At 39.5% G+C, this 121,896-nt stretch overlaps 2 protein-coding genes across 4 annotated transcripts; both read left to right on the top strand.

Annotated features, from left to right (window-relative positions):
• The first annotated feature begins 252 nt into the window (after nucleotides 1–252).
• On the top strand, nucleotides 253–4,142 carry CER1 (cerberus 1, DAN family BMP antagonist). The gene is made up of 2 exons (XM_074994098.1): nucleotides 253–1,256; nucleotides 2,321–4,142. Exons 1-2 carry the CDS (start codon nucleotides 726–728, stop codon nucleotides 2,612–2,614), a joined length of 825 nt encoding a protein of 274 aa, XP_074850199.1. The 5' UTR covers nucleotides 253–725; the 3' UTR covers nucleotides 2,615–4,142.
• A 7,969-nt stretch (nucleotides 4,143–12,111) lies between these two features.
• On the top strand, nucleotides 12,112–66,018 carry ZDHHC21 (zDHHC palmitoyltransferase 21). 3 transcript variants are annotated; one of them, XM_074994912.1, is made up of 8 exons: nucleotides 12,112–12,168; nucleotides 19,992–20,194; nucleotides 20,686–20,784; nucleotides 28,335–28,446; nucleotides 31,947–32,085; nucleotides 44,611–44,727; nucleotides 60,093–60,136; nucleotides 60,629–66,018. In XM_074994912.1, exons 2-8 carry the CDS (start codon nucleotides 20,041–20,043, stop codon nucleotides 60,759–60,761), a joined length of 798 nt encoding a protein of 265 aa, XP_074851013.1. In that variant the 5' UTR covers nucleotides 12,112–12,168; nucleotides 19,992–20,040; the 3' UTR covers nucleotides 60,762–66,018. The 3 variants fall into 3 exon arrangements, with proteins under 3 accessions (XP_074851013.1, XP_074851012.1, XP_074851011.1); XM_074994911.1 differs by lacking the exon at nucleotides 12,112–12,168 and adding an exon at nucleotides 19,383–19,397 and having other exon boundaries at nucleotides 20,716–20,784; XM_074994910.1 differs by lacking the exon at nucleotides 12,112–12,168 and adding an exon at nucleotides 19,383–19,397.
• The last annotated feature ends 55,878 nt before the right edge of the window (nucleotides 66,019–121,896 follow it).

Below are 121,896 nucleotides of genomic sequence, written 5' to 3'. Positions count from 1 at the left end.
TGGCAGTGATTCACTATTTGAGCTTTGACTCTGACGACCAAATTTTCAGAAGTGCACACTAAATTCAGGTGCCTCCATTTTTGGATGTTCAGTTTAAGAAAACTGGGGCCTTACCTTCAGAAGGTTCAGAGAACCTGAATCTAATTTAAGTCAGACAATTAAATCCTTCATAAGACATCTTAATATCTAAGGAACCCAAAATTAATAGATCTGAATGTGTGAAGAATCTAATTTAGGGGTCTCATTTTAAAATGCATGTCAGTATCCGCGTGTAAGTCTACAGATGTAACTTCATGCTTTGAATCGCTGCGGGTGGGTGGGTGGGTGTGTGTGTGTGTGTAAAACATGTTGACTGAACTAATAAACATTCAGGAACTTTTCTTCATTTCCAGCCTGTAGCTAAACAACTTATCCAAACATCTTTTTCCAACTAATCACCCCACCCACCCCGGGGAACCAGGTTTTAGATAGGAACTTCTAATACACACACAGGAGTAAAAGGTGGTCTGAATCAACACAAATCCCCTTATCATAATTATAATCTACAAAAAATGAGTTTAACTGGTTACTCTGGAATCTTCCCTTTGCACCCACTGCTTCCCCCCGCAGACAGAGCATCCACAGAAGGAATTCAGTCTCCTTTATAAAGCTAGCAGATTACATTCCGCTTCCTATACTCACTTGAAATGTCAGGAAGTTTATAAGTCTACACAAGTAACATTAATATGTTTCTGCTACTTCTTCAGCTGCTTGTGATTTCAGGTCTTGGGGCAACAGTACAATGCAAAGAGCTGCAAGGGAACAAGAGGAGAATTCAGCATCTTACCTACCAAGATAAAGATTTACTTGAAAGAGAGGACTCTAGCAAGATGCTAGTGGAAGACCCAGTGGACTATGAAGAAATCCAAGGAGAACCAAGTTTATTTGTAGCAGCCCCAAAGCTGACAGCAGGCAGCAGGCAGCAAGGAGAAAGAAAATTGTCCAGATTTTTACTTCCCTATTTAGAGCTTGATGCGCACCAAGATCTAAGAAGATGGACTGCATCAAAAGAGACTTCCCATTCTGAAAGCATGAGAAACTTCCCGCCTCCCCACTCATCCAACAAGAAGGAAGCTGAGCCCCCTCCCAGGAAAGATGCTAAAAAATTCTGGGACTATTTCATGTTTAAAAAAAATTCAGCTTCTGAGGAGGTTGTCCTGCCAATCAAGACCAATGAGATGTATCAGGAGACCTGCAGGACTCTGCCTTTTTCTCAGGTAAGAAAAAGTCCCAGGCAAAAGATCCAACAGCAGTAGCTGTCATCATTCTGCCTTCACAGACTTGACTCTTATGTCACCTATAATCCCTGACTAAGGAAATACAGATCAGTCCCACTTACTAGTAGCAAGACCACCACAGAGACAGGATACTGAAGAAAACCAAACAACCCCTTTTGCTTTAATTCGAGTCACAGGTCTGGGAACCACTGCAATTAGTATGGAATGAGGAGAAGAGGCTTTTTAAAAATCTGTAATCAAACTCAAACATGTTCTATTAAAAATTAGGAGTAAAACTTTGTACTAGATGATTGTACCACTTTAGCTCATTTTAACTATGCTGATATTGTTAAAACCTTTTCTTCTTCTTCTTATTATTATTATTATGGACAAAGCTACACCAGCATGAAGTGTTTATACTGGGTTAGTCGATTCTAATCTGGAATTTGGGCTGGCAGTTTTTTTAGACCAGATAACAGCTTAGGCAGTGGTATCTGGTCTTGGAGAGTTAGCAACACTATTTAGCATGTGGAATAAGCTAGCCAGCTATAAGGCATCTTTACAGAGGTATGATTGCATTCATATTAGGGCTTTTAACCATGTTGGTTAAAAAACTTTTTAGCTAAGGAAATTATAACTTCTGGTATGAACCAATGCTTAATAATACAGGCATGACTCATACTTAGTGATTTTTCAAACCTAAAAGCTCCTTTGAACCAAATATGATACACACAAAGGTAAAGTTACGTGTTATAGTAACACTGCCCAGGTAGGTGGGAAATAACAGTAGGTATCTGTCTGTGTCAGACTGTTTTAAACCTGTTGTTACATCATAATATATAAATGGTGCGAATGCTGAGTAAAAACAGCACCAGTAAAAGAAGAAACTCATTTATTAGTTGTATTTTGTGGCAGGTTTTTGTTTTGTTTTTGTTTTTTGCTTTGTTTTGTCTTTCAGCAAAGTCCCCTGAGGGTTTTGAACGTGCATGGAATGCAGGATCAGGGCCAGCAAGTGTTTAAAATGCCAATGCTATGTCATAACTGCACACTATTTGCTTTTTCAGAGTATTGTACATGAGACCTGTGAAAAGGTGGTGGTGCAAAACAACTTGTGCTTTGGGAAGTGCAGTTCCTTTCATGTTCCTGGTCCGGAAGATCGTCTTTACACCTTTTGTTCCCACTGCTTGCCTACCAAGTTCACCATGAAAACCTTGGAGCTGAATTGCACAAGGTCTGCTGCAGTTGCTAAAGTGATCATGATTGTGGAGGAATGCAAGTGTGAGATTCAGAAGGCTAAAGATTCTGAAGTAGGACCCCTACATTCAGATTTGCATTCAAATGTATATGAACACAATTAATCTGCTCAAAAATAGCTTTAAACTCCGTAATATTATCATCGGTAAAGAAAAAAAAATATTATTTTAGTCAAACACCTCCACCTCCACCAAAAGTGTGACAATGTGGATTTTCTCTTTGCATCAGGTATTATATTACCTGAAATATATAAATACATTTCTATGTGTGAAAGACTGGGAGAGGGGGAGCATAGGATGGAAGTCTAACCTTTCTAAAATGTTCTATTCTTGCTAACCAGGGTCAATTTCACTGTTGTCATCAATGTTGAGATCCTGACTATATTGGAGCCCAAAATTCCCACCACCATTTCAAACACCATGTTGATTAGGCCTGCTTAGAGTTGACTTTTCTATGGTTTTCTTACACTGAGATAGTTAACACAATGTAATAGGGGAGTAACAGCACAAGTAGTCATTACTGTGATGTAGCTACACAAACAAGCAGTCCCATGACACCTTAGAGACTAACAAATTTATTATGTCTTGAGCTTCCCTGGGCAAAACCCACCCCCTCAGATGAAAAATGGAGAATGTGGGGTTGACCTTGACTAGCTGCACTGAGGTAAAACTACATTGCTGTGTCTCCACTAGGATTTTACATTGAGATGGGGTTCCTGAGTTAGTTATCTCAATGAAAAAAAACCACACCTTTTTTGCACAGAAGGCAAAGCCCAAGTCTAAGCAAAAATGAAACTTAAATTAGAGCTAGTCTAAATGTTTTTACTAATGAGCTTCTGTTTGTGTTTTTTCATTGAAAAGGGATTTTTCAACCTTTTTTTCCTGAAGATTTTGTTTTTCGTCAAAATTGTCTGTTTTTTTCATGAACAAAAATGTCCTTAAAAACGCTGGTATTTTTTGAGCATCTCTATTTAAAATAAAGACCTATGTAAAACAGAGATAATATATAACAGGTATTTCCAGTATTGCAACACTGGTGGAGATCAGCCAACTTGAGTAATGGTGGAAAATCTTTGAGAAATATCCATAGCACAACAGGGTTGAAGGTGAGATATTAGTAAGATATAACACCGCGATATTGTTCATTAAGTTGATTGTGACTGTACTTCCTGAACCATGAATGCTATGATTAAATAATACTTACAAAATGCTTTGAAGATGGGCACTAAGGGCCAAATTTTAATATAGTCATGAAATTGCATTGACTTTTCAGAGTCAGTCCTGATTTACACCATAAGAATCAGGTCCTATATATTATTGCTTTTACATAAGAAGAAAGAATCTTCGTCTAGTGAACACCAGTAACAAAAAGATATTTTTAAAATATTAGAAAGTGTGAAGCAGTTGCCTAGCTGTTGATGTGTTTGCCCTGGAGGACTTTCTGGTGATGTAGAAGACAGCTCAGTAATGGGGTGGGAGCGAGATAGACTAAATACTCATTTTGGAACTGCATTGCATGTTCTGTAGTATTTTGCAATAGGACAATCAACAGAGTAAGGTATATCATAATCAACTTTAAATGATCAAAGTTTTTTTATATTGAGTTACTCTATTGTGAAAATAAAGGTGAATATGATAAAGAGAAATGGACTGTTGTGAGCACTTCATTGTCATCTCTATAGAGGCAGTGTACAGGATCTGTCCCTGGAATATGATTATTTAAATATGCTAGCGTACTAGATGAATAAGTGCACGAGAGATCCCATTCAATGAAAGGTGACTTACAAAATGTTATGAATTAGAACAAGCACTGTATTTGTGACCATTTGGGTTCACTGCCCTGCTATTTTTGTGCAGCATATGAACCTGAAGTTAATAACAACATTTGAAAAAAACTTGCTTTCAGTGTGACTCGTTTTGTAAAGCATTTAGAGCCTGGTTCTAATTGCACACTGGTATAAATCAGAATATCAAAGTCAATGGAATGACACCAATGTAAAACTGCAGTGAGCCAAGGCCCTTAATAAAAACCTTGAAAATAGAAAGCATATACCTGAATCAGTTTGGTTCCCTACATTTCTCTTTGTCCTCCATCCTTGCTGGGAACATTCCTTACATTTCTAGAACTAACTGACCAACAGGAGAGGCGGCTAGTTGTCAATTGGCTAGTTAGGCAGTCAATTGTCCTGTGGTGAGGGAAAGCTGTAAATCCAACAGGACTGAAGAAGTGGTACCTTCAGCTATAGGACTTGATAGCTCTGGGGAAAATCACCTGCAACATACAGAATGAACTCAGTAATTTCAAAATATTTTGACTATATCTGCTGAATATTACATTTAAAAAAAGGACAATGCCACCAGTCCAAACAATCTTCACATGTGAGATGAAAATTAATTAATTAAATTTGGTACCTTTCCCCAACTATTTCTGAAAGTTTTAAGACTCCAGTTGTGTCTTATTGAAAATCAGTGAAATAGTTAACCATTAAACGAACAAAGAAATAATGAGGCGGTAGCTGCCTCAGGATAGGCCCAAGTTCTGTTCTGTATAAACCACGAGACTGGAGCTTTGTCAGTAAGGGACAGGGTTTTTCTGGTAGAACCTAAGGTGTCATTTAAAGCTACACAGGTATAACCTAGTATGGACGCAGTTTGTCTGTTACAAATGACTTGTTTCATTTTCATTTATGTTACTTGTGAAGGAGTTCAAGCAAAACCAAAAAGCCTCCCTTATACTACAACAGGAGTGTCTGCCCAGAGGCTATAGCAATATATTCTGCCTATATAACTAATACTCTCATGCAGGCCAGACCAGTTTGCAGTCTTGGCTCACTAAGCACCCATGACTCTTAGCCCAACTTCTGGTTTCTCTTCTTCCTGCTGCTTCCTACAGCCTTGGCTTGCAGGCAGCCATTCCTCTTGCTGCTATCCTGAATCCCGAGACTTCATCCAATTTCCAACCCTTCTTCACTCCCTTGGGAGTACCCGGCAGTCTGTTGCTGTATTATTCCTAGACCTTCTGATCTGACCTTTTGCTGCTGCCTTGCAAATGGCTGACTGTTGGATGATGAGAGCTGTACTAGTTGAGCTCATTTGCACGCATATTGCAATGCTATTGTAAATCTTATCTTAAAAAATAAATATATATCCTAGGACTACAGCTCCTATGAATGCATGACTACTAAAAGTTATATCTGACTTCTCAGTTGCTGATCCTGAACTTGAATTGTAGCAAAAGTTTGCACATAACCTATTTAGACATATAATGAGTGTGTAATTACCCACCTGTGTATATGAGACAGTTTTTAAAGAGACTGCTTACCTAGACTATAATAAAAAAAAAAATCTACCAGATGGAAACCTTTCCGCTGTCTCCTTTTGCTCCAGAGTCTTTAATGTATTAGTGGTATCAGGCCATTTAAAAATGAATGGACTGACTTTATAGTATAGCTCCTATTAGAAATATATCAAGTTCATGATCTTTTTTTAGAAAGTATTGCTCCTAAAAAAAATTATGTTATACCTTACATCTGAGTTTTATAATGGTGACCAACTTTGTCAAGGTGTGCACACAGAAAGTGAGCCAGCAATCTACCATTAGGTCTCTTCACTAAAAGGATTTTCTCTAGGGATTCATTTGTGAGCTTCAGAAGGCACTGAATACAACAAAAGGAAGAAATGCTGTTCCCTAACATGAAATAGTACAGGGTATATAGACTTTCTCCTCAGAGGACTCACCTCCGTTTCCCATGGAGCTGAATTTTATGTTGCTGCTAAGCGTCTGACTATGCCTTCTATCCCTAGCCCTGTTTTTTTCCATTACTCCACATACTGTATACATGTGGGAAACCTTAGCAAAAAATGATTTCCCAGTTTTTTGGTGAGCCAGGAATACTTCTTACCTCTTTAGCTTACCTTGCAATGTTGTAGCTGTGCAGCTCTCACTAGAGTTAATTTTCAACCACGTTCAGAGAAGAAAAGGTATTGCATCAAAATAAACAAAACGTCATGATTCCACACCTTACTTCCCCCACCCACCAAGGCAAAATTCTGAGAGAGAGAGAATGCGCATCATTAAGCCCTTTTCACAGTGTCACCAACTCTCTACTATTATTATGAGTAATTAGTGTTTTCTCTTAAAGCCCAAGCTCCTGGAGTCATGTGGACCTATGAAAATCTCAGCTTTCATTTTTTAAAAAGGTGTCCAGCCCTCCTAACTGAAGAATGTGATTCCAGTGCACCTAGGGCCTCTAAAACAAGAAGGCAAACAAAAAATACCCACAGTTTTTTAATCCAGTTCATGGTTTCGTGAGGCCCGACTCACAATATTTTAACATAACCTTTGGATTCACAATACTGAGGATATGCACTGTATTTTTTGGGGCATGGATTCAAAATCCTAAATCTCAATTTTGTAAATCCTCAATGTGCAAAAGTACCATTGAACTCAAATGTAGCTCAACATGTAGAGAGTTTCCAGGATTGGGTTCTTGGTGTGAATTAACACCACATAAAAGTAGGTGCAAACAGATAATGACAGCTGTAGTAACTGCTAATTAGATTAGCCTCATAGTTTTTGGGGACGAATGTTTAATTAACCTAGTAGAGGTCAGTTGCATGTAATTAGCACTATATTCTGCAATATCAAGAATGTGTTAATTAGATCAGATTTCAGAGTCTTTAAAAATTCTATATTCGGATAAAGTTATGCCCAGATGCTAACAGGACTTGGCTCTGTGAAAAAGGGTAAGCGCACAGTAGTCAGAAAGAGCCCTTAGCAGCTTCAGTCTTATCTGAATTTTGTAAATTTCAGTTCAGAAGTTCTCTTTTCTCTTTTAATTTGTGAAAGTTTGAAATGTGGACAGTTTATGCAACATATCTAAAATAAACAAGTGGAGATTCTTGTTATTTTAACTGCTTTTTGGAAACTATGTCATGTAGCAACTATTCTATTGATTGAAAATTTAGTAATCAGATGCATTCACAACAGTGTGTCAAACACGGCACAGAATCTTCTTTTCTTACAAAATTATATTGCTATCTAAATGTTACTTGTCTTACAACAACACTAGTGAAATCTGATGGTGCATGCAGTATTTTGTGCTGATTGTGAATTTGTTCTTATTTAGATTCTTTTAACAATGCATTGGCATGATAAGAAATTGCTCAGAGGAAGAGACTGTAGCAGCTGCAGGATGAAGGGCAGCATGTGAGAGAGAGAGAGAGAGGATAGCAGACCATCACATTTGAACACAAGATCATTTTCTTCAGGGAGGGGGTTAATGTAGTTGTGCTGGTTTGACCAAATTTGACAAGTGTAACAAAAGTCACTACCAGAGACTGAAGCCCCATTGTGCTAGGAGCTGAATGTTCATAGAAAGAGAGGAACCCTGCTGCAAAGATCTTACAATCCAGGCAAATGGCAAAACGTAACAAGACAGAATATGAACTAGCCCACTGTTCTGGCTTCTAATCAACCCAAACTCACCCCCTTTTCCTAGATTAAAATGTTAGGTCATGGTACACCCATCTGTACTTAATTACAGCCAAACTAGCAAAACCTCCCTGGGCTGCTTTTGAACCCTGCTGGAAATTATCTCCCACTCCAAACTGCAGGCTGTCCACTGGCCTGGCATAGCCTTCCCCCTGCAGATCCCACAGGTCTAGATTTCATACTGGTATATATCCTCATGAAGCAGAGGACTTTCATATTTTCTGCAGTCAGCAGCCAAAGTTCTGCACAAATATTTGTGAAGCTACAGACTAACTCGGGTACCCCTCTAAAGTTCTGCACAGTCCATCACAAGGGCATTTCCTCTCACCTTCCCCTAAGCCCTAGCTCATGGGTCAGGGAGAAGGAAATTTACAGGCTCTTTTCTTTCTTTACCTTCAACGTCTCCACTGCTAACATAAAATAATCATCCTCATCCCAATATGTGACATCATGACCTCACATGCCAGGGTGATCAACAGGTTTTCATGCTCATGAAAAGGTGAAGCCCCATTTCTAGCATCTGATGTCACAAAGGATGAAAGCCTCTGTGGTGCATCAAGACTGTGAATCAAGAAAGTAGCACTCAGAGTCAGGAATTTGACTAGCAGTTTAATATTAGTGTCAATTATATATGTTAACGTGTTTACAATGAAACCAGGTAAGGAGTTAGTGCTACGTTACGGTGAAAAGAAGTGGTAATGCAGAACTTGCATCAGAATTTAACAGGATCTAGGAAGAGGGGGATGGTGGTTTATATGCAGCAGATTTCCCTGTTCATGAGAGAGGAGCCATTTTTGTACACTGAGTCCATTCTCCCCAAGTAGCAGTGAGGTATGGCTGGACATAGATTTAATATTGGAATATATCCTCATGAAGCAGAAGACTTATAGGCAGTAAGAATTATGGAAATCATAATATAATCCTTTCTCTTGCATCTGACCTCCATAAGAGAGCATCAGCTGCCACTACACATGGCATGATTTTAGCCTGCTGATTTAGTATTTACAGAGTGCCAATAAAATTTTTATGATGACAGCTGGTGGCTCCTGTGGTAGTTTATAAATAACAGCAAAACTACAACACAGACATCAGGGAACTCCAAGAAGTGTTCTGCACCACTGTGCAATATTCTGAAACCACAGAAATGGATTGTTTCTGTTGAGCAGGTTTTTCCATAATCATGGCAAAATACATTACCAATGAACTGACTAAGCACTGGTCTGTTGCACAGTTCCAAACAGGTAGGGAAAGATGTCTGCAAAAAGCCAATGTTACTTTGAGGAAGAGCTTGACTATAGATACTATGTAAAAAAGGTGTTCCATATCAATTTATTGTTTTGTAATGACTCATACAACAACTATACTTAGTTTTCATGTAAAAACATCAGAAGTAGGGTAGAGGGTGTGGTTCCTGGTTCACACATCAACAGCTAAAGATTCTGCAACTGGAACAAAGTTACAGTTCTTCTGATTAGCAAGCCAGAATACACTGCAGCTCAGTCTCCTAGACTGCATCTACACTAGAGGGTTTGTTGACAAAACCCCAGTTTTGTTGTCAAAATGCTTGGAGCATCCACACTAAAAATGCAGCCTAGAGAGCTGTGTTTGCTTTGCATGGCTAAATTGAGTAAATCATATCAAAGAAACTAATTTTAATCAATAAAGTCAGCAGATCTGATGGAAGAGAAAATAGAACTATCGCATAAGAAGGGGGCAATTTACAGAGCCATTTTCAGGCTAAAAGAATATTCCAGCATTTGCTGAGGAAAAAGGAAAATATTTTTTGCCAGGGTCTCTTCTCTATTTTCACCAACTTCAAACAGCCTTTTTCCCCCAGTAGAATATTTCCATTTGTTTGACTGTCCCTTGCTGTTATCTTGCACTTTTATTCCCAAAATGCTCTTGCTCCTTTTTTCTCCTTGAATTGTTGTGTGGCTCAATTCTTTCTCACTAGTCTCTTTGCATATCAATATGCAGCTGTTAGGAGCCCTTCACCCTGTCTGTTGTACACGAAAGTGACTTACATATTGGCCCTTTGCCTTGGTGGTATTTTTATAGCCATCTCTTTCAGAGATGTAACCTCCTCTATTCCAGTGGTTCCCAATCTTTTTGAGTAACATGTCACACTTCAATGAGACAACGCCACAGCATGCCTACTTTTTTCACCTGAACCCATAGCTCATAAACATCATATTTACATACATTCACTGTGGTTAGACTTACTTGAGAGGTTTGCAACATAGTAGTGCACACAGGAAGGGTCAAATGCATTAATGTTTCAAATTCACCACCCAGAACACCATTTTAGACAGTGAACATAGACACACTTTCAAAATCTGCTCAACACCATGCTAGGGATGTTGTGTAAACCGGAAACCACTGAAAGAAGACTCCACTTTCTTCTGCTCATCAGAGCCAGGATGCAGAATTTAAACCATATCCCAGCTCCAACCAGCTCCTGCTCTCCTCCTCCCACCACTTTTCACAGCAGGGAGTGGGGGCAGACTCCCTACCAGCTTGTTTGGGCCAGGAAGCAGCATTTCAGCTGCCTCCTGACATGAACAGGGTCCTGTGGGGTCATCAGTTCTCCCTCCCAACACACACAGTGGCTCTGCAAAGAGCCACAGTGAGGGAAAATTGACAAAATTTCTTGGCACACTCGGGCAGTTCTCATAGCACACCGGTTGAAAAACCACTGCTCCATTCACCCTTTATTGCACCTAAAAGTCAGACCCTTTTTCCCCACTAATGCCTTGTTTTAGGGAAATATACAGGCTACTTCTGATTTTTAGAATGCAGCTTTCTCTTCCATTATTACTGAAATAGGCTACATTCATTCACCATACAACCCCTAATCCCAACTAAAAACACACATGCTTCCATAACAGCTGCAGTGAATTGGCAGATTAGAAAACATCCTGAACAATGCTATCAACAATTTTGAGCAAATGAGGACAAATGGCTACCTTGTCCTGCAATAAAGTCTGCATCACAGCTTGAAATCCTTCTAAAGTCTGTCATTTTTACTTCTCAGCTATTCTCTTTTTGGCATATACATGTCAACAATGATGATTGAGTTTAAATGTTTGCTGTGGTTAAAGAAGGGCTTCCTGTAAAATGAATGATTGTTGTATATTATTGTTCAGGCTGGCCATTAATTTATTATTGTGCAAGATCTCTGCTTTAGGGTAAATATAAGACCAATTTTGGGAATCGTGCCACTCAAACAGATGGGGATAACACTAGGTAGCCAAAAGATCATGCATGTGCATCAGCTATGGGCATTCAAGGCTTAATTCCCAGCTGGGAACACTGGTGCTGATGTCCATTGTGAGCTGCCTATGGCAATTAGCCATCATTAATCCCTCTCTGGGCAGAATTAGCTTTCAACAATAAAAAAAAAAAAACTCCTTACATTCTGAATCCATAGCTTTTGTGATGCTGTGTCCTGCAAGACTGAAACAGGACTGTTCCTGCTCTTCTGGATTGGAAGATTTCACATTATTTAGTGTTTTTCTTAAAGCTCCAGCTCTGGGAGTCAAGTGATTACATGAAACATCTCACCTTTCCCTTCAAACTGGTTGGTTCAGTCCACACCCTTGCGGAAAAAAGACTGAAACGACAACCTGGCTGTACCCTAAAGCCTCCACAGTCAGGAAGCAAATTGACACCCCTGCAATTTAGTATCTATCTCAAGCTCGTGAAAGCCACTCTGGTTATGTCTGGGATGCTCAGGGTGGCGATACCGGGCGTCCAAAAACGTCTGACTCTGACACTGATCACAGGGGTTTGCCCCAAACATGACGTCACGTCCGCCCTGCCCCAGCTGCCGCGCCCGGCTGGGTCAGTAGCTGAGCCCAGGGAAGGACGGGCTGGGAGTGGAGCCGACGCCCTGCTGGGGCAGTCGCCGGCGCGAATGGAACGCCCCCGCCAGCGAGCGAGCTGCCGCCCCGGGCGCGTTTGGCCGATGAGGAAAGTCTGTCCCTACTCAGCACCCATCCCAGGCCTTTCTCCCCTGTTGCCTCGGCCATCGACGACGCCTTTCGTGCGCGCATGCGTGGCAGTATTGCGGAAGCGGAAGGGGAAGGGGAAGGTGGTGGGAGGTTGCGGCCGGTTAAGTGCGCTCGGGAGCGTCTTCTGCGGCGGGGCAGTTCTCCTCGTACCGGTCAGTTGTGTCTGTGGGGATTCCCGGGGACTCTGCGGTGGGTGGGAGAGCCAGGAAGAGGGTTGGGGCTGAGGAAAAGGGGAGCAGGGTCGCTAGGAGCGGGCGAGGGGAGTAGTAGTGGAGGGACCGTGAGTGTAGGGGAGGGGTGTGAGTGGGGGCGAAGTGTGCGTGTGGCGGGGACTCTGTTGAGCCTGGCAGTCCAGGTCAGTGATTCCAGTTCCATCTACAGCAAGTAGTGCCCAAAAGATGCTCTCAGCGAAGCCAGCTGTCCCGATCTTAGTGCAGCTGTTGCCTGCTCTTTTTGCCTGTGTTAACTGTTTGGAGATGCGCTTCAGAGAGGCAGCCGTGCTAGGCTGTTTCAGCGAAAATAAGGAGTCTGGTGGCACTCCAGAGACTAACAAAGCTTCTGCCCAATAAATTGGTTTGTCTTTAAATGGCTATGGGACTCCTTGTTGTTTGGACAGAGTTGTTTTATATGGAGGCCCTAAATGTGACCCTTTCAGAGTAGACTTACTTATGGTGCCAGGATGCTGTGGGGGAGGTTGAACTGTTGTTGTCCCCGATGCCTTTCCTGATGGGTTGGCTCTGGGGGAGAGGGAGGGCATGGTGAATATGGAAGGACTACAACCACAAGTGTGGCAATCCATGAATTGCTGTTGGACACTACTGCCTTAGTACATCTGGCATGTACATATTTTTCCGACGCTGGCTGCAACAGTGCTATGAGAACAAGAGGGCAACCAAAATAACTAGGGGGCTGGAGCATATGACCTATGAAGAAAGGTTGAGGGAACTGGGTCTATTTAGTCTGCAGATGAGAAGACTGAGGAGGGACTTGATAACAGCCTTCAATTTACTGAAGGGAGGTTGCAAAGTGGCTGGAGAGAGGCTGTTCACAGTGGTCACAGATGGCAGAACACAGAACAATGGTCTCAAGTTGTGGTTTGGAAGGTCCAGGTTGAACATTAGGAAAAACTTTTTCACTAGGAGGGTGATGAAACATTGGAATGGTCTACCCAGGGAGGTGGTGGAGTCTCCATCCCTGGAAGTGTTTGTCTTGGGTCGACAAAGCCCTGGCTGGGCTGATACGATGGGTTTGGTACTGCCTTGGGCAGGGCTGGATTTGATGGCTTTTTAGGTCTCTTCCAGATCTATTGTTCTACGTTTCTGTGAACACCTGTTTGCTCTTTCAGGTAACGTTGTTAACAAGAAATGGGCAACGTTGTCTCTTCCAAACCAACTTGTTTGTCTGAGCTGAGCAAGAAATGGAGCTAAGTGGACTTGTAGGCTCTAAAGTTTGACATTGTTTTAGTTTTAAATGCAGGTTTTTTTCCTACATAATTTTACATTCGTAAGTTTAGCTTTCTTGATACTGAGATTGTACTGGAGTATTTGTATTAGGTAAAATGAGAAATTCTATTTTGTTTTATACAGTGAAAACATTTGTAATCAAACATGAATATAAAGTCAATACTGTATGCTTTGTATTGGCTGTGTCTACACTAGCCCAAATCTTCAAAATGGCCATGCAAATGGCCATTTCGAAGATTAGTAATGAAGCTCTGAAGTGCATATTCAGCGCCTCATTAGCATGCCACCGACTGCCGCTCTTCGAAATTGCTGCTTTTCGCTGCCGTGCGGCTCGTCCAGACAGGGGTCCTTTTTGAAAGGAGCCCACCAACTTCGAAATCCCTTTATTCCTATTCAGCAGATAATTACAGTAATTTTTTTAATTGTACAGTTAATCACAATTGTTTCAAATAATTTGACAACCCTAAAATTAAATGATAGTAAGTCATCAGAGCCAGAACGTGTTCATCCAAGTGTTCTGGAAGAAGTTAAGTATGAAGTGGTGGAACTACTAACTGTGGTATATAACCTGTTTCTTAAGTCTCTGTACCATGTGGTTCAGAAGATAGCTAATAGATTGCTGGCTTTAAAAAAGGGTTCCAGAGGTTATGCTGGCAATTACAGATCGGTAAGGCTTAAAGTACAAGGTAAACTGATAGAAACTGTAGTAAAGAACTGCATTCTCAAACACACAAATGACACAATACATTTGGGAAGAGTCAATATGGGTTCTGTAAAGGGAAATCATTTTGTTAGAATTTTTAGTGTTGTGTTTCCCAAAGTGTGGTCCTTGGTCCAGTACCAGTCCTTGGTGGGGGGAAATACTGATCCTTAGAAAATATACAAATTATGGTTATGTACTATTATTATTGTGAATAAAAAGTGAAAATTTATTCATTTTTTATGTGTTTGTTTTTTGGCTGCAAGAAAAGGTACTGAAAAAAAACGGGTCCCAACTATACAAAGTTTGAGAAACTCTACTTTAGTGGAATCCATGTGCACGTGGACCAGAATGATCCAATGAATATTGTGTACTTGGACTTTCAGAAATCCTTTGACAAGGTCCCACAGCAAATGCTCTTAAGCGAAGCAAACAGGCCTGGGATAAGAGAGAAGGTGCTATTGTGTAGTAGTGACTAAAGGTTAGGAAGCAAAAGGTAGAAATAGATGGTCAGTTTTCACAGTGGAGAGAGCTAAATAATGGGATCTGTACTTGGACCAGAGCCGTTTAGTATATTTATAAATGATCTGGAAAGGCGGTGATACAGAATTACTCAAGATAGTTAAGTCCAAAGCTGATTGAGAAGAATTAAAAAGGAATTTCAAAAACTGGATGATGGAGTATCAAAATCAAAGAGGAAATTCAATGTTAATGAATGCAAAGTAGTACAAATTGGAAACTGTAATCACAACTATATATGCAAAAATGTTGGGGATCTGAATTAGTTGTTGCCAGTCATGAAAATGAACTTGGAATTATTTCGGATGGTTCTCTGAACACATCTGTTCAGAATGCAGCAGCAGTCAAAAAAGCTAACACTGTCAAGAGCCGTTAAGAAAGGGATAGATAATAGGACAGAAAATATCATAATGCCATTACATAAATCCATGGTATGCCCACTTCTTGCTTACTGCATGAGATTCTGGTGCCTTATCTAAAGAAAGTGTATTATTACTGGGAAGAATTCAGAGAAAGGCAATACAAAATTATTGGAACAGCTTTCATACAAGGGGAGACTAAAAAGGTAGGGACTGTGTTCAGCTTAGAAGACAGATGACTAAGGGGGTATGGTAGAAGTCTCTGAAATCATAAATACTATAGAGAAAGTCATTGAGGAAGTTTTATTTATCACCTCACATAACACATGAACCATGAACTACAGTAGGCACTGAATTTAAAACAAACATAAGGAAATGCTTCCTTGCACAATGCACTATCAACGTGCAACGTTGCTGGAAACAAAGAGCATAACTGGTCAAAAAAATGAAAATATTATGGAGGATAGATCCATTGTTTTCCATTCTGGAAACATACTCTTTAGTGATGTTCTCCAAAAAGAAGGAAAACTGAAATTGATTTCCTGAGAATCAGTGGGGGTTTTTTATTTCCTCTGATTGTTTGATTATCAGAGTGGCCATGTCTACACTAGCAAGTCCTTTTGGAAAATCAGGCCATCTTCTGAAGGAACAAGTGGAGCACTCACACAGAAAATATGCTCTTACAAATTCCTTTTGAAAGACTACAGCGCCTCTTCCGGAGAGCTCCTTTTTCCAAAAGATTCTTTCAGGAAAAAAAGCATGTGTAGATGCTCTGGGGGCCCTTTGTTCGAAACAGCGCTCCTCTTGGTGCCGGCTTTTTCGATCCCTGGTCTGTTCTTTCAAAAGAGCAAGGGCTGTGTGGCCACTCTCTTTTGAAAGAGCAGATTTCTCTTTTGATCCATTCTTTTGTGTAGACGTGGTCTTTCGAAAGAAGATCTTCTGGAAGAGATCGCTGTAGTGTTGACGTGGCCTGTGTGTTTATGCCAATATCATTTATTGGCTTAAATTTAGATTTCTAAATATCTGTCTGTGAGCTCAGACTACCGTGTCTCTGGTGAAAAAGGTGAAGCACGTAGTGTCCAGCGTGACTTAAGTGGAGCTTAAAGATCCAATATTAAACACAAACTTGTACAGGAAATTAAAAAAAAAATTAAAGAAACTTATAGTGATCATTAATTTTTATAATGGCACAGAGTATGCACTGATTTTATTTTGACAACATGAAAGGTGGTTTCATCAGAGATTTGCAGTTGCTTTATTAAATAGGGCTTACAAAAGAAGAGCTTGTGTTGCATTAAAAAATTTAAAGTTGATAAACTTGAAGAGTGAGTCACAAGGTGATTTGAAAGAAAAGAATGCTGCTCAGCAGCAAAGGTCTGGAATGTTGTTCATATTGATCAGTACAGATGAGGAAGAAAGCTCAAAGATACAAAAGAGGTGGGAGGCTTGGGTGGAATGAAATGAGGAGTGGGCATAGCAAAAATACGGTTGGAGATGTAAGTGGGAGCAAGCCTGGACATGAGGACTCAAAGCTTGAACATGAGTAATCAGTGAATAGGTTTAAAAAAGGAAGTCATAGGTAAAGAAAACTCTGTTGGCATCTGTCTTCTGAAGGGGTGGCTGAGGGTAGGTGAGACTTAGGCCAGGTCTACACTAAACGTAAATGTTGAGCAAAGATGCTCAACTCCACTGATGTTAATTACATACCTGGAGTCAGCATACCTTAGGTTGAGCTTCCACACCACCATCACTGCAGAGGCTGATGCAAGCAAACATTCCCATCAACTTCCCTTACTCCTCATATGGGGCAAGATTACCAGTACCAATGAGGGTACCCTGTGAGTTTGATTTAGTGTGTCCCTACCAGGTGCACTAGATCAAATACTGGAAGATTGACTGTGGCAGTCAGTCTTCCTCAGAATGAAGACATGCCCTCAAAGAGGTGAGAAAGGCAGTTTGTTGGAGTTGGAGATGAGATGACTGAAGCTGGGTTAAGACTGAGTCTAAAGACTTCTCCACAGAAAATAATTTAGATAGTTATTTCTTCACTGGTGAGGTGGTAGCAACGGTAGAAGTGCATAGATAGAACACGTGCTTTTACCAGCATATAGGCTATGTCTACACTACTTGATAAAGTCAAATTTAAGACAGTTAGCTCGATTTTACAGTGTCACTGTCTTCACTGTGAATCCATTAGCTCAATTTTAGGGAGTGCTGAGGTTGATATCATAACGTTGTCAAAAGTGGATGGGTCTAGCATCAAGTTCAAAGATGCTAATGGGGCACTGCTATGAATATGTGCTGCTTTTGAATCGCACCCACCGCCTGTGGAGACAGGGACCTTTCAAAAGGACCCTCTGGACTTCAAAAGTCCCTTCTCTGTATTTTGTTTTTGGAAGAAGGGGCTTTCGAAGTCCGGGGGTCCTTTCAGAAGACCCCTGTCTACATGGGTGGTGTGCAATTCGAAAGAGGCACTTTTGAATTGTGTGCCACTGCTATTATGTTAATGAGGTGCTGCATATTCATGGTAGCACCCCATTAGCATCTTCCCACTTCACTCATTACCATGCCCCTTCCAAAAGGAAGGGGCTACTGTAGACGTGGCCTTATTGAGGTATATTTCAGCCAAAACTTTCAAGAAAAAACACAGCTAAAGTGCTCAGTCGAGATGTGTCGACAAAACTCAGCTGCTCAGTTGGCAGTGTTATCCCTGTTGCCGATCAGGTATAGCGCCTCTGTCAACAGTGTTTTGTCAACAGAGTGCCTGTGTAGACACTTCTGTCAACAGAGAAGACTTCCAGTTCCCTGGGCAACCCTGTTTGCTGAGCTTCCAGTCAGCCTTCTGTCAAGAGTGGGCAGAGCAGTCCGGATGCTCTCCGGCAACAGAGCAGCTTGCTCTTTCAGTCTGCTTTTGTGTGTAGATGCTAACTGTCGACAGAGGTACTGCCGAGGTTCCTCTGTTGACAGTGACCTCTGTCGACCAGAGGCTGTTCATGTAGACATGGCCGAAGAATCCCACTGAACAGGAAATAAATCAGTTTGCCAGAGGTGAGAAGACCTTCTGTTGTGGAAATGCAGGAATCTGTTACTTGCCTTCTGGGGTAGAAGTGTTTGAGGCTGAATCCTTCTCACCACCTTCCATTCTCTATTTTATTTGGTACAGGATCCTTTTTCCCCTCTGTGTAATTTGTTTCTTCTTTGCTTTCTTCAAGCAGCAGTCTGGTAATACAAACCTGATTCTTGTCAGTTTCACTCTTGCTCACAAAGTTGTAAATAAACAGCAATTTAATTGAGTGGAATGAAGTTAAATTTCACTCCTGTTCTGAGTCTTTTGAGAGCTCAGTTGTAACAGAGGGGTGGAACCCTCCTGGGCTGCTTGCCTGGATCTGGACCCCAAGGCTTGGGCTTCCTTGCCCAGCATTTGGCCTGTGATGGGGAGACAAGCGCTGAGTCCCGAGCCTCGCAAGTTGCATCCAGAAAGCCAGCACCAGATCCAGCCCATAGGCTTTGCAAGGAGGCAAGGGAACAGGAAGCAGCTTGGCAAGGCGCCTCTGCTGCTCACTGCCCTTCCCCTGCCAAGTGAAGGGGAGAGGAAGTGGCTGCAGCACTTCCCTGAAGCTTCAGTCTACTGCTCGGATTGACTGGAATGCCAGCCAATCAGAGCAGTGGAGGGCCGTGTCTGGGAGAAGCGGGGAGATGACATATAGCTATGTGCGTCCAGGGATACTGCAAAGGTACGCTGCATGGCCATCACCCAGACCCTGTGCCCCTTGACTGCTCCTGTGACCCCTAACATCCAGACCCCCATTCCTATTACTTTCCTCCACCCACCCCTCCTGCCCAGACCCCACACCCAAAGTTCACATCCTAGCAGCCTCCTGCTACTTGGAACACTTCATTCTTGGCCCCACTGCAGAGCATGGGGGGGGCCCAAAATACACTAGCCCTGACCCCCCCCTAGACTGTCTTTTTTTTTTTTCTTGTTTTTTAGTGGGGGACCGCATCAGTGAGTTGTTTGGTTTTTTCTGTTTTTCACCTGTTCGGCCCCCAACTGATTTATCTGTGCATCAGTGGCCCCTGAAAATGTTCCCCACTCCTGTGTAACAGAAGCACAAGAGCTATTTGTAGAGTTTAGAACACAGCATTGTATCATTTTTCAAAGATAATCAGATTATCTTCGCAAGCATAAGGACTGCTAGCATATTTTTAAAAAGGAGTACCTGCTTTTTGATGGTTTACATAGCAGTACTTCTTGAGAACAAAATTCTTGTAACTGACACTTTTTTTTATCTCTTTTCACAACCGTATTGAAGGGCGAACAAAGATTCATTAGCAAACATGTAAGTGAATTATAATGATGCACAACATTGAAATGCTGAACTCCTTTATAAAATGTGCATTCAGTAAGAAAGGTATTGTGAGTTTGAACCATGCATAAAGACAGAACATTACATTTAAAACAAAGAAAAAGCCTCCACAACCTGGCAAAGAGCAGAAAAGAGAATACTTGGAAAAACTAAACGTTCAAAAACTAACTAGTCTAGGTGATATGTATCCTATATAATTTTGTGAGTTAGCTATTGAATGTACAGATTATTGTTAAAGGTCTTAGATCAATTGAGAGGAGCCAAAAAGACTGGGAGGAAGTAATATAAAATATATATTTTTTTCAAAAACAAGCATATTGTCACATTAATAAACATTTAGAACCTGTTGGAATCAGGGACAATAAGTAACTCTGGGCATGAAGCTTTGAAACATTTAGAAGCTTGCACCTGATTCCCAAAGGTGCACATGTACTAAATGACTATTATGATACTGGAAGTATAGGGAATATGTTACCAGTACTTATTAACTTTTTAATAACCAGCAATGAAACTTTCATGTTACTACTGTGACTTACTGGGAGGATTTGATTTTTTCTTTTCTTTTAGGATCATCATTTTCTCCCTGAAGTGGCAAGCTGTCTTCAGATCATGTACAATGGGGCTACAAATTCATTTTGTGGTTGATCCACAAGGGTGGTGCTGCATGGCCATGATTATCTTCGTCTGGCTTTACAACACTCTCTTCATTCCCCAAATTATCCTCTTTCCTCACTATGAAGAGGGACATACTTCAGCTGCTGCAATATTGTGTAAGTTTCATTGAACTCAGTCTCTCTCTTTCCTATCTAGTACAAAAATGGTATCTGTGGGTAATAACGTACTCTGACATACGCAGTATCACGTTCCAGAATTTCAAGGATGAAGGAGAACATTTGATGGTGACTCCTAAAAATCTAAGTTCCTCCTTTTTTTGAATTTTCCTGTTTTTTGCGTAATAGACTTTGCAATCTTAATAATGTTCTTTGGGGGGAGGGGGTGTATGTGTGTGCGTGCATGCGCACACACATTCAGTGTTTATATGCATACATAAAATGCTAGTTTACATGTCTTAATTAAGCTGATTTACTTTTCAAAATTGCCAATCATTGAAACTTTTTTTCTTGCATTTTCTGTTGTCCTGCCTCATTCCCATACAGTAATCTTTTGGGGTCCTGGAATTGATTAAAAGGTGACACATTAAGGCATGCAGTCTTTGGCCAAAGACATATTTGATATAATATTCTGAATATTTATTTTTCAGGCTACTACTTAGTCTCATTGTTTTGTATAGTTTCGTTATTGAGAGCCTCCATAGCTGATCCAGGAAAACTTCCTGAAAGGCCAAAGATACCACTTACAGGTACTATATTACAGAATGTTTCTAATAATAATACAATATTGGTTGTTTTGCATAATCTCCAATATTAATTTTAATAGCTGTTTAATACCCCTGTTTGCAACCTCTTCCTAATCATAGAATGCTAGGACTAGAAGGGACCTTGAGAGGTCATCGAGTCCAGCTCCCTGCCCTCATGGCAGGACCAAGTACTGTCTAGACCATCCCTGATAGACATTTATCAAACATGTTCTTAAATATCTCCAGAGATGGAGATTCCCCAACCTCCACCAGCAATTTCTTCCAGTGCTTGACCACCCTGACAGTTAGGAACTTTTTCCTAATGTCCAACCTAAACCTCCCTTGCTTCAGTTTAAGCTTATTGCTCCTTGTTCTATCCTCAGAGGCCAAGAAGAACAAGTTTTCTCCCTCCTCCTTATAACACCCTTTTAGATACCTGAAAACCGCTATCATGTCTCCCCTCAGTCTTCTTTTTTTCCAAACTAAACAAGCCCAGTTCTTTCAGCCTTTCTTCATAGGTCATGTTCTCTAGACCTTTGGTCATTCTTGTTGCTTTTTTCTGGACCTTTTCCAATTTCTCCAAATCTTTCTTGAAATGCGGTGCCGAGAACTGGACACAATACTCCAGCTGTGGCTTAACCAGCGCAGAGTAGAGCAGAAGAATGCCTTCTCGTGTCTTGTTCACAACACACCTGTTAATGCATCCCAGAATCATGTTTGCTTTTTTTGCAACAGCATCAAACTGCTGACTCATATTTAGCTTGTGGTCCACTATAACCTTTTCTGCCATACTCTTTCCTAGACAAATAAATAGGCCTCCTCAAGGATTGAACTCTCAACCCTGGGTTTAGCAGGCCCATGCTCAAACCACTGCACTAGACATAGCAGTTCATGGCTGATATGTGATTTAGCTATGCCGGTTGTGTAGCTAAAATTAACTTCTCAGCTGTCGACTTCCGTGGCTGTCTTCATGATGCTCCTCCTGTCAAACTTCCTTAATCCTGGTGGCTCGCAAAGAGTTACAGGGTTGACATTGACCCCGGAAAGCACCATTTGTGATGTAGGCTCAATGAATCACCATGGGAGATTTTTGAACATGAGCATCAACTGTTTTGTAAAAGCGTGTGTGAAGATTCTTTCAAACTTAACTCTTTGCCCCAGAGACCAAAGTGGAACTCTTCTGTCTAGTCATGCTACAGTTTGTTATGGTATGGTAACAGAGAGTAAGCCATGCTAGTCTATACACTGTCAAAACAAAAAGCAGTCAAGTAGCACTTTAAAGACTAGCAAAATAGTTTATTAGGTGAGCTTTCGTGGGACAGACCCACTTCTTCAGACCATATCCAGACCAGAACAGACTCACTATTTAAGACACAGAGAAGCAAAAACAGTAAGCAAGGAGGAGGACAGATCAGAAAAAGATAATCAAGGTGAGCAAATCAGAGAGTGGAGGGGTGGGGGGGGAGATCAAGAATTAGATTGAGTCAAGCGTGCAGACGAGCCCCTATAGTGACTCAGAAAGTTCCCATCACGATTTAAACCATGTGTTAATGTTCCGAATTTGAATATAAATGTCAGTTCGTCCACTTCTCTTTCTAAAACGATGCGATAATTTCTCTTCAGTAACACACATACCTTGAGGTCATTGACAGAATGGCCCATTCCATTAAAATGTTGACTAACTGGTTTGTGGATCTGGAGTGTTTTGATCTCTGTTTTGTGCCCATTGACCCTTTGTCTAAGGGAGTTAGAAGTCTGTCCAATATACAAAGCATCTGGGCATTGTTGACACATGATGGCATATATGATGTTAGTAGAGGAGCATGAGAAAGTGCCCGTGATTCTGTGAGTAACCTGGTTAGGTCCAGTGATGGTATTTCCAGAGAAGATATGTGGACAAAGCTGGCAGCGGGCTTTGTTGCAGGGAAAGGTTCCAGGACTGGTGTTCCTGGAGTATAGACTGTGGCTGTTAGTGAGGATCCTCATGAGGTTGGGAGGTTGTCTGTAGGAGAGAACAGGCATGTCACCCAGGGCCTTCTGGAGTGTAGCATCCTGATTAAGAATAGGTTGTAGGTCTTTAATAATTCGTTGCATTGGTCTGAGTTGGGGGCTGTAGGTGATGACCAGTGGTGTTCTGTTCTTGGCTTTTTTGGGCTGATCTTGGAGTAGCTGGTTTCTGGGTATGCGTCTGGCCCTGTCGATTTGTTTTTTTACTTCTCCTGGTGGGTAATTCAGGTTTATGAATATTTGGTAAAGTTCTTGTAGTTTTTGGTCTCTGTCAGTTGGATCAGACAAATGCGATTATACCTAAGAGCTTGACTGTAAACAATGGATCTAGTCACATGTGCAGGATGGAAACTAGAAGGGTGTAGATAAGTATAGCGATTAGTAGGTTTTCGATACAGTGTGGTACTGATCAGGCCATCCTTGATTAGTACTGTAGTGTCCAGGAAATGTATCTCTTGCATGTTGTAATCGAGGCATAAGTTGATGGTGGGGTGTAGATTGTTAAAGTCTCTGTGGAATTCTTTGTCCACATATCTTCTCTGGAAATACCATCACTGGACCTAACCAGGTTACTCACAGAATCACGGGCACTTTCTCATGCTCCTCTACTAACATCATATATGCCATCATGTGCCAACAATGCCCAGTTGCTTTGTATATTGGACAGACTTCTAACTCCCTTAGACAAAGGGTCAACGGGCACAAAACAGAGATCAAAACACTCCAGATCCACAAACCAGTTAGTCAACATTTTAATGGAATGGGCCATTCTGTCAATGATCTCAAGGTATGTGTGTTACTGAAGAGAAATTATCGCTCCGTTTTAGAAAGAGAAGTGGACGAACTGACATTTATATTCAAATTCGGCACATTAACACATGGTTTAAATCGTGATGGGAACTTTCTGAGTCACTATAGGGGCTCGTCTGCATACTTGACTCAATCTAATTCTTGATCTTCCCCCCCACCCCTCCACTCTCTGATTTGCTCACCTTGATTATCTTTTTCTGATTTGTCCTCCTTGCTTCCTGTTTTTGGTCCTCTGTGTCTTAAATAGTGAGTCTGTTCTGGTCTGGCTATGGTCTGAAGAAGTGGGTCTCCCCCACGAAAGCTCACCTATAAACTATTTTGCTAGTCTTTAAAGTGCTACTTGACTGCTTTTTGTTTTATTATGGTATTATTGTTGGTGGCATATGTAGTCCAAAAGAGCTACGGTGTTAACTTGACCCTGAAACTGTACAACATTAAACGGTTTAAACACACTTTGGGGTTTCATGTACAGAGACCTCTGTCTGCTTAGTCCCATGGCAAACTCAAAAATCCTTTTTAAACTTTGTTAGATAAGCAGAAGAAGGACAGATAGTTAACGTATTAAATAAGGTTATCATTTCAGCATAGTAAAGATGTCCTGAAATAAGTCCAAAATCATTGGTCTATGACTTCTGTTTCTAAGAAGTGTCTTTATCTTTTTTTATTTTAAAATCTGAGGAGAATCAAAGCATATAAAAGGAAAGCTATATCAGTTTTCACTGAAATTCATTCTGAAAGTTTACATGTGGAAATGCTTCATATTATATAGAAATTATATGTGGAACAAATTTTAAAATTCAGTTTCACACTTTTTGAGCCTCTTGCTGGCAGCTTCCATCTCTCCCATTTTGCTGAAAAATGACATTTGCTCACTAGCAGTACAGAAGCCCAACACCCAGATCACTAAACTAGCGATAATGCCAGATGGAAACTGATTTACAATCTGTTCTCATAAAACCAGTGTCACAAAGGTGTCACTCTTTAATAAGACAGCTATGGTTAACAGGAGGCTTAGAAATACCCTAAGCTAGTTTTCAAACACAAGTTATACTACACAGAACATGTCCAATCATATTTACCTGCACAATACCACATAGCTGAAGGAAAACTTAAATATGATTTTTTTGGTTTCACTCTTGACACTACTGGGACTAGATACAAGTAAGTTATTTTTCCCTAAATACCCAGTTGTCAGCAGTATCTGCAGATCTCACTAAATGAAAGAGGCATGGAGAATGAACCACCCTGTCAGTTGATGGAAATTTTTTGCAATGTCTCAGCATGCCGCCTGGACTAGGAACCATTATACCTTCCTTTCACTGAGCAAAGGGCTGGTGGTACATGGTCACCTGGGAAGCTAGCCTGGTCTGGCATTTAGAGGTCTGAAGACCAATGCCAGCAGAAAATCTAATGCTTAAAGCAAACTTACTATAACATGGAAGATATAACCTTCAAATCCAGTGCCAGGTAGGCTACTTATCCATTCCATTGTTTGTTGATCCCATCAACAAACAAAACATGGAATTAGACAGCAGCAGAGCTCTTGAAGACAAGATAGTGACAAAATCTGTGACAACAAAGAAAATCCAAACCTGGAAAAGTGGCAGCTCCTAACAGTCAGGAACAGCAAACCCAGGTGCATCAACACTAGCACCCTGTGGAGGAGGAAGGGAAAGAGCAAACTTTACCAGAATTGCCGGCCACCCTCCTCATTTTCAGAACACAGAAATTTCTGCCTAATCCTGAGGTATATCCTGGACTGACTGGGCCAGAGAGAGGAAGCAGTAGACGTCACCTCAAATTAAATATGGAATACCAAATGGGATGTGAGACTTTGCCATCCTGGCTCCACCACTATGTCCTTTTCCAATTTTGTTTCTTTTTCCTATCTATTGTCATGTCAGGTGAGGGGTGGTTTCAAGACTTGTTTTCCTGGGCTGCTCTGCTCCCTGTGCAAGTCCTTTCAGTTTGGGTTTTGGCCCCGCTAATCCAGTTTTCTGGTGGTTGGGCTTATCTGCAGGCTCCCCTTAGCAAAGGAATACTTACTTGTCTTACTTGTGGCTGCATGGCTGGCAGGTTGCCAGTCTGTGTGTTCAGGCAGGCAGAGAGAGAGCTCCTTCCTCCTTGCAAATTGGACTTCGGTTGAGCCAGGCTTCCTTCTTTTCTCCTTTCCTCTCCTCAGGCCTGCACAGACTAGCTGAACCCATAGGTATTCTTTAACCTCTGCTGTGCCAGGTAGTTTCTCTGCTCTCTTCACATGTTTCTCCCCTCTTCTCCTTGACTTCACTTGGCATCTGCCTCCCATCCAACTGGTTTTCACCATCCTTGTGAAAAGATGTCTGCTTTCAAATAGGCTCTCCCAGCCTACTGTTGGATGTGGAAGTGGGAGGGTTTGATTCTGGGGTTTGTCTTTCTGGACATGCAGTCTGTGCAGCGGCGTGTGGTCAATGACGAGGGTAAAAGTTTTGCCCAGAAGATAACGGAGAGAGTCTATAGTCCATTTTATCACTGGTGCTTTTTTTTCTTGATTATGGAATAGGTGTTCTTCCTCAGGAACTACTGTATAGGATGGGGCATTCGTTACCACTCATTACCAGAGAGAGAATTGTTCCTAGGCTGACATTCAAGGTGTCAATCTGTAACAACTCCTTTGTGAAGTCAGGGCTGTACAAGATGAGTTCCTGAGCTTCTAGAGTTTGAAAAGCCTTCTCACACCCTCTTCTCCACTGGATCTCTTTTTGATTCTTTTTCTTGATTGGCTTGAAAATTGGGAGGATGCACTGGCCATCACATGTCCATGCACACACTGTAACATGATGGTACCCTCAAGTAAGGTCTGGATTAGGAACAAAGACACTTTGTACAAAAGTCTGGGCAAACCCTGAGTCTAAATGTCCCATCACTTTTCTTCCATTTACTCACAGGAGGTTGGTCAGTTTGACTGATCTTGGTGTGCTCATGCCTGCAGGGTTCAGATCTTCTCAAAGCTACGTTCCATACTAGGACAATTTCTGGACCAGTGCCCAGAACGGCCAGACATAAAACACTAATCCTGATCTTGGTTGTGTGTGAGGTTTCCTGTTAGGGTAGTTAAGTGGTCTGCACACCACAGTCCTCACTAAGTTCTGGGCCAAGTTAATTAACTGGTGCTGTGTAGTCATCTGCTGCAGGAACTGCTGTTGTTGATGGTGGGTGTTTTGATCAGCCATCCATTTCAGCAACTGTTCCATCTCCATTCAAGGGTGTGTGTGTGTTTTTGTTTTTTTGTTAATGTTTTGTTTTTATCTTTTAATTCCCTTCATCAAGGACTAGGGCAATGCCTGCATTCTCCATGCAATTTTTGATAGTGCCTTCAGTAGCCAAGCAATCTAGTGACAACCTTGTTGGTTATGGGGGATTGTAGGAGAACCTGACCTCTCCTTCTTGCTCAGGTCCTAGCCCAGGGTCCAGTGTCACTCAAACCACTAAACAGTAGAGATGGTTCTTTTCTCCCAGCCAGGGCCATCCCTTGGGGAGTTTGGGGTCTGGGACAAAACCCCACACACATTGTCCCAACCCCCATCCACCCCGATTCTTCCTACTCTTATTCTTCCCACACTCAGCCTCTTCCCCACAAACCATGTTACTTAGGGGAGGAGAGGGCTTTGGGAAAGGAGCGTGGCTTCCCCTACACTCACTGGTGGCAGGAAGTGGAGCAACCCTGATGGGAGGTGGGAGAACAATGCGGGCTGGTACAGGGTTGCCCTGCTTTGTGCTGATGGTTGCCCCAACCCGTGCTGTGGATGGGATGGCTCTGCTCCCAGCCATGAGGGGAGATTTAAACCTGTTTTCCTGGGATGCTTCCTGTGCAAGTCCTATTATTTGGAGTGTAGCCCCACCAGTCCAGTTTCCCTACAGTAGATGCTTATCTGCAGCCTTCCCTTAGCGGAGGCAGTCTTGCTTGTGTCCAGTGACAGCTTTGCCAGTCTGAGTTTAGGCAGGCAAAGAGAGAGCTCCTGCTGCTTCACCGGTCAAATCCTGCTTTTGCCAGAATCCCTTTTCATCTTCCTCACTCCAGGCCTGGCATTGGCTGCAGATATAATGGGGTGGGCTAGCTGAATCCACAGATTTTGCTGTGCCAGTGATCCTCCTTCAAAGAAACCTGAATTTTCAAAAGTGTCTGCTGATGTTGTAGAAGTCTATTTTATATTATGTTACTGGTCAATCTGGATTGTTCTGAGGATGGCAGTGCTATTTGATAATATGGCTGCGCTTTAGAATTGATACTGTTGGTTATGTATGCTAGGAAAAAAAAGCAGTCCTGGTGGAACTGAGAATAGTTTTTAAGTCTGACTTGACAAAGTCCTGGCTGGGATGATTTAGGTAGGGTTGCTCCTTGCTTTAGACTTAATAACCTCCTGAGGTCCCTTCCCGTCCTAGGACTCTGTGATTCTATGACAATTTTAGAAACAGTAGAATTCGTTTTCCAGTTTCTGCCGTGAATCTAACGAGTTTCATGTTGCTTTAGTGACTCTTAAAAATAGTAAATAAAGATGAGCTTAGCAATAAAAATCAGCCCAGAAAGGTAGTAATATATCAGCCTTCCCGGAGCAGTTGAGACAAGTGAGGAGAAGTTCTTGCAAGCTGATTTCCATAAGAAGAATATATGTTTTCCAGAAGCTCAACACGTGTATCTGCTGATATCTATGAACTTCAGCATTCCTTTTTATTTAATCTTGTTTCGATTTACTTTCTAGAACGAGAATTTTGGGAACTATGTAATAAATGTAATATGATGAGACCAAAGCGATCCCATCACTGTAGTCGCTGCGGGCACTGTGTTAGAAAAATGGATCACCACTGTCCGTGGTAAGACCAGTTTCATTGATTCAATAAGTTCTTGCTGTACAAAAACATTTGTTTGTTGTTTGTTTAAATTGCAATTTTTGATTGTTCCAGGGCACTTTTATTATAGTATAATTCTTATTGCAGCATTCTCCTTCTGACAGTTATCCTTCATCATAAAAGGTGTCCATTACAGGAAAGTAGATATGCCTTGTGCCTATGCAATCAAACATTGATAGCAAGGGCTGTTTGCTATATAATATGTAATGATTTATAGCGTTTTGTCATGCAGCTGTATGCCAGTGTGGGGTGCTTTTGGAACTTTCACAATTTTTGTTAGAGATGTTGACAAATGCAAGTTCAAAAAATAAAACTGTTAGAGCTGAGCAACCTCTTGATATAAAAATCAAACAATCATAATTTAGTTTTGTGAGATGGTGAGAAAATTTGCTTTCAAATGAAACAAAAGTTTGCTCATTCAACAAATTAAAAACGTAAAGCACCCAGGGTATGGTGTTAAAAGAAAAATAAACAAAACAGTTTGAATATTTGGTGTTCATTTTTTGCTAACTCTGGGTTTGCTTCAAATCTCATTACAGTCAATGTATGGATTAGGCTATGTCTTCACTAAAAGAAATGGTGCAGCTGTTCAGTGTGGACACTCCGTATCCATATATTGACTATAATGAATTTCCTATCACTGTACTTAAACCACCTGCCTGAGAGTCAATATTCTTCTGTCAACCTTTTGCTGCCTATGCTGGGAGTTAGGTGAGTTTGACTACATTTTTTTAAACGTGTGGCTTTTTCACACTACTTTGCAACGTACCTGGCACTCCTAACTTTTTGGTGTAGGCCTTTCCTTAGAAGCTGGTCTGCACTAGAAAATTTCTCTCCAGAAACATCTCATCCCTCCCTCTACTGTTGACACAGTTACACCAATAAAAAAGTGCTTCTACCATGATAACTTCTGGTCTGGGAAGTAAGCTATATGGCACCTTCTACAAAAGTATAACTGTATCTGTAGCAGGCCCTATACCATTATAATTTAAAAGTAACAGATGTGGTTACACCAGGGGCTAGCAATCCTGGGGATGGATGCCAAGAGAGGCATGCAAGCTGATTTTCATCAGCAAGCAAAGTGGGGGCTTAGTCCCACCCTTCCTCCCTCATGCAGCCAGGAGCTTGCACAAAGCCACGCTGCCTGTGGATTAGCAAAAGACCAGCTAATACTACCAACCACCACCTAAATGGCAAAGCTCTGCATCTTCATTTATTAATACAGCTGTTGTAAGTGGAACTAATAATGCCTTTAAAAAGTATCACTGGCGCTCGGACTGTATGTAGAGGTCAAAAGGTCAAATTTTAGCACACCGCCTTAGAAAGGTTACTGACTCCTGGGTTATACCATTAAAAGTGTAGACTAGGCCTAGATCAATGGTTCCAAAGCTAGGGTTTGCAAGGGTATTGCAGGCAGTCCATGAGGAAAAGAAAAATGATACTAGAAAATAAAATTGGCTTTGATGTCAGTCTGCAAATGGCTGGGTGGGGGGCTGATTGGGGGTCCTCACTAATGAAAAGGTTGGGAACCACTGGTCTAGATTTCTGAAAGTGTTAATTTGGAAAGTTGAAGTAACGGAACTGTCAGTATTTTTGGCACTGTTTTGATACGGCTGTTGTGGGTGTATATCTTGAGTTGTTGGATGCCACACTTCCTCCTGCTTACAACTTTTGAATATTTGAGATTTACTTTTTTCTCTGACTATAAGGCACTGAAACCATAGTCTCTAGCCTTTATCAGTATGTATAGTATTTGCCTTTCCATTTTCCACTTTCTAAATTAAATTTGTGTAAATTTGTATGAACAGAAGTCAATTTCAGATCGTTTTAGATTGTAATCTGTGTTAGTAAGTGGTAGAAAAATATGAATTGCTATGGCACTTTAATTTAATTTTAAAATGTTTTAAAAATTGCATTATTACCTTTGGTGTTTAAGGCACAAAGTTTTTTCTTTTTTTTTCTTCATTTTAACTGTGTCTGCCCTGTTCCCTTCCTTTCAGAAGGGTCATGGTAATGAGCGAAGTCAGAAGATGCTGATGGGGCACTGCCATGATTGTGCAGTGCCCCATTATCATAATGGCGGATGCAGGAATTCCAAAGTGCTGCTTGCGAATCGCACACCACCCCATGGAGACAGGGGCCTCTCTGAAGGACCCCACAGTCTTTGAAAGCCCCTTCTTCCTAACACCAGATAGGAAGAAGGGGCTTTTAAAGACTGCGGGGTCCTTTCGAAAGGCCCCTGTCTTTATGGGCGGCGTGTGATTCGAAAGAGGCATTTTCGAATCTCCACGGCTGCCATTACGCTAATGAGGCACTGCATATTCATGGAAGTGTCTCATTAGCATATTCTGACTTCACTCATTACAATTCCCCTTCCAAAAGGAGGGAGCTAGTGTAGACACAGCTTTTGAGTCTCTACTGAAGAAGCGTATACCATTCTGCATTATCGGTATATGTAATACCTGAAATACAGACATAATCAACTAATACTGTTCTGTACTTTCAAGAAACAACCAAAACTGGGTTTTGTTTTGTTTGGTTTTTTTTTTAATACTGTTTTAATGCTCTTAGATTCTGGTGAGTATCAGGGCCCCATTATGCTAACAGAAAGGTAAACATGTTTCCTGGCCTATAGAGGTTGCTATTAAATTTCTGAATAGTGACAGAGAGGGAGCCGTGCTAGTCTATATACTATCAAAACAAAAAAGCAGTCAAGTAGCACTTTAGTCTTTAAAGTGCTAGTTGACTGCTTTTTTATTAAATTTCTGTTTTAAAAAAGAAAATTTCCTGTCCTGCACCCAATGGCTGTGTCTACACGTGCCCCAAACTTCGAAATGGCCATGCAAATGGCCATTTCGAAGTTTACTAATGAAGCGCTGAAATGCATATTCAGCGCTTCATTAGCATGCGGGCGGCAGCCGCGCTTCGAAATTGATGCTCCTTGCCGCCGCGCGGCGCGTCCAGACGGGGCTCCTTCTCGAAAGGATGCTGCCTACTTCGAAGTCCCCTTATTCCCATGAGCTCATGGGAATAAGGGGACTTCGAAGTAGGCGGCGTCCTTTCGAAAAGGAGCCCCGTCTGGACGCGCCGCGCGGCGGCAAGGAGCGTCAATTTCGAAGCGCGGCTGCCGCCCGCATGCTAATGAAGCGCTGAATATGCATTTCAGCGCTTCATTAGTAAACTTCGAAATGGCCATTTGCATGGCCATTTCGAAGTTTGGGGCACGTGTAGACACAGCCTATGTATCAAAAGAAAATGCAGAAAATTTTTAACTACAGTGGCATTGCCATTGCGTTATTAAAAAAGCCACATCTTTCTGCAGAATGTATGCTGTGGGTACTCAGCAGTAACTGTCTATTACCCTGTTACATTTATAAATAAATGAAGATGTTTTGTCTTTGGTACTCATCATGCCTAACTATACCATTCATTAAGTCTTGTATGTTTGGTTTATTTTGCTGCAGGATTAACAATTGTGTTGGTGAAGACAATCATTGGCTTTTTCTGCAACTATGCTTCTACACTCAGCTTCTTAGTTCCTATACACTGATACTTGATTTCTGCCACTACTATTATTTTCTGCCTCTGAAGAAGGTTAATTTGGTAAGAATCTTATTTTTCCATAAAATAGGGTAAATAGTTGATAATGCAGTTGTAATGCAATTTATTTTGATATCCACAGACAAAATAATTCTACTGTTTTAGAGCCAATGGTGATAAATGCTAGAATAGGGATAATCAACGCTTAGATTTACAAATGGACAATTACTTTCTGGATAAATAAAGGAATAACCGCAGTACAAAGGAGCCGATTTTCTCCAAGACTTTAGTTGTGATGGAAGCCTTGTAAAACAGGCCAGAAACAATTAGGCTTCTTTAAAATTGATTTGCAAATGTTAATGTATTTTCCCTATATATCTCCTGAGTTTCTTGAAATGTCTCTCCTATATTTGGTATATTTGATATGTGAGGGAGTCCATGCATAAGAAATTTACTTCATATGTACCTTTTTCATCCAAAGTATGTGTTAAGAAACCTTACACTTATCATCCTATTTTGTATCTTAAATGGTAAAACTTAAGGGCTAAGTCTACTCTAGAAGACTGTCTACAAAAGTTACTGCTGGAAGAGATGTTCCAACAAAATTTCTGTTGACAAATCGTGTCTACACATAAAAGCGGATTGATCTTTTGATCCGCTCTGTCAACAGAAGGACCCCTGGAGTGTCTACGCATCTTTTTTGTTGACAACTTCTGTCAACAAAATGCGTTTTGTGTGTAGATGCTTTTGATATTTTGTTGACAAAACCCTCTAATGTAGATGCAGCCAAGAATATTACACTTTCTGAAAGAGGTATGGTACTGGAAAGGATTGGGACTTTTTTTTAGCATCTTGTATACTTACATGTCGGTGTGTGGTGTGGCAGGGTGGGGCCAGGAGAGGGGAGGCAGGAGTAAAAACAGAGCGGAGACAGAGCTGGCAATCAAAGTGGGAGCAGAGGAGGAGTTGGCTGTCCTAAATTAATTAGGGCCAGCTGATCCTACTAAGGGCTACCTTTTATAAGCTCTTCTCCATGCAGGGCAAAGGGAGGGTGGTGAAGGAGAGTTTGGGAGACGAGTGAGGAGAAGGAAGGAGACTGAGAGGAACACCTGGGGCCACGAAAGAAGAGAGGAGCCTCAGCAACCTAGGGGGCTGTACTGCCCCAACCCAGGGGGACCTGAAGCCCCACCGGAGACTTTGAGAAACTGGTCAGCTGAAGGAGCCAAATTAAGGAGGGGACTTGCTGCCACGGCTACCACTAGAGGAAGGAGGTACCAGGGAGAAGTGTCTGAGGAAAGTGGCCCAGGGAGAGGAGCTGCAGGGGCCAGGGCGAAGGGATCAGCCCTGACGGGTAGCGGCTGTCCAGGGTCCCTGGGCCAGAGCCCAGAGCGAGTGGGGGGGGGACCAAGTTCCGCCCCAGACATCCCCCTGCTCAACAAGGGTAATGGGGTTCATACGGTGGGGCCAGCGGACTAAACAGAGGACCTGGGTCCCAGGAATGAGACTGACTACACCACAGTGGTGATGTGATGTCCTTAGTGAAGTACATGCAGAGATGGAGCATCAGGTAGGACTTTGAGAGCCTGTACTCTTTTAGACATGCAAGTAAGAGTAATAGGTGCTTAAGCCAAAATAGTTCTACTGTTTTAGAGGCAATGGTGATAATCATGTTATGGTTATTATGATGGTTGTTATCATTGGTTATTATTATATTGAAATGCCTCTCTTACTGCTGGGGACATTTAGTACTTCCTACTGAAGTCTGTTGTTTGTTTTTTTGCAGATCACTTTGAAAATATTTTGCCTTGTAATATAGGTGTTCTTTCAGAATAGATTTTCAGTCTTAATCTAAGTCTTTTATATCACCTTGTTTCTAGGTAGTAGATGCTTTTCTAAATCAACAAATCCCTAAAACGAAGAATGCCTGAAGAATACCATTAGTTTTACTGGGTCACTTCTTTAACTGTAAAAAAGATTTAATGCTTAGCTATCTGAAAGAGATGTTGCATTGGCCTCATTTGGAGTAAATTACTAAAAATCCTTTGAAATTGAAAAAGGACTGACAATTTACACCAACTGTTGATCTACCACCTGTATTTGTAAAGTATTTTAGATAGCTAGGATGCAAATTTTAAGTAAAAATATTATTAGGAGTAGTACACTATTAGTACTTAGTTTCACCAGCAGCAGGATCAGGAGCTGGCAGCATCAGTGGGGCATGGAGCTGGCTGCCTGGCAGGTGTGAGCAGGGCTACTGGCCCCATGCCAATAATCCAGCACATTTGGTTATTCAGCACCCCCAGTTCCCTGGGGGCCCTGGATAATAGAGTTTTTACTGTATAACCTGTACACTTCAAAATTGGCACTTCACAATGTAGTAGAGTGAATTTATTTTCTAAAGCAAAATCTTTGAATGGTGCCAATAATTTACTATTGAAATGTGTCTGACAATCTGTTTTAATGGTTTTGAGTATTTCTTTAAATATTCAATATTATAATTCTTTATTTCCCTTTAAGTAATTTCATTTTACTTAGTTGATTTACTTAAATCCTGGATTTTCAGCTTTGCTTTTTAAAGAGAAACTATTTGGTTTTTAGGATGAAGCAGCCTAGTGGCAAGTTATGTTATTTTTGCCCTGTTCAGGCCTCCCAACATTGACAGAATAACTTTTAAGAATTATCTGTACTTGAATGGGGAGTATCTCTTTATTTTCATTTTCTAAGAAGTGTATTATCAAATGCATATGTATTTCAGTACATTAAATATTAATAATTTCCAGTTTGATTTTCTGCACATGAATGGAAAGTGTTTATCCTTAATATTTATGCATATACATAAAGTCAGTGTGGTAGATTAATAGGCATGGATATACAGACAGACTCTACAATAATCATAGTGTGGTTTACTTAAATAGCATATCCACATCCCAAGTTTGGAGTCTTTAAGTCATCACAGAGCCTCAAAACAGCATGTTTTTACCTACTTGTGCACCAAATAAACTTCCCAGATGTGGAATCAGGTTATATATCAGATACCTCCTTTATAAAATTGAATCCCTGGTACCCTGTGTTGTGTCAACAGAATAAAGAAGTAAACACGTTGATGTTTTGTGTATGTTTGTTTAGTGGAGACCACAGGTGTAACCTGTTACTGATTGTTTCAGATTTGCTTTAACAAAACTTGCATTGAGTCATAGTCTTTGGCTTGTTTTCGGTTTTCATCTGCAGGATTGGTGGTTGCAGTTAAAGAAGTCAAAAATAATATAATTTGTTTGAAAGTCCAGCCAATATTTCAGCTTGGAAGAGTCCTATTTGGTGGTTTTCGCATAATTAGAGACCTATCAAATTCATAGTCCGCTTTGGCTAATTTCACGATTAAAGGATTTTTAAAATAGTAAATTTCATGATTTCAGATTTTTAAATCTGAAATTTCAGAGTGGTATGGCCATACAGTCTTACCCCAACTCTGGGGAAAAAAGCAGCTCAGAAGATAGGGTAGCGTGGTATGGTGTTGCCACCCTTACTTACGTGCTGGTGCTGGCAGGGTTCCGCCTTCAGAGCCGGGCATCTGGCACTCTCTGGCCACCCAGTTCTGAAGGCAGTTGAGAAGTAGAGGTGGCAACACTATGACCCCCGCCCCCCCAATACAATAACCTTGTTCCCTCCGTCCCTAAACCCTGGAGTACTATTTGAGAAATGCGCTTTCTGCATGTAATCTGTATAGTACAGGTTAAAAGTATACAAAAGACCAGATTTGACAGCATAATATATTTTTTTCATGGCCATAAATGTGGTAACGTCCCACTAATAGTGTTGCTGAGGATTTTAGGTTACATACCTAGTGTTGCATGATTGTACATTCATCCTGTTAGGCAGCAGAAAAACAGCAAGAAGACTTGGTCAGAATCAATTAGGAATTTAAGCAGACCACTTGAAAAATTCTTTTTATCTTTCCACGCATATTAATGGAGCAGTAATTCAGAGACTTGCTTGCCTTCTACCTTTCTCATGACTGACGTTCTTTGTGGAATTTCAGGCTTTAATCAAGAAGTTTGTTTCCTTAATCTATAAGGACTCATAAGAAATTGGCCATCTGGAGTTAGAGTTTTCTCCTGGCTCATGAAGAATACTTGTGAAATATTTAGCTGCATGCCTTCACTTTGTTTTATTTTGATTCTTTGCTATACCTGGGAAAAACATAATGTTGAGATGAAAATAAATCTGTTTTAATAGTATAGAAGAATACAATACTATGTAGTATTTTGTTAGTATAATAGGAAAATGTGCTCAGTATGTACCTCAGCACTTTGTACATATCATACCAACTGTCCTATAGTTTTAAACTTTGTGTTTAATGCATGACTTTCATTTTTATTTTTCTGATATAAGAAATCAAACCAAACTGGATTTCACTTCAGTTTATTAAGTTGGGCAGTAGTTGGGAAGTAGTTTAATGAGCCGCCTACTTGAATAGAAATAAGAAATTTCAGTTTATGATATCACCAATCAGTTTATGTAGCATATTTTGCTCTTCATAACCTGAATGGTGTTTAAATGATAAAATGAAATTATTGCTTCTGTTTGTCCAGTAGGAGGAGTACTATTACTGTTAAAATGGAAGATAACTGAATGTAGGAAAGAAATGAATGTTGACTTTATGCATGACCTTTTCAGGAAGCATCACGTAATTCAAATAAGACAGCAATCAAATTCCTCAGCTAGCTCTGATGATTTGCAAAAGATACAAAGCTCTGATCTTCCTAGATTTGTATCATTTTTAATTTATCCAATTTAATATGTCCATGATCTCTAGGAAAGAGTTCAACCTCAAACATAACAAGACGAGAGGAATGGAAATCAGTCTTCTCAGTAAATACTTTCCAGGTTAACTTGTAGTAGAGAAAGATATTTCGTCCTAAAAATCTCTCCTGCTGTTACTTCTCATTTTCTTTCCTCCATTCTACCTCTTGCAGTGTTTAGTGGTGCTCGAATACAGTGTGGTAGCAGTGTAGTAGAGGAAAAATGGAAGACATTGTTTAAATACAATACAAATATTTTTAGAAGTAAAAGACAAGATTCAGGAACCACATGTATGAGAAGGAGCATAGTTTTGTGGTAAGAAGGCAGTAGTGGGGATTTAGAAACCTGCATTCTATTCCCAGGTGTTTACTACTGACTTTCAGTATGATTTTAAGCAACTCTTGGTTGTCCAGATGAAGACTTACATGTAGCAAGCGGCATTGTAAATCTCCAGCGTGCTAGGATGCCACACAACTAGAGGCCATGTAGATCTTGATACCATGAACTAAATGTTTCCTAGTGCTCTTTGATTTACTCCCTTGGAAACAAGAGTAGTGCCAGTGAGCACTACGGATTTTTTTGCCCATGGTAAGATGGCTCTATGTGGCCAGTTAGTGTGTGACCTATTAGTGAGCTGTAGATGTCCACCTCAGTTTTCTGTGCATTAACACTCCATCAGAAAAGCCCTCAGTGTGACCTAGTGAATAGAATAGTGGTTCTATTCCTGACTGCCACTGGCCAGCTTGAGTGACTTGGGTAAGTCACTTCACCTCTTTGCATCTCGGTTTTGTCATCTGTAAAATGTGAATGATACTGGCATCTTTTGCAAAGTGCCTTGAGATCCTATCTGACATAACTAGGCTTCAGTTTTCCCCATCTATAAAAAGGACATGAAATTACCCCACACAAAATGGATACCAAGGAAATACTTAAATAAAAATCCCTTGAACAGGACAAATAACATATTTACTTCTGTTAATTGTTTATGCTAAGATGATGCCATACTAATTTGGAAAATGAGGTGTTAAATTCTGCCCTGAGTATTCTAGGAAAGTGATTGTTTAGGGTCATAAATAGAATTTTCCAGATGTCAGGGTTCTGAACCCTCTCCCTAATTTTTAACAGTGAGCGCTACATAGGAGTCCTGAATAACCTACGAAAGAAAATAAAATATGCTGTAATAGAAAATAGTGTTGGGAAATTATATGTTGAAAGAATGATGTCTGATTAAAAATAAAACAGGTATATTTAGGCTAAGAATGACAAATAACATTAATCTTTTGGAAGCTTTTCTTTTTTTTTCTGTTAGTGATATCTAGTTTATTTATCTGACTGTCTATGGTTTTGTTCTCTATTCTATCCTATCTTCTGCTATCCAGGTTATTATATTGAGCTGATCACCCTGGTTTCTGAGAGACTTCCAGAATTGAAAATAAACAAGCAGACTAAGTGTCATGTGAGGTTTCCTCTCCATCCCTCCCCCAGAGGGAAAAGTCATGTGTATGTGTTTTACTTTTTTGTTGGCAAGTTAATTTTTATATATATTATGTATTAGCAGGAAAGTGAGATCGATTTTTATTGTACATTTGACAGGCTTGTTCTCATTCTAAATACCCATGTGAGTGACTCTCTGAGCTTTGGCCAATCCTCCCAAAATTTCTATCTCCCACACATAATATTGAAAGTACAATTGGAGTTGTTAAGGGTATCCATGACCCCCAAAGGACAAGGCTTAACATTTTTAGGAGTCCTTAACCTAGGGCATGTGAAGCCTTGAAAACAAGGACCTAAATTTGTCAATGGCAGTGGCCAAATAAGGGTGCAGACAAGAATTAAAAATCTTTTGGCTATGTGGATGCAATTTGATTGAACATTTTGCTCTGAAAAGCTATCTCCTAGAGGCAGCTTGCCTTGGCAACAGCTGCATTGAACTGTTAACAGCTTTTCCACCTTTGTCTAGGTTTACCAGGCCTGCCTTTTTCTAAGACCTGATCAGTGCTATACAGTCACCAACTGCATTTAGCAACCATCAGACTAAGTGACAGAGCATAGGCCTCATTACAAATCCAAAGCTGATGCTGACTTTGCACAAAAGAGGCATTAGCCCAACACTTGACCTGTGCCAGTTGGAAGCACTATTTACCTGATCCAACACCATTTCATTTTTTTCACTGGAGAGGGGAGTCTGATCTGCGGTGCTGGGCCAGCTTCAAGTTGTAATTGTAAAAATCATAAACAAACCATCCTGCTTGTAATCTTAAAGCTTGTCTCCACTACTAATACATTGATTCCCCACAGGTTGATTTTGTGGGTCTAGAACCAACTGCAGACTGTTTTCCTGTTGACTCTGATACTCCACCAGAATGAAAAACTTAAGATAAGTTGAAAGGAGAGTTTCTCCCATTGACCCAGTGTGGTGTAGACACCTCAGTAAGTTGGCCTAAGCTATGTTATTCACTTTGCTGGAGTTGGGTAACTTGGGTCAATTTAAGCCCATAGTGTAGACCTGGTCTGAGTGTGGTGATCTGTAGGAAGACCATGAAGAAAACAGCCATGCTAACCAGATTTTTCAAGGAGGCATGCCTGGCATTATGGACCTCTTACTTTTTTCAGAGCCATCATCTACGAGGATGGGATGCTGTTTTCTAGCCAATCAGAAAATATGATAGAATTTAGTTGCTGCAGATGCAGTTAGGTCAGACTCCAATTTTAAGCCATGGAGTCAAAAAGCACAACTAACCTTCAGAATGTCTTCATAGTTTGTAGACAACACTGGGGTAGTCAGCCTTTGTGTGTATATGTCAACCTTCATAATCCATCTTTCTACTGTTTAACTTCATCTTGCCCAGATGCTGGATTATTTGGAAGATAATGAAGATATAGTAGGTTGTGAATGACAGTATTGTGTTCAGTGGATATTTTGCCAGTTGAAATCTTACAATCTCCTAATACCTTCATGTAAATATTAAGTAGGTCAAAGGTGGTATTGGAGTTCTGAGATTCACAGGAAAGGAGTTTGATAGCAGTACAGTTGCCAGTCATTAACTCTGGACACAACACTTGAGGAAGGAGTGTGTGCGTTTTCCTGAACTGGTCCTGACACTCTAAGGTGGGATACAAGTGTTCTCTAGTTGATTGCACTTAATGCTGCATAGAAGTCCTAGAATATGAATAATAAGCTTGGGTGTAACAGAGGCATAGTCTTTGTTTTTGTTTCTGTTTTGAATCACAGTTTCAAATCTGGATGAGAAGGATCTAGTTATTGTCTTTGCACAGATGTTTGGAATCAGGTTTTTGCTAGCTTTGCAACAAGCTTTTACTTTTGCAAGTCTTCTTCCGTATATCTGGGACTTCCTTGTACGGAGCATGGGCTGAACTGTGGAAAAGAACTGGCCATAGCTTTGGAATTGTGTGTCATGTCTGACTAGCCTTGTTCCTCAGGCTCAAGGAGACTTTCCGGATGTGAATAACAAGAAGTCTTGTGTCACCTTATAGACTTCTTGTAGTTTCCAGATGCGGATGATCATGGGGGGGTGCGGGGGAGAGCAAACTATTTTCCAGTGAATGGTGCTTGGTTCTGCTGTGGATTTCAACCACCATTGTTTGAAGCAGTTCATCAGTTAACTGGTTATTTTCAGAATGTCTTTGGCAACTGCTATTAAGGTAGAGAATGAAGATGTCTTGGCCTATAATTTGCTTTTAGCATACTGTCAAACTATTCCAGACCAAGTTTCTTGCCATTCCTTCCTATTTTTGCACAAGGAATCCAAGAACCATAGGAATCTGTGTGTGTGTGAATGCCACTTTGTAAATGCATGCTGCCTGTGTAGACGGGGGCCTTTGGAAAGGAGCTCCTGATTTCAGAAGCCCCTTCTTTCCAAAGCCAAATGGGAAAAGGGGCTTTTGAAATCAAGGGGTCCTTTCAAAAGGCCCCCATCTACATGGGTAGCATGCATTTAGAAAGCGGCACTTTTGACTCATGTGGTTGCCGTTATGCTAATGAGGCACTGTGTATTCATGGTGGCGCCTCATTAACATCTTCCAAAATCCCTTATTAACACGCCCCCCTGAAAGGAGAGGGCTAGTGTAGACACAGCCAGTGTTAGCTAAAATGTGATAAGAGCATACTTTTTTCTCTACTGAAAGCAAAGACCTATGTTACGCCATGGAAAAAGCTAGATTCTTCCCAACCTTCCTCCCCTCCTACTTCTTCTACCAAAGAGAAAAAGGAAGGTGTCTGCTACAGAGAAGAGGGAATTATCACTATTAGGTTCTTTTTACCAGTAACCACTGTTCAAGAGATGTAATCAAGGTCTATCTGGATGCTGTTTAACTGATAGAAACTGGTTTGGCGCCTTGAATGTGCAAAGAGCGCCATATCTCTTCACAGACCCCACCTAGATCTGCTAACATGGAACCCTTTGCAAATCTTGTTAACAGTAAAGACCCGAAAGGCCCCAGTCTACACGGGTGGCATATGTTTTAAAAGCGGCACTTTCAAATTGTGCAGCCACTATTATGCTAATGAGGCACTGCATATTCATGTTGGTGCCTCATTAGCATCTTCCGAAATCCCTCATTAACATGCCCCATCCAAAAGGAGAGTGCCAGTGTAAATATGGTCACAGAGTAATTAGTATCAGTATTAAAAGGGTATTTTAACACTTTAACAATTTGAGGTGCTAACACATGAAATTGCAAACTGCCTTGTCTTAATTAGGATTGTAATCACATTAGATAAGCACATCTTAAGAACGTGCATTTTTCCTATTGGTCATGAGGCGTCATGGGGCATCTTCACAGGGGCTCTGAAGAGGTAGAAGAGTCCCTTTGCTAGGGATCCAACCCAGGCCTAGTAGTCTACACAGCACTGAAGCAGCCCTGCAGCCCAAGCTGCCTGGCATGGGCCAGCTTCTGGCTTTTCTTCACTGTGTAGACATGCTCTGCAGAGAGAGTGAGGAACAGGTCAGCCTGTGATTTGGAGGCAGCTGTAAGGAGCCTATGAGTGAGAAAGGAAGGAGTAAGAAGCCTATGATCTAGCGAGGGAGGTGGAATAGGGTGCTGGTGGGCAGGGAAGTTTAAAACACAGAATGGTAGTCATATGGGGCTTATTCAACAAACAGCATATGAAATGAGGAGTTCCTCTAGACAGAAAGTAGGAGTGTAAGGAACAAAGTGGAGGCAGTTGACAGCTTATTTTCATTAGTAGTGGGGCAATGGTAGAAGTTACCTCAAGAGAGGAGCTGTTGGCAGAGAGGGACTATACAACAGAGAGGTAATTTTGTGTATGTGGAATTTAGAAATATTTTTCATGCGTGTGTAACTTCCAGCCTCAGACTACCATTTAGTTTGTGATCTTGTCACCACTGTTTGATACTAATGCAACACAAATAATAGCAATGACAAAAAATTCTAGTTCTTACTCTCACAAACAGTACTGAAATTATAGTACTGAGTTATAAACCCTGGAAGAACATGTCTCTGATCTGTCAGCATTGGGAAATAAACTGGAAATTATGTTTTAGCTTGTTTTTAAAACACCTATTTTAATATATGATTTACATTAGCAATTGGGAAACTTTGATTTAAATAATTCAGTTTTTGTGTTTTATACTTTTTAATTATTTCCTAAAGAAAGATTGATGTTTAGTGGTTGTATAACTATTGAAATATGTAGCTTGCAACTAAAGATAACCTTTACACTAAATTTGATGGTTCTTTTTTCTAAACAGGATACGCTTTACCTATATGCATTTATTTAAGCAGTTATATTCTTACCATATGTTTATTCAGATTGCTACTATTTACATTTTTATTATGTTAGAAAATAATGGGAATGACGTTTCAAATTTACTAGATTAATGGTTTACTTTTGATTTATGTCAAGGCATATTTGGATGGAAATCAGTGGAAAATGTACCAAAACAGCATTTTAAAACTGTTAAACAAAACTTCCTTAAACATTATAGCTACATAAGACAAAGGTGAGTTTTACAGTTGTTTCAACCAGTGCTTTTTCTGTGATGGTACATCCCAGTACAGCGTACCGTTACATTTTTTCAAAGTAGGCCGGGAACTGGTGCTCCCACAGGCCCCGCAGCAGCAAGGGGACAGGAGCCGGAGCCCTCGCCAGCCCCACAGCAGCATGGGGAGCTTGGAGCCAGCTCCCACTGCCCCACTAGCACACCCTGCTGCAGGAACCCGGGGCAGGTGGGGATGAACGAGAGAAGAGAGAGAGGCAAGGAGCATACGTCTCTTTTTTTTTTTTTTAAACAAAGAAGCACTGGTTTCTAGTCGCCATGTCCTTCAATAGTATAGAACTAATGGAACTCGTACCGTGGTTTTATTCACAGATTGGAAAAGGAAAACAGTCCTTGCTGCTTTTTGAGCTCCCAGGCAGTTTCAGTTTCCCAGCTTTGAATTAGAGCTTGCCTATGGTTGGAATGTTATAGAGGCACTGCTGTAGCCCCTCTGTGTAGACACTGCCTGTGCTGATATGGCAATCTCTCATCTGCATGGATAATCCATTACTCTGGGGTTGAAGAAAGAATTTTTCCATCAATGTAAAAATATTTGTTCTGGGGTTGGTGGGGGTGCTTTTATACCACTGAGCAATGCAACTGCCTCAGCCTAACTTTTTAACATACACCAGGACTTAGTCATTGAACTGAACAAGTTGAATAAACTGAACGAAAATGTTCTCTCTATACCTGCAGCTACTGTTTTCAAAAGCTGGTTTAACACCTCAACAAACTTTGGTTCCAATCACATAGCCAGTTTAGAGGTTGGACTTTAAACTTTCACAGCAAATATGTATTTCTTAAATATTAGTTTTATTTAATTTATATTATTTTTAAAGATTACAGATTTTTAAAATTTATATCAAAAGCCAATTTAATTTTAATTACTTTTTGATTTATTTTAAATTTATTCACTCCATTTAACTTCATTACGGTCCTTACAAAAAGTTAAATTTCTGGCAAGCCACAACATAAAAGTTTTGAGGTAAAAGGTTGACATTCAACAACAGTAGGTACTGTGACATCAGGATTCATTATTGTTTCATTGTGACAGTTTAAAATGTTATAATTACTTTATATGTTGGTGATAGTTTCGTATAATGATTCATCTTTCCTGAATAGAAGGCCTTAACCACATGTATGCATTGAAGGCATACCTTCGAGGCATATATTCTGTTTAATACATTCATATATGTGCAACAAAAACTACTGGATTAATATACAAGTTCATATTAGGATGTTGGTAGCCTAAGATGAGGATGGTAAGCAGTATTTCAACAAAAACAAGTATTATATATTTTCATTTTACTGCAGAGCCATCTTTAAGTCCACTTCTAAGAGTTACTTTTTAAAAAAGATTATCAAAATAATGACTAGGGAGAAGATACAGAAGTCTTATCGCAGAGAAAGTTAAATGGGATATTTTTCTTGGGAAGACTGTGTATAGAATAGCATGTTGCATACTTTGCTAATGAAAAGTCATGAATAAAATGTCAGGGCTTACTGTACTCTCAAACCTAATTCTTTGATAATCTAGCACACTTTTTTGTATGTCTGAATGTATAATTAGAAAAAATATATTTTATAGGTTTTGGATTTTTAGGATTTTGGCATTGGAAGAAATACCACCAAGATCATATAAATGCATTGCTTTAGTCATAAATGTCACAAATCAGTTCTTATTTAATATTATTGCTTTGTTCAGGAATAATTTTCTTCATGTAATTTTTGAAAACTAAAAAGCCTTTTTCTTTTCCTTTGTTCGTAGGATCTCTTTGTATTTAGACATGAACTTGCCTTGCTAAGAATATCGACCTTCATGGGAATAATAATGTTAAGTGGAATAAGTGGACTCTTTTACACTCAGTTAATGGGTATTTTCACTGTGAGTATTTCAGTGTTTGGGTTTTTTCAGATGGTTTATTGCAAATCAATTATATATTTGTATGCTGTCAGGCAGTAGAGAATAGCTGTAAAATCAGTGGAAAATATATGGACAGGTAGTCAGTGTTCTGTGGGAGAGGAAAGTGCAAAAAATCCCTCAGCTGTCTCTACACTACCTCTTCTTTTTGGAAGGGGTATGTAAGTGCAGAAGTTTGAAAGTGCTAATGAGGTGCTGATATGAATATTCAGCGCCTCATTTGCATAATGACAGCCAGTCGCCATGTTGAAAGTGCTGCTTTTGAAATGTGAAATAGCTGCATAGACTTGTTTTGGGAAGAAGGGTGCTTTTGAAAATGGAGCTTCCTTTTGAAGGAACCCCATCTACTTGGCTATTTTACATTTTAAAAGCAGCACTTTCGATGCAATGAGGGGCTGAATATTCATATCAGGGCCTCATTAACATTTTAGATCGGCTGCATTTACATACCTCTTCCAAAAATGAGAGGTAGTATGGACACAGCCGTTACGTGACCCAAAGCAGAACAGTTTTAGAATAACCTAGTAATAGCAGAAATAGATTCTTAATTTATGTCAGTTCATGAACGGTCTTTTACTTTGGTAAGGGTTTATATAATTAATTGTCTTAAATAGTGTAAGTGTGGCTCTACAATGCAATAAAAATATGTAAATGTATTACCCTTTTTGGAATTGGACTATATTTTTGGCATCAATTTCATTTTAAGGCAGTGAGGCCATGAGTTAATTATACATGCTGGATAGAAGAAGATTTTATTAAATATTTAATAAAAACATATTTTTTAAGTTTTTTGTTAAGTTTGCCAAATTGCAAGTTTCAAGATAAATTAGTTTGATATTTAAGGATCTAGAAAACTAGTTTTAAAAAAAAACAACCTCTGGAAGGAAGCTTTCCAATTGGAATGAGCATGATCACATAAGATCTATTTAAAATAAGAAACCAAGTTTAGTTGCTATAACATGATTATCCTTCTATCAGAACTTAATAGTGGCAGAGGAAATCTTTTAATTCTGGGTCTTTATACATTTCTGAAGTGTTCCCATGCTCAGATAAAGTATCAATAAGTTTGTGTTTGTGTACTTGAGCACATCATTTGAGCCTGTAGAATTTATGTACTGCGAGTGATGTCCTTTTTGACACTCCGCTCTGGGTGTTGGTTCATCCTTGTGCCAACAACCAGAGGCTTTTCATTAGCTGTGCCCTGCTCTGCAGTCAGAAGCTCATGGTGGTGTTGGCCTCTGTTGACTATGTGTGTGGTGCAGCTCCCTCAGTTCCTTCTCTACCATCCTCAGCAGCAGATGGGGCTGCAGCAGTCCCCCTTCTTCCTGTGAAAACAAACCAAACTTTTAGTACTTTCAACCCTTTATTCCCTTTACTTAATGTTATGAGACCCTCTTCATCCCTTTAAAATTTTTGAAAAAAAGGCTATGCGTCCTTGTAGCCTAACTGTCCCCCCACTTCCCTGTCCAAGTCCTCTCTCAACATGCTGGGTTCATCTGGTTTTAAGAAATGTGACACCTGCAAAGAGACTAAGCCAGGGGAGACCTGTTTCCGATGCCTAGGAGAGAGCCATATACCTCAGTAATGCTCTCATTGTAATAACTTGAACACCAGAGCCAGACATGAGAGTGTTGTGGCTGAAGATGATTTCATTGGAAAAACATTGCAGCTGTCAAAGGAGGACTCTTTGAGCCACTGCAAAATGGGGCCAGAGGAAAAAAGCTCTATATTCCTCTTCCAAGAGGAAATGAGCCTCGTCCACGCCAAACTGAGACTCACAATAGAGCCTCCCCAACAGAATCGCTGCCCATGGTGCCAACTTCCAGCGTTAGCGCCAGTGACAAAATGGGCACCCCCAGCACTGCTACAACATGGGCGCTGATAGCACACAAACAAGCAGACTCTAAACTGAGGCATCAGTACTCCGGTATGGCAGTGACAACAATGATGCAGGAACAGGCACTGAGACCAGACTGCATCAATATGCTGCCTCCATCAGCATTGTTGCCTTCAACAGCCATGACACCAACATGAAAGTTGCATTCGGCACCAAACACCAACAACAAAGGAGTACCCAAGTACAGTACGCTGAAACCAACCTCAACACCAACTCAGTTCCTACAACGTAAGGATAATGAGGTTTATTTGGTGCCACAGTTCCCTATTCTTGGTAGTGAGCGCTCACCACCTGCCAGACACAATCAGCCGCCCTTGTCTCCCACACCATCATTTGCCCCCAGCAACAGAGACATATGAGGACAAGACAGCAGGTTATCTTCCCACCACTCACAGCCCACACCAGGGCAGCCACTGTGGGAAATGTCACATGACAAATTTCAGCATGATGCCTCTATGCAACAATGTTACAGGCAGGCATGGCCATACCCTCCACCCCTCCACCCCATGCAAAGGCCACCATGGGACCGATCAACTTTGTACAGACATCACACATCCACGTTGTCTACCCCATAAGGAGAGCCCTCAGATCCACCCCCATCTCTAACCCCAGGCAACACAGAATTGGGGAGGAAAAGGAACCAAACAAGGATGAGGGCGCAGAGCAACCTGAGATGAATGATAGGTGCCCATGACATAATTCATCATCATTGCTGGATGAAGTGGTCATCCCAGACACACCAACTTCTATTGATGATTTGAAACAATTCTAGGATTTCTTTCAGAGGGTCACCATCCACCCAGAGATTGCTCTCCAAGAGGTAGAGGAGAAGCACCATAAGCTCTTGAAAATCCTGGCACTGTCTGTCAGCAGAAAAATAGCCTTTCCTATGGATGAGGCCATCCTGGAACCAGTGGACATGGTACGGCAAACACCGGCAACATCTCCACCTACAAGCAAATGTGCAGATATGAAGTGTTTTGTCCTGGTGAAGGATATGGACTTCTTCTTCTCCCATCCATAACCAAATTCCATTGTGGTTGGAGCAGTGATAGATTACGTCAGTCTCCTGCAAGCCAGATCTACTCAGGATAACGATCACAAACACCTGGTTTATTTGAGCAAAAAGTTTACTCATCTTCCCCCTTGCAGTTGAGTAGTCAGTTACTCTTCTCTGCTGGCAAATTATGATATACCGCATATACCAAGCTCCAAGAGCTCATGGAACATGTGCTGGAGCAAAAGTAACCACAGCTCCAGGCCATTATTCAGGAGAGCCAAACATCTCTTCAAATGGATCTCGACATGTATACATACATGCTACACAATACACAATAACTCACCGCTTCAGATGATAACAGCATATCCATTAGAGTGGTAGCCATATCAACCACATTTCTCAAAGGTGTTCCCCTGCAAGACACATGCAGGGCAACAACATGGTCATCCACGCACAACTTTGTACCACATTATGCAGTTACAAATGGGCTGATGCTATGGCTGCAGAGGGTCACTCCTTTCTCTCCTCTGTGACTCATCTACAACTCCAAAACCCACCGCCTTGAGGGGGTGTGATAGACACTGCTTTTTAGTTATCCGGACTGGATTACCAACAGGGACATCACTCAGTGAAGAAGATGATGAAGTTACCTCATTGAGTATCAAGGGTTCTTTGAGATATCTTCACCTGTAGGTGCTCCACTATCTTCCCTCCTCCCCTCTGCTTTGGAGTTCTGCTTATGGGATTCTGTGGTAGAAAAGGAATGAAGGGAGCTGTGTCATGCACACAATCAGTGGGCACCAGTGACACCATGAGGTGCTTACTGAGCAGCAGGGCACTGCTAATTAAAAGTCTCCGATCACTGGTGTGAAGATGTGCCAACACCCAGGCTGTGCCTACACTAGAAAGTTTTGTAGACAAAACTTGTGAAGCATCTACATAGAAAATGTGTTTTGTTGACAGAAACTGTTGACAAAAAAGCTGCGTAGATACTCCAGGAGGCCCTTTTGTGAACAGAGTGGATCAACAGATCAATCCGCTGTTATGTGTAGACGCAGTCTGTAGCCAGAAGTTTTGTCGGAACATCTCTTCCGACTGTAAATTCTGCAGACAGATGCTTCTAGTGTAGACATAGCCCCAGCCTAGAGCCCCCACAGGGATGCACATCTCAAAGCACCTTGTTACTGCACAAGGGGTCCTCTTTCTGGTAAAGATATACAAGCTGGAAAAAACTTAGACCCAAAAATAAGTTTGCAGAGGGTGTACTTAGAAAAATGTCTTTTTCTTCTGATTCGAATCTCTTTTGATTTCTGTTGGAAAATCAATATGCCAGCAAATATTCATAAATATAAAAAAATCTTCACCATGCTGCATGTGACAGCGCTGAGTACCCATGTAGTCTTTTTACTGTATCTTGTTCTTTCTCACCCAAGTCCACCTTTTCTTCCACCACTGACAGAAATCGGGTTGCAAGCTCTATTGAACAAAGAGTTGGGTGTTCCAATCTGTACTGTGGAGCATCTATCGTGCTATTGGAAAATGCTAAGGAAAAATCAGTATTTGTAAACTGAGGAAATTTGATATGGAATTAGTAAAACACAAACTTACCTTTTAAATGCTATTTTAATAAACTAAGGGTAAAAAAGTCTTCCTAAGAGTTCTGTGGTTAGCAAGAGGGAATCAGTTAGCCAGGGAATTCAGAGGTAAGGCTAAATTTAAAAGAAAGCCAAACATCTGAAAGTATTGAAAAATCACAATTTAAAGCATTTATGCTAAATTAGCATCTGCCCCAGGCCTTTGGAGAATGGTGCAGCAGAACAGGCACCATTCCTGCTCTTTTTCCAATGTCCTGTGCCAGAAATGTAAAGGGTGAGCAGCCTCTTCTCTCTGGTTGCCATCTGGCTCCCAGTCTCTGTTTGATGCTTTCATCAAACCATAATTGGCTCAACTGCAGCTGTATTATTTAAAAGGCCAACTTTTAACCTTAAATTCATATAAACTAAGCTTAGATTCTATCTGCAAATTATGACTATGGATAAGTTCACCAAATTAACATTTTACTCTTCTTTCCTTTTCATTGGAAGGGTTTCTGAAATCAAGTTTACAAAGAAAACTAAATTACAAACTTAAGTAGTTATGACCTGATTCTTAAACCCATCACATCTGCATAACACAGTCTACTAAAAAAAAGTTCAGCCTGCATTATGTAACTTTATAGAAACCAAAGCCAAAAGCCCATGTTGGTTGTGGAGAAGGAACAACGTAAATAAGCTGAAGTGATTGTTAACTTCATTTAAATAAGATTCCACATATCAAAAATAAAATTAAAATAAAATAAAGGCCTCAGTGGATTCCCTTTTGCTTCCTTTGACTTCCATATTGAATAGGCTCATTATTACAAATTATTTTTTCTGACAGCCCTTCAAATTGAACATGAGATCTATAATATAGTGTGATTCTTATGATTACTAGAAATAAATAATCAGGCTCTCAGACTAAATCCCTTCAACTTCATTGTCTTTATTGATTATGCCCACAGTGATTCAGTGCAACTGGATTTTTGTTAATGGGTTTGCACAGGTGTAAGTGATTAGAACTTAATAAACAGACCTGTTAATGTGGTACAAATGGAATATAATTCATAGCTCTTTATAGCTGGCTTTTCAGCTCCAAGTGCAAGTTAAATTAGCATTAGTCCAAGATTGCCAGAACACAGTTCTGACATTGCTCCCTCTTCAGTCATGATAGAAGTACTGGAGATATTTATAGTGAAAGGAATTGTATCTGAATGTTCCTGCACCTCTTGGAGATTTCCATGATCCTGATGGCTTTTGGTTGGCTTGGGCATGAACTATTTCATTCTGTTTTTCTTCTGCTCCAATTTAAAATCGTAAAATTGCTTTCACCTGTTTCATGGGATTTTCTTTCTTGGCTTTTTTTGAACGTTCAGAATTCATGAAATTTGTCTAGATGGCAATGTGCTATAATGTCATCTGTTAAAAAGCATGCAAGCCATTTTAGACTATGCTGTGCATTCTTTTAGTTTCGTGAGACCTTGATGGAGGCAAGAGTTTGAGCTGGACACTAAACGTTGCATAGTATTCTAGAGGGAACACTCGGTACATGTACATGGGATAAAAGCCCAAGGCTTGGCCATGGTCAACTGACTTGGGATTGCAGGTCAGCTGGGCAGCTGGCCTTAATTATTCTGTGTAGATGTTTGGGCTTGAGCTGCAAAAGTATAGTCTCAGAACTTAGGTTCCAGCCCAAGCTCAAGCATCTATGTAGCAATTTTTCAGCTCTGTGCACTCAAGTCAGCTGGTCTAGGCCAGCCACTGTTGTTTTATCCCTGTGTAGACATATGCAGTGAGGACAATGGAGACCCCAAAGGGAGCATTTTCCATAGCATCTATTCCCTTGGATAATTGTTCTGTAGTAAAGTGAAGATCTGATAAACCCCAGGAGTTTCAACAGCTTTCCTACTGCTAGTCATACAAACAGAATGGTAAAGGAACATGTTAGTAATCCATAGCTCAGAGCAGATTCTGTAGGACAAAGGTAAAAGTAAAAGCAATTAGACTTTTCTGTGTGAGTGAATACAGTACCAGAAAAGACCTAGTTTTAGAGAGGTACAAGGAGAGTAACAAGAAGTAAATAGTTAAACAAGTAAATATAGTAATCCCTCAAGTTACGTGGGGGGGGGGTTGCATTGTTGGGCTGGTCAGTTTCCTGGCTCCCAGAGTGGTAGGGAACCAGGAACTAGGGGCAGCCTGGTTTCTGTCTCCTTGCCACTTGCAGGACTGGGGAAACTGATCATCTGACTGAGTAGGGCAGCAACCTTGGTCAGTTTCCTGGCTCCAGATGTTGAAGTGTGGCCAGGAACCAGGGCCAGCCAGGAAACTAACTCTGGCTGCTGCCCTGCTCAGTTTCCTGGCTCTGCAAGCAGAGGAGAGCTGGGAGCTGGACTGCTGCCTGGTTTTCCAGCTCTCAGCTGTCGCCCCTGACAGGAATGGCTGCCACTCTGACAGGAGCAGGAAACGGCTCCTGTCAGGGGTGGCAAGAGTCTGGCTGCTGCCCCTGACAGTGGTTTCCCACACCTATTGGGGCAGCAGTCGTGTTAACCTGAGACATGCGCAACTTGATTGCACATATCTTGAGGGTTTACTGTATAGTATGACTCTGAGTGTTTTGTTTATTTCCTGTACATTGCTATATCACTCACTGTTATTGAACCTGAAGAGAGGAAACAGATCCAGTGCTTTGTGAAGCAGCTTTTTGTACATTTTTAGACTGCACTTGTTACGAATATCAGTTTTTGCACTACCAGTGCTTCTAATTGCACATTCACCTTTACCTGTGACTTTGAACCTTTCATTCAAGACTTCTAAGAGTTACTTTAAATCATGATTTGGCTGATTATTTGAATGTATCATGTACCTCTTTATCATAACTTTTAAACTGAACATGTTATAGTTCTGAGCACTCCGCTAACTTTAGTTAAGGCTGTTACTTTTTGGATGTGTGGGATTTAGCAATGTGCTTTCTTTCTGTCTTTCTTAAAGATAGATATAAAAACCACACACGCAAAAGGAAAATCCCATCTTCCTATGGTTGGTGGAAGGTAACAGGATAATCACTTCTGTAGTGATCCTCTGATGTCATAGTGGGAGGCCAGTAAAAGCGGATTATCTCTGACCCACATAAAATAATTAGAAATTACTTGGACACTTACACATAATGGATCTACTAATCTCATTTCCAAAGTTTAAAAAAAAAAAAAAAAAAAAAAAAAGTCTGTCTCACAACATAACGCTACCAGATGTTTCAATTGAACTGCATCCTTTGTGGAGACTAATCTGAACCCTAATTTTAAAGGATTATCTTTGATTGTTTTTATTTAAAATACTAAATGGGATGTGTTTTCATTTTTCCATATGTTCTTACAAATGATTAATATAGAATTAAAGGATTTTTGTTCAGTTTTTTCAGTGTAGTCTGGCAGTCTCAGGCCTTTCTGTATTGCATAATATATCTGTATTACACAGATGATATGTTGTGTTTTCTATGCTAGCTATTTATTATTTCATTTATATTTCTGTAACATTGAGCTACATATTGGATAGATTACCATAGTTCTGATCAATATTGTGCCATCTTTGCTAAATATTGATGCTTATATTATCATAAATTGAGTGGATTTAGTAATTTGATTAATGCTGCCAGGGTTTCCTGTTAATTAATTCTTTTATATAGTGTACAGTGATATGCCACTATCATTGAACATCAATACTATGTGGATGTGGTAGAGATGTTTTCTCTTTATTTACTCTGGGAAAGGCTGGAAGAGAAAATGTTTTAGCACTTGGTGTTGAGCAGCTTGGTTTGTTGTACATAATGATGCCTTGACCATCCATCTAAACTCTTGTTTCGATTATAAGCATTTCAATGTGATCATTTAGGTGAACTACTGTATTGTGTTACAATGCATTTCCTTTTCATGGCCACGTGGCAAATGTCTTTCAGCACCTGCTTTCTGTTGTTAGTTCTAAACAGGGAATTGTTGGAAATAACTTATAAATGCTTATATATCAGGATTTGACCAGTCTTGACTAACATGTTGGCAAATAATGAAAGATTTGTTTTGTTTTTTATCTTACATTTATGTTCCCTTTTTATTGTGTGTTTTTTGTTTGTTTTAATTCCCCTTACTTAGAGAAATAAAGAAAAAGTTTAATATATCCAAATGAATTATGTGCAATAATCTTGTCCCCTTTGGGGATTTTAGCTTTTATATAAAAGGCTAATATTTTGTTTAACAATGCATGGTAATTAGAAAATTTAAACTGAAAAATATACAACAAATAAAAAAATAAGAAATTTAGATCAGCAACAAAAATCCCAGCCTATTTGTTTTATATATGGTGACCTAAATAATATTCCCTATGATGAAATATGTACACTATACTGCACTTATATAATTAAAACTGTTGCATAAATCTTTCCCCTCTTTGCAATTTTGATCCATTATTTTTTTAATGAACACTACACATTTTCTTCTGCAGTCGGCAATAGACAGATGATATAACTCTGACCTAAAAATGCTATCTTTTGTTTCAACAATTAAGTATCTTACAGTTGCAAATATTTCCAATCATATGTTTAATCGGATAATCTATTAAATGCTGTTTCGATTAGTCAAATAATGAGGGCTTTACCTGTTTTTCAAACACATCAGAAGTGCAATCAAAGGATTGTAAATCCTTGTAATTGAGTTTAGCTAAGCAACAATCAGGACCAGAGTTGGAAATCAGTATTTAAGACAATAGCTTGTACCTGGATTAAAATAGAAATTGACCATAGTATTTTGTGTGTGTGTGTGTGTGTGTGTGTGTGTGTGTGTGTACGTACATGCACACTGGAAAAATAGAAAGTTATTAGAAAATGTATTAAGGTAACACTGTCCATCTGTTTCTCCCTTAGTCTTATTGCTCTGTCTCCCCCTCCTCCCATTTTATGCCTTCTCTATCCTCATCCAACTATAGGTAAAGATACATAAAGCAGTGGAAATTAAACTGTAGAAAGCAATCATTCACAGTCCTTGAATAGGAGTTAGTAGACTAGATCAGCTGATGCCTTTTGCTTTTCTAAGTTATTGTTCTCTTACCTGCTAAACCCTTTGTTGTATTTCTTCCACAAATTTGATCTATATTTGTTTCAGATGCTTAGCATCCTACTATGCCTTTGAACTGTTTTTGTCTTCCAAGTAGTATCAAAAAGTACTTCATTTAAAAATTAGGATTTAAATCATCCAGTCCCTTTTCTGATCTAGCATAATACATAGGGAGTAAATTTGTTTTACACATGCATCTTCACAAATGAAAAATAGCCAGGGCCCACCTATCTCACCAGGTATCGTTTTTGTTTAGCTCAACCTAATCTTTAAAATGAGTAGTAAATATTTTAATTTAAATAAGTAACATATAGGTATTAGTGAATGGAATTTATGGCATTATTTTTGTAAGTATAAATTGCAGTTGTAACAAATTCTGCCAATTAGAATGTTGTAGAAAACATTCTCATGGAAACAAACATAGAAGTTAAAATAATCCTTCGCTAAGCTATTTGGATTTTTGTATCTCAGATACTTAGATGCTTTTCTGAAAAGAGGAGTAAATAAAACTGAAACATTAAAATAAGCAACCTTAATAAAGCACAGCATGGCCTCTTAGAAAGCTCAGGATTTTTATTAGGATATTTATTTTTCTATCAAATCTATATATCAGATCATTTAGCTATCAGCTTTTTTGTGAGAAAGAGTAGTCAGGGTTGCTTTGTTCTAAACCATGGTCTCTAAACGTTCCTTGGAGTAATGAGGAATAAAGGAAATGATAAATTTCATAGTGTCATGTAATTATGCACATATCTGCTTCTAAAATACCACAAACTTGGAAATAGATTGGATAATTGCTCTTGATCTTTTCATATTATCCTCTCTCCAATTATCAGGAGTTCTCAAAATTGTTTTCAGATGATTTCTTTTCATCACGCCATTTTTAGGTATCTGACAAATTGGGCAGGAAATACAAAATCTGCCAAAAAATCTGCTTAGCCATATTCATTAAGGCATTGAGGAGAATAGAATTATTTCCCCAGAGGTAGCATAATGTAACTTTCTTTTTCATCTCTCTCACACAGAAATCTTTAATCAAAGACCGATAGGGGAAAATAGAACAACTAAACTGAACCTAGATTATCCACATAATAGCTAGGCTAGGTTTACAAAATAAACAAAAACAAAAATACTACACCCTAATCACGTACAATCACATCAAAAATCTAGATTAAAAAGAACTTTTTAAAAGTTTGTCTGAAGTAAAATGAGACTCAAACTAATAACCTATATACAGTATGGCCAGTCATGTTGTCTCAGTAAACAGTAAAGAGAAACATTAATTTTTTAAAAATAGCATTTCTTATGAAATGGTGGTATTTGATACTTCACAAGGCTCACCTGTCATTTCCATTTGCACAGTGAAAGGATGGTAGACAGATGAAAAAAGAAAAAAAAGACTGATGTTTTGTTCAAGTATTTATGTGCAGCAATGTGCTCTCTTGTATTCTGAGATAACAGCTATGGTTACAAGTTCAGAAAGGCCACTAAGGTTTTTTCCTCTTTCTTCTTAATTGTTGTCTCCTTCTACATTGCAATGCATTGAAGAGTTGGAAACAATGCATTGTGCAGATATGACAATAGGCTTGTGTTCATTATAATTCAAGTATTAAACAGAGCTCTAGTGATTAGATATCCCTTCTACTAACCGCATGAGAGTAATTGAATGAGAGATTTCTGCTCCATGCTTCGGAGTTAGTCCTGTGACTCACATATTGGTGTTTGTCCATTGGAAGTCTCAAATCTACAGTCTAAACAAAGGGAAAATATTCCTTCGGTATGTTTGTTCCATCATAAGTTAATTCATTATCATTCCATTGCACTGCATTATTTGTTGTCTGGTGCAGTTTATATTTTCCTTTAATGCTTTTCTTCAAGTAATCATTTATGTTAATAAAATGCATCTTTTATGAAAGATGTATTCCTCTTAGTAGGTGTTCAACCAAGTGGATTCATTATCAAGTGCTTCTTTAAATTGGTCTGCAGCGTTCACTCAGGTCTCATTGATTATTTCTTCGTCTTTCTTGTAACAGCCCTAGTCATTACAGTGCCTTATTTTCCTTAGAGAGAGGAAGCAAGCTGCCCCTGCAGACTTGTTGCCAAAGTATGACACTCATCACACTGAAGGCAACACCTGTGCAGCTCACTTCAGCTCTTAGAAAAGCAACATGTAGTTCAGTTTTGCTTATTACTTATTTCTTTGCATTTGACACTAATCTAATCTTGAATCTTAGGCTTGGTTTAGTGATCCTTATAACTCTTTTGTTTCAGAATAACCACATGCACACTAATGGCAGAATAAGCTCTTATTTTAATGAGGGTAGGTGGTTTTGCAGTGTGGAAGACCTCATTGTTGAATTGGTCAGATTGTTGATCAGTCATTTTTTTCTGTGAGCAGTTCTAACCTTTGAAGTTTTCTTGAATCAGATGTTGAGGACCGTATTAATTTTGTCACACTACTATCACTTCTTAAGTTATGTGTAAATTAAAAACTCTCAAAAGTTTTAAACATCAGAATTAGCTGATAAATTTGGTACTTATTTCCAAAAGTACCTTTGAAGAATATTATTAGCATGTCCAGTACCTGAAACTAGTCATTTGTACAGATGACCAAAGTCTTTATGGTCAAATAGAATATTAACATTGGCAAACCAGTGCGTTGCATTAGAAGCATAATAAACAGAATGACAGTATGCATAGCTTGAGCCCTGTCAGCCCAAGTCAGGTGTATGGGGACACCCTTTGGTGTTTAACTGCAGTATAGGCAAACTTTTAGGAGCCTAAGTTTGAAAATACAATAATAATTTTCATTGTTGTGTTTGAGATTATTTGTTACTTGAAGGGTGGAGGTTGGGAAAGGCAATAGAGAAAGAGCAGCAGAGATAGTGTTTCTGCACTGAATCAGAGAAGAAATGGTATGTGTCTGATAAATGGATCCAAAGAATCTTCTTACAAAGCATGTTGTCAGACTATGGTTCCTTTCCTTATTTGATATAATCTAGCCTGATAACTTATACCAATGGTTAATAAAGAAAAAAAAAGGCTAGTTCAGTAAGATTTTGGAATGCTTTTACTAACATCAAAATTTATCCTGGTGAAAATTTTAAACAGATGCCTTCTGTCCTGCTTCCAACCCACCCCTACAAAAATACCCCAGACAGTCAGGTTTAAAGCAGTCAGACACCCATTATCTTTCACTGGTTCATTACTTTTCCAGTTTATTGAAAAGATATGGTATATAGCTGTATCACCTCAAGCTATGATCTCAGGTATAAAGAACTATGCATGGTCAGCAATTGGATAGGAGACTACTAAGAAAAGCTTAGATACAGAAGGAAGTAGCGTTGGTGATTGATTTAGTGGATGACAAACTTTCTTCTGAGTGACACAAAATGTATGAATGTGACCTTTATGCTGCTGAAGGTGGATTATTTAAAAGGAGACACAGACATAGTCCTGTCCACATGTAGTAATTACAGTTACCCTAGTCTCTCTCTGGTGCAGAAAGGCTATTTCTGTCATCATATTATAACTTGTGGGAAATTACATTCTGCCTTCTGTTTTCATCCTGCATTTTCTTTGAAATATTCTTCTTTTCTTTCTTCCCTAAGCTAATATGCACTGCTGCTGTTTATTGTTAAAGTGTTGTCACATTAACCCAAGAGATAGATAAAATGAATTTTCTGAACCATTTGTACAATCTTTTAAGCCTTGTGTAGTGCTTTGGATTCTTTAGAGGAAAGATGCTTGTGTAAATGTGATGTCATTCATATTGGTGTCTCAATAAGGTTTTTCTTTCTTTCTGAAGGCATAGTAGTGATATTTGTACTAACCCATTCATTTTTACAGCAAAAGATTTAACTTGCTGGAAAGATGAAACAGAATAGGAAACAGAGATGTGAAGAAGAACTAGCTTACTTCATCACGTTAGAATTCATTTCAAAGGGATTACAGAAAATAATGGGCAAAAAGATATTGTTTTTGGTTAATTTCTGTACACAGGTCTGGTGTTAAAGGATTTTTACTATGGTAGCTTTGCCTTTCCTCCCAGCAGGACTGACTTTGTACTTTGGAAAACAGTATTCCATCCTGAAATATGGTATTTTTTCCTCATGTTCCAGGATACTATTAACAGGATTTGCATCCTTTCATCCTTGAATAATTAGTTCAAATCTTGAACTGTCAGCTTTGTTTCAATTGCCTCAGAAGTAAATGGAAAAAGAATCCCATTGTGTTCCAGCTACCCCCAAAGCCTGGCTGCTGAGTTTCTTAGGCTGCTGCTAAGTTTTACTTTCATGTGAAAAGGTAGATTGGTTCACTATCAAGTGAAAGTAATTTTCAAATTGGCCCAGCTGCTTGGCAGCCATGCTGGGATAGGGAATCAGCAGAGGGGACTTGGTTTCTTAAGTTCAGCTGCCAGTCTTTCTCAAGCATCTGAACTTCAAAGGGGAACACTCCTTTACTCTCAGTCCCTTCAGCCTAGCTCACAACTCTTCAGCCATGGTTGAGCTACTTTAAACTCTGAAAAGGTATCCCACAAACAAGGCATTCTGTACTCCCAAGTCAGTTGATATAAATTGAAAACATTAGCAGGTGGACTTCAGAATTTTTCATTCTGGAGAGAGAGAGAGAGAGAGATGGCTAGCTGCTTTAACTGCCTTTCCAGCTAAAATCTTTAGTATTTTTAAATGAGTGGAAGGCATTCTACAGTCTTTTTCCCTCTCCCCATTTTAACTCTTTCACTTATGTAAAGAATGTAATGAGTTATGGGAGAGACACTGATAATATAGAGATACTGATAGTATAATGAAGTAATGAGCAACCTAGCCTAATGTATGGGCCACATGAGTGGCCCTCATTCTTCTCAGTGGGCTGCAAGATTGTCGTAACCAAGGCTGTCTCCCTGTTTAGGGTAATTTTTCTAAATGCACATGCGTACCTAGAATTTATGGGCAAATAGCTCTTACAGTCAATGTTGTGTAAAATCAAAACATGCCTCACTTCATGTACTCTTGCTTTATGTGTGTGTCACTTTAGAAATAACACTAGGGAAAAAACTATGGGGACAGAAACCAGTGGAATCTGGCAACCCTGTATGTGCACAACAGCAAATAAAATTTCTTGTGGCCCATACATAAGATTGCAATGGGTCACATGCAGACCATAGCCACAGGTTGCCCACTGCTGCTGTCAGTGAAGCCCAGGCAGAATGTGGGCTCAGTGAAAAAGCACAACCGCTCAATCAGAATTTTGCTTTTGGCAATCAGTGCCCCAAGTCACAAATACTATGATTTTCAGATGAGTGCAAAAATGCTAATGGGTGCTTCTGCTGATGGTAATGTTTTAGTAAATTGTGGTGGAAATTCATTGTGACCCGGCAATAATCTTTTTGTGTGACAATGCCACATTTATTGGAAACATACCAGTTAAAATGTATGATAGAAATATGCTATGTCAGAAAAGTACTGCTCTTTGTGCATATTATTTTGAGATGTCTTATGGATAAATAATATTTTAATTAATATTAGGTTCTGCTCTTTGTTAGTATTCTATACCATGTCTCATCTCAAAAATTGACACAGTGCAGTTTCTCAGCATGATAGTTTACCAGGCTGAGTAAACCTACTTTGCATGAGATTTTACCATGGTTTTATATTAGTATGGGATATAGCTCTATGTCGGGTCCTTCTTTATTTACATACTGAGAGTGTGACTGTTTTGTGAGGAAGTGCTTTCTAATATTATTTTCTTTCTGGCAACAGGATACAACAAGTATAGAAAAAATGTCAAACTGTTGTGAAGACATGTAAGTACAGTATAAAGAACTAGAAAAGCTTTAAACTATATGTGGAAGGAAACTGAAGGCATTGGTACTAGAGTTTACATGCTTTTGTTTCCTTTCTGTACAACTATTTCACCATTTTTATACTTGTTTTTAATATAAAATAGATTCAGATTATTATTCTTCCTTACCTAAAGCAAGCAAAACTATATTTTGTCTCTTACGTGCAGATCAAAAGATGCTTGCTACTGTGTTGTTGATATGTATTTAATTGCTCCTGAGAATTTCCGCTTCTTCAGAAGTTGCCTTTAGTTGATTGACGACACAGACTCAGTTTCTGCTGTCCAAAGTTAGATCTCAGCTGCATGTCATAATGAAAGAAAAGCTGTATTTGTGATGCTGGGGACACAATTCATCAGAGTCTAGTAATGGATCCCCAGCCAATCTGTATTGTTCTAGCTGACTGAAGTGCACCATGGGAGTGCTGTCTTTCACTAATAAGGCTGTCTTCTGTAGATCGAGGCCCCAAAAGCCATGGCAGCAGACCTTCTCAGAAGTTTTTGGCACTCGCTGGAAGATCCTGTGGTTTATTCCTTTCAGGCAGAGGCAACCACTGCGAATTCCCTACCACTTTGCCAATCATGTCTAAACAGATGGATGTTGGGCACAGATGGGTCCTCCACGCTGGAAGTGTGTTACAGGTTTTATGATAATAGAACTATGACAGTCGTCAAGTCAATTAAATTCTACCCACCGATCTTAGACATCATACTGTGCCCCGGGCTTTATTTTCATGGTGATCTTGATTCTATTGTGGGATTAGTACCCTTTCTAGGTTTAAGTTTAAGACATATTTATTTTCAAATTAGTTTTCCAAAGGGATTTCTTAACTGTTTGAGATTAGTAACAAAAACACAAATAATTGGGATACAATGTTAACCCAGTTTTGTTTTGATACTGGATATGTTTGTTTTTTTAAAGGAGACACTGAAGTTTACATAGATTAACAGATTTCAAACAAAATGTCTCATTCTGCATTTAACTATTGTAAATTATGTACATATCTTTTTCTGCTAATTGTGTTTCAAAATTCTCGAAAGCCTTCTTTTATTTATGATGCATGATATTACTCATGCATTACAGCACTAGAAAAAGGTGATATTTTAACAGAAACAGTTTTTCCTAAACTTTTTCCAAAAGTGTTTTTTTAATATAAAGGAAGATCTTGCATCTTATGTTTTCAGTTTTTTAAAAATGTTGTCTTAATAAAAGAAGTTATTGTTTTTTATGAATAAAAGCTATGAGAGCAAACACCCTAAGGCAAACTATGCATCTATAAAACATGTTTTTCCCTTTTCTCCACAAGGATTTCCTTGTAGCGTTCAATAATTCCACATATAATCAATATGGCACAAATTGTATTGTGCACATATTTAAAAATTCAAGTTTAATCAGTCAACTTAAAGTATCACATATGCATTTACAAGGTAGGGTGTGATAGCTAAAGTTATACTTTACATTTTGTTTTGGTGAGTCACCACTAAAACTAGAATTAGATTTACTTGTCAGGTGTTTATGTGAAATTGGCAATGTGTGTGAAAAATATTAAGTATTTTATTTATATGTAAATACTAATGGAATAGGCAAGCACTAATTTTTATGTACAACAGGGTCATTGAACTGCACTAACTTCCTGTTCTAACTGTATATTGAATGGGCAGGAAACAGTTTTGCTCTTGTGGAATATAAGGGTTGCTTCTTATTAGAAGTGGTTAACAAGAAATGGTAACTTTACGATTAGAGCTGGTGAAATAGTAAACTTATTCATAAATAGACGTATTGTCTTTTTTGCTGTGATGTGGGGCATTGTGGTGTTTGTTATTTATGTATGTCTCAGCAGTTGTCAAGTATTTCTGAATATTGAGCATTTTAAATGAATTTTCACAAGGACAAAATCCATAGTTTTGTTTTACTCACTGTTCTGGCTAAAAGTGTATCATCCAGTCTGAGAACAGAAACAATAGCATGTGTCTTAGGTGACTGTCATACCACACGAATAACAAATAGTGAATGGTCAAAGCAAATGAGATGTAAGCTATACATTTTTATTCAGGCTATTTGGTATCTCTAGCATTCTGAGAGAAAGGTCCTTGCACTGTCTCTTCACTGTTAGTGTCTATGTAGGATAGTCTAAGCCAAAGTTCAAAATGGTCAAGAGATTATGAAAATGCTCATGTGGCCTTAGGCATTTACAAATGACCACAACTGCTCCAGCTCCTTTCAGAAAAAGGAAATTGTGGAGTGTATCCTCTGTGCTGCTTTGGTAGTTGAAAATTTCTTTCCATTTGATGAAATGGTGCCAGTCCCTGAAGTCTGTCTGATGCATGTTAGGAAGGCAGCAAGTTGGTCCTTGGTATCAAAAAGCTTGAGAAACGCTGATTTAAAGCCTTCAATCAAAGAAAGATTAATGAGTTTGAATGTGCTTGATTCACTCATTGTCAGACATATGTTTCTTTTGTGTTTCTTACATCTTCCTGTCAGCCACTTAACTTGGGGAAAAGCACATTTGCGGGGCATAAATTGTTGCAGTATTGGACCATGAATTGTAGACAGTGAATTTAAATGTGGTAAACTATATCAGAAACAATGGGAGCATCAAATGTTTACAGAGAAAAAATAGCAATTAGTCTAAATCTAATATGCTGTAGATATATTCCAGTATCTTAAAATAAAAGGAAAAAACTAGTTAACCTTATTCCAGAATGACACAGATCTTAATTTAAACATAAGCAAAGTCTGAATGTGTATATATTGTAAACTATGTGTGTGTGCCTGTGTGTGCAGTATACAAGATGTCCAGATTGATTAATTAGTAGGTGTGTTTACCTAGTAAGCATTGATTTAGGACTCTGGGCTATTGGGCCACTGACAAGTATTTGTAAAGTCAGCTTCGAGTCTTAGGGAGAGCCTTCCTCTCTTGTTCCCAAAGTGCCCTCTTTTGGCCAAGTTGTGCAATGACATTAGCTCTTGTACTAAAGAGATGATGTCTTGCTTTTATGATTTATATTTTGCTGAGGCCTCATGTTCAGGCAGTTGGTGAGATTTGGAGCAGTAAGTGTTGTGGAAAATGGAAAAAATATATCCAAAGGATGTTATTTGCAATTATCTATATTATTGTGACTCTGTGATCGATTCCAAACATAAAACGTTGTTTTTGTTGTGTCTTGGTTAAAAATGAAACATCAGATCTTTTTCAAATCCCCAGAAGAATAGGTCTGGGATTTATATTACTGTATACACTTATTGTCAAGTGAGACAAAATCCTGATTTTGTTTCTGGGCAATATATTGTACATTAAAGTTTAAATATAAAACATCAACATTACTGTACCTGAAATACCACATGCTCGTTCTCATGTTACATGATAACTTTTGTCTGTATGAATATTGTGCAAGATGGTAATGCCAAAGTGAATGCATTCTCATACGGTCTTGTAGAACTCTCCCTTTTCAGCCTCTGAATACCCCTTCCACCAGTTATACAGAATGATCGTAATAGGACAATAATGAGTGATGCGCTTCATCTTCTGCCCCATTTTGCATTTCTGCTTTTTATTTCTTTCAAATTTTGGAGGCCCAATTTGAGGCCTCTTTAAGGAACTTGATTTTCAGAAAGTGTTGAGTATCCCTCTTTGGAAAACAAGACCTCTTTAATGCATCTGAAGTTAGGCACCAAAAAATCATTTGTCATTTTTGAAAAATCAGGGCAAGTGCATTATCATATTCACTTATTAAAGCAGTACTGAAATTGTGATCCCCAGAGCTGCTTCTGTCACAGATGGAAAAGATCTTTTGGTGGTGATATTAGTAACACTTCTTCCTACACCAGTAGCCCTGTGTTCTCATCACTTTTCGGAGGATACATTTGACCACTTTTGTCTTTTTAAATTTCTCTTTATACTCTATGTAGCAAGATTTATTTACTTCTATCAGCTGCCTGTTGCTTTGGTGTCAATTTAGACCTGATTAAATTTGTTGGATGATATTAAAATTGGAAGGGAGATAGAACCACATTTCAGAGTAGCATAGTATTAGGTACTAACTGCTATATATTTTCCTGTGTTTGTTCCCTTTTTGTTGTATTGAAACTTTGGTCAGATTTTATTATTATTTAATTCCATTATCCTTTTGTAAGGCTTGTCTACACAGGGAAGTGAATTCAGAGTAAAGTAGGGGTTTATTAATTTTAGGCAGTGTAATTATTTGATTCACTCCATGTCAGGTATTATTCTATAAAATGTCCACACAGAGGGTTAATCAGGAATACCTACTCCAGAATAACTTCTCATATAAGCAGTTTTAAAATTAATAAACTTTGTGAATATAAAGAGTACTAATGGGTTGCATACTAATAAGTACACATTTAATTGGCTGTTGTAGATACAGCTATTATTCTCTCATAGCTGATATATTTACTGCAGCACGCAAATGGAAATCCAAGCTCTGAGAGTGCTCTGGAAACATTGTTTCCTTTTCAGCAATGGGATATGGTGATGTACTAGAAATATGACAGCACAAGAACTGGCCTGAACAGTTAAGCATTTGGGACATAAATATCTTTTGCCATGAACTCATGATTACGTATTACACTTAAAACATCTTAGCTACAAGTGTGGGATTTCTGAAACTAAGTGGAAGACTCCTAGTTAAAGTTTGGCCAACAGCATATCTTCGACACTGGGCATTTAAATGAATAAGCTCAACATCACAATAATTTCTCTTTAAATGTTACTGAAAATTATGGCTGGCAGTGATATTAGGAAATATTCTCTTTTCAATTTTGGGTAACACTTATTACTAAATAAGATCTGAATTTCACTAGAGGAACAGACGTGATAGACATATGAATAAGAATAGCAACAAAGGATGTAAATCGATGGGTACCAATGTAATGTTGATAGATGAACAGACTTTGCAGTAGGAAGACTGGTGCATCTTGAATCTTATAAGAGGACAAATGGGGGAGAAAGATTTGGAGCCAACAGGAAGGAAGCTAGGGTGGCTCCAGGAGGGTTGGTTGTTACAGTAAGTACTCTACCATTTACATGTACACGGTATCCCTCTTTTCCACACATCACCTTTTAACACCACACAGAACTCTTTAAAAACAAATTTTGTGTTGGCCAGTTTTATTCAGTAAATATGCAAATACAGTAATATTTTTCTTCAGTAATGAGCAAATAGTTGTAGTAGTTTGTATTGTAGCAAAACTTTGTTTATCTATGTAACAGAGTTTTGATCATGAAGATGGTGTCTAACTGATGGAGAATTTACTGTAACAAGTCAGTAGAAACAATTAAATGTTTTCACTAATTTAAAAGCGTAAGTTCACAACAAAATATTAACGGTTTTATAACTTTTATGTCATTTGCCCTCCTTTCTGGCATCAATACATCACTCATTGAAGATTCTTCTGTCATATAGAAGATATCATTTAATATGGCTGAGGTTTCTATGCCCTTCCTTTTCCTCAAATTTGATTTTACTACCAATAATGAGACCACTATAGCTGTGTTTTAACTGTATTATAAAATTAAGTCAACCAACAGTGCTCGTTATTGGTCCTAGGCCCAGTTTTCTAACTGGGTATAACTTCCCTCTACTGAAAAAACATCTAAATGTTCTGTTCCAAATATGGTAGAGTCTGGACCCTCCTGAGAAATGAGTCATTTCTTCTGCATATGTGTGGTATAAGGGCTATGTCTCCTCCCCCACTGCAGATAAATAATATTACTTAATTTGCATTCAAATAGCTGCAATTTAAACTATTATGAAATTAACACCCAAGTGTACCTTAGTGATATGTAATATTGGCTACGTCTACACGTGCCCCAAACTTCGAAATGGCCATGCAAATGGCCATTTCGAAGCTTACTAATGAAGCGCTGAAATGCATATTCAGTGCTTCATTAGCATGCGGGCGGCAGCAGCGCTTCGAAATTGATGCGCCTTGCTGCCGCGCGGCACGTCCAGACGGGGCTCCTTTTCGAAAGGGCCCCGCCTACTTCAAAGTCCCCTTATTCCCATGAGCTCATGGGAATAAGGGGACTTCGAAGTAGGTGGCGTCCTTTCGAAAAGGAGCCCCGTCTGGACGCGGCGGCAAGGCGCATCAATTTCGAAGCGCCGCTGCCGCCCGCATGCTAATGAAGCGCTGAATATGCATTTCAGCGCTTCATTAGTAAACTTCGAAATGGCCATTTTGAAGTTTGGGGCACGTATAGACACGGCCATTAAGAGACAAGAGTAGCTTGAAGCAGTATGGACATTTATCGATCCCACCTCATACTTTTTGCTAATGTAGCTGTATGATGAACAGTGGAATAATCAACTTATTAACTTCTTTACCAAGACTTATAACATGTTCTTGTTTCACCAATGAGAGAACAGAAATGTTGATTTAATTTTTCTGATAACCAAACCTACTGCTCTGCATTTATCCTTCAAATCATCTAGTAGCAGTATTGGTATATCAGCGAGTCATGGTACCTTATATTACATTCCATATCCAAGAGTTTGCTACTGAAAAGCACCTTGACCAAACACTCCATCTAGCCTAGCCACAAGTTCTCAATGAGAGTCTTACAAGGTAAGCAGAAACTGACATGGGTCAGGCCTGTAAATGTCTCGGGGGGTGTCTCTCAAGTTCAGCCTGTCTTCTGGCTTTTTCTTTTCCTTCTGTGTCCAAACAGCTGTTAATAACAACAGGCAGCTGTTTTGACTCCCCCCGCATAGCTTCTTCAGTGCTTCTGTTGTGTATTCTTCTGTGTTCTACTAGGCCTCAGGTCACTGTCCCCATGTGCATCAGTTTAGTAATCAGCAGCCAGGATGATTTGAGAAGAGCACATAGTAACTTGCTTTACCACATTTCTCCAGTCCCGCTTTGTCTGTTCCTCTGCTACCTTCACATTTCATGTGTGCCAGTCTGGCGGCAACAAAGCCGCAGAGTATCTAGTGCTCATCAAAAGACAGTTCAGAGGCCTCCTGAAATAGTAGGGTCTAGATCCTGGTGCACTAGTCCACAAATTTAGGCCAATTTGTATTGCTGAATAATTTTGCCTAATTAGATTGCATGTTAGCATTAACAACACATGTAAACTTTTTATTGCGGAAGAAGGTAGCTGTGTCTAAACACAAGTCCCATTCCTCAGTTAAGTTTTCAGAAGTGCTGAGCACCCATATCTCCAGATAAAGCCAGTGGAAGCTGTAGGTGTTTGACTTCTTTCAAAATCTTCATCACTGTTTTGCAGTTCTGCTGTGCACCTATTGTCCCATTTAGTGGCTTTTATATTAAAACACCATATTGCCGCACGGTGTTAAGTGTGCACTGTGAAAGATGAGCATGGTATGAAAGTGAAAACCCTTGCACAGAATGCTTAAGTTCACTAGGTTTGAAGTTCTCCTGTGAGGGACTAACTCAAAATCGGGCAACAGGGGATCTGAACTTTGAGAGCTCACCTGAATATAACATAGTTTGGACCTGTCTATCTGAACAAAACTATGCTGATATAACATTAATCTACAGCATAGGAGTTGGGCTAGTATAGGCAGGCCCAGCTCAGTTGTTCTTCTCCAAAGCACTCTGGGCCCAAGAACATCTTGGTTACAGTCCCCCAATTATGTAAACACCACTAGTGAGTAGCTGTGGCTGCAGGCTTGGTAGGGTCTCTGGCAATGGGAGAAGTCACTGATTTGACAGCCTGAGGGGGATACAGAGAGAGAGGGAGTTGCATGTGTGTGTGCGCGAGAGAGAGAGAGAGATCTCAAACTCTCCAGTTCCATTTCTTTTATCCTACTGTAGTGCACCTATGTATACATATTAATGTGTCTTCTAAGATTGGAAGCAAGGAGTTTAACTACTTAAAATCCTGAGATGTATAATCCTTTCTCAGTTCTGTGTAAGCAAATGTGCAAGAAAGCTGTCATACTCTTTGGTAGATTCTGACCTAGTGCCACTTTTTCATGATGTAGTAAACCAGAATATTATTGGCATTGGTTTTGACACACACAATTTTCACATTATTTTTAACCTGTGGGTTCTTGAAGTCTGTATTTTCTGACAAAAAGTACTATATCCACTGTTCTGGTAGTGCTACAGTAGCCTTAAGTAACTGGAGATCTTGACAGTTGCACCAAAGAATTAACTTTTATGATTTGGTCCACTTGGGAGACTTGTGTTATGAAATGCATATGCCTTTGTAAAATTAGATTTAATTTTAGGCAGATCAGTTTCTGTTTAGCAGAACACAGAATCCAGGCTTTATTGGCATAGTTGGTTTTAAATGTTCTTTAGGGATGTTTGTGTAATTACGCCGGCTAGTAAAGTATATTTTTGCCAGTGAATTAGCCTAACACAATTCAGTTAATTCGCAGGGCAGTTCACGAAACTGGGGCTTAGAGAGCAAATTAGGTGGCTCTGATTTCAACCATTTCAGTTCTTCCTTCTGCACAATGTAATAGATTTTTTCTCATCCATGTTACACTGATTTGTCATCAAATGTGTCATTAAAAAATGTATCCGCCTCACTTCAGTAATCATTAAAGGTTTGGGAGTGGATTGATATAGAAGCAGGAGAGGAACTGGTTGCCACAGAGCTATTATTTTGTTCAGCATGCATACTGTTTATATTCTCTTCAAAATCTTGAAAGTTCAACAAAAATTTCAGATGAGGAAGAAATTGCCCTCTATGTAGCTTTAGCAAATCATACTATTACTGGCTACTGTTTTCTCCTTCATCAAGAAAGCATCAATCTGATCTCTTTTTAGGAAAGAATCTAAAAAGGGAGGGAAAGCCCTATATAATGTTAAATATGACAGTTAAAACTAATAAGGAATATTACAAGGAGGTAACTGATGCATGTTCAGAAAGCAGACAATCAAAGCAAAACATGTTTAAACTTGTTCAAAACCAAACCACTGAAAATTATGCACTTCACTGTTGACTACAGATTTAATATTAAGCTTTGATATTATAAAAACATTTTGTAACTGAAACTACTGTCTTCACAGATTAAATTAATCAAATTATCAAAGTAATTTCTGAAAATACACTGATTACAAGAGGTGATTTCAGTACTGTTTAGTAATATTTGAAAAGCAAATGAAATGTAATAGATGCTTGGTCTGTATGTTGTTTATATTGAAATAGTATTGTCATTGTAACCAATATATCATAAATCAGGCACCTTATGTTTGTGTGTGTAGTTGTAAAGGTTGAAGATAGTTAAGAGCGCAGAATACATACTGGCAGTTCCATGCCTTTTCATAAAGGGGGCAAATAGTAATTTCTCTTGGATTAAGTTTGGTCAAAATGGCAAAATCTCTGTTATGCTTTTATTCTTTATTGGATATTTTTATAAGCATCATCTTCCAAAACACTCCTAACAGTAGTACAATGTAGCTGAGCATTTTAGATAAGGAGAAAGTGATTCATCAGGTACTTAAGTATGTCGCTACCTTGAAGTACATGAGCAGTCCCTTGCTAAACTAGAACCTAAGGTTTAAATCTGCTCTGTTGCTCCCATTAACTTCAGCAGATTTCCACCTCTGAGCATAATTTGGACCTAAACTAGAATATAGAAGTCTCAAGTTATACAGGGAATCTGATGCAGACTTCATGATATGTGCACATTTGTGGGGGGATGGCGGGAAGAGAATCAATATTTTTGTCAATATACATAAACTGACTTCTCCAGTTCTGTAATACTGAAAATTCTGTAGATACTCTGTCTCCTTAATGGTTTTCAGCCTAAGTGCCATAATAAAATATATTCTGTAGCAAACTTTATCAAATTTTGTAATTTATGCTTTCTGAATTTTGTAATTCAATTAATGAGTGTTGCTTTTTATTGTTTAATTCTGTATTTTACTGTTTTTGTTTTCAAATGATACTATAATGCAGTGTACATGATAGACCTTTTGAGGATGACTAGTGCTTAAGTATAGCAAAAGTAGTGCATGACTAATCAGTGGATGATGTGTGAGGTGAATGGGAGAATGGTACCAAAACAGAGTCACTTGCTCTTGTATTGTTTTTAATACTTGCTCTTGTGTTCTTTTTAACATTCCAAAATGTGAAATATGTATCCACCTCAGAAACAATCATTTGTATTGATTTGGTGACTGTTGCATTCATGTAATATCTCTATTTTTCTTTCCAGAATGAATTAAGTTAAATTATGGATATTTTTACTTCTATTGATGTGTATTATGTACTGTATTTTTAGAAAATTTATTTTTTAAATAAAAATAAATAATTCTGAGGATTTTTTCTACACTGTTCATTTAAAATCAGTATGCAATTTAAATTGTTGCCTTAGTTATTTATTTGCTGTAAGTACTTGGCTAATATTTCTCAGTCTGTTTCAGATTTGTATCATATTTATTTGCTTTAATAATTCTTCACCTAAAACATGTTTCTGTGTTGGCATGATTCAAAAATGAAAAAGAATGGAAAAGGTTTACTTATTCTGCACTGCTTCTAACTTTGTTCCCTCTCTCATAACCCTCTTTCCTGCAGTAGTAAGGTCTTGGAATGGAGTACCACTGTTAGAATATTGTTTTTTACTGCTTAAATGGGTCTTATCTTGCAGCCATGCTGTATGATTTATTCTCATTGTTGTGACAGAGTCCCAGATACAGAGCAATTGCTTATAGTGTTCTATTGGAAAATTGATATGGCTATGAAGCACTGTAAGGCCAAAAGTCCATAAATACTAGATGTACCATACCTAAGGACCTGTGGGACTGTACAGTCCATCACCATTCATGAAGACAACTCACTCTGATTTTACAAAAGGACACCATTTGGATCAGTGTGCCTTCTATTTGACAGGAATGGCAAGAGTTCTGTCTTCTCTGTGAGAGGTGAGATATGGCGGTAGCTGCATATGGAGGTATGGAGAGAAGAGGGGGAAAAAAGAGAGCTGTTAAGTAAAATATGGGTGGGAGGAAATTAAATCCTAAAAAAACCCAAACCCTAGATTTAGCAGTTGGTACTGTTATAATGGAAATGGGAGTGGGGAAATTGCTCATTCCAACTCCTGGGATAGTTCTACCACAAGAATCATGAGCAAAAGAAAAAGGGTGATTGTCGTGCATTCATGGAAATCATTAAAATTTTGAATTGTAGCACTTCATAAGTAATGGCTTATACTTGATATTTCATGACATAAGACCAGCTTGTTGGAACCAAAAACCTGATCTTAATAATTAATTCAAAAATCACTTTTATAATTGCCCTTCCAGAAAAGCATAAAACTGCTCTGTACAATTCTATATTGTTTACATATTCAAAAACAAATTCCTATTTATTGCCAGTAATGTCAGTTTTTCTTGTGTGGATTTTAACTGGGCTTTTTCCCCTGTAGTTGTTTCAAAGCTGGTTGATCTCTATTACTTTATTTTGTAAATTAGAAACAAAGGGATCATATTTGTCACTTTCCTTTCTGATAGATGGAAACACATCTTTTGTCATTTTCCTATTTTTAAAAAAAACTGATTTATATGCTGCAATATTTGAAATGCTTTTTTGAAAGATTCCTGGATATTTCTAGTCCTTTTATGAATGAAATGAAACACAACTGTCAATAATACTTTGAGGCCTCAAATTGTTTGAGTGGCTGCCAGGTAACAGATGAACAAATGCATGCAAATACTGCTGTAGGCTGACCAAATACACATATGAGCAGCAATTATATTAGCATACAAGGGCAATTGGAGAGAAAATTGGACCCTGTAGACATCCAGCTGAGTAAACAGGCTTGAGGAAGGATGGAGGATGTGCTAGTTTGAATAAAATGCAGCTAAGATAATTTTAAAAAAAGACCAGAACTTGTCAGTCACAGCAAATTCTCTCTATGTCCTCTAGTTCCACAATATTTTTCACATTAGACTTCCCTTCTCGAAAACATTCCCTTCACCAAAGCATTAGTTTGCAATCAGACACATGCAGAAATAGCTTTTTTATGCAGTCAACCAAAAATTTGTGTTTAAAAAATGTAGAACTGTCTATAACTCCTATTCCAGGAAAGATAATGGAGCAAATAATTAAGGAATCCATTTGCAAACATCTGAATAGTGGTTCTCAAACTTTTTGGCTCCTGGCCCACCCCAATAATGCAAACCTCTCTGCAAACCCCCAGCCAACCACCCATAATGCCAAAATGCATTCGCGTATCTCTAAATACCTTAGATACTAAACTGTTCATATTAGGCTACTGGAGCATACAAACGTAAATATGCGGCTATAATATAAGAGTTCTATATTTAGATTTTATTGCATACATCATGTTAGCTCACCAAACTTCATTTTAAAGTAAAATATTAATATATGTCCAAAAAACCTGTTTCAACATTGTCTTTATGCAGAGGTGAGGAACCTTTTTTGGCTTTGGGGCCCCGACCTGCAAAAAAATTAAATAAATAAAAATCATTTGGGTGGTGGGGCCATACAAAAGGGAGAAGCAAAAAAAAACAACCTTGCAGTGGTATAGCCTCACTCCTCTTACGCTGCAACCCCACAGAGGGAAGGGTGGCAGTAGGATTGACATTCAGGGTTTCCCATAGGTCAGATAAACTTTTCTGGGGTCCTGGGGTTAGTACTTTTTGAGTGCCCCCTAGACTCTGGGGTGGGGCTACAAATGAGGAGTTAGTGTGGGATGGGAGTCTGGGAAAGAAGTGTAGGGGGCAGGAGGGGTAGGGGGGCAGGAGCTGGCTGGGAGTGGAAATGCAGGGTCCAGCTGGAAGGGAGGGTACAGGAGTAGACATGGGATGGGTGTTCTGACTAGGAGGGAGGGTGCAGGAGTGGGCTTGAAAGTAGGGGGCTTTGTGAGGGAGGATGCAGGAAAAGGATGAGTGGGAGGTCTGCGTGGGAGAGGGGCGCATGAGGGTGCTGGGGGTAGGGGAGCTGGACGTGAGGGAGATAGGGGACGCTTACCTGGCACTGTGCTCCCCACTGCTTTTGGGTAATGCACTCTGCTGCTTTCATTGGCTGCAGCTGTGGCCAATGGAGCAGCAAGGAAACTAGCTAGACACACAATTAACAGGCTCTGAGGTCTTCTTTCTAAAAATGTCTGTTTTAAAATATGAACAGGAAGTGTTAATATCAATAATTCCTACTTGTCTAATGAATTATCATTCTTGGCCATTTATTGTGGAATCAGCTGATCACTTTGGTAAATCAGGCCACTTAGTTTGGTCCCAAAATGCATACTTAGCATATAGCAATCTGGGTTTAGGCACCTGCTTTTGAAAATCTTGGGCAATATAATTTGTCATCTATACAGAAGCCGAAAAATCCCAAATTCTCTTCCCGGGGGGACTGAGACATATTCTCTCGAATATAGTTCCCATGTTATGCTCCCTGAACACCCTCTCGGGGAGAGGTGGTGGAAGAAGCTGCATCCTAGATTCATACATTTGCGTTATCCTCTTGATAAATCATAATAGCAATGGAGGTGTTAGGCAAGATGAGTAACTATGTATTTTTAATGTGCAAACTTCTCCAGACTACCATCACTGGTATCAGCCTATCTTATACTCACCTTTAATTTCCTTTTAGGGTTGGTGAATGTCTTACTAATTGTGCAGTAACATTTATTCATTACTTCATCATGCCTTACTATTTGAAAACAAGGACCTTCTGAAGCCTTCAAAATCTCTGGCAATGAATTATTACACATAATAGTTTTGTGTTTGGTAATTGTGTTTGTGTTCAGTTAATCTATGTACATTTTTCCCACATCATAAAATATATATTGAAAAATTATTGAAGTGATTTTAAAAAAACAGAAGAAATGTATTTCTTTAGTACATAGTATTTATTGATTGGCTGCATTGATTGCAAAAGACAAAGAAAAAAGCGATTGGAGGGAAGATAAATGTGACTTTGATCAGGAAAAAGGCAGAGCTTTTATCTCAAGCAAGCACATTGTGCTCCTCAAAACCCAAAAACAATGGGTGCCTTATACGCCACACTCCACTGGCAACACTAATACCAAAGCCTGAGTAAAAAAGAGTGCAAGAGAAAATAAAGAACAGTTCATACACATCATGAGCAGAAAGGTTTTCTCTTAAGTCTGGTCAGACCCAGCTGGTAGGTATTCACATTCCACTGAAGGAAAGGCAACCTGTTGGAAAGGAGGACCTTAGGGAGGCTAAGGTTTTCAGTCATGTGTAGTAACCTATGACATTATGGAGGACTAAGCATATCACTTGAAAGCACAAACTAGATATGTCCCTGGCCAATAGGAGCAGGTGGAGTGGGGATGACAATTTGGGAGAAGAGAGCCCAGCTTTTGGTAACAAGTGTCATATGGTCTCATTTTTGCCTATGTATGCACAAAGGAACACATTGAAACATTCTGAAGCATGCTGCTTCACATGCAAACTTTATAACACTGATTTCTCAAAGACTATTTGATTTTGCTCGCTGGATTGCTTTATGCATTTACTGGTGAGAGTATTCTGGATGCATTATTCTGGATGCCTTGCTTTTCTAATAACCAATGTCTTTTTTTTTTCCTCTTGCTTGCTGAAGCACAGAGAAAAGTCTTTTAGTTGATTCCATGGGGAGTTTTCAGTGTTTGCCATTCACAAGGGAATAGTGTAGTCAAAAGGGAGAAGAGATTGAAAATGGAAGCAATATGTAATGCAGACAATTATGGCAGATGGTAATTGCAATATTCTCCACTAACCTCCACCATCATTTGTTTTTACCTACAGATGGTCCATGAAGCTGTTTTGTTTGTTGATGGTGCAAAAGAATGAAACGTGAGGATTAATGTACCAGTAAAGGCTCTTTAAGGTCTTGTCCACCCTTTTACCTGGTGCAATATTTTCTATCATCCCCGCTTATTCCATCACTACAGATGGAAAGAGTGTTAGATTTTAAGACCAGAAAGGACTAGTGGATCAGCTAGGACTAGTAGATCATCTAGGCTGACCTTTATAACACAGGTTCTAGAATTTCACCTTGTTACCCCTTCATTGAGCCAAGTTACTTGTGTTTGAGTGATTAAAGCACATCTTCCAGAAAGGCACCTAGGCTTGATTTATATAAATCAAGGGATGGGGAAATCTGTTGCTTTCCTGGAAAGTTTATTCCAATGACTAATCCAACTCCCTATTAAGATATTGCGCCTGATTCTAATTTGAGTTTATCTGACTTTAACTTGCAACCGGTGGTTCATGTTATGCTTTTTCCTGCTAGATTAGAGAGCCCTCTTGTACCTGGTATTTTCTTGATGTGAAGGTATTTATAAACGATTATGAAGTTGCCTATTGATCTTCTTTTTAAGGAACTAAACAGATTCAGTTTTCTTAAGAGACTGTGTGTACAGTCTCTTCTGCAGTCCTCAGATCATTTTGTGGGCTCTTTTCTATACTGTCTCCAATTTTTTCAGCATCATTTTTAATGTGGATACTGCAGTTAGACAGAGTATTGTACTTTTGGTCTCACCAATATCATATACAGAGAAAAAAGAACCTCAGTTATTTTATAACGCCATCATATTGGGAGCAAATGTTAAGTTGCTTGTCCATTATGTTCCCTAAATCCTTTTTATTCACTGCTGTCCAGAATACAGTCTCCTATAGGTACAACCTCCATTCTTTTATTTCTAGACGTATGCCTTGCATCTTGCTATATTAAAGCACATTTTATTCAAATAGGTCCAGCACTCCGAGAAATCCAGAACTTTTTGTATGACCGTTCACATCCTGATTTATCACTATGCCAATCTTTCTGTCATCTGCAAAATTTATCACTTCAAGATAATCTATAGAAATATTGCAGGATGTTGAGCCTAGTTCTGATCCCTGCAGAGCCCCAATAAAAATGCTCCCCTTCAATGATCATACTTCACTGACAATAACATTGTGCTATCTGCCAGTTAGCAAACTCTTAATCCTTTTAATGTGCTTTAGTGACATTGTGTCAGGCTAATATTTTAGTCAGGATGCATTCAGTACAAACAATTGAAGACCATTACAACTTCACGGTAACCTTTACCAGCCAAACTCACGAAGAATTAAATAGAGTTTGTTAAAGCCTGCTTTCTGGAAACCTATACTGATTGACTTTATTTGTACTCCCATCCTTTAATTCTTTCATGAGTGAGTCCTATATCAGCTTTTCCATTATTTTGCTTGGGACTGATGTCAAGCTCGCTGGCCAACAATCACCCAAATCATCTGACTTGCCATTTTGTGAATACTGGCATGATATTAGCACTTTTTAGGCTTTCCCTGATACTCCAGAACTTAAAAAATAACATAGGCAGGCTAGAGGTCTCTTCAGATCTTTTTAGGGCTCTGGGGGTACACCTACACAGGAAAGGTATCTCAAAATAGCAGTCATTATTTCAAATTAACTATACAAGCATCTACACAATTCAACTGCTATTTCAAAATCATTTCAAAATAGTGGATGCCTTATTTTGAAATTGGTAAACCTCATTGTAAGAGGAATAGCACTTATTTCAAAATAGGGGCTATCTAGACAGGGAATAGAGCCTACTTCAAAATAAGCCAAAGTGCATCCAATGGCTCTATTTCAAAATAGGCTCTGTTGTGTAGAGGCTCTATTTTGAAATAGCTGAGCACTATTTTGTAATGCGTTTTATGTGTAGTGCTTCTATTTCAGAACAAACTATTCCAGAATACCTCTCCTACAATAGTTTACTCAGGAATAATGCTGCTGTGTAGACATAGCCTTGCTTGCAAATTAAAAATGTTTATCTCTGCTACTTATGTTGGTGTTTAACATCATCTGTAGTTTATAAATGGACTGGTAATAGCATTGCTACACTTTGTCCCTAAGACAAAGAAAATAGACTTCAGCAGACCTATAACAACACTTTCAAGTTGCCAAGAGCAGTGAAACATGATATTGACCAGTATCAGAGAGGTAGCCAAGTTAGTCTGTATCTCCAAAAACAAGAAGAAGTCCTGTGGTACCTTACAGACTAACAGATATTTTGGAGCATAAGCCTTTGTGGGCAAAGCAGATCTGACAATGTAGGTCTTTGCCCACAAAAGCTTATGCTCCAAAATATCTGTTAGTCTATAAGGTGCCACAGGACTTCTTGTTAATATTGATTAGACCATTCCCTTTTATACAGGCTGATAGTATTGCCATTATGGATGTATCCATCCTTGCTCACTTCAAGAAAAGAAACTTTTATGTCACCAATGCCCTTGCAGGGCAAATGTGTAAATCATCAATCTAGATTGCTTAGGAGAATCTTGATGAACATATAGAGGAAAAGACTAATTCAGGTTTGGAGATACCATAAAACATGATAATGATAGGCAGTTTCAGTATTAATGATAGCACCAGCTGAAAATTAAAATCCATTTGCTTGTTCTATGCACTGCATAGATATTGTGAAACGAGAATATTTTAAAAACCTGTGATGATGGTGTCCCTGGTCAAAAGTACATAATTATGCAAAATTAATATAACATATAGCTTGGAGCAGGGTAGATGGATTTAAATAAGAGTGATTTACATCATTATTTAAATTAGCAAGTAGGAAACTTTTATTTATATAATCTATTTTAATCAGGTTTTCCATTTGTGCTGTTTGTTATTTTCATAAAAAGGTTGTTTCTCCTTGGTAAACATTGAAACACATTGATTTGCAACTAAACATAGCCTTTACATTAAATCTGGTGGTTCTATTTGCTGAGTAGGAAGATAACATTGTGTCCACACACTTTTAAGCAATTATAGTACTTAACTATTTACTAGTTGACTAATTTTTTATTTACAGTTTGTGTCATGCTCTATTAGGAGGGAAATTTAAATTCAACTAAAATGCACAAAACCAGCATTTGGTTATTTGTATTAAATAAAAACTACCTTAAGTATTCTGTATACATAAAAATTTCATTGAAATGTTCTGAAATTAAAACTAACTCGTTAAGGAAGAGAAGTACTACTTGTAGTTAGCAAATTGTTTCTGGACACCATATTTAAGATTTTAGTCCTAGAACATCTCCTTTCACAGCTAGTTTTTGTTCATAGATTGGAACAGGAAAAATGAGCTTTTCTGTTTTGTTCTGTTTTTTTCAGTTCCCAATTGTTTTCTTCACTTTGAATTTGATCAGAACTAGTAGAATGACTGATATAAAGAAAATAAGCTGGTTTGGCCTTCTAGTTCCAGATACTTAGTTATTGATTCCCACTAGTCACTGGTCATTGATTTACTTTAAAATCTCACGGGTACTACGTATTTCTCAATATTACATTTTGTATTTATTTTGTGATTTCAATAGATTATGAACAAATTAGGCTTTGACATAGGTTCAGTTTTAAATTTTAATTTAAAATTACAGGTTTGTTTCTTTAAAATAGTAACCTATCTGACAGCCAGAAGCTAAATCAACAGGGACACTGTCAAAAGAGAAACCCAGAGGAAACAACAATTACAAAGATGAGACACCAGAGGCAAACAGCTGGAGGTAAACAGAGTTATTGATTAGGAAGAGGCTATCTGGCTCCATCCAGGCATGGCATATACTCCCCAAGGTTAATGATCTTAAACCTTAAAATGCTGGCCTGAGGAAGGGTTGGCAGCAGACTGAGGCTGACACCCAAAGTGGCTGAGAGGCCCTAAGGACTGCAAATAGGCAAGCTGGCTCTCATAGCTCCGACCTGGGAATCTACCAAATCTGTTTTAACTAAGGATAGAAAAGTTAACCTTAAATCCACATACATGAATATTAGGGTCTTTGTTATATTAACCCACTATGCTAAATATTGTTTTCTCTTTTGGCCTTTAATTACAACTTTGTTTTAGAGATGCTGCTTTTGAGTCACTTAAATCAGCAGCTTTCGCAGGTCCCTGGAGAAAAGCTTATGCCTGAGAGTTGGGCTTATTCAGTTAACACATTGACAAACAAAGGGACTGGAGCCCAGAGATACAATCTAGAAGTATCTGGTCCACATGGTTCTGCCCAGTGTGAGGTACAGAAAACCAGGCCTGACCCCTCAGGGAGAAAAAGGGGTCTAAGGCACAGTGTGCCCTACAGATACGACAGTAGTTATTAGCATAAAAAATTGTAAGTGGGGCGCCAGCCATTGTGAAATTCCCTATGCTAAGATACTGACTTATAGTACCTGCAGTATCAAACAAATATGGTCTTCGTACATCATGGTGTCTTAATAGTACACTGTGCTTATCTCCACGACTTGCACTAGTTCTTCCATTTCACTGTGGCATAGAAGTAGTAAACTGATGATGCCATAAAAAGCCTTCCTTTCCTCATTTTATTGAGCCATCTTGGTGTTTGTGTCAATTGAATTTGAAATGGAAAGAAGAAAGTCCCAAGTCCAACATGAAGTCATAATGCATTTTAAATCTGCTAATGAGATGTGGCATTGCAATTCTTGCAATATATTATAAAGAGCTTGAGTATCCCATTGAACAAATTTCATCTTCAATATCTACTGAAACATACTATAAATATGCCCTGTAAATACTTCTTTTACCATAATAATAAAAATAGAAAGATCAGTTACTGGGAGGAAGACAGTATGCTACAGCTGCACAGCAGGCCTATTTTGAAAAAAGATATTTTAAAACAGCTACCTTAACAACCACACACAAAATGCATTTCAAAATAGCACCCAGCTATTTCGCAATAGCATTCCAGGTCCATGGCACTATTTTGAAATAATGTGATTGGAGCCCATTATGGCTTATTTCAAAATAGCGCTATTCTGGTCTCAATGGTGCCTATTTTGAAATAGCAATTTCAAATAGCTGTTATTCCTCTCACTTTGAGGGTTCTCAATTTTGGAATAATGCTCCTGCTATTTCGAAATTATTTCAAAATACCATGTGCTTAGTCTAGATGATAGCTCAATTATTTCAAAATAACTGCCGTTATTTTGGAATAACTAAGTAGTGTAGCTTTAGCCTATGAGAGCAGCACCTAACCGTTAGGCCACTATAAATGTATTGCTACCTTCTACTTTTAAGCCAAGATTTTTCAAAAATAGATGCCTAAAATTAGGCTCCTCTGATATTTATGTAGATATCTAAAAATGGCCTTGTTGATCTGGTGAATACTCAGTGGTTCTGAAAATCAGTCAACATTTTTATGTGCCCTAGAAGAATATAGACTTTTCTCCATTTTTCTTTCATGGAATAAATACATAAAATCATAGAATACTAGAACTGGAACGAATCTCAAAAGGTCATCAGGTCCAGTCCCCTGTCCCTTCACAAGATGAGTTGATGGATTAGCAGAATTGCTTTGATTTCAATAGCACAGGAGAACCATCTGCACTTTTAGGTAGCGGGTTGCAAATGTGTCTAGGAAGTATAGCTACTCATATTCTCAGTGGCTGCAGCTGGCTGCTCTTCTTGCTCACTGCAGGATCCCTGCTCTATTTGCAGCTGTCTAGAGGGAAGGTGAGTTTGAGGCTTTCTGTGCTGTTGGATGGAATGTGCTGGGTCAGTAGAGACTGGGAAGAGATCTATGTCCAGAATTATGAGGCTAAGGATTGTCAGAACCCTGCAACCAAGCTCGGTGACTCAGAACAAGTGCATTGAGACAGAACCACTGCACCGGTGATCAGAGAAGAGGTCGCTGTTCCACATCAGCACAGTCAGACTAACTCAAAGAGGGGCCCAAGCGAAACCCTGGTATTTGAACAATCCTGAATGCTGTGGAAGTGAAATGTCAAGTGGGCCCAGATTTTACTGTGCCTTACGCCTATCCCTAGTAACGGTAAATGAGCAGCCACATTTTCATTGAATTTACGGAAATGACATTTAAGTGAATAAAATGATATGCTTTCCCCCAGTTACAATTCCATGTTGCCAAGTTGGAGTAATCTGAGGAGGAGTAAGGAGGCTGGAATGCAGCAAAGAGACTGCACAGAAGAAAAGGCCCTTCTGTTTTACTTGCCAGATGTTACAAAACAAAACTAAAATCCTAAAGAACTGTTCTGTTGTCCTCAAAAAAACTTAAAACAAAATGCAACAAAGCAACACTGAATATTTTCTCTCCCTCATTCTTATTAGGAGAAAATAGGCTCATTCGGAAAATAGTAGTGATCAAGAAATGTCTCTGCATTCAGCATCATGAAGTAAAATTCTTATGACTGGACTTCTGTATCATCTCAATTTGTAAACAACATGCCTACAACTTTAAAAGGATTTTTATAGTGCTCAAGTAAATTATCCATAAGCTTAAAAAAAAAGTGCAACACTCCCATCTAATATCTGGACTCTGTTTTTCACCATTGCCATTCATGTTCTGCAATGTGTGCAGAGTAATGTCTGATCTGGCTTATGTGCTGTCTTTCTGTGGTTTGTGGACTTCTCATGGCTGACAGAGACCTAGGCCATGTAAAAATATACATGGAGATTACACCTGTTATAAGTGAGAAGCTGATGTGGTTTTCCTTCCACTACAACTTTTTCTTGTCAGAGAATCAAAATTTGGAAGACTACCCGGGCTCAAATTTACATTCTTAAAAATAATAAATAAATAAATAAATAAATAAAAATTATCAGAAAAATTATTTACAGCAAGGGAAAGAAAAAAACCTGTGCATTTCCTTAGAGTCCATCTTCAATTGCTGCTTAGGATATTTTTTAAAAAGACACATTAGGTAAAAATGTATTCTTCCCTTTTCTGTGTACTATGCTCACTTTCTCATGAAGAATCATGGACTGATTCTCATATTGCTAGCTCAATGCTGAAACCAGATAAACTATGAAGTCTAACATACATTGCTTGCCATACCCACTCATACAAGGAGATCAGTATCTTTGCATGTTGGACTTAAATAGTGAGTCTGTTCTGTGACATTTAATGCTCAGTCATCCTTCTGGTAAAAACTCTGGCAGCAGTTTCAAAAATGAACTTTTTCATTATAATTATAAAGGTATAAATGCAGCCTTCCATGCCTTGTTAGGGTGACAGGTGAGTAGAAAACTAAGGCTGTGTAATCTGAGGACTATTTAATTGTTAGCTCAAGTAGTAGATTACAAAAAAGAGTCCTTGAAAAATAGTTTGTAAGAAGGAATGCTATATCATCAATCCTGCAGATCCCTAGAAGTCTGTTCAGGGGATAGTTCTTCACATAATGGACAATGGTTATTTGGGGGGTCAGCATTTGGATCACTGCATAAACTAAGAGTCTGAGTGTCTACTGAAAGGTGGAGATGGCAAAGTCACAGAAAGCTCTCATTTAAACCACCTATAATCCCTAGAACCCCAGGTTTGACTCATGGCAGAATTAACTCAGCCTCCTAATGAGCTCCATGCAATTTACTGCAGGAGGGTCTTATGGAAGAGGTGTGAAAAGAGCTATGATTGTGAATTAAAGAGCCAAGCAAAGTTTCCAGATGGCTAACGATTTTCCTGAACAACTGGAAATATCCAGACCTTTCTGTTTTCATATAAGTTGCTACTGCTCAGCCTATCATGGACCAACACCTCCTTCACAATGCACCTGAGCTCTGTGAACAACAGAGCACAGGTTATCCATTCCTAACTGGTGTATCACTGAGGTAGTTACAGAGCTTACATGTTGCATACTGAATGCTACAACCAGAGTAGGCATGCTGTGCTGCTAAACATCCCAGGTATATTCTAACATCTATTAATGCCACAGAGTGTTAATAGTGATAAGCATCTCACCAGATGGCAGCAGATTGAAGAATTAATATTTATATAGCTGTCCTTACCAAATCTTAACCATTGCCATTTTAAGACCTGTGACTATTTCAAAACTTACACATAGTAAAATCAATAACTAGGACATGGCTTCAGTTTGGTGAAGGTGATAAGTTTGTGCCAGATGTGCCCACCGGGTCACTAGACAATCAAAGGTGTTACATTTAACTTCAGAACACATGGTTACCTCCTGTTCATCAGCAAAGAACTATATCAACATTAAACAGCAGCGGCAGCTGCTCCCTGCTGTCCCGACTGAGAAACAGCTTGTCCCTGGAAGCAACTTTTGTAGAAGAATAAGCAAAAAGAGAGAGGAGGAAATAGAAGGAAACATCTCATAAAAATGATGAGTTTAGTTATGAAAATGTCCAGTGGCTATGCTATTTTTGTAGTAGAAGAGTACCTCCTGTAATCCCACAGCCTATTGCTGTTCCTCATAGTGCTTGGTAAATATCAATAATGCCCAAAGGAGTTTGTCAGCTGCAGCAGCTTTTCAGCTGTAAAATTTCCAAACTAAAATGTTCTACATGTGCAACACTAACATGTGCAAAATCAACTGAAAACACGACCTGTGTATATGCTGACGGGATCTGAAGAATGATTTGGGTTTCATTTTCATTTTATTCTATATTGTATTTGTTATCTAAAAAAGGAAGTGTAATTAAACTGAGACAGCATTTTAAGAGTTCTAGAATCATGGAGCTGGAAAGGATCTCAGGAGGTTTTCTAGTCCAGTCTTTAATATTCAAGACAGCATTATGTATTATCTAGACCATCCCTGACAGGTGTTCGTCTAACTTGATCTTAAAAAAATTTCCAGTGATGGAGATTCCACAATCTCCCCCAGCAATTATTCCAGATGTTGACAATATAGATTTGATTCATGGAGCTTTGATTCATGGAGACAGGTGCAGAGGAGGAGACACTGAAATGTTTATGTTAATCCTTTCTAATGTAAGTTTTTCATATTGGTTTGGTGGTTGTTGTATGTCCGTCATCTGTGCACATGCTTTTGTTAGAAAAAAAGTTATTTCAACAATGTGAAATTTCAGAATTCATAGCTCTCTTTTATCACCCTTCATTCAAGAACCTCAAAATTCCTTAAATAGAGAAAAGTTGTAGCCTCTCAAGAGAGAAACTCTTGCTTGAAAAGTATCTGCCTGTTTCTGCATGACAAGTACAGGAGACAGATGTTCAAAAGCTGCACTGTTTGATAGAAGAGGAAATAAAGCCTTTTCCCTCCCCTTATCTGTCTTGTTTAATTCATCTAGAATCAAGGAGGAGGGCAGTGGGCTTTTCCCACCCGTCCACTGCCTATCTCTAGCTCTGAAATCCTGGCCACACCCCCACTTTTCATGCTAACTTTTCAGTCAGCTGCATTCTTGTTAAACTCTGATTGCAAAGAGTTAAACTGTTTCCATATGTCCACTGTGTAGTCCTTGGCAACCACAGCTGAATCCAGCTGCAGCTGCTACCTGTGTGTTGCTCTCCATGAATGCCTGTGGATATGCACACGAGTGCAGTGACATCTGAACCATGCCCTGATTGTGTCAATGAAACTGTTATGTCTTTGTTGGGGAGATATTAATTCTGAGCAATTTTCTCCATACACCCCCCACCCCCTTCTGCTCAAAGCTGACCAGGGAGAAGTCAAACAATATACAACACAGAAGAATGCAAATAAACTTTAGTCTGCATAGCCCAGCAAGCGTTTAGCCGCCTACTTGCAAGAAACTAACTCTGGTACACATGATACACAAAGAATGCTAGCTAGTTTCACCAATCCCTTCTGACCTAAAAAAAAAAAAAAAAAAAAACAAACCAACCTGATCCTTGTCTTTATATCTGTGAGGTTGGAGTTCTTGCTAATAAAGGAGCTTTTCCCATGATGCAGTGTGATAAGGATTGGCCTACATGTAGCCCAGCAAGGCACTGCTGATGTTTTCTTGATTAGGTGTCTTATCTTCCATTGAGCTGCATCTGATGAAGGTTGCTGACAGCGTAATGGCAGGAAAAGCATCGGACAGCTCCATAAAATGGCAGCTATGTTATGACATGTCAGCCAGGACCTGGTGGATGGTAAGTTGACGTGAAAACATTTTTTTTCTTCCTGGAAGATTTTTTTTTCCCTTTTTTGAACTCCTCCTTCATTGTTGCACAGCACGTGTTATAAAGTTTAGTCTGTGCAAAAGTTTCAAACACAAATTCAGTGATTCTGTGGAATCTCTAAACTTCACAGTGCATTAGACAGGATTTCTCTTCTATTGTGACAGGGGCTTGGGCCTTCTTTTTAAAAAGGCAGCAAGGGACCGCATGAGATTTTTCTTTTTTTTTTTTCTTTCTTTTGTTTTTTAAAGCAAAATGCAAATTTTACAGTGTGCGCCAAAGTGGTTGGTGTGAGAATGTGAAGATAGAAGCAGTCACAGAAAAAAGAAAGCAGCTACGTTGTCATGTTCTTGGTTAATTGTTCTTGAATTGGTCTTAAAACAGAAAAATCTGCTTCTTTATTCTGTTTCCTCTGAATAATTATTTAAAAAGTGTATTGTATCACATCGTGAGCAGCTTCCTAATCAGTATGCAATTGTCCCCCGCTCTTCCCTTTAATTTGGAGTCCTCCTCACTTACAATGAATACAGTAACTGGAGCAACTACTGATTAATATGCTGCTTGGCATAATTAAATTTAGTTAATGAGGCTATGCATATTCAGTCCATTTTTTTCTTTGTGTGGATGAGTGTGGCTTTTTTGTTCATATTTATACAGCTGCAAAGGAAGGGTAAAACAAAAGAGCGAGAGAGAGAGAGAGCGCACGCACCCGGGAAGGGGTGGACCCTGACAGACAACTTTTTATTGCTGCTGGGTGAAGGAGACAAATTTTTTTCTTAGATCAAAATACTGTCACCAGGAGCAAATATTGGGAAAAGAACAGCTTTTCTTCTCACCAGTGCGACATGAAGTTTTCTTCATATACTGATTTCGTAGACAAAAGGTGTCTTGTATGCAAAAGCTATGCCATGAATGGGGACCCTCTGCTGGCTAGCATTCCATTATGAATATTAATTTAATTCTTGGGTTGCTTTGTCTGGTCATGTGTTTTTTACCCTTTTCATGCTTCCCTTGATTGCCTTTGCTTGTTTGTATGGATAATTGTTATGCTTATTGCATAGCCTTTTCACAATTAGTACAGTGCTGAGACAATAGGCACTTTATTCTTGGCCGGTGGGTATAGGGAGCACCAGTGGATAGCACATCCCAGTGTCTGGAGAGAAGGAAGCTGTCTCATCATTACTGCCTTCCTACACTACTTTGCAAGGACTTTATTTTTTTCCCCCTGAAGACAGAGGTTGCTATGAGTCTTCAATAAGAGTGCCATATATTAAGGGAGTATTCCATTTGAATTATGTTTGCTGCTTGTGATCACTTCTGTACATTTTCAAGGCAGGGAAGGAAAGATTCTTCTGTCTTTGCTACATGTTGAGCTATTGCAATTTCAGCTATCGTGTTAATTTGAAAAAAAGACAAGTTACTCAGGAAAAGAGAGTGAGTGATGAACTATTTTGTGAATCAGCTTTTGTCACGGGGACTAATACTTCAGAGTAGTATTTAGGTTCATATTGAAAACTTTAAACCAACTTTGGACTGTATGTATGTATATAACATGAGCTATTAAAATAGTTGTTGTGCACAGGAAGATACACTAAAATGTTTGTGTTAATTGCATTTAATCTTGCTTGTTTAAAGGTTTGTGGGGGCGGTAGGGGGAAGGTTGAGTGCTGTTCTTTTATTTTAAAAGAAGTTTTTCTTAGGGTAGTTTTCAGTAAGCTGGCATTGCTTCCAGAGGAGGGAAAAAAATCAATACTTTCACTAGATGCAGTATTTTAACAGGAATTATAATTTGTAAAATACAGATATTTAATATGTGTTTTACCATTATTATGTCGTGCAAGTGTATTTTTAAAAGGGAGTGAAAAATCATTGCTTAATATTGTTGAGAATCAAGGGATTGTTAATTGATAGTTTTTATTTCAGTTCACGGTTTTGATTTATACATTTTAACTGTATGACCTGAGGCAAATTCAGGCATAGTAACATAGATTATTTTCTTTTGCAGTGGGTTATCATTTCTTGTGTTTGAATTCATAGTGTACAAATTGCTGACGCCAGAATTTGTTAATATGTCCACTATTTACACAAAGTTTGTCAGGAAAATGCAGCATAAATAAATCATGAAGTTTTGAGTCAAATAAAAATGCATGAGTTTGTTTTCTTTCCTGTATAATTAGGAAGGTTGAACAGCAAATGCTTCATGTAGAACAAGAAATATTATCCTTTGATCTTTGCTTACAGTTGTAAAAAAGTTAATTAAGAAGCACTCTTATTATAAATATAATTACAAACATGTTCTTTCATATTGAATGAAAGACATATTTTAAAAACATAATGCACATTGGATGTTCAAAATCAATTTCAGAGTGAATGTGCCTAAAAATAACACCTTCTTAAAGAAGTTCTCTTTGTTTCATTTACAATTTTTAAAAAATATTTCTCTCTCTCTCCCCCCCCCCCACCCTTTCATTGTTAAATGAGTTTTTAATAAGTGAAGTCTGGGTTCCCATCATTAGTATCATGGTACTGTTCGAGTGTTCCCTATGTCGCTATTTAGCCTCTTTTATTTCATGGCAATAATAAAAAAATTCATTTTATGAGAGAAAAATCAAGCAAATAGCATTTATACACTTTCTTCATCTGTGGTCTCTTCAATAAGAGCATAGTTTACTAAAACATAAAGGAGAAAAACTTTTTTGAGTCAGCAATAAAGAAACCTGAGGAAAAGTAAACTTCAATATATTTTTAAAAGTTTAAACTATTATCTATATATGTGTGAGTTTAAAAAAAATTGCATTATATTGTGTATATCATAGTTCCATAGCTTGTATATTTTTCATATAATTTTAGGATGGGGAATCTGATATAAATAATCTCTTACGAATATAGTACATAGAGTTGTACGGATGAAAAGACACTTTTTGAAGTTTGAGCAAAATGTTTCTATTTGTGAAGTAATGAGGTAAATTTTGTGAATATTTATACTTATGAACACGCATTTTTCTTGCATTTAATTGTTTTCATTTAATAGGACGTTGCCAACAGCCTACTATATATAGTATTGGGTCTTTCCAGAAATTTGTTGTCTATTTACAGTAAGTAAATCTAACAATCTTTACACTAATTCCAAAATATTAAAATTGTGTGTGTGTCTACCAGAGAGAGGATTTAAAAACGGATGGTATTTAATAGATATCTTAAAGGTACTGAATTCATAAATCTGTAGTAATATTAATAATCTGGTAGATATTGGAATACCCAGATTTATTGCAAATACAGCATATTTTCTTTAATGCCTTGAACATAAAAGAACTGAAAAGAGTTTATCAAAAGTTAGTTTTATTTCATACCTTGAAAACACTATACTCTAAATTTCAAAGAGGAAATATTTGATAAGAGGGCCATCAATCTAATATTAATATTTTAGATTTTATTAATACCATATGTATACTTGAATAAGGTAGTATGCTTTAAAAACATAATATGTTAACATTAATAATGTGCAAGGATGATTTTAATCTCAGGTTTAATAATAAGGGCAATTTTTTACAAAATTGTTAATCACATTCTGAAAGAATTGAAGTCTGTCAATATTTGAAGCCATAGATCTGTGCTGCTTTCTAACATGGATTAAAATGATATTCACAACACAACTCTATCTGTTGTTCAGATGTGCAGCTTGTTAATAAATAAATCCTTTGTTCTCAATAATAACTTTTAGTTAAACAATTTTTGAAACAAATATCATTGCAACAACATACTGTTGAACATGCAGTGCTTATTCCTGGATCTAAACACAGTATCATCATTCTATAAATTTCAGGAAAAGACGGGCTAAATGGATGGATTTGCTCAAGGTTACATTCATAAGCTATAGTTCAATTTACCTTGCCTTCTTAAAAATCCAGATCCCAACAGCCTGTACACTTAACTAGAAAAACCCATATCAACTGTGCAATAGAATGGCTTCTTTCTGTATGACTAACTAAAAGGTTTACAGACATTACCATCTCATGAACTTGTTGGGATCTGATTTTATAAACCTATCCCAGGCTGTGAATAGATCCTATTTTCTGGTCAGTCAAACAGATACGGATACAGGTATATAACAGTCTATAATATGTATAATGGGTAGGCATGTCACGATGTTAATTATATGTATTACTAAATTAGATAGATTTGATTCAGAGATTGCCCACAGATTTGAAGAAGTTGAAACATGAATACATGTTCCTTTTTAATTTCTAGTGTTCTTTATGGAAAAGAATCCTGTTTAAGATCCTGGAGAAAATGCTAATATTACGAATAACTGTACTGCTCAAGTAGTCACATTTCTTGTTTCACTATGGAAATGAAAACCTAACAGTAGTGAGGAATTTAAATTCCTGTCAGAATACAGAATATAGTTGTTTCAGGTGCAGGTGTTCAAATTCCTCCACTCTTTTTTTTAGCACTTGCATAAGTGCACATTGCATATTTAAAGATGTGACTATTATTTTCTGTCAGATTTGCTGCAGAGAGCAGTGCCATCAAATAGCTCCAGCAAGTTCTGAGTGAAACCCTAAAGTTTTCAGTGCTTGTTACATATTTATGTCCAAAAACCCAGCAAATTCACAGTAACTCTATTCCTATTTTGACCATTTCAGCACAGCTCGTTTATAAACAAATTCCTTCTACCACAAGAGCTTTTTAAAAGTAATTTGATTACATGTATGTGTGTGCAAATACGTATCTTATATATATGGGGCCGGATTCCAAACCCCTAAAGTCAAGGAAAAAAATCCCATTGACTAACATGAACTTTCATCAACCTCATATAAAATGTGTAGTACATGTGTATTTTATTTAAGTGTAATATAAAAGATGCGCTCAATGTATTTCTGCATATGCATTGCACCTACTTACAAGTTCTATAACTGGTGATTGTCTCTGTATGTAATTATTTATACACACATAAACTAATGCAAGTATACATATGTATTACTGAAATTAACAAAAACTGCTGTGTGTGAAGGAGCTCTCAGGTCTTGTAGAAATGTGATAGTTATAAAAATCAGCTCTGAATAGAACAGCTTTTTTTTTTTAAAGTTACTGACAAATTAGTTCTGCCTTTCAGTTTGATTTTCTAACTATTGTTTGGCCTATAGCTACAGATTTCTGCATGGGTGGTAGTATTTTGTGATACATTATCCATGAACTTTTCTGAAATATAACTCCCATGCCCCTAATATTACTTAATACTCATTAATTCAGAATTTTTGCATTCAATGAAACTTATTTTATGATACTGAAAAATTTATCATGAAAAGCTGATCTGAATTGGAAAGGTGAATTTCAACCAATAATTTGCATTCTACAAAAGTGAGATAATAGTTCTTGACAATCTTAAAGCACCTGTGCAGGCAGGCTGCACTATGTAGAGCTTTCTAGCATGTCATTTCATAATTTAACTGCTATGTTATTAGTAACAGAGAAAGCAGTGCAGGGCAGATGTGTGCAGGACACAGCAAACAACAGAGCCAGCAAGATGCCATTCTACTCTCCATACTCCAGGACAAACAATTCAAAGGAGAGTATGTACCCTCATTACAGTTAAAAAGATAGTATGTGAATGTAAAGGGAAGGAGGCAGAGATGTGGGAATGATATTCATAAAGAATAATTAATGGCGTATTTTGCTTGCTATGGTATATTGTTATAGCATGTAGGTTGATCTACTTTTGTTGGTAAAGCATGATGATGTACATTAAATGATGTAGGCCTTGCACTTTTAAGTTTTTGGGACAAGTTTTTAAGTAGTCCATCTTATTTCTATCCTATACATGTGCGCACACAATTTCAAGTTCTTTTTTAATTGTCCCTCTTTCTACCTTAATCCAACTCTCCCAAGCAGATTTCAATGTTAAGTTCCCCAGGGATATTTAGTAATAAGAGGGGAAACATTTTCATATCTTTTTTAAACTGCCACTCCAACAAAATCCCCATTGATTACATTTAAAATAGAAGAAATATAAATACTGTACATAAGCCATAGAGAGAGACTGCAGCCACAAAGCCTGGATCAAGAGCTAGATTTTCCCTAAGGTCAGAGACATTCGAACCTGAGCTTTTGGTTAGGGCTCCTTTCAAACCAATGTAAGTAAATTGGACAATTGAAGTGTTATAATTGGTTATTCAGGGCTATTGGAGGTTTGCCTGTGGAACTATAATGAAGAAGGACTCTTATTCTGCTCATCTGAGAATTGTAGACACAACACAGGGCATGTTTTATCCTTACACACACACACACACACACACACACACACACACTTAAAACTACAGAAATTGATTGAAACCCAGTGTATTTTTGTTAACATATAACTCTTCGACCAATCCCAGGCCCACTGACAGCAATTCTAGGCTCCAGGCCAGGACGGCCAATGGGCCCAAGCACACACAAACCCCACCTCCTTGTTCGTGGTCTGTCTGACACTTGGGTGGTGCTGCACCTGTAGTGGCTGGTGCCCAGAGGCCTGCTGGCTTCACTGCTGGGTGCGTTCTTTCAGAATGGCCAGGACTTCAACATGCCCACCTGGTAGCCTTTGCTTCTGCCAGTAGCACCCCATGCATACTTAGGAGCCCTAAGTCCCACCCAGGCAATTTAAAAGAGTCCAGGGCTTCCAGCAGCAGCATCCAGTGGTCCCTGGGCAATTGCCCTTACTGCACCTCACTCCTTTCAATGGTCCTGACAAATTCTGTTCAGCAATTAGAATGTGTCTCTGTTATGCTACCCTGGTGCTGAAAGATAAATCTTCTATGAGGTAATATATGTATTTTAAAAGTTGACCAGTTTCCATTTCTCTGTGTCAGTAAGTGACACATTTGGCACTAACTGTCTCCTTTCGGAGTAAAACAGCCACATTTTTTAATAATAATTTTACAATTTCCTATTAACAAACCACAATAGGAAATATGATGCGAACCTTCCATTAAAAATCTTGATCATTAGGCCTTGTGGGAAGCATCACTCTGCGATCTCAAAGCAAAATTAAACATTAAACACACTATTTGAAGATTGATTGGATTTTGCCTTCCAGAACACCCTTGCAGCCAGGGTTACTCGAGCAACACATAACGCCGCACATTCCCCGTGTGAGGGAACTCTGTGACTCTTGCTGGTACCTCTTCAGGTCAAAGTTGGAATACGGAAGCATATAGGTGAACATTTCAGGATGAAGGTGGCTGTTGGAAACTACTGCAATAACATTCTATGACACAGTCTCCTTGTCTGCCCTGAGCAAGAGAGTGAGCAAAGGAGAACTCATGTTAAAGTTCTCATTTTGTCCAAGTTTTCCTCACCATTTTCCTGCCTCTTCCATTTTCTCCCTTTCCTCGTAACAATGTGATGGCCTTTTCCAACAGGAGAATTCCTTCTGTTCCTAAGTTAAGAAATGATGTCATTACTTTTGGGAAATCTTTAAATTGACAGTAAGTTCCCCATCAGCCTAGCTTAACATCACTTACTTTTATTTTTCAAAAAGAGCTTTCTATCTATCTTTTTCCTTAGGGGACATTCTGTGTCCCCACTTGACCTTTTGAAGATCCTCATTTTTTTTTTTTAACTTTGCTCTCACCTTCTACATTGCCACGAAGGGCAGTTTCTTTAGTGACCGTTACTCTGCCTGAAAAGTTTTCCGGAACCTGAAGTCCTTTACTGCACACCAGGCCCTTGTCAATCAAATATGTGAGAACATGATTGTAGAGCACAATTGCTAGGTCCCTGAGCCAGTCCAAGGGCTATGCTTTTGTATTTGTACTTAGGTGTATTTAGTGGTTGCAAATATACTGGATGGACCTGTCCTGGAGACTGAAATAATCTGTCCAAGAACATTCATAGCACAGGTAAGGGCAGTACGAGTCTGTCGCACACATCCATGCAAAGATCTTCAACCTTGACCTGTTCTGACCCACCACTAACAATGTGATGGTCTCTATGAATTTTCAGTCCTTGCTTCTAACCATACCAGTGGCTGATGATTAATAGTGTTTTGGGGAAGTAGATATTTATCTGATGGAAACTGATCTCAGATCAGCAATTTGTTTCACCTGTTAAGCCATGAGGTGGTAATGACTTTTGATTTTTATTTACTAGCCCCATCTTACCAATATGTTTATCAAATTACCAGTCCTCTGTGCCCTTAGTCTTACTCTGATTTTATGTGTACTTTGGCTTACTATAATTGTTTGCAGAAAATAACTACAGGTTGAACCTCTTCAGTCCAGTACCTTTGGGACTTGGCTAGTGCTGAATAAGAGAATTTGCCATACTTTGGGAGGTCAATATACCATGGCAGCATTACCAACATTTCCACTGCTTACTCATTTCTTAGAAGACATTTAGGAGTAATTACAGCTAAATAACAGCACAGAACACCTACAGTCAGGACAGGTGGCTGTAAACAAATTTTATGGGATCACAGGAAACTAGTGGTCGTCTGACTAACTAAAATCATACTGGATTACCAAAGTTGACTGATGAGAGAGAAAGACGGACTAGAGGTATTCAACCTGTAGTACAAAGTTTGGAACCAGAAGTTAGGGTGAACATTGCAACCTAAATAAGCTATAGAGCAATCAAACTGTATCCATGTTTATTTATGATTAGAATGAATAAAGATGCTTTTTCCTAATTTTTGTAATAGTCTCTAAGGATGTTTAAAGGGGTTATCTAATAAAACCCACAGTTATATATACTAACTGTATTTAAAGAGCTAACTTACACTGACTAATTAAAGTGTGTTAATGTTGATGATGATAGCTTTTGTGAATGAGGTTAATTAGTACAGTGATCTTTAGAGTGTTTCACGTAGCTGTGAATTTACCACTATATTACAAGGTGTTTGACTGACAAACAGTATGGTAGTGTTTCTTAAAAAATGAATTAACAAATCTATCAACCAGCTTTGAATCAACAGAACAGTTACATTGATCAGCATTGGGCCATTTACTTTGATTTTCCTTCCACATCCATATCTTGTCAGTACTTATCTTACTTGGGAAACATTTTAATTTTCTCACTGTCTCATATAACTATAGTTTAAACTTTTCCTTCTTTATAATGTGCTTTTTCTTTTATGTTTCATAGATCTCTGAAGTGCTAGTTTAGCAATAGCCCATTGGAAATTCCAGGTTATTTGCTACTATTTAATGTGAAGAGTGGCTCACCTGTTATCATTTTAATTAAGTTTTCACAATCCCCACTTTGTTAAAGCTGTGCTGTCCTGACCTCACAAGTCCCTCTTGCTGACAGGGAGACATTCTCATCTGTGTTATTAGTTCTGAGGCAACATTAAAAGTAGAATGCCATTTAGATCTCATTTGTACCAGTCTCATTCAGGAGTAACACTGTGAAAGGTAATAGGGGTTTACGCTGTTGTAAGCTCAGTATCAGTGAAAGGAGAATCAGGCCCATGGCTCTGAAGAGTTTTTGAAAAAACTCACTATACATTGTTCTGTAATCTCTCAAATTCTCCTAATCAAGTAGCCTAGATAACTTTTTACTGAAACAGAAATGAAGTTACATTTGACAGAAGCTGTAAGTGAAAAACACTGTTATCATCAGAATTAATTGTGACTCATCATCATGTAAAGAGCAGTATTTACAGGTACTTTTTTCTTCTTGTGGCAATGGGGACCTGAAGATAAAGGTAGTAGAATCAGGAATGTGCAGAATTTGTTACAAAATAAAAATGTATGAGTTAGTTTTTAACGACAGTCCATCTGTTAAACATCTATAAGTATGTAGTTTGATGCTTTAGGGCATTATTTTTAGCTTTGTGACGTCTGTTAGATTCCACAGCAGTGTTTGATGCTTCTGTTTAGGTGAAGTGTGATCATAATTCCAATATATAGATTGACACACAAAAGCAAGTTGTCCCAACCTTCCCTGTTGCTACTTGATGCTGTCATTCAACATGTGGTGTGTGATTTATCAGTCCTTCACCATTCTGCACTCCACAGATTGATTTGCAATTAGCTCATTACTTGTATCTTGTAATCAGAACGTCTAGATATACAAAGGCAACTGTATCAGAGCCTTTCTTTTCCTATCAGCGTCCTACATTTTTACCAACAATAATGAGCTGTCACAGTGTGAGTTCTGGGGCTGAGATTAGGGCATGGAAGGCTGAGTAAACCTGTACACAAGGAGAATAATTAAATCAAGCAGAAAAGAATAACAAGCATGTCGCAGCAGTTTGACATGAAACGGGCAAACCTGAAGTCATTGGGTTGCTGAATCTTTCACACATTCATGAAATGGTGTTCAGTTGCTACACTTTTTCAGACTAGCAGTCATTGTGATACAATGATTTCATGATAGCCCAATTTTACATTGCTTAAGGAACATCACACAGATGCTGAAGTCTGGATAGCTGCTTTTTTCAGCAAGTTCACTGTTAATATAGACTATTCAGTCTCAGTCAGAAATGCCACGTTAGCACATAATCCTTACTGGTGGCACGCCAGCCTTACCAAACAAACAGCAGGATGTGCAAAATCACAGGGTTGGAAACAGGCCTAAAGTGTAACTGCAAACAGGTAGGGCTCTAAGGCACATAATCCACTCCTATGTGATGAGAAGAATAGCAATGTGCTTGTTACCTATATTAAAATATTCCCTCCAATTTCTCCTGCATTCCAGAAGGTGATTGAAGAGAGATATTCAAGGGTTAGCAGTGGGCCTCAGAGTGATGATTGCTTTGTAATGGAACAAATTCAATTACATGAAATATTATACTCTTCTCTCACTGCCTTAGCTCTCTTCAATCTATTTAGGGGCAGTCAAGAAAAAAAGGAAGCGTCTCAACAGATGCCTAGCTGCCTGGGTACAGAGAGGAAAACCATCATTTGTCTGTAATCCCTAATGCAAACAGTTGTTCATTAAGAAACAAAAACTAATGTAATCTTGATTATTTGCTCGGATTTCTACTCTATCATGTTGTTTTGTACAGCTGGCAGGCTAATGCAATTTTACTTAGAAACCCATAGCAATCTGGTACTCAAACAACACCATGCAGATTTAGGTAAATTTGAGGCACAGATTAACATAATACTACCTAATCATGAATATCATTTGCATTAATTAGAGTAGTGGGGAAAGATTGTTTTTCAATGGAAGAAAATTGAAAGAAAGATTAAGGGCAAGAGCTTACAAACCTGGGTTTGCTGTATGTAAGAATATAACAGATGATTTCTGCTATAATGCCTAATATTTTAATATGTAAGTATTAATTAAAGTATTGGGGAAAGATTGTTTCTAATTGGAAGAAAACTAAGAGATTAAGGGCAGAGCTTACGAATCTGCTTTTGCTTCATGCAAGTGTGTAGCAGATGATTTCTCCTATAATGCCAAAGAGCTTAAAGTGTAAAAGATAGGGTGAATAATATACTAAATAATAGAGATAGTACAAGGGGTAATTTTTAAATAAAAAAAAGTTTAGGCATCTCTTCTTGTAAAAGGAAACTAGAAGGATGTAATACTGAAAATACATAAAATAAAATGACTGGGTAAAAGATATAACCTTTCAAGTGACATTGGTAAGGATGTTAGGATTAAAATTTGATTGATATTAAATATTTTAGTAACTTGCTGCAGCTGCCTTGCCAATGATTGCAATTTCAGTGGTGTTTGAATGCATTCTCACAGTGAAGGTTGTGCAGTTTGTTTTAGGCTGTATAATAAACGTTCTGTAAAATGAATAAAACACTACAGTTTTATTTTGATGTAACCACAAAAAAGGGGTGGGAGGGTGTGTGTGTGTGTACATACAACAGTTCATTTCAATGGCTATGTCTACACTAGAGCAATCTGTCGACAGAAATTTTGTTGGAAGATATCTCCTGACAAAACTTCTGTCAACAGATTGTGGCCAGACTGCAAAGCGGATCGAAAGAGCGATCCACTATGTCAACAGAGACCATCTGGACTGCTCGGTCGCTCTATCAGCAAAATGGCTGAGAAGCATGGCGGACAGGGCTGCCTGGTGTCCTAGAAGCTGTCTGTTGACAGAAGGGCCCCCCTGGAATGTCCAGACTGGCTTTCTGTCGACAGGTTTCTGTCAACAGAGGTGTTCTGCCTCGTGTCAGAGCAGTGGATTGCTGTCGACAAAAGCGTTGCATTCTGTTGATTTACTGTTGACAGAATGCCTTGGGAATGTGGACTTTCCTGGGGTTTTGTCAACCAAACACCAGTTTTGTTGAGAAAACTCTCTAGTGTAGACATAGCCAACATGCCTGTCTGCAGCATCTTTACACATGAGCAGTATGTAGAAATGTGCAAGCAAACACCTTCTTTGGGACTTCAGAAGCCAGTTTTGCATTGCAAAATAGAGTAAAGGAAAGACTGTCTCAAGTAGTCTCTAGATATAATTATATTCTACAAAGAAGCCTTTTCTATATAGTTATAATGTACTGTTAGCTATCTACTGCACTATCCAAGTGGTTGTATCGGACCAAATTCTCTTCTGTTTCTCACTGTGATTCCAGAGGAACTCTACTGAAGTAACAGACTTGAAGGTAGAATTGTTTTGTTATATGTAATGGTGTGTATGACTTGGAAGGTTATGGGACTACTCTGTGCTGAAAGGTATTGTATTAATTGGCACCTGTGTATAGCTCTGATTAAAAGTACACTTTCTGCTCACAGGACTAGAGCAGATAAAAAGAAATACTTTATCTAATTCATGAGTTAGTATAACCCAGAATATAACCCGTAAATCAAACTTCTGTCCTTGAGCCTGTGCCTGTAACTTCATCATTTCTAAACCTGAAGATTAGTATAAATGCAACTTTTTTAATGTGTTTAAGAGTTCAGAAGAAAGTGATCCTGACTGTTGATGTTCCTATGTGTTATTAGCCTCCCTTCCTGGTTTAATGGAAGGAAACTCTGATTGGTTAAGGTGGCAAGATCTGTAAGGCCTGTCTGATTTCTTAATGAGTCAGATCCAAAGGTTCTGTAATCATTTTTCAGAAGAATATAGATTGGGCATAGATGCAAAAATTTCTGAATTTTTAACACTGAATATAAAAAATGACATTTCAGTGAACCAAGATTTGACTACATACAGCGATATCATTTTTGTCTGATGCCATGAGCAGAGGGCAGCCAAACATAATGGAAATCGGGGGGAGACAGATGGAGGTGGAAAAGGAGAGCTGCTGCTTCAGGACATTTTCCTTACCCAGTCTCTGCTCACTCTCTCACCCCTGCCTAATGGAGTGGAGCTGATAATACCTCATCAGTAGGATTGCCTCTCTGTAAAATCCTGTTCAATGGGGCAGGCCTAGTAGGAGAGAGTTCTGTGCTCCCACAGAGTAGGAGCAGTGGGGCAGTGGAGTTGGTCTCTGTAGGTATCCTGAAATCTGTAAGCTTCTGCCAGTAGATCTGTAGTGCAAGTGAGAGGCCTCACCCTTTGCCTACTACAAAGGAAAGGTTTAGCATGCACAAACTCCCTCTCCCTCCCAACCCATCACACCTTCTGGAGGACCATGTGAGTTGAACTTTGCAGAAACTCCTGGTCTTCAGGAAAGCATTTTCCTATGTATGTAAAGAGGAAGAGCAGAGTAAAACTGGATTGCAAGAAGAGAGGGAGAGAATGCTGCAGTTTCTCTCTTGGCAGTAGAGAGATTGACAGGACTGAAGAGAAAGCCCATTTGGCCTTGGGATCCTCTCCAGGGTGGAGAAGGCTAGCAAGATGCCAGAGGAGAGATGGAGAAGCTGCTGTTGTGAAGTAAGCTCCAGCAGTGAGCCTTGGCAAGAGAACAGTATTTGGGTCCCCAGGTAGGAAGCAATGGAGGATGCTCAAGTGAGGAATGAAACCAAAGGCAAATTTAAGAGGGATGAAAATCTGAGCTCAAGGAAGGACAAAAGTAGTCTGCTTGCATTTTCATTTGAGACTTTTTGTAGGACTCTGGGTGTAGCGGAGAACCCTTGAAGCCTCCTGCCTGAAGGAAGAGTGAACATCTTGAGAGGTGGCAGAGAAGATAGTGAGGCTACAAAACGCTGAAGCAAAGGCGTAAGGCTACTAGGCTACTAGGCCCAGAGTCTGGGACTGGAGATCTGACACAAGTTCTTGGAATTACTTGGAATTACTTGTTGGACTTTTGTTTGAGAGACTTTGTTATGCTGGAAGAGGGAAAATGAAAAGTGATCTGCTCAGCTGGTTGTGAGGCAGGAGAGAGAGAGGAAGGCAAAGCTAACCTGCTATACATCTGGCCCATGAGTGGGCTTGTCAAGCATGAGACCTCTCTTCCACATAAGTTAATTTTATTTCAATTTAATTAAAAAAAACCCAGTGATTTGAAAAACTAACCTCCATGAAGTTTATTCAGCAAGCTAGGAGACGTTGTGAGAGAATGTATTTTGAGAGATAAGAATAGAGAAAGGTGTAATGGGGTGGGATGGTCACCCCACTACCCAGAAGGGGAGGATCCCTTCCAGCAGCCATTTGTGTAGAGCCTGGGCCCTCCCAGTCACCTGACTGGAAGTCAAGAGGTGGGGCGAGGCCTATAAAAGCCTGCGCTGAGGACTCAGATGCAGCTGAGCCTCCAGAGGGGCCAGAGGATGGCTCTGTGCTCCCTGCCTGGCAGCTGGGGGACTCTGCCAGACTGTCCAGCCTCCAGGGCAGCCAGGGGATGGCTCTGGACTCCCAGCCTGGGAGGCGGAGGACTGGGTGAGCGAGGCTGAGGCCTGGATTGGGCCACCTGGGCCTCTGCCAGTCTTGACAACCCAGGGCCCCGAGCTGAAACATCCTGGTGAAAACCAGCTGGACTTGGGGAACCAACTGGTGTATCCACCTGAGCCTGCACCACGAGCCAACCTGGGGCAGCTGAACTGAGAAGCTGTGCAGGCCTGGATTGTGCCACCCAGACCCCAGCTGGATCTGATACCCTGAGACGTCAGAGAACTTTGGGTATGTGCCGGGGGGAGACCAGGAGTGGCTCACGGGATAGAATGGAGCAGTAAAGGTCCTGGGGCAGTGTGTTGTGGCCTGCATTCCCCACTGACCCACGCAGCAGCTGGTACTGCTGTGACCAGGGCCCTGGGCTGGGATGCGGTAGAGTGGGTGGGGCCGTTGTTCCCTCTGCCACACACTTGCCGGGTGGCAGTCTCCCCCCTCTCTGCCAGCATGGGCAAAGTGCTGTTTGTTTGCTGCCCAGCCTTGAACTAAGGCCTGGGCTCCCGTGAATGGTTTGTTGCCCTGCCCTGAGTTAGGGCCTGGGCCTGCCCCTGCCTTGTTCCAGGGCTAGGACTCTTCACAGTTGTGTTTGTCTGCTGCCCTGCCCAGAGCTAGGGCCTGGGCAGCCCATGAAACTGTGATATTGTTGCCCTGCCCTGCACCAGGGCCTGGGCTCCTTTTCATGTGTGCTGCCCTGCCCTGAGCTAGGGCCAGGGGCCACCTAAAGATTGTTTGTTGCCCCGCCTTGCTCCAGGGTTAGGGTTTTTCTGTTGTTTCCAGCTCCCCCTTGCTCCAGGGCTTGGGCTTTCTTGGGCTTGCCTCCCCAGTCTGGGTTAGGGCCAGGAGCCACCAAGGACTGTGAGCTTGCTGTAGCTCAGACCTAGGGCTAGGCCCTGATTTGATAGCTAATTTCCCCCAGCACCTGCCTGAGGTAATGCAGGGGACTTGAATTGTTGCCTTTCACCCACCTGAGGCAAGATGGGAACTCCTCCCCCAGACAAGTAACTTGGGGGTTGGTGGACTCGTGAAAGTGGGGAAGGACAGCCGCCCACTGACCTGGAAGGGCTCCTCCCCTTCCGGGACCCTGAACCACCTACAGGTAGCCCTTCTGCCATCTTCATTTAGGAAAGAGAGAGAAATGGAGTTTCTGTTTTAAAGTCTAAAAGGATTATTCATTTGGCTCTGAAGAACCCTTCTAGAATTATGAAATGGGGATGCTGATTTAACTTCTTTTTCTTTAGAGTTGGGGAAAGGAAAAGGAGATATGGGCTGGGTCTACACTCGCACCCCCTTTCAGAAGGGGGCTGCTAATGAGACACTTTGGGATATGCTAATGAGGTGCTGCAATGAATATGTAGTGCCTCATTAGCATAACGGCAGCCACAGCACTTCCAAAGTGCTGCTTTCGATCGCACGCGGCTCGTCTACACGGGGTCCTTTTCTAAAGGACCCTGCACACATCAATATCCCCTTACTCCTATAACCAAATATGAACAAAGGGATTTCGAAGTGTGCAGGGTCCTTTCAAAAAGGATCCCATGTAGGTGAGCTGTGCGCAATTGAAAGCAGTCCTTTTGAAGTGCTGTGGCTGTCATTATGCTAATGAGGCACTGCATACTCATTGCAGCACCTCATTAGCATATCTTGAAGTGTCTCATTAGCATCCCCCTTTCAAAAGTGGAGTGCTAGTGCAGACCCAGCCATGGAGGCCAATTTTTCCCTAAAACCATTCTTTAGAAGAAACCTGCTTCTTTGTCATGAAACTATTTTCCAAAACTAGGCCAGTAATCTAAGGAAGTCAAAACATATTACTTTGATGTACTAGAACAAGCTTTAGATGTTCTGGTTTATGAAAAGTATTTGTAGAGTTTAATGGGTGCAATGCACTTTTAAAGCTAAGGAAGTAAGATCAGACTTTTTCTATTCCCTTTGTTATTTGGGCTGCTAAAATCTGGTGGCTCTATCCTATAACACAGAAATCAGTGAGGCTATGTCTTGATTGTGGTTGCTATTTCAGGGTATTTGCACAGCTATTTTGAGTGCGGTATTCCGTTTCCGCTACCCCTTGTTGTGAGAAGGGTAGGGGAAACCTCAAAATAGGCGCTTATTTCAAACTTTGCTGCTGCTTGGACAGCAACAAGTTCAGAATAAGGTAACTTGAAATAATGTACACAATTTGCATAGTTCTGTGAGTTGGTGAGCAGAGCAGGCTTTCCAAAGAGTGGAGTGTCTCGTGCTAAGTGAACTATCACATATCCTGTATAATAAATTACTACAGCTGAGAAACATAATTTGTGGTCTGACAGCAGCAGATCCACCCACTGAGCCCAAAGGAACCTGCCTCTTGGCTACGATAGAAGCTGTGAGCTAAGTTCAATCTAACATCCTGATATAGACCAGGCATCAGGGAAAGTGGAAGCTAAATATCTCTGGCTTGCTGCATAATGCTGAAAGACAGTGGTTCACACAGTTTGATTATTTTTTAAAGGTGGTGATTTATTAAAAGGCAGCTTTATTTAGTTCATTTTGGATTCATTCTTCCAGCAGTGCAAGGACAAAAAGTCTTAGTGGGATAAGGGAGCAGTAGTCCACAAAACTGTGAGGCACCAGCAAAATGAAGAGGAACTTTTGAGAGGTGTGGTGGAGCCTGGAATGCTGTGGTCTGCCATCAGCCCAGTTCCTGCCCCAGCCCCACTCTGCACCCTGCTCCACCCCCAGACCAGCTATACCCTCATTCCCTTTCCACTCACAGGCCAGCCTCATCTCTAGTCCTCTTCTCCCACCCTTAGTTCTGTCCCAGCTCTGCCTTCAGATCCCTTCTCTGCTAAGTCAAGTGTGCTGTAATGAAGGGGAAACGGGCAGATCCCATTACTGGTAACAGGGGTGTGACATGTTAAGTGTGGGCACCACTGATGTCAGACTAAGTTAGAGCCAGAGGCAAAACTAGAAATGCCAGGGACACAAAGGAAGTGCACGAGGGAGGTGAAGGCCTCAGTCATGGAGTATTCTTGAGTAACTAAGGCCTTCTTCGATATTTGAATTCCAGCAGCACCTGCCCACATCTATCTTTTTCTCTTTCAGGTTTTTAATACATTGGCTCTAGTGGTGCTGTCAAAACTCTAGTGATGGTGTTAGGGGGCAGGGGAAGATGGGTTTCTCTTTATGGCTGTCCCCTCTAATTTTCTTCTCTCATTTTTGTTTTGTTCTTTTTCTGCTTTTTCTCCCCTCCTCTCTATGCCACTGTTTCTCCTTCCTTCCCCTTTTCTTCTTACCTCTACCTGTTACGCATCCACCTTGATCTCTTCCATATTGTCTGCCTCTTGGTAAAGTGACTGTGTAATACCCCAAACGTAGATCTGCAGAGTGAAACTTCTATCAGTTAGGTAGAGACAGTAAAGTGCACGATATCAGTAAACACTTTTTTGACAGGAGGCACAAAAGAATTATTTTAATTTTAGCTCCTCTGCAAGACAGTTAGAGGAAAACTATGGAATAGTGATTTGATTTGGAGCCTGTCTTTCCCATTGGCTTTTACACAAACTATTCTTGGAGGGATGATTGAATTAAACTTGAATTTCATTTCCAGTTTGACCAGTTTTAGAGTCACTTTCCTGTGCCATGCTCCCATTATTACAACCGTCATATAGCATTATTTTTGGTGACTCTCTTAGCAGCAAATTTACTGCGACATTAGTACAGCTTCCCAAGGAATTATCTTCAGGACAGTGTCAGTTTCCTGAAAGCTGTTGATACATCTTTCAGAAGTTCACTCACTGAACAAGGTAGAGAGTCTCTCTTTATGGAGACAGTAATGTGGGATATTTTATTCCACAGAGTTACCAATGCAAAGATGAAGAATAAAGACAGATTATTTGTGCTGCTGGATTATCTTTATTATATATTATTTTACTATTTAAAGACTATGTGATGGAGTATCCTCCATACACAGGCAGCGAAAGGATTACTGTGGCCCTGAGAGGCCAATTAGCGTACTTGGTTGCACCAGGAGGTGGACCGGATGTAATTATAGATAAGCAGAGCTGAGAAGAAGCTAGGTGGTTAGCAGACAGAGAGGAAGACCAGAGTAGAGTAGGGACTTCAGAGGGAGAACTCAGTGGGCCCTTCGAGGTAGCACCCAGAGGACCCAGACAGACATGGAGCAATAGGTAGGGCAGTACATAATCTGGAGATGAAACCAAGCAAAAGGGCAAGACCTGGATCACCTGTGAAGAAACTCAGAAAGGTGTTCAACTGAAAAGGGAGCTTTAGGACAGTAGTTTACACCCCATGACAGACTGTTTTCAGAGAGGGAAGAAGGAAAAAGGAATTGCCTGGGGGAGGCCTGACAAAAAGCCAACAAACAGCTTTGGGCATGGACAGGAGGGGAATGCCAAAGTAGGGGCAACTTCTAGAAGGTACTCATAAGAGCTGTTTTCTGCAAAAGGTGGAGAACTGGGTGAAGACCCAGACTGAATTTAAAATTATACCTTAGGGAAAGAACAGAAGTTGCTTTCGTTGTAGTTTGCTTTTAAAATTGAATAAGAGAGTGCAGGAGAAAGCCTTGAGGCCACCACACTACTAGAAGGGTGGAATGGACAAGGGCTCCTGGAAGGAGAGGAGACACGATATCTGTCAACAGTGTCAAGTGGGCCACCATCACTTTAGAAGACTCTAAAGTGATCTGGCTGGAGACTCGAGTCACAAGAAAAGAAACTACTACAAGTCCACAACAACTGTCAGAAAGGGCCTTAAGATGAGGGAAGAGCTGCTATGCCACACCCATGAGGTCATGGCACAGCAATAGGTCCATTCTTCTACAGGCTATAAATCTGTGCTTCACAGACTAATAAAAGAGTGCCACATCCCCAAAGAACATACCGTGTATTTTAAAGATATATGAAGGATGTAGACAAACGCCAAGAAAATAGAAAGTAATGGGAAAAGGAGGATAAGAGCTACAAGAATAAAATAATACCATTTTTCTTGTGGTTGATTTTATGTATAATGGGCTGTCCTGATTTGCTTGGGGTTGGTTTGTTTGGCTTTGGTTTGTATCATGATGTTTCCTTTTCTGTATCTTTGTCTTCTTTCATGGGTTGGGAAAGGACTCCAAGGACAAGAGATTTTGTGGAAGAAGTTGCAAACCTGAAAGTAGAAGGAACTTAAAGGAATTTCAAAGATTGTGTAGATCATAGAGTGATGAGGGTGTATAAGGCTAGTAAGAGGAGCTGACATTTGATCCAGAAGTAGAACAGCACCTAGTGAAAGGATCTGAGGTGTGACTGGATTTGGTCAAATCTCTGGGGGATGGACATGAGTTTTCCAATAAAGAGGAAAGTTTGCAATAGCTGAGGCATGAAATGCATAGGGCTTGTGGGAGAATTTTGGTTGGGAAAATGGAAGGGAATGGTAATTTTGGGGGATGCTGTAGGAGAAGAACTGACAGAAGTTAATGGTAGTCCCAATATGTGAGTATGAAAGTTGAGGAAAAGGAGAAATGACCTTAGGTTGTGAGCCTTAACGACAGGCAGGGTGGTAGAATGTCCTGTGTGGAGGAAGATGAGATTTTTTTTTCAGTTGTGAATGCACTGACCAGTAATGGGATGGACAGCCAGGAGTGGATGTCAAAGTTATGAGATTGCATAGAGGATTGCAAAGGTCAGGGGATGAAGGAAAAAAAATGAGCATCATCAGTGTAGTGGTAATAACTGAAGCCTTACAAGTGATCGCTCGAGGAAAAATTTTGGAGGGAGAAAAGCAAAGAGGCAATGACAAAACCCTGAGGGACACCTACACACAGTGGGGGCTGAGTGGGAGGAAGAGTGTGGTGTACTTTGTAATTTTAAACACAATTTAATCTGTCATTTTATATGACAGGGGTTTTCCTGGTCCCGCCTGCAAGGCAGTCTGTGTGTAAGTATGTGATCTGGGTCTACCAGCATTCCATCTACAGGTTGCACCTCTCTTGTCTGGTACTCTCAGGGCTCAACTTGTGCTGGACAAGAGAATTTGCCAGACCACAGGAGGTCACTATTTTCTGGCACACTACCAACACTTCCACTGCTGACTGAGCTCTTAGAAGACATTTAAGGTAAAGTACAGCTAAATAACAGCACAGAACACCAAAAGCCAGGACTAGAGGCTGTAAATGAGCTTCATGGGACCATGGGAAACTCGGCCACACCCATGATAAATTTAAACGAAAATCATGCTGGATTACAGATGTTGCCAGATGAGAGTTCCAGATCAGAGAGGTTCCACCTGTACAAATAGCCAGTCTAGAGCAAGATGGGGTGAGTTGTGGCTCTCTGTTATGGAGCAGCCTGCTTTGCATGTCTGTGTTTCTGACTTTGTGTGTTAAGGCTGTAGATTTGTCAGAAATACAGTAATGTTATAAGTAGTAATTTATATGTTTCTTTTTAATTTCTCTCTTTGTATTCTGTGAACATAAACAGAGCAACCAAAGGATTCAATGGAACTATTCACCTGCTGAAATTTATTTACATAGTTAAGTACTTTGCTAAACTGGTGCCTTGAAGTCTGCAAATAAGACCCAAATAATTACAATTTCTCTCCTTGTGAATTTATCTGTGTCCAGTGGTACTACAGGTTCCATGTTCTTGCAATGGCTAGTTTAAATGTTTACTTTGATGTTGGGGCAAGTACATATAGAGCATAGTGCATGTGAGAAATGCATTTTTGAACAACATTTGCAAAATGAATGATTGATCTCTGGTAATTAAGCTGTGTAAATCACTTGAAACTCCAACATGTCACAATGCATTGCATAGAAGCTAGCTTGCTCCTGACTAGTGAGTAAACACCTTTCAGTGTAGAAAAGCGCTTTTCTGAGGATAAGCTTAGATAACTTACTTCTCTAATTAATATGAAACTTGAACTAGCATCAGGTGAGCAGCGTGATAAGCTTCAAAGACAATGCTGCTCCTTCTCCAATTCCAACTCATGTACAGGTCACTAGTATTAATGAAAAATAAGAGATTGTGTTTTACTCTAGAGAATTTGTAATGCTCTGAAATTACTTTTAAGCAATTAAGAAAATATGGGAAAGGTTGTGTTGCAATTTTTTTTTAAATTGTATTTAATTTTAGAGAAGGTCTAGGATCTTGCCTCTGGACCCCATTTTACACAACTGGTCCAGCAGCACTGTACCTAATTGAAAATTCAGGGACAAATAAAGTTGTGTGTGTTTTAGTATTAGCATTGGCTTCAGAGTAGCTGGAGAAATCTTAGATGGTTTCCAAAATACAGCAATCTTGTATATCACAGTGCTATTTTTAAAATTCCTATAATAAGTCCATTCAATACTTTAAAATCTCCCATCTTCCTGAGCTTATGTTTCTCTACAATGAACAGCCATTTCTGGAAACAGTAACTTCTGTCTTTGGCCCTGACATTGCAAGGTTCTTCTCAGGAACCAATCCCTGTTTCTGCATGAAGCCATGATGATTTCAATACATTCGGGTTCAGAACAGCTTGCAAGAGCAGGATAAATGTCTACACTGACACTTTGGGACTGTGCCCCCTCGAGCTGAGAATCATCCTTGTGTTACTGCTAGCTAGCATGCTGAAAGTAGAATCCATCCATGGCAGCATGAGTTCTGAGAGGGGCTAGCCACACTGGGTTACATGACAACCCCCACCCAGGTGCTGCCACAGAAATACTCTTTACAAAAAGCACACTTTTTTTTTTCTGTCTTGATCACAGATAGCATGAGCTAGTCTCCTTGAGCTGGGAATTACACTGCCAGGTCAAGGTATAGACATAAGAGTTAAACCAAACCTCACAGGAACACCCTCAAACTCGGTGGGGGAAGCTCTGACCCAGATCTGAACTCTGCAGCTCTTTTTTATATGAGTCCCGAGTCCTGAGATAAGGAATGAAGATTCAGGGACAGATTGTGCCTAGCCAGGTGTCACAAGCACCCTTCCTCTGATGGTCAGGGGCCAGTCGCAGTTTGTGTCTCAGTTTTCCTGAGCCTTGAGACGTTTGCATGTTAGTGTTTCCAGGAAAGCAAGGACATGAGACATGGCCTGATCTGCATGCCAGTCACTGGAGAGGAGCACATCTGCACCTTCTTAAGGGTTTGTGCAGCAGGTGTGCTTCCCCCATGAACCAATGAACTCAAGGAAAGCATTGTTAGGCTAAATGAGGAACCACGTGATCCTGAACATGGTTTAGTGCTTACAAGGCACAATACAGCCCTCAGTACACCCAGCTGTTTACTGCAGAATCTGAGGTTTAATTTAAGAATTTAATAACAAATCTCCAGATCTTTGGAATCTAGAGACCGTTCAAAATGTAAACTGTGGCTGAATAAGATTTATTAAATACAAAAAAGTAGCACTCATGGGGCTTTACCATATTTTGTCATACTGTTTTACAGGTCTGTGTGGAGCCAAGATTTTTTAAAAATAACCTAAAATTGAGCTGCTTAGTTCTTACATAGGCTCATGAATAAGTACCTGTTAATGCTGATGTTTATATTTACAGGTGACTTTTATTCGTAAGAGAAATCAAGTTGAAGTCGATAGAACTAGTTGTATAAAGCTATTTACATAAGCGCTTGCAGGATTGGACAGTACAAGACCTTCAGCAGAAGCTGATCTTTGCCCAAGACTTTTAATTAAGTCACTTACATAGCAACCTAAATGACCCTATTAGCTTAAATTTAGGCTCTTATTTTTAAGGATGTTATTTATTAAAGGGAGCCAGGTGCCCAAACTACCACTAACTTTCTGTTTAACTTCAAAATTCCCCAGTTTGGAATTGCATGCGTCTCTGTCTCAAATACACAGAATTTACTGCTTAATTCTTGGAGAGATAACATAGGGGTTTTCAAAAGTTTGATTTTGTTATTTTGTGCACTTAGTTGAAGAGTGCTACACTTTCCTGGGAATTTTGTACATGTTAGGCACTTTCAAACTTTTTGCATGTTTTTCATATTTTTCACATGAAAGATGAAAGGGGGATCCAAGTGTAAGGTATAGGGAGGGATAACAATGCTGGGCAGTCTGCTAGGGAGCAGTGATACACTTAGGCTTGCAGCAAGTGGTGCCTGTGTTGTTTGAAGACTACTAGCCCTGTACTTTCAGTCAAGTGTGGGAGCGTAACTTGCTAATTTCTCCTGCCAGAAGCTGGTCATTAGCCTCATTTATAGATTCCTCGTTTATCTGACTTCTCCCAATGAAGAAGTTATGCCCTCTTTCATGTTCTGTGAGGATCTCAGTGAGTTTGCATAGCACTAGGTCTGGATTGTGATGTGTTGTGGCCCTTTTGCCTTACTCTTGAGAAATGAAGAACCGTTTGTCACCACTGCTTCTCTTTATTTCACTGCACACAAGCTATTTGGCTGATGGGCAGTTTCTTTAGGTGCTGGTCTTGCCCCCATTATTGTAATATCTGAGCATCAAACATTGAGTATTTCCTCACAGAACAGTGTAAAGTAGGGAAGTGTTATTCCCATTGTACAGAAGATGACTGGTAGTCAAATTATAAACTGAAATTCCTTTATTTTATCTTTACTCAAGTCAAAATCACAAAGAACCCTTCTAGTATTAAAGAAGAAAGCGATTTCAGTGAATTTGAGTCCCAGCACACCAACCCCCACCTCTCTAGAGAAAAAATTACTATTCATACAGGTAATACAAAGAAAACTCAGGGCAACAAAGGCGTGATTGACTCTTGTGGCCATATCGAATGCCCTTAGTTCAGGTATCCAGTGGTATAGCAGGGAAGCTATTCTGATTTTATCACTGAAGATTTCTTATTATTTGGACTAATTCTTTTTTATCAGTATGCTGGACAGGATGTAATTATCTTGTCCTTTAGTCACAGGAAAACAGGACAAGTGAATGGCCATTGTGTTCATGCATGTTCATGAAGTGCATTTTGTTTTCTGAAGCATGGGAGCTCACTGTTCATGCTCCTTTTTATTTAAAAAGAAATAGCTGAAAATAGAGAACCTAAAGCATTTATGGGTGAATAAAAACCATGCCACGTTTCATGCGCTAATTGTAATGCCTCACGTGGAGGGAATAATAGACTTGTTGGTGCAGAGCTGTCCATGTAAGAAAACAAAGCCTCCCTGTTTTAAAAAATAAATGATTAAGTACAAATTAGTGAATATAGTGCAGATGTAACATGTCATCCTTTCAGCAATGGATAACAAAGTCCTTTCTTTATCTAGGTTACGTGGCTAATTGGAGTAGGAGCTTCCTCACTTCAGTTTGGCAATAGTCTTAAACTCTAATCTTTCATTCGCTGTAAGAGGAAAAGCTGTCGTGGCCACTTATTCCTGCATGCTTCTGCTGTGACTGACCACTGGTGACACTTGTGTGATGCAGACACTCACATGCTGGCTGTGTCTACACTTGCATTCCTCTTTTGAAAGAGGCACGCAAATGAGGGAAATTGAAAATGCAAATGAGGTGCAGATTTACATATCTGGCACCTCATTTGCATATTCTTTCAAAATAGCTTCTTTCAAAAGGAGAAGAGCAGTGTAGATGCGGCTCTTTCAAAAGTGAATCCCATATTTGAAAGAGCCCTTCCTAAAAAAACAGGAAGAAGGGTTCTTTTGAAGATGGGGTTTATTTTCGGAAGAGCCACGTCTACACTGCTTTTCTTTTGAAAGAATGTGCAAATGAGGTGCCAGATATGTAAATCTGCACCTCATTTTCATTTTGGTTTCCCTCATTTTCATGCCTCTTTCAAAACAGGAATTCAAGTGTAGATACGGATGCTAAGAACTCAGCCCACCAAAACTTTCCACTCAGACAAACAAACAGTCCTCTGTGGTAGCAGCTTGCAATCTCTTCCAACCTAGGAAGGAAGTGAATGGAAAGTAACTCTTGGTTTCACTGGGAAAGATGTTGGGGGGAATTTCTTTTTATTAATGTCCATAAAATATCAAGCTTTATAGAGAGTAAAATAGAAAACGGTAAATCATATCTAATTCCATTTACCAAATTTCCTTTGACTGGGCAGTAAGAATGATTTTATTTTGTTAACTATGAATAAATCTTTCAGAGCATCTTATGGTAATTACAGTAAATTCCTGCATCTTTATCTCCTTATTTCACTGTTTTATTTTTTTAAACCCACAGCTTTTGAAAAATAAGTGCCTGCTGCCCTTTTTCAAGTAAGCTCTATCCCCTCCAGTCCTTTCTCTTCCAATTTTTCCCTATCTTTTGAATATTTCTCTAGCTTTCAGTGATATATAAGCATCCCACACTGAAACACCCTTGGATTAATGCTGAACAAAAGTGAACAGGAAAAATACTTGCTGCTAAACAAGCTCTACAGATATCCAATTAGCTTTTTAAAAATTACTGTGTTATGTTAGGATCTCTACAGAAAATTCCAAACATTTAAATCTTTTTCTTCAGATTCGTGACATGTTCAGGATGGGACCTTTAGGATTTTTACCTTGGGGAAGCTCACTTCATAATCTTAAGCCTGCTGCTTCTTCTCCTTTTGGCAACTAGGATAATAGTGTATGTAAGATGGTAGGACTTAGCGGCTGATTCAGTCTGAGAAAGAATTCAATGTGGTTTCATAGGTGAACTGAAAAGAGCTGTCATTACACATGCATATGAGAATCTATGTAGCCTAGCCTCCTTTCTAATTTGAATGAGTAACACTTGGTTCTTATGTTATATGAAAGGGTAAATAACATTTCCCTATTCGCTTTCTTTATACCATTCATGATTTAAAAGTCCTCTTTCAGTCCCTCTCCCCTCACTCATTTCTTTTTGAAAATTAATTCACAGGTGTTTTAAATCTCTCCTCCAGTGGAAGTTGTTCTGTCAGTCAATTCTGTTTAATCAATTTAAACAGAATCAATTCTGTTGTCCCTCTCTGTGCCTTTCCAATTTGAATGACTCTTTTAGACATGGGGTGTGGCGATCAGAACCCCACGTAGTCTTCATGATGTGGGCACACCCTTAATTTATGCAGTGGCATTATGATATTTTCTGACTTATTAGCTGTCCCTTTCCTAGTGGTTCCTACCATTTTGTCAGCTTTATGGGCTGCTGCTGCACACTGAGCAGTTGTTTTCAGAGAACAATCCATGATGATCCTTCTTGAGTGATAGCAACTTAGGTAGATCCCCCATTATTCTGTTTGTATATCAGGGATTGTCTTCCATTCTGCATTACTTTACACTTAACATTGAATTTTAGCTGCCCTTTTATTGCACAGTCACCCGGTTTTGTGAGACCCCTTTGTAGCAGTTGGTGGTCATTTTGTATCATTTCTAAATTTTGTCATCTTATTGTTCACGTTCTTTTCCTAATCACTTAAGAATGTTGAATAACATAAAGAGACTCCTGTTGTTTACCTCTGTATTCTGCAAACTGACTTCTTACCATTTGTTTCCTACCTTTTAGCCAGTTACTGATCCAGAAGAGGGCCCTTCCTTGCATTCTAGGACTGTTTACTTTGAGGACTTTGGGGTATGGGAGTTTATATCAATTGGCTCTCCCTTGTCCATGTGTTGGCTGACAGCCTCCAAATATTCTAATAAAGTGGGGGAGCACAGTTTCCCTTTATGAAAGCCATCTTCCCTGATTTATGTGATCAATGTATCTGAATTCTGTTTTTACTTTAGTTTCAACCAATTTGCATAGTACTGTTGTTAGGTTTACCACCCTGTAATTGCCAGGGTTCACCTATGGAGGTTTTAGAAAAAGCTCAGTGTTACATTCACTATCCACCAGTTATCTAGTTAGAGGCTGATTTGATCAACAGACTGCATAACACAGAAGTGATGCAATTTTATATGAGCTCCTTCAGAACTCTTGGGTGAACTTCATCTGCTCCTGGAGACTTATTATTAGCGTTTGTTTAATCAGTTTTTTCCAAAACCTCCTCTAGTGACTCCTAAGTCTGGGATAACTCCTCAGATTTGTCACATGGAAAGAGTAGCATACATATGGCACTCCCCCCACATTCTCTGCAATGGAATATTGATGCAAAGAATTCTCCTTAATGGCCTTGTCTTTGAGTGCTCTTCTAGGGTCTTCATTGTCCACTGTCGCCACTGATTGCTTGGCAGGCTTCTTGCTTCTGTGTACCTACATATTTTGTTGTTGTTAGATTTTGTCTCTTTTGCTGATTCTGGTCTCAAGAGCCATATTCAGTCTGTGAGGGCCAGGAGTTGCTTTCGCTGTCTGCACATGTATACCACCTGCCCACAATGCAGGTGTACAACAGTGCATCACACACACCAGTCTCCTTAGGAAAAAGTTTGGAAGAGCTAGTAATCCTTGACCAGTTTAGCAGGCAGCGCCCTCAAAACATCTCAGAAGTTGTTAGAGGCTGTGACTGAGGCAAAATATCCAGTCTATAATATTGTGTTAGGGCACTATGATATAGTCTAATTTCCCAAAACTTCTGGAGAAGGTCTAAGGCCAGCCTTGATGTCTACCCAGTACTAAATATTTATACTATCTGTTAGTAAACATCCACCACTCCAATCATCCATAACACTTTATAATCGAGTTCGGTCTGCAGAGAGAAAAGCAGCGGACAGACTGATGCATGCAAGACCTCTGACAAGCTGTGGTCTCAGCCGTATTTGGCCCAGTGTCTTGAAATAGCCCAGTGTCTGAGACTAATTGAGAGTAAAAGCTTGTATAAATTTCAAGTGTAGTATTGTATGAAGTATATTCTGAATATTCTAGTTACAAGCCACCACATTTTTAATCTGAAAATTCTTGCTCAGTGTTTCAAAGGCACAGCCATTGATTCCATTGTTTCTTAAACTGATGGGATTAATCTCCATAATCAGCTATGACTAGTGGAAGCAATGAGATATACAGTGTTTAACATTAAGCTTGTTATTTACAGATGAAACATCAGTATCACCAACTGATGCCAATAACTAATAAGGGCATGCCATTTCTGTTCTGTAACATCCAAAGTATTGCATTGCATTGTATTGTCAAGCCCCTTACAATGTAACCTCATCCCTTTTCCCCTCTAGGTAGTGATGTGCTTGAAGCAGTGGGGTGTGGGGGACACCTTATTAAAATTCTGCCAACAGAATGAAAGTTGAATCGACGTGACCGCTGTCTGTGATTAAATGCACCCCCCACTAGGGATAATGCTCAAGCATAAAATTTAGCAGGGATAACTCAGTCCTGGAGCTGACAAAAATACCTCCGCAGCACAAATGCTTTGTCAGTTTGCACTGTGTCGAGTATTTTCAGAAATTTTTTTGGGAAAGATCAGTGCCTCACTCCCGTTCTCCACGTCCAAGCTTCCCATTTCAAATAACACTAGGGAGGACTGAGCTGATTCACATAACAAAACAATAATGCCATCCCCCAGAGTTCACTAATCAAGCAAAGATTATGAGATTGCAAAATTTATTTATTTTAAATCTCGTTATTTTGAGAGAGACACACATTCCTCTGACTCCTGAGATTCTCTGTCCAGCTCCCTAACACATTATCCCTGCTTTCTGGCCCTATCACCTCATTTCTAACATCTCTTCATTCTTCTGGCCCTCACATGAAGACCATGTGACCATTATCTTTCCTGACTGGACACAATAGAAAGTGGATGCCATATTTGCTAGAGGTATCCAACTACTTCAATTCTATTGACTGTAATGGAAGATAGTGGCTGTTCAGAAGGACATAACTTCATGAGATTGAAGGCAGAAATCAGAAAGAAAGGAATGAGAACCTTGGAAAAGTCTCAAATATTGAAAGACTCATGATAAAATTGCAGGAGTTGGCAAGTGTGTTGAGTCTGATGGGTGACCGATCAATAAAAGGCTGTATGGTGAATCTTCTGGGAGTGATTTGGCTGCTGCCCTGCTATTCTGGCTCTTTTACAGGCCACTTGCCAGTTCCAGTAGCTGGCTCCTTCATCTGAGTGTGTGAATGTCCAGTCTTCAGGGGGTCTAGAAGTCTTGGGATATAACTGGCCTCATGTCATGACTCAGTCCTTGATAACATACTACCAGACGCACCATGTCTGATGCAAGCACTGCGGTGTTCCACATGCTAAGTTCTACAGGCCTTAACATCAGATGGAAAGAACCTGTAAAGCCTGTAGAAGCTCACACATGGAACACCACAGTGCTTGCATCAGACATGGTACCTCTGGTAGCATGTTATCAAGGACTGAGTCATGACATGTGGCCAGGTATATCCTGGCACTTCTAGACCCCTTGAAGACTGGACATTCACACACAAAGTTGAAGGAGCCAGTTACTGGAACTGGCAAGTGGCCTGTAAATGACCCAGAAGGTTGAGGGAGGCAGCTGGAGAGGGTTTATTTGTGGCAAAGAAAGGAGACAGCTTGGTAGCAAAAGGATGTAAGGGGAGGAAGTAGCTGATCAATTTTGTTGTTTAGGGCCCCATGAGTAGAATATGCACACTGTTTTGTCTCTGATGAACAAGAGAGGGACCAGTGCTGTTATAGCGTTTGGAATGAATATGCATAAAGCCTTAAGGGTGGCAGGAAAGAGGAGATAAAAATTTAGACTTGAGTTATCCTGGAAATGATGGTGTTTTAATTTAGCCTTCTGGCTAACCTGCTATTCCAGTGATCAGGATACTGAAACAGAGCCATGTTTCCACAGTCAGGTCGTAAGCAAACAGTGGCACGATAAGCAACGTATTACACAGCAACTCAGTTGCGTGTGTAAGTGGAGCAGAAAGGGACCATTGGGAGTTATGGAATTGTGATCACAGTGAGGGTCTTGTGAGCAAAATTTCAGTACTGTGTAGCTTTTCTTTTTCCTCCAATTCAGTTACAGTTAATGTCCCCAAATTATTCACAGACATAAATACTCAATGTGATATTGTAAGGAACCTAGTCCTCCACAGATCACTTATTGTTTGGGTTTCAGAACTAAAACCAAACTAATTTCTGGGTCATTATAGGGGCTTGTTTGCATACTTGACTTAATCTAATTCTTGACTCCCCCCACCTTCTGCCCCTCTACTCTCTGATTTGCTCACCTTGATAATATTTTTTCTGATTTGTTCATCTTGATTACTATTTTTGGTTTTCTGTGCCTTAAATATTGAGTCTGGTCTGGTCTGGCTATGGTTTGAAGAAGTGGGTCTGTTCCACAAAAGCTCACCTAATAAACTATTTTGTTAGTCTTTAAAGTGCTACTTGACTGCTTTTTTGTTTTGATGGTATATAGACTAGCACAGCTTTCTCTCTGTTACTAATACATTATATGTGTATATATACCTGCTATCACTATCTTCCCCAGATAAATTAGTTTTATACTCTTAAAAGTATGTGAATCAAAAGCAGAAGTTTTTACATTACCCAACTACGAACAAATATCTATTCTTAGGATGACAAAGGTAGCATAGCACAAAGCTAAGTACTTCCCACTTCATCAAATAGGCTAAAAGTAGAAGTTGCTGCTCTAAGCCAAAGCGGAAATGAGTAACTCCATAGTTACTTACCCTAGATGCCCTTTCGCTGCATTCCTCAGAAGTGCTTGACTGGGTTTGCCTTATGCTCTCTCAAAGGAATGCTTTCTCTATGGCTTCAGCTGGCGCTTCCATAGTAATAGATGTTCAGTGTTTTCAAACCTCAGGTGTTAGGCATTTATAACACACCTGCAAAAGTTCTCTTGTGGCTGAATCACAAGACACAAAATGTCAAGCGAAGCAAAATAAATAAATAAATCTGCTTTCTAAAAACTTTCCTCTCTGGTTTAAACCACAAAAACAAGATCTGACCATTCTGACTAAACTTCAAGGAGTTAACAGAGTCAAAAGAGTGCTTTCACCTCCAAACTGCTTGTGTGAAATTAAACCCAACCCAATCATTTTTGTGAGTAATATTAACTTTAGTATCAGAGAGGTAGCCATGGTAGTCTGTATCCTTGAGAACAACAAGAAGTCCTGTGGCACCTTATAGACTAACTAATATTTTGGAGCATAAGCTTTCGTGGGCAAAGACCTGCTTCAACTTCAGTGGGTCTCATGCATGTGTTTAAAAGATTGGGCGCTTAACCCCAAATTATGTGAAGTGAATGGGATATAGCTGCACAGCCAGGCTGAACTATTTTTTTTTCCTTGAGCAAGGGTGGCATACTGAAACTTCAGGTGACTCTGAGGCACATCTGTCCTACCCATAGAAGCAGCTGTCATCTGCCTCAGACTGCAACGCGGCCTTAAAGAAAGAGAATTTGCTTCACCGGCTCTTCTTCCTGTATCCATCCCTTCAGTTTTAGCTGTTGTCTTCCTTGAAGACTTAACTTGGGCTCACCTGTGAGTTTTTCCTTTAACATCCTTTGTATTCACATAGCCACACCACTCTATTATCAGTGCCACATGCCAAGGTAGGCCCCACTCCCTGAGCTGTAGGGCAACTCCCAAGGAAGCTGTTAATGCAGTGAAAACTAGCAGCCATGGGCAATCAAAACAATCAGTACACATTGGTCCTCCCACCCTCCTGTAAGCACCCATTCCTGCATCTACCTATGGTCTGACCAGAACAACTGGATTATCAATCTGCCTTTGCAGTTTCTACCACTTTGCCCATCTCCTGTGGCTGACCAAGTGGAACAAAACCCACTAGCATGTAAAGTCAAGCTTAGGATGAGAGAGTGAGTTGTGGGGCTCCAAATGTTTATTATGGCCGATACAGCACCAGTGTGGACAGGTCTGACTAGCACAGTATGTGTGGTCATACTTCTGTAAATTGTAACTTGATAGACTGGCTGGCTGATCTTGAAGTTACTTGCCCTGTGGTTAGCATGTAGTGAAGACATAGCATTACAACTGCAAGACCATTAGCCAAGTTTGCTCACCAAGACTATAAGGCCTAATAGATAAACCTGGGTGTTTGCCCTGCTTTCATACAGCTGCTTTTACATGAAAAAAACCACTGAACTTCAATTCTTAGACAAATCTGAGATGAAAACAGAGATGAGAAAGAGAACTGATGAGGTAAAATCGGCCAGGGTAGCATTCCACTGTGGCTGACCTCCCCCAAGTTTTCCTCACAGGAAAAACTAAAGTGTCTTGTCTTCGCTGTGTTTTTCACCTTGGGATAATTCACGTGAGTTAGTTACCTTGAGGTAAAACCAAACTTCTTCTTAGTAGATAAGAAGACAAGGCCTTACTAAATCCTAAAGGCAATAGCATTTTTTACCATCATGCAGCTGCCCAATGGCATCAGTCCCATCGTTAGGCTGACTTTGACTAGTTATATCTAGGAAATAAATTAGAGCATCTTATCCCCCTAGTATTTTACTTTGAGATAGCTAAAGGTGTGTTTTTTATAACATTATATATCTTTCTCCTGAGCAATTCACTCTGAGTATGGAGTTTCAATGACTCCTCCTAATCAAGCCATTAGCATCTTTAGCCACAACATCATACTGGATTCCAGTAAATCTTTGGGTTTAATCTTCTTTTTCTCTCTGTGAATGAAACAGTGATGCCTGAATGAAAACCAAACCATTTGGGAATGTTTCCTTTTTGGATTCACTCTTTGGGCAATACTATTTTACTACCACATTGGCCTTGGCATTTCTGTAGGTTACCTTTTTTTTTTTAAAAAAAAAAAAAAAAGGGCCCACTTTTATTTACCAGTTGTGGTGTATAGTTATATAAGAGATATCAACAAGAGCCACTCATTCCTGCTTTAATTGTAACAAACTGCAGTTTTAAGAGTTGGTGCCCAGACGAAGCCTCTGCAGGTTGTCAGAATGAAGAGAGAAGCATGAGTCTGTAGGTTCATCAGGTGGTGTATTTTTCTTTCCCCCTTAGGAAAGTACTACTCCCCAGTTTGCATCCCAGCAGTTTATAGTGTTAACAAAATATTTACCTTTTTTTCTTAATACCTGTATGGTTTCCAGGAGGTGTGCGGTCCCTTATGTACACTCACATCTGCATACATATACGCACTTATGTGTGTCTAAATACCTTATAGAGGCAGTGGGAGTTGTAGGTGACAGAAGGAAGACTGGAGTAGAGACTGGAAATGGTAGAGACTGGAAATGGAAAACTGAGAATGAGAGTGAACGCTAATGTGTGGAGTGCAGAAGTATGATTTAGGGTGTTTATCTCCTTGCTTTTTATGGCTTGTGTTGGTGGAATATGCAGATTAGCAACTTTACCTGAACCCTTTTAGGAGGAAAATAGAAGTGGGCACATCTGTGTAATATACTGTTAGAAAATGAGAAGTCCCTTTGTCTTTCTTATTGGGAAGCACTGGGTAGCATCAAGCACAAGGCTACAGACCTCCATATCACAGCAACATTAATGCATGCTGAAACTTAGCATGTCTGTATTGGTGTCTACCTATGTATTACTGAAATATTTTGTTTATTGGTCTTCCACATTTATTCACTAACTAGCTCCAAGTGGACCAGTTTCTTTATTGCAGAGCTTGATCTGTACACAATGGCTGGCCCTATACCAGGAGACATGTATTAAGCTATCTTTGCCCTTTTAAAGCTGTGCTGCCACTTAGTGCTGTCCAGAACCAGGCTGTATATTTAAAGACTTAGCAGTTGGGAAATCTGCTCAGAAAGAGCCTGGGAAAATAGGCTTTGCAGCATGCCCTGAAGGTCAACTAATTCAGCTATTTTGGAACAAGCAATGGACTTCTATACACTTTGACTGTGGCAAGCCAAGTAAGCCAAATGACCTCCATGTTCTTCACAAGAAACTATTTTAGGAGATTAAAATGCTAAGACAAAAGCTTGTCAGTTTGAAATAGTCAAAACTCATTTCCTGATGGTGGAGTTTCTAAGCACCTGGGTCACCCAAAGCCATAAAGAGTTCAACTTTAGTTTAAAAAAAAATAGGAAAGCTTAAATTTCCAAAATCTTACACTGAATCCTAAAGACATTTCCATAAAGGTGCAAAACGTAACAAGCATAAGGAAACAGAGGTTGGCATTGTGTATTATATTCTCTCAGGAGAACCAACACTGTGTCTGTTGCATATACAGTACATGGCTCATGGATTTCTCTGTGCCACAAAATGGAGACTTCTGATCCCGGTCATGCAACTGGTGAGAGATTTGCTTACTAAATGTGAGAGGTTAACAATCAAATTTCTTCTCATGTTTGATTTAAATTACCACACATTCAATTAAATGAAGCCAGGTGCCTTTGTTTCTTGCCTTTGACAGATCTTATTATGCAACAGCTTGAAATGAAGAACTAATTTAAAGCTCTCTTTTTTTTTTTTTTTCCAACTTAGCCACCTTTGTTTTCAGACCTTATGTCAGAGCAAGAAAACTGGGGAAAATCCAGGTAAAGTCACCTTTATTTTCCTGGTGTCAATCTATTGTTAACTAGACTTTTTCACACAATTTAATTTCTCCCATATATTTGAAAGCTGAATACACAAAATAAATGTGAATGTGTGTACATATATATAATATTTCTTTTCCTGAGGTTTTGCTTCAGACTTTCAGTATTAGATGCTCCCCAACAGCTTGTACAAACTATCAATGATCACGAAACTTGACTTGATCTGTGTTTCTCTCTTTTGCACGCATTCACCCCTTTTCCAAACACTTTTTCCAGTGCCATTCTTTTTCTCTCTGTCTCAACCCCATTTCCCTCTCCCCACCACCACCACCACACTCCCTCTCTCTGGTGACAGGGAACACCTTTTTTATTTCCTCCCACCTCCACCTTCTGCTATATAAAACCCGGGATTCTATTTTTCAACCACATTCATCTGAGGAAGTGGGTTTTAACCATGAAAGCTCATGACCTAATAAATGTGTTGGTCTGTAAGGTGTTACAGGACTATTTGTTCTCTCTGGCAGTTTTGTCTTAATATAGTATGTGGAGCTACACATCTCATGGAACTGGAAGGGACCTCAGGAGATCTGAGTCCAGTCCCCTGCCCTCTTGACAGGACCAAGCACCATCCCCTCTTCTTGTTTAAAATCTATTTGCCCCAGAATCCTAAATGCCTCCTTCCAGGTTTGAGCTTACAACCCTGGGTTTAACAGGCCAACACTCAAACCACTGAGTTATCCCTCCCTCCACTCCATGAATCAAGGGAGGTTGTGGAATCGCCATCGCTGGAGATATTTAAGAACAGGTTAGATAGATGTCTATCAGGGATGGTTTAGACAGTACTTGGTCCTGCCATTGGGGCAGGGGGCTGGACTCGATGGCCTCTCAAGGTCCCTTCCAGTCCTAGTATTCTATGATTTTCCCCTGCCCCCTCAATCTCTGTTTCTCACTTTTCTGGTTCCTCCACCAAGCTTTGTCCTATTAGTGGTAGTGTGTGTCCCTGAACACAGTGACCTTATCAATTAGCCTGTGGCCAAAGAGATATTGCTAGAGTACTCTATGTAGCACTCAATGCTCTGGCCATATATCTCTCATGTTTTGGACCCCAGTCTAGACGGAATCTCTATGTCCAGGGAAGCACATTATTGAGGAGCAGAAGGAAGTGGGACGAATGTGTCAGGGAGGGACACTCTGAGAGTAGGTGGATTTGGGTTCCTCTAGCCCTGTCAGCAAGAATTCTAGTGCATTTTCTCTTTATGGACAAAATTCTATTTTCTGACACACGATACAGAAGATGGGGAGGCAGAGACTGAGAGGAAGTGGGGAGAAGGGGAACCTGAGAAAAGCAAAGATGAACGAGCTGGAGAGAGAGAGAACGGGAGAGGGAAGGGGAAATTTAAGGGGACTCTTGAAGTCTGTATGGTTTTGAGTCCTCTCAGGGTTTAGTCACAAAGAGTCAGCCTACAGCATCTCCCAGTCGCAGCTAAATGGAATATATAAGCAAGTGCTTGGATGCTGAGGAGGCGCCGCCCAGACTCAGCAACTGTCTGTCTGAACTGGGAGACTATAGTCAGTCCATCCCCAGACATGAAGGTATGCTTCCTAATACCTGCTTTACAAAGCATTTCTCAAATAGTTGGTAGTAAGTGTAGGCTCAAATTCTAGATCCAGTAAATGGATGAGCTAAATTTCCTAATAGTTTTTGGGGAGGATTTGTCCTCATGTTTGGTTGTGTGCATTTTATGCTCAGATTCCATGTACATGGGCTTTACATAAAACTACAAATACAGCCACCATCCAGCTCGGGACAAGTTTTGATTCTGGTGTAAATCAGAGAAAAATTTGGCTCCATATGTTTTAACTAGCCTGTCATTAACTGGCATTTTCCACAGTTACAAAACATTGGAAGTTGAGTA

Source organism: Carettochelys insculpta, chromosome 5, assembly GCF_033958435.1.
Source record: "Carettochelys insculpta isolate YL-2023 chromosome 5, ASM3395843v1, whole genome shotgun sequence".
Lineage (NCBI taxonomy): Eukaryota > Metazoa > Chordata > Testudines > Carettochelyidae > Carettochelys > Carettochelys insculpta.
The sequence above is the reverse complement of the archived record's forward strand: the minus strand, read 5'-3'. Positions and strand labels throughout refer to the sequence as shown.

What these genes read in the sequence shown, in the direction of transcription:
- CER1 (XM_074994098.1), top strand. Translation starts at nt 726, where the DNA reads ATGTTTCTGCTACTTCTTCAGCTGCTTGTGATTTCAGGTCTTGGGGCA. An exon ending in GGACTCTGCCTTTTTCTCAG is followed by an intron (nt 1,257 to 2,320) that starts GTAAGAAAAAGT and finishes TTGCTTTTTCAG; the next exon opens with AGTATTGTACATGAGACCTG.
- ZDHHC21 (XM_074994910.1), top strand. An exon ending in TTCAGCTGCTGCAATATTGT is followed by an intron (nt 20,195 to 20,685) that starts GTAAGTTTCATT and finishes TTTATTTTTCAG; the next exon opens with GCTACTACTTAGTCTCATTG. An exon ending in ATGGATCACCACTGTCCGTG is followed by an intron (nt 28,447 to 31,946) that starts GTAAGACCAGTT and finishes ATTTTGCTGCAG; the next exon opens with GATTAACAATTGTGTTGGTG.